The following is a 144,179-nucleotide window of genomic DNA, read 5'->3' on the forward strand; positions in this document are numbered from 1 at the left end:
GCTCTATATCCAGGGGCGCAATACAGGGAGTTCTGTGTATTTCACTGACCAAAACTGAATACAGCTGTGTGAATGACCTCTAATAGTTAGAAAGTGAAAACTTAGGGCTCCTTCAGATGAGCGTATGCGCAAATACACACGCCGCAGCGTATTCGTGTATGAATTATGTTTGAAGAGCCGCGCAGTCAACCTGTTTTGCATATGTCAGCGCATATTACTGTGATATTTCCACGCGTAGGACCAGTTCACACGCGTGTATGACCCACCCTTTCCATGGAATTAATTCTGTATTAAAGCCTAATAAGGCCCAACTCTCTTCTTTTTCTGCATTTTGCAGTGTCACATTCTTCCCCTTGCGTATTTGCGCACCTCCCATAGATTTCTATAGGGGCCATTGCTGCACAAATGCAGGAAGACAGAGCAAGTCCTATTTTTTTGCGTACACACGCTTATGAGAACTAACCCATTGAAATCAATAGGTTCTATTCTCTGTGTTTAGCATGTGCAGATTTTGCGTACACAAAAGCGCCCACAAATGTGAAGGAGCCTATAGGGCTTCTTCAGACAACTGTATGCACAATTGCGCATGCTTCAGTGCAACATATTTGTGCAGTATATGATGTTGATTTGTGCGTATGTCTGTGCATAGTAACTGAACTTTTTGCACATGTAAAGCCAGTTCACGCGCGCATATCACATCCCTTGCACGGATTAAAAAGCTATTTAGCCTAATGAGGTTTAAATGTGTTCTTTTGAACACGGATTTGCGCAGTGTTTCATTCATCCCTTTGTGTATTTGCGCACCTCCCATAGACTTCTATGGGGCCCCTGGTTGCAAATATGTGGGAAAATAGAACAGGTCCTATTTTTGCATGCGCATGAGAACACATGTACTTGTGCTCTGGCCAAGCTTGGTATTGCAGGCAAAGTTCCCACTGCAATAAATGAAATCATGGCCTGCAGTACCAAGCCTAGCCACTGCAGTGGGAACAGAGCTGTCTGCTTTCTAAAGAAATCAGCTCATTACATAAGCACACAGACCCAGCAAACTGCTGATTGGCTGTGGTCTTGGATGGCATCAATTATTGATGGCTTATTCTGCTAATAGGCCATCAGTATTCTACAACTGGACAACCCCTTTAATTTACACATAGACAAATCTAATGTTCAGCACAGCCAGTTACTTCCCACCATTCTGGCACCTATTTCTTGTTGCCTGCGAGTCTCCGCTGCTTTAGGAGATAGACTTGTATAATGTATTGTTATTATCTATTCAGTGCTTTCATTCATTAGAAAAAAGTATCCAAAAATCATTTTGTCTTCTAGTAGAAAAGTGGAAGTGTTTATATCATACTCAATCACTTCCCAAATAATGGCGCTTTATGCGCCTTTATTCCTCAAGCCAGTCTCATAAATAGTAAAATTTCAATTTTCATAAGTCAGTTTTCTATTAAAAGGAACGAGATAAAACAATACCTACAAGGCAGTTTCACAATAATGCTGCAATGTTCCAATATTAATAATAACATCATTAAAAGGATTTTTATCAAGTGGGACTATTTTTTATGCCGAAGGCAATCACAACTGGAAGGGAAAATATACCTCTGTGTATTGTGGGATGAAAACCAAAACCGGCTTCAAAGCTCACAAAGTCAATTTGTGGTTTACAGTAAGTACCAAAATATTCTACAGCCAAGCTTTCACTTTAACTCTTTGATGGCCTCCTGAACAGGAATCTATATATCTGCTGTACAGGAAGAAACCTGCACCTTACGCCAAAACTTGTACATCAGCACCTACTTTTGATGTATCAAGTCATTGGACGACTGTAGATTTTTTGGAAATTGCCATTACTGGCTCATTGGGATTTCTGTATTTATGTTAGTAAAGTTTGAAGGGAACCTATTAATCCATATAAACTACATTATGGGGCTCAAAGGTGAGGGAACAGGAAGTCTGAGGAGCTGTTCTTCCTACTCACCAGGTACCCCATTCCAGCGCTGTGCCCCGCAAAGTTGATGCGAACCAGCAGCTTGACTATTTCTGCATCTGCCTCTCCCATTATCATAAATGGGAGATGCATGCGCAGAAGGAGTCAAGCTGCTGAGAACTTCACCGGGACACAGTGATAGAACGGGGCGCCCATTGAGTGGGACACATAGCTCCGTGGACTCTTGTTTCCTCACCTTTGAGCCCCATAATGTAGTTTATGGGCTCAAAGGTGATGAAAGGTTCTCTTTAACCCCATAACAACATGACCTATTAAACTTTTGAATGCTTTTCTTAATCGACATGATTCTGTGATTGTTTTTGTGACATATTGTAGTTTATGTTAGTGATTAGAGATGAGCGAGCATACTCAGTATGGCGATATACTCGAGAGAGCATCGCCTTTTTCGAGTACCTGCTGGCTCGTCCCTGAAGATTCAGGGGGGCGGCACGGGGCAGCGAGGGGGAGCGGGGAGGAGAATGAAAGAGATCCCTCTCTCTCTCCCTCCCGATCCCCTCTGCAACCCCCCGCTCACCGCCACGCCCCCCCCGAATCTTCAGGGACGAGCCAGCAGGTACTCGAAAAAGGCGATGCTCTCTCGAGTATATCGCCTTACCGAGTATGCTCGCTCATCTCTATTAGTGATACATTTTCATCAATAAATGTCTTTATTAATTAAAAAAAAGCTCAATTTACTGAAATTTTTGAAATATTTTCAATTTTCAAACTTTAAGTTTTTCTGCTTGTAAGACAGATCATACACCCCCAAATAGTTAATAATTAACATTTGCCATGGGCTATTATTTATTTATTTATTTATTTTATTTTTTAGGGCTCTACAAAGTATAGAAGTTCAGCAGTTATTTTTTACATTTAGGGCTCGGTCAGACGAGCGTGTATTACCACGCTTCTATAGCAACCAATAGGTTGCTTTGGAAGGGCTCACACAGAATCTGCGCTTCTAAAAAAGAACTGACAGAGAGTGCCGACTCGCCTGTCAGCTCCGTGGTACGCACTGTGCAGGGTGCTTACCATAGGTTCCTATGGGAGCCGTGGAAGCAGCACCATGGACGTGTGAATGGGCTGCTCCACGAAGCTAGGAGCAGCCCGTTTATACGCATAATTCCCTGCATCTCAGCAGCGTGGTTTACAAGTCGCTTAGCAATGTGTAAACCACGCTCGTCTGACCGCGGCCTTACTAGCAAATTTTAAAAACTCATTTTTTTAACGACCAGTTTAGTTCTGAAATGGGTTTTAAGGGCCTATATATCAGAAAACCCCAAATATTCGCCCCATTTTAAAAATGGCACCCTCTCAATGTATTCAGAGCAGCATTGAGGAACTTTGTTAACCTTTCAGATGTGGCATGTTGCTAAGGGGGACGGGGGAAATCTATAAGGAGCAGTGTCCAACATGGCCGCCATCTTGGTACCAAGTCAATATTATCAAATGGGAAGGGGTGAGGAAGGCATATGTATTTAATAGAAAAATGTGACGAGGAATCCAAATCTGTGCTTAAATGTGTTGTACCTTTATTCCTGCCAAAGTTATTATCAATTTTCTCTTTGTTACAGACACAGATATAGCTGCAAGATTAACACACGTGAAGAGGATGAGGATTGTGCTGATCTCCGCAGTTTTTTCCCATCCCCCCCAAAAAAAATTTAAATATTAAACAATACATGATATGAATCCCAAAGAGGTGCCATTAAAAAGCACAACTCCAACAGCAAAAACAAGGCCTCATATGGATTTTGTTTCAGCCATTTTAACAAAAAAAAAGGAAAACAAGATTAAAAATGAGAATTTTTATTTTTGGTAAAATTGCCCAGCCCTAGTATGACATATAAGTGCTCATGTCAATGGCGTTTCTTTACCACGTATTAAGCATGCCATGGACAGCCATGTGATACACAGTGAAGGGAGTCAATGAAAGTCAATGGACTTTCATTGATCCATGCACATGTGTGTATAGACAGTGCATGTAGATACACATGAGAGATAAATCACAGCATGCTCTATTTCTCTATGTACTGTGCAGCACGAGTCCTATACTTTTGTATAGGTTGTGTATGCAAACATTGTCCATACACAATACAATGCATGTGGTTGGCGATTAATACGCAACCCCTCTATGAAATGGGAATTTAAAAAAAAAACAGAGCAAGACTGTGCATGACCATGTGCGTGTGATACAGCACCCTCACAGCCATACACAGACTCTGCCGACTCTCTGCCGACAGGCTCAGTATCTACAAACACTGATAGAATGCTGTGGGGCTTCTCGCAGCCTTTTACCAGTATGCCATGGATATGAAATCTAACTCATAGAGAATGAAAAAATTGAGATATGAACAGAGCCCAAGGTGTCATGTATATGCTCTGCGCCTGTATGAAGGTGCACAATACTAGTATGGAGTCTTGTACCACTTGTTACATGAGTGCAGGGCTTATCCTACACAAACGTACATATAAAGTTCTTAATAGGACAAATGAATACAAACACATAATATAGGATAAGAATATGTTTATTAAGAACAAAGCAGGGAATAAAAAAAACCTGACCCTTACCTACTAATGGAAGGAGATCCTACCTATAAGCAGATTGATCGCCCTGACAAGGGCGGCCCCACATCAGGAACCTAGGGTGACCCTGGCTTTCCCAAGGTTGCAACAGGGAACAGTGACCAGCATAAAATGAAATACTTATACATAACCACTAGTGCAGGGAACAAGATATAGCAACACTCCAGCTTATAAGTAGAAGAACAGGTAGACTTACCTTAACAGAAGTTCCTGATAGCACCAGGTGCCACCAGCAAGCCTAGATCTCCAATTAATGTAACATGACAGGGTGTCTGACCAGACCAAAGTGAATGAATAACCAGCGCCTTCTGAGAGGAAGGGCCAGAATCAACATACACTAACCAATTCTGATTGGTCGGCTGGCCTGTCCCACCTCCTACCCACCAATCTGCCCATTCACAGCAGGAGATGACAGTGAGCACGTGCCAAAGAGCGAGACACATGTGCCAGGGCTGATGCAATGGCGTCACCCTGGTCCCATTCCTGAGTTGCAGCCTTAGTTGCATGATGCCATTATTTACTACTTCTTTATAGCAGCATATAAGGGGATGCTCTTTCCTAGGTGTTGGAAGAGTAGCTCCATAATAGAACACCTGATGGTACCTACACAATCCAACAGAAGATTTGCATGACCAGACCAAATTGATTGAATATCCAGCACCTTCTGAGAGGAAGGGTCACAATCAATATACACTGACTAACGCCGATTAGTTGGATGGCCTGTCCCACATCCTAGCCCACCAATCTGCCAATTCACAGCAGGAGATGACAGTGAGCATATACCAAGGAGCGACTCACCTGATGGTACCTACACAATCCAACAGAAGAAACATTTGAATGCCTCTATATAAAACTAGATGCATACTGACATAAAGCAGTGTCCCATAGACGGCTACGGATACTGCATTAAAGAAATACATGGTTTGAAATAATATGATTGTGTGTAGAGTTCTAACGAAGGGAAAAGAGCACAAGACAAAGGTCAAAAAATGAAGATAATAGTCCAAAATCCCATCTGTAATCTAACCTATATCTAGTTCATATTGATGCATTTAAAGCATGAAGGTAACCAATATTAGCCGGTTCAATATATTGTGGCTAACGTTGCTTCAGTTTCTCAAGACTGTCAGCTAACAATTGGAGTTGGAGTCATTCATTGTATTCTAAACAATATAGACTGACCTTAGTGCTCAATTAGTAAAGGACATGGGACATTAACATTATACGAATTTACCACATGGAAAGATTTATTCTAGGAATAAAACAATAAAGCATTATGTTGTATTCTATTCCATTCTAAGTACAGCATGCATCATTAGTTCAAAATCCTTAATATCCCGAGCTCCAAGACACAAAGCCATTGCCTACAGCAAAAATTATTGAACCAATACTAGTTGTGAACATGCAATATCCCTGTATTTCATCAGGATTCTTGTGGTCCACAGGTATAAACCAATAAGTGGTAATAGCTTAGCTAACCCGCCAGACACCAGGTATTTTAAGCCCGCTTGATGATCGAATTCCTGAAAGTGGCAAAGCAGTTATAATCTTCAGACTTCTTGACGTCCAGAGAAATACTGTATTTTTCAGCACAAGATAAGACCTGTCAACAAAACACAAGTGTAAATCAAGTCTACAGTCAAACAGGTACATTAAATCTGCATTCCCCATGAGTATTAGAAATGGATGCAAAGTATAAGACCCCATTTACACTGAAAGATGATCGCTCAAAAATCGCTCAAACGACAGTTTGAGTGACAGTTTTGAGCGATCATCTTTGCATAGTCTATAGTAGCTAAGTAGCTAGTTAAGAACTATGCAGGCGGACCGGGAAATGGCTCCTATGGCTCGCCGAACAATACAGCTGTTCTACATAAGCAAACAGCTGTATTGTTCTCCGCGCTTATAGCTCGCGTCCCGCTGTGAACTACCAGCAGGACACAAGCTGAAAGAATCTTATCAGAGCTGCCAACTGTTATAACAGCCTGCACCGCTGATAAGAGTTCAGCGCTCAATTCTAGAAAACTAGAATTCAGCGAGGAATGAATCATGCACGAAAACTGCACGATGTCCGCGCATTTAGACGCAACGGTTATCGCTCAAAGGACAGCCTTGAGCGAATTTTGAGCGAGAATCATTGTGTCTAAATGGGCCTTTACGGCTCTATTTGCATTAGACACTTTGTGTGCTGCCATATGGTACCCTAGTATACAGGGGTGCACCTAGAAATACAACTTGGAGGGGGATCCTTGAACTATAAACAATATGATCCAGCAGAAGAATAGGAATAGAATCCAGCTAAATGCATACTAGCTATAAGGGCTCATTAAGATCGATGTATTTGCGCACACTAAATATACATGTGCAATACACAGAGAATAGAGCCAATTGATGCCAATGGGTTCTTTCACATGAACGGTTTTTTTGGCACATTTCACAAAAAAATAGTGCAAATAAGAAAGATGGAAAAATACCTCTATAGCACCAAAATATTTCCATATTGGGAATATTAAACCAAGTCAGAAACCACTTGACACGACACCGCTTCTGACCCACATCACAGGCCCCTCACAGACTAAGCCAGAATCCTACTGCACACTGATGAGGGGCAATCAACCCGAAACAGTCAGTCTGTGCAGGGTTTCTGGCTTGGTTTAATATTCCCAATTATTGAGAACTTGTTATAAGTCACTTTGAATTGAAGCAATGCTACCATCCAAAAGATGGCGCTGTAGAGGTATTTTTCCACCTTTCTTATTTGCATAAATTTCCCACAGGAGCTAGCATTGCCTTATAGGTCTAGGTGTCCCCACACCTTTTGGGTGAGCTCCTTGGGGGGGGGGGGGGGGGGGAGACTATACCATGCCCTTATCCACTCACCCCTTAGTTGTCTCCACACACTTTTTAAGTGCTCTCCTTAAGGAGACACGACACCACTTCTGACCCACATAAAAAAGGACCTGCTCTATCCATAGAAGTATATGGGAGGTGAGCAAATCTGCAGTACTTGTGCAATTACATGAAAAGTAGAACATATCTGGACCTCATTGGGCTAAATAGCCTTTTAAATCAGTGCGGGGGAGTGTTGCACGCATATGAACATACTCTGCGTGCGCAAAAAAGGAATGTTTTAAAATCAGACACCTTATTTAGTGTACAAGTATATTGTGCTATGGAGAGCGTATTTCCGCAAATGCTTGTCTGAAGAAGCCCTAACTGTAAGTTTCATTCTAGACTGGGGCACAACTCGCATCTGACAGCACACAGACACCAGTCCCTCCAGTTTGAATATATAGAAGTACATATGCCACATGATGGCCTTGTCCAACATCTGGCAGATTCCTGCCTGTCCAACATGGCGGCCAACAGTGGTAGCCACGTTCCAATCTCTGCTTATCTATTATTGTCCAAATTCGCTGTTTCCAGCAAGAAGTCTGGCATTAGAAGTACCATAGGGGACGGTTAAATATTGCAGAACAAATATTGTAGGGCAGTGCTATTTGTAGGCTAGGTGGAGTACAGCCTGGTTACTATGAGAAGGCCATCATGGCAGGGGCAATATGGGGGCACAGGAGATGCTAGGTCATGCTATCCATGTGTGCCAGAATTTTTCAATGTTCTGTTCTGTTTTTCCATAGTTGTTTGAGAAGTACAGCAAATAATATATGAGAAACACAAGAGTAAATGCAGAATTCTGGAGGCATTGTGGCCTATAGCATTGAATTGTGCTGGTCCAAGGAGCTGGAAGCAGTAGTGTCTGTGGAATACCAGAGTTTGCACCTAGAGTCAAGTTAGAGTAGGAAGAGCATAAAGTTGAGGGACTGAACTGAGGAGTTCATTTCCAACCTAAGTGTACCCAGGGCCGAATATCACAGCCCCCTCCTTAATTGTAAGGTTGAAAATTAAAAGACTGTTCATTAAGTTTCAATATTGCTAATTGCCAATAAAAGTGCCATTTGTCATGGAACGCTGGGGTTTCCTGTAAAACAATCTGTGGTGTGGTCAGAACACTGTCCAGTCACGTTACACTTGACGTACTTGGCAAGATTGTGATACTGACCTTGTGGACATAATGGCTGAGATTTGGTGTGGTGCTGAGTGGCCAGAGAGGCACCTGTACTAGAGTCATGGACCAGACGTCCTATAGGACATGGAGGCTGTAATAATGGCATTGAACACTAAACCAGAGAGTCCGTCTAAATCTGACTTTCCGACATTTGAGAGGCCTAAAGGAATAGGTCGTGGCAGAGTGCAGCAACAGGTGGTTGATGACTAAGCAGTGGCAGATTCTAAGGCCCAGAAAGTGGGGACATTTCATGAGGCTTTACACCAGTTTTCTGACATAGAAAAGCTCCAAAATTTGGCACAAGTGAGTCACATTTTGTGACTTTGCAGCCTTCTGCGTTGGTCCAGATACTTTCGTGAGAAGTGGGCAAAGCTTGTTAGGAGGGGGCGTGGCCACCCCAGACTGAGACAATAAAGTATCATTTACACCAGAAACTGGCATAAAGTATGTTAGAAATGTACGCCTAGAGAGGACCAGGCATACATTTCTGTCAAGGAGCACTGAGCTGTCGAGCATGCACTTAATACATAAAGAGGCATGGACCTCTTCATGTATTAAGAGCACCGTGTGCTGGAGAAAATTATGTTAAGCCCAGCATTGGAAATGCCAGGCTTAGTAAATTTTCCCCTGTGTGCCTGGATAGAGAGCTCTGAAGGCTGCTGTCTGGTCCAGTGAAGGAGAAGATAAAAAGACACAGATGTACTGGAACTGTGATCTGGTTCAAGGTTCTTGATATATACGACTTTCTAGAGGAAACAATAAGGGTGGTGAACATCTCTTCATACATCACTATTCAGTGAAGAGAGTTGATCTGCCCATATGACTCCACAATGTGCAGTTGTGATAGTGGGTAGAGTACATTAATCTGGAAGGGCCAAAATGCTGGTTGGCTGCTTGGATTACACAGGTTTGCAAGACTCTGAGGGCCCTATCACAACTGGATTAAGAGTCAATTGCTGACTCAGATATGGAAGACCCATTTCTAGTCATCGGGCCAACACCCTACTCCATTCTTAGAAGAGAAGCAGGTTCTATATTCAACTATGACAGCAGGTCATAGTGAACAAATGGTTTCTGCTGCTGAGGCCTTTTCACACCTGTCACTGCAAATGACTTTACTTGACGGGAAAGAGGAAGGTACTAGTGATGCACCAGGAGGGGAATAGCATTGACTTGCAATATAACCCCACATGACATAAATGATTCTGTCAAGCAGGTCAACTCCCAGGGCCTGGAAAGCTTTTTTGATATCATGGGTAGTAGCTACCAGAAAGTGGGGTCAGCAGGATACTGAGACCCAGAAGAAGGCCAACATGACCCAGTAGGGTAACTCAGTGTCAACGGTTGTATCTTATTTTTTACTTATGTTATTGCATCACTCACTGTTGGCTGGACGGCCCTTGTTTGTTTTATTGGATGTTTCAATCAGTAAAGAATTAAAACATTGCTTTGATAGGTTTGAACTGAATCTCATCTTAATCATCTTTTTTGATCTTTTTAACTTAAAACATTCTTATTCCCTATGATGGAGTTGCATCTTTCAGTTCTCTTTCACATACTGTTTACAAAGTACAATTGCAGTGATAATGATAATTGGAAGATCAGTTTTGTAACAGATGAAACACATTCAAGTCAGATCAATGGGCCTTACAGCCAGCCATACACTAGACATTTTAATTGACTAAGAATGTCAACCTTCACAGACCAACGATAAGTAAAAAGTCATTTTCAGAAAGTTATCTGAAATCACTAGTGCATGGCCATCTTTACGGACACCAACTGACAGTTACCATATAAAAGTAAGTAAGTCCTGTGGAATCACCTGGATTTTTGCGTTGGCTACAAATAAAATGTGGTCTGATTGTTATCTAAGACACAGTTAAGGCTTAAACATAAGTATGTTTTAGTCCCGGTATGCGGCCATGAAAATCAGTGGTTTCGCGTTCACTACCGGGATTCTCGGTCATTAATAGTACACACAAGAAAAGATAGGATTTGCCCTATCTTTCTTGCATGTAGTTTTCCTACATGCAAGAAAGATAGGGTGGTACCTATATCCCTGCTTTTTTTTTAAACACGTGTGCAATAACGCAGAGTTTGAATAATCCAAAAAACAAGCAGTTCATGCTCTAATACACTCCATAGTGGTGAGTGTATTAGCGCATGTGTTTTTGGCCTTAGGGCTCAGTCACACGGGCACATCGTCACCCGTGTTACTGCAGCCAGCAGACGGCCGTACCTGAAGACGGACGTCTCTCTGCAGCGCCGGGAGGAAGAACATGTGACCGGCTTCATTGCCAGTCATGTGTTCTTTCATCAGCGCTGGAATAGAGATGGCCGTCTTCAGGTACGCCCGTCTTCTAACTGTCAGTCACACGGGCGCATCAGCGCCAGTGTACGGGTGCCGATGCGCCCGTGTGACTGAGCCCTGATAGAAAAACACAATCTAACTAAATTAATAGCACACTAATAGTTGTACTGCCTTTTATTGAACACAAAGCCTAGGTTCTAAAAAATTTCTTCTTGTCAACAAAGATTGGTTAATGTGAACCATGCCCTGATGAAAACGATTTTTAGAAAACCTCAGAAACATTTTGTAGACACACATAAAGTGAAAAATTCTTTAAAAGCATTGCTAAATCCCTGGGTATGATTAGAGAGTGATTGCATATGTGCTCATACAGAGGAGAAGATCAAAGATGTGGGTACTCACTTGTGGGGTATGGAGGTGTCTCTGAGTGGGTATTCACTCTGGGATAAACCTCCTCCCCTGGTGTCCCAAGGTCACTTCTAAATCTCTCGGATGGATGTCAGATCATACAGATTCTCTTCACCCAAAGTGCTCAAATCTTCCTTCAGTCCAAAAAGTTCTGACCGTATCATAGAAAATACTCATACAAGAGTCACAAAATCCAACCTCATACACAAGGTCACCCGTCCTGTGCAACGTGTTTCGGCCACCTTTGTGTCCCTTTTAAAGCCCTGGGTATACGCTGATCCTTGATTAGACTCCACAAACTGCACAGACCTCTGTTTATTTGTGCAAAATTAAAAAAAAACACTCAAGAAGAATGGCGATCAGGGAAGGACCCATGAAGTAAGCCATTGCTGTCGAAAAAAAACACATTACGGCCTCTCTCAGATTTGCCCGCAACCACTTGGATGTTTGACACTGCTTTTGGTCAAATGTTTTATGGATATATGATTCATAAGAACTTTTTAGCACCAATACAGAACACTATGTTTAGAGGAAAAAGAGGACTGCACATCAAAACCATACTCTCAACTCAACAGTATGGTGGAGGGAGCATCATGGTTTGGGGCTGTTTTCTGACTCAAGGTCTGAATACCCTTGGATCATTGAGGAAACAATTAGATCTAAGGTGTTTCAAAACTTTTTACAGGCGAATGTAAGGGAAGTGATGAAACAAGACAATGACTCAAAGCACGCAAGTAAAGAAAAATGGTTGAAAAAAAAGATGATTTGTGTTTTAGAATAACGAAGTCAGAGACCTGACTGTAATTCTTTTACAGGCGGTGCTCGGATGCTCAATCAAAATTCAGGCGAGAGAGAGAGAATGCTCGAATCTCCCATTGATTTCAGTGGGGTTCGTTACTCGAAACGAGCTCTCGAGCATTACAAACAGTTCGACTCGAGTAACGAGCACCCGAGCATTTTGGTGCTCGCTCATCTCTATTAGATATCAATCAGACTACATTTTATTACTAATCATTGCAAAAATCCAGCTAATCCCAAAAGGTTCATTTACTTTTTCTTGCCTCTGTAGACTGATATAGGCCTGAATGGATAGAATTCTGTACACATACATTCACACTAAAGGTGGTTATAGACATTAGGCCTCCTTTACACGGGCAAAAGCGATATCGCTGCGAGAGAATACCAGCGATATCGTATCTATGTTCATTGAATAGCTGTGATCGGTTCATCAAGCGCTGGTTTTGATTAGCTGAGCTGCGATGCTCGAGAACCAATCACAGCTTGCGCTTCCTGGAGGCGGGGAGTTTCAAGCTACTGACCAGGAAGCTGTGTTGGAGAACTTTAAACAAGTGCCAGGGAGCTTCGGGAGAAGTGTGGCTGCGCTGGACAGCGCCTCTTAGGTGATGTATTTTGGGAAAAAGGGGCTACAAAACATTGCAAATCACGATAAAATTTAGCAACCCACAATTTTTTTTCTCACAATGTACCAGGCTACAAAACATGGCTAATGTAAAGGAAGCCATTGGAAACCATGGGCTTCACATACATGCAATTTGTAGCACTGTCGCATCGCGAGAAAATCACTCGATTTTGTAGCGCATTCGAAACCGGCCTAAAGATTTGACCACCATGCAACAACCATTCTGTTTTTATTTCCGTTGGTCAGAAAGTTAGGGGTTTTTTTTCATTCCATTGTTCTACCAGAATGGTAACACTTACAGTTAACCCATAAAATCTGTCAGGATTAGAGATGAGCGAGTATACTCGCTAAGGCAAACTACTCGAGCGAGTAGTGCCTTATGCTAGTACCTGCCCGCTCGTCTCTAAAGATTCGGGTGCCGGCGGGGAGCGGGGAGCGGCGGGAGGAACGGGGGGAGATCTCTCTCTCACTCTCTCCCCCTGCTCCTCCCTGCTCACTCCCGCACCTCACCGCTCTTTCCTGCCGGCACCCGAATCTTTTGAGACGAGCGGGCAGGTACTCGCATAAGGCACTACTCGCTCGAGTTGCTTGCCTTAGCGAGTACGCTCGCTCATCTCTAGTCAGGATGTAAGTGATAACTGGTAGGTCAAAGACCAGCATTAGCTACATTACTACAGACATATCTGATGTCCATGTTGGATTCGGGTATTTTAAAGGAAAGTTTTCCTACTTTGCTCTGATGGCATCTACTCTATTTTGGCATGATTTACAGTATACTGAGCCCAAAATTGCCAAAAATACACCTTTATGAATGCATCCCAATGCTGCAGTTCATAATACCGGTCTGTAATATGCCACATATGACACCAGCTTGATCATCTGCACCAAAGTACAATAGAAGATATCAAAAAGGAGTCTTAATTGTGTCCACAGTATGCCCTGTTTCTAAGAGGGACAGACATTTGGTAAATGTTGCAATCATATTACTACAAAATGATCACCAGATACACTATCCCATTCGCTTTAAACCTCCACTACTGTATACTGTCATTTTCAAGCTATGAACTTGAATTTTTTAGCAATTATTTAACTAGATGTAAATATTTGGAGACAGTTTCTGCTAACAGATCATGCCTTTAGGAGTCATAAAAATATTCTTGGCTCCAGTTTTTACTCACATTAATCAATCCTCTAATTTTACACCTCCTTACTCCATATTTACATATTTTATAATATGCATTGCTCCTCTAATGTGCCAATGGTTTTAAGATAGCTTAACATGCTTTTCAGGATTTAAATGCGGAACATGCATTGTCTCCTATTTGCTGATAATGCATGGCTGAGTCTGCATTATACTTCCTTTGTTATGTAGCTTGCATGTATTACACTATGGGGGGAAATGATAGCATACTATGTTTTTTTTGGTTCAGTTTAATGTGGAAAAGATCACTCAAAAATAAGAATGTCCCTCATCAAGCCATCATTCACATTTATATTTTTTTCCAAATGCAAATAAAAAGGGACCTTATGCTTTTGCAGATGCTAAAGTGGGAACACATGTAAATGTATTTTACTGAATAATTAAAACAAGAAATAACACATTTTCATTTAGAGACTGCAAATAAATAGAACTGAACTTCACAATTTATTTCACAATTTTGTTTGAGATACATACATATAAATTCATTAAGTCCACCTACCACCTCAACAGAATGAAACGCATCGTCAACTGAGGCATGTGACAGTATCCTGTGGCAGGCTGGTGATTTGTGCCATTTAGATTAGTTTTACTAGTTTAGTGTGAATGTGAGATTCTCGGGCACAATCACATATGGCCATCTGAATTCGGACTGAAGTGAATGCACATGTCATGCCGCTGACAATGCCATGACTTCTGGGTTCTTGGACAGGTTCAGGATGACATCAGCATGGCACTTCAGACCATGTGATTGTGGCGTTGTCATTCAGTGTTGGACGCCAAGAGAGTAACATCTCCCTTTGGTGCCAGCACTGATAGGCTGTGCAGCTTGTCTGTTGACCCAGTCAGCCTATAAGTGTAAGGCATATTAACTGGCCCCTTAGTACTAATGGTGCCGGTTATACTGAACTGTTTGAATAGTGGCAATGCTGTGCCAGAGCTTGTTAAGGTTCTCTGTCATCTTAGAGTTCAGCCACAGCATTTTAGCCAACTTTTGGTTTAGTTAGCCTCTTAGATTTTAGCGTTTTACGTAGTAGTCATCAGTTAGTGTCAGACTGGTTTTCGGTCACAGTTCCACAGTGGGGTCACCTTTTTAGGGGTGGGTGCTCTGCTTCAGGAACCAGTCTAGTTCAAGCAGTACTGGCAATTTTTTCCATTTAGTCCTTCGTACCTTGCTATATTCTGTACTATTTATTTTAGTCAGTCTGAGAAGATCTGCCTAAACTTCCACTAGCTTAGCTCCGGTTGTGCAAACTAATTGTACCTGACATGTACAGCATTCTCTTATCTAAATAATGATGAATAATTCCATTATTATGTAACAGTTAGAAAAACAACTGAAAAATGGCAGTATTGAATATAGCCCAAGGCTAACAGACTCTGCAAAAAACATAACCACTGAAAAATAGCCGATTTAAAAAAAATCTGATAAAAATTAAACAATCCCAGATATACATCACACATATGATATGATTCAGGAAGCAGGTATATAAAAAATATCAGAGCAAAAGATAACAAAAATTGAAGTCCTAGTCAGGTATAGCTGATACAGAACTCCAGGCTCCTTTGCTTCATCATTTTCCAAAGCCAAATGTCAGCTGAAATCAAAATCTATTACAAAATAAATCAAAATTTTGGACCAGTGGTGTAGCTATAGGGGGTCGCAGGGGTCACAATTTTGACGCGTTCCCTGAGCTTGTGGGGCCCAAAGGGACCCTACACCGCTACAATGGTTATCGCAAGTTCCCCACACTCCCACTCCAGTTCCTAAACTTTCATTCCGAAGTTACTTTCATTTCTGCACACAAAGGCAGACGCAGGGGACCCAGCGCTTCTCACTATATAACACACAGAAAGCGGCCATATACTTACTGATAAACAGATGCAAGAGGGCAGGCATATACACCACCTATCCCCTAACATTCAGACAGCCAGAATGCCAAGCGAAAGAGCAAGTTACACATGTGCGAGACACGATGAGTCAGCCACTCTGAGGGGGGTGGCTGCTTAGTAATTATTCTTACACAAAAAGTAGATACAAGGTGTCAGGCCACATGGTACATGTAGTGCACCATGCAGGCTTACAACCTATTAGTGATGCCATATTTGAATGCAGCGGGTTGCCTCACACCCCACTGGTGAACCACACTAGCACTGGCACCCTGGGCTCCCCCAGCAGTTACTGATAAATACTGATAGATGCAAGGTATTAGCTGATATTTTGGCCAAAATACGTGAGCCCACAACCCTCATCAATTGCCCTCGCTTATTGTGGGTCCCTAAACTAACATTAGTTAAAATCACAGAAAGAGAAATATCCAACAGACAAAAAAAAGCACAGAGAGTGTCTATATACTTACTGATAAACTAATGCGAGAGGGCAAGATTATCTACCACTTAACCCCCAACATACAGCCAGCCAGACTGCCAAACAGAGGATCTCAGGGTGCCATTGCTGGTGCGGTTCACCTGTCGGGTGCAGCGCAACCCATTGGATTCAAATATGGTGCCACTAATAGGTTTTAAGCCTGCATGGTGCACTACATATACCATGTGGCCTGACACCCTGTATCTACTTTTTTTGTTTAGGAATAAACACTAAGCAGCCCCCCCCCCCCACTCAGTAAAAGGAGGGATTGTGAGTGGCTGCCCTATCCGTGTCTTGCACATGCGTAACTTGCGTCTCCGAGCTGAAGTGACTATTACATTTCCACATCCAACCTCAGTGTTGGAGGTGGGAGTATTTGAAGTATAATAGCTTCAGCTCCCATTGATTTTAAAGAGAGTGAAATCATCTATGGCACTTCCGCTGCCATTCCCTATGATGATGTATGACCTCACTGTATTGACATTGAGCCGGGCGATCAGCTCATCGCTGTGTATGCTGAACGGTGGGTTCCCGGCAATTAACTATCCTGAGGATAGGTCAATAGTTTGGGCCCAGAAACCCCTTTAATTCTTCTACAAAAGTGTTGGTGCTTGGCAATGCCTCATACAAAGCAAAAAAAGGCACAGACCTCTCCCTTTTGAGTGCATAAGTCAATTATGTATGTCCACATGAGTGATTATATTAAGATGTCTATGTAATATTTTGGTTTCTGATAATCAAGTTTAGACAGTATTTAAAGAATGATAGGAATGTATCTATGATTGTGACCACAAGCCTCATTATTAGTGCAAAAACTGTACACCTCAATGCACTAATAATTGTACTGAGATTAGGGAGGATTACTGATCAGCCTACAGAAACATGTAAGGAATCCAAAAATACTTCTTGCAAATCAAATTTGACACACAGTACGGTGTTACATTTTAGGGTATGTCCACACATTGCAAAGTTTTCACAGCAGATATTTGATGTTGATGCATATCCAAATCTGCATATATTATATTCAGATTTTGTTGTGGATTTCACACCCTCATTTGATGAGATGAAAGGGGTTTTCCAGTGGATTACTATTGATGATGACCTATCATCAGGATAGGTCATCAATAGTTGATCTGCTTGGGTCCTTCGCTCAGACCCCAACCGATCAGCTGAGTGGGGGAATGCTGTCAGCACCGCAATAACACAAAGGTTGGCGCGGAAGCCTCCGTGCCGACCTCTGAATAGTGGCCAGCGCTTGTAACTGCAGGCGAGGCTCTCATTGAAATCAATAAGAGTCGTGCCTGCAGTTACAAGCGTCGGCCACTATATGGGAGGTCGACGCAGAGACTTTCGCTCCGACCTCTGTATATTTGCGGCGCTGACAGCATTCGCTCGAGCGACAGACCCCAGCTGATCAACTATTGATGACCTATCCTGATGAGCGGTCATCAATAGTATTTCACTGGAAAACCCCTTTAAATCCACAGCATATGTTGGAGATTTAAAGGGCCATTTGTTATGTATATATAAGTAAGCTAGTGTTACCTTGCTTAGTTATTCCTTTCTGTCTGAAACTCCTGGCCTCTTTCTCCTCAGCTGGTCATGTGATCTCAATTTTTACCAGCTCAGATTTATTATGCTGTCTAAAATTAGTCAATTTTTCAGTTTGTGTGATGCTGTTACATGACCCTACCACAGAAACTGCCTAGAAGTGGACACAGACTCTCCCATCACAATTAGGCCACCTGCAAACAGCCGGGTCGGATCCCGCTGCGAGAATTCTCACAGAGTGATGCGGACCCGTGCTCCTGCAGAGGCCTGCAGCTTACCCGCTCCCGGCGTCTTCTGTCTCCTGCTATGCCCTGGGTGCCGGCCAGCCGCAGCATTCGCAGAGCGGAGCCGGCCCGGCACTACTGACATTTCTGTGCGGGCCTCTGCGAAACCCGCACAAAAAATAGAACATTTGTTTTACGTGTGTGTTTTCACGCTGACAAATCATGGCCGTCTGCATAGGATTGCGTTTTGCAATGCAATCCTATGCAGGCGGGCAGGGGCGGAAATTCTGTGGGAAATCCTGCTGCTGAATTTCCGCCCGTGTGCAGGAGGCCTTACTGATGATCACACAGATCCTGTCATACATCTATAGTAGAGGATATCATGGCTCATCCTCCTGACTGTATACTTATGGTCTGTACCTTATTTAAGTGAATATAGAAGGTAATGATAATTAAACTGTTTCCGTATCAGGCAGAAATGGTATAGGATTTAGCTAATGCTGTAATAATGCATCAAGGGATTGATGCGAAAGTGAAACCAAAAAAATGTCACCATCAAGATGGTGCCTGATAAGCATCAGATAGAAGGAGGCACTGCATGGAAGTAGCTGTAATACATAAGGGCTCAGTCACACGGGTGCATCGGCACCCGTACACAGGTGCCAATGCGCCCGTGTAACTGAGCCCTTCCTGCAGGAAGAAGACTGCCGTACCTCAAGACGGATGTCTCTTTGCAGCGCTGAAGAAAGAACACATGTCCGGCAATGAAGCCGGTCACATGTTCTTTCTCCCGGCGCTGCAGAGAGACGTCCGTCTTGAGGTACCGCCGTCTTCCTCCTGCAGTAACACGGGCGCCGATGAGCCCGTGTGACTGAGCCCTCAAGAAGAACTCCAGAGTCTGACAGGCAATCAGATGAGCAGGGCAGGGATGGAAAAATGTGTTTTTGCTGGAGTGGCCCTTTAACCCGTTCCCGCTGCAGGGCGTAAGTTTACGTCCTGGGAGCCTGATACTTCCCGCAACAGGATGTAAATAGAGATGAGCGAACGTACTCGGATAAGCACTACTCGTCCGAGTAATGCGCTTTATCCGAGTACCTCCCCGTTCGTCCTGAAAGATTCGGGACGTGCTGCGGAGCGGGGAGCTGCAGGGGAGAGCGGGGAGGAATGGAGGGGAGATCTTTCTCTCCTTCTCTCCCGCCCGCTCTGCCCCGCTCCCCGCTGCGACTCACCTGTCAGCAGCGGAGCGCCCCGAATCTTTCAAGACGAGTACAGCGGTACTCGGATAAAGCACATTACTCGGACGAGTAGTGCTTATCCGAGTACGTTCGCTCATCTCTAGACGTAAACTTACGTCCTGGAGATAGCGCGGGATCACATATGATCCCGCGCCATGCCGGAGCGGGAGCCGGCTGTCAGTCACAGCCGGCGTCCCGCTGCAACAGAGGGGGGCATCGGAGATGCGCCCCCCGCTGTTAACCCCTTCCCTGCTGCGATCTAAGTAGATCGCGGCAGGGAAAGAGTTCACAGAGGGAGCGTGCTCCCTCTGTGTCTCCGGCCAGCTCTCGCAATGTTATCACGAGAGCCCGGCCTGTCGCCATGGTAACAGGATGCCAGACACTGACATCCTGTGTTACCAGTTCCTGAGATCGCTGTATAAGCGATAAGGCATGGCAAAGCAGTAGCTCTGCCATGCCTTATAACAGCGATCATCAGGGCAGTGGTCAAAGTCTCTCAGAGGGACTGAAATGTTGTAAAAAAAAACAAAGATTAAAAAAATGAATTAAAAAAAATGTAAAAAAAGAGTAAAAAAAACATTTTTTTATGCTTTTTCTCAGATTAGCATAAAAAAAGGTACAAAAAAATAAAACCCCACATATTTGCTATTGTCGCGTCCGTAACGACGCTTACAATAAGATGCACATGCTTTTGACTGTGTACGGAAAAAAACGCTAAAAAAGTAAAATTTTTAGCATTTTGCCTCACTAAAAACGCAATAAAAGTGATCAAAAAAGCTGTATGTACCCCAAAATGGTACCAGTAAAAACTACAGCTCATCTCGCAAAAAATAAGCCCTCACAGAGCTCCGTACATCAAAAAATAAAAAAGTTACAGGACTTTGAATGCAGCAATTTAGAAAAAAAAAAAAAGATTTCCCAAAAAAGGGTTTTTATTGCAGAAAAATTGAAAAAACTAAAAAAAATTTACGAATTTTGGTATCGTAACCGTACCGACCCGCAGAAAAAATGGATTGTGTCATTTATGCTACATGATTAACGCTGTAAAAAAAAAAAATCTATGGCAGAATTGATGGGTTTTCTCTCCCTGCTATCATAAAAAAAAAAATAAAAGTTTTACAATATAGTTAATGCACCCAAAACTGATGTCAATAAAAACTACAGTTCGCCACGCAAAAAACAAGCCCTTATACGACCGCGTCGACGGAAAAATAAAAAAGTTATGGCTTTTGATAAACGAAGAAGAAAATCCGCCAAAAATTGTTGCGTCCTTAAGCCCAAAATAGGCCATGTCATGAAGGGGTTAAAATCTGCACTAAAGGTCAATATTTTTGCAGCAAGTAGAGGAGATTTCTTGAAATCTGCATTGTCTGTACTGTAAAATGCAGCGGCCAATTTCACTATGGAGAATTAATATCCTTTTTAAAGGCCCATTTAGACACAAAAATTATCGCTCAAAATTCACTCAAAAGCCGTCTTTTGAGCGACAATCTCTGTGTGTAAATGTGCCCATCTTTCAGCAGAACATTTGATAAGATGAACCACATGCTGTGCTCTGCCCGGGGAGCGCTGATAACAGCTGATTGCATTGTCTCAACTATTCTCAGCAGTCAGCCATGCCTACAGAACAAAGGGAATTTATTCCGAGAGCAGTGGGTGGTCCTCTGAATAAATTCAGCTCCCAGTGGCTCACACAATGCTAATTAGTACTAATAGGCATTAGTACCAATTAGTAGATTATGCAAACTGATCACTCAAAAGCCGTTTTTTGAGAAATCATCTTTGTGTCTAAATGGACCTTAACACATCCTATTAGATCAGATAGTATGAGTTGGTTAAACTTTTTGTACTATCTGTGTCATCTCAGTATTTACAGTGCAGACATTTCCTTGTACTCATGGCGAAGGATTAAAGTGTTATCTCTAGATAACATACTTTGTACTTTGTAAATGACATGTCAATGAGGAAGTGTATGATTCTAAATAAGAAAAGTAACATCAAGATAAATCATACATTCAAATATACAGAAATTAATTGAAAAACTCTATTAATAGAGGTAATATGTATTCAGAGTGCATGCAAACAGTTCTGATGCTTAGAAGGGATGGCATTTCAAGACTTCTCAATAGCAGCTGCTTTTCTTAGAACACTGTCTTCAACCACTCAATAAAATATAGGATAAGATTATATTACCCTCTTAAAGGGCTTGTACCAAGATCACAAGTCGTCCCCTGTTTACAGGATAAGGAATATCTTGTTGATCGTGGGGAGTTTCACTGTTGAGAACCCCACCGATCCAGAAAACAAGGGTTCTGCTTCTTCCATCCAGCTCATTGAATGCTTGTTCTCGGAATCGGTGGGGGTCTTAGTGGTAAAACCCCCAGGGATCAGTAAGTTATCCCTTATCCTGTGGATAGAACATAACTCATTATCTTGGTACAATCCCTTTAAGAACAAGGGTGTTTCGGTCTTTAAGGAGTAGACACATTTTTTAGTGATTTTATGCATTGGTGGTTTTATGACCATATTTTTTGTTCTCTGGCTGACAAAAGTATTTTGGCTCTTTTTTGTGACATTAGGGGCAGTTTTTTAATACCTTTTCTCAATGATTGTGTGCAAAAAGATGTTTTAAAATTTATACTTCATGATTTTTTTTTAAATTAATAGGTTTAAACTAAAATAAAGTACAGGAATGGGTCGTCATTTAGTTTTGGATGTTTTGTTATATTATTTGTATAGTCTCAGATTACAGGGCAGATATGGGAATGATTTAGGTTGTCTTAGGCGGTGGGTTGTTTTCTTTTTCCTTATTTTATTTTATTTTGTAATTTTTTTAAATTATTTTCATAACAATTTTTTTTACATCCATGTCCCCCATATGACAATATATTAGACCTCTGCTGGACATTTTTTTTCAATTTCACAATTTCCCACTGTAACTGGGGCATTCCTAGGGGTCAGAGAAAAACATCCCCCTAGTGTTACAATAGCCATGGCAGAGCTGAGTCTGCTAGGAACCAGAAACTCTCCCATGCCAGGGGGCATCCGACAATCAGGTGTGCAAACAGCACTTCTGCTCCCTTTATTCTCTACATAGAGCTCAATGATCACTATGTAGCCTGCAAAAGAGTAGCAAAAGCGGTTAAAAACAGCTTCTGTCTTCTGCTCCGGGTCCTTGGCTGTCATTGATAGCCAAAGACCCTACCTGGTTCTGCTAGCAACTTAAATACCATGCTATGTATTTACTATCCGCCAAGATTAAAGCCAGGATCAAGCACCGTATATTCATTGGTCCTTATTGGGTTAAGAATGTTTTGGTGCCGCATGCTAACACTTTTTATGATCTCTTAATAAATATTAAAAGGGGTGTTCTGCTTTTCACAAATATAGGTTACCTAGTCCCATCCAGTTCTAATAATAGGCACAGAGAAAGGTCTCATTGACATAACATATACCAAAAGAGTGTCCTTTTTTGAAGTATGGCAAGCCAGTATAAGTTGGCGTACTTTTTTTTACTGCATGGAATAGTGCAGTCAACCCTGTTAACCCGTACAGAAGCACCCAGTAAAAAATGTATATTATATCATGCAGTATAGTTTTTTTTTTTTACAATAGGACCCTAAATACAACAGATGCATTATATACCTCTGATAGTAGGCTCAAATATGTAAAGAGCCTAAGTTCTTGTTTTGCATGGGTTGTGTAGTATTTTTCAATGGTACCATTTTGGGGGATGTGTTAAAAAGTGACTAACCTTTCTGAAATATTTTTAGGGGGGATGGGATAAAATTCCACAGCTTTTAAAATTTGTTTTTTGTCTGTCACCATGCAATATACGGCAAATAATGTGTATTGTAGTTTGGATACAAGATGTGATATGGGTGGGCATGGAGGCTCTAGTACCCTGTTATACCGCCTCTAGCTTGGATACAAGATGTGATACAGGCAGGCATGGAGGCTCTAGTACACTGTTGTACTGCCTCTAGCTTGGATACAAGATGTGATAAGGGTGGGCATGGAGGCTCTAGTACCCTGTTGTACCGCCTCTAGCTTGGATACAAGATGTGATACAGGTGGGCATGGAGGCTCTAGTACCCTGTTGTACTGCCTCTAGCTTGGATACAAGATGTGATACAGGCTGGCATGGAGGCTTTAATACAATGTTGGGCTGCCTCTAGCTTAGATACAAGATATGATAAGGGTGGGCATGGAGGAATACAGGTTCCATATGGTATCCTGCAGCAAAACGCTCCACATTTGCTGTAACTGAGCCTTAAGATTATTAAAACCTGTAGGCTGTCGAAGGTGGTGTCTCAGATAGTTCCATACATGTTCTATTGGTGATAAATTTGGCAACCCAGCAGGTCACAGAAGTGTGGCAATGTTGGGGAGGCATTCCTGTAACACCCTTGTGAGTGCGACCAATCATTATCCTGCTGGAAAATGCTTTTTGGAAAACCTGGCATGAGAGGAACACACGTGGCTGCAGGATGTCCTGAACATATCGCTGAGCTGTCATTGTCCCTCCTACCACAACTGACTGTCGTATGCAATGGCTCCCCAGACCATCACACCAGCAGTGGGGGCAGTGTGCTGCCCCACAGCAAAGGCAGGATTGAGGGGCTCACCCCAAGGTCTCCAGACACGAACACGGCTGTCATGAGTGCCAAAACTAAACGTGGATTTGTCGTTGAAGACAACCTGGCTCCATTCCGTAGCAGTCCATATTCATTGTTCATGACACCCCTGCAAATGCAGGCTAGGCAGGTTATGTCAAAAGCAGCACACTTAATGGGTGCCATGAGACGAAATGTTCTTCAGCCAAGAGCCTGGAAATGGTTCTGACAGACATCGGGGTGTAACAATGGTGTCACCTGTCTATGGATGGTGGACAACTAAGCAGTTGGAGCTTCTGGGGCTTGTCAGACGATCCTCTTTACCAGTGGTCTGTTGTGGGTGTCCTGAGTCCAGACGCCTTGTATGCATGCCACCAAACATCCACTAATGCAAACACCTCCTAATAGTCAGGTCAGAACAGGCAAGCTTCTCGCATTCCAGTAATGCGCCCCCTCTCAAATTCAGTTAACTGGGCAAGATCTCTTTGATTCATCGTAGAGACGTTTAGTGGTCAACAAGCTCTACACAAGCGGAAAAAGAGGTCCCTGCACATAAGGAACCTCTGAGAACCTTTTATTGGCCAGAGATGGTCCCACTTCTAGGGCCTCTGGTAGTAAGACGGTTCATCTAATTACACCACAACTTTGCATATCTGCCTGAGATGCAACTGCATGCCGTGTTTTGCACCAAATGACAACTTCTTCTAGGGGCTTGAATTATTTTGTCAAAGAGTGTATAGTTCATTTGTGTTTTACTATTTTTGCAGTTGAAGCATTTTTAAGTGAAAGAATGCATGACTCTAGACATGTTTTCTATTCTTCCCACTAGGGAATTTGTACATGTGATCCTGTAATTGATTTTGTAAGGGTATGTTCCCATGGATCGGAGATGTTTCTTATTTTCTGCTGCAGAAAATTAACAGCAGATTTGCAACAGAAAATTGGCAACAAATGCGCCAATGAGTTGGAATCTGCACTGAAAATAGACAAGATAAATTGACATGCTGTGGATTTAAAATCCACACTTCATGTTCATTCGGCTGTGGATGTCATGTAGAACGTTTCTGCACCATGTGGATGAGACTTTTTAAAGCTTGTTCTATAATTGCTGCGGATTTCAACTAGATACTTATAGGCACAATTATTGTGCAAATAATCATCAATCCATTCCTGGCTGTTGTAGTGGGATGTCATATTATAGCGTACACCTCCTAGTGATGGCATGGACTCATTTCCTGTGACTGACTGGTTAAAAAAACTAAAGGCCCATTTACACAGGATGAGTGTCGGGCAAACGATGCCCGACACTCGTCCCTGTGTCTCTGCGCTCCCGTGCTCCTGCACGGGAGCTAGCAGAGCTGTCTCGCTCACAGAGCGGCTAGCAGGGGGGCGGGGCAGTGCACGAGATTTCTCTCCTCTCGCTCCCCCGCCCCCCCTCCATTTACATAACACAGTGGCCATTCACTACTGTTTAAACTGCACGATGAGCGATGAGCTTCATCGCTCATCTTTTCTGCAGCCCGACACTCGTCCTGTGTAAATAGGCCTTAGGGTGGCTAAAAGTGCGATGCGCCCGTGTGACTGAGCCCTAAGAGTTTGCACAATCTAGAGGTTCAGTTACAGCAAATGTGGAGCGATATGCCGCAGGTTACCATACAGAACCAGTATGCCTCCATGCCCGCCCGTATCACATCTTGTATCCAAGCTAGAAGCGGTACAACAGGGTACAAGAGCCTCCATGCCCATCCGCATCACATCTTGTATCTAAGCTAGAGGCGGTACAACTGGGTACTAGAGCCTCCATACCCATCCATATCACATCTTGTATCCATGTTAGAGGTGGTACAACAGGATACAAGAGCCTCCATGCCCGCCTGTATCATATCTTGTATCCAAGCTAGATACAACAGGATGCTAGAGCTAGAGCCTCCCTTCAAGGCACTGGCGTAACTATAGGGGATGCAGGGGATGCGGTTGCACCCGGGCCCAGGAGCCTTAGGGGGCCCATAAGGCCTCTCTTCTCCATATAGGGAGCCTTGTAGTATGAATAAAGCATTATAGTTGGAAGCCCTGTTACAGGTTTTGCATTGGGGCCCAGAAGCTTCAAGTTACACCTCTGTGTTAAGGGGTTAAGAGAAGTTGGGGGGCCCCAAGAGAAACTTTTGCACCCAGGCCCATATAATCCTTTAGCTACACCCCTGCTTCAAGGAGTTAGTTTTCCGTAATAAATAATCCTTTGGCTCTGATATTGTAAACTCACTTATATGAATGTTACAATCACACAGAAAAAGTTTCATCCAATTCCGACAACTCCTTCTAGGTGATCTATTTTTTGGACAATGATTGCAGCATGATGTTTGTAAATTCATAATAATTCATGGAATACAGGAACATTTTCTCAAAAAGAGACCATTGAAAATTGTGCATCTACTTTACTACTATGTGATTGTGACGGACAACGGTTAGGTCTGTAAACAAAGCAATGCTGTGTGCTCTGTGAAGGGGAAACAATATTAATATGTACAATATTTAAATGCATCAATACACCCTGACAACAGTTAAACCTCAATGTACGTTATAGCGGAACGAAAAACAAAACGATTTCACTTCCTTTTTTATGCATGTTGCTGCTTTATAAGTATAGTGCATGACAAAACAAAAAATGTTTTCTTTGATATGTCCTTCATATTAATAATAAACTTAAACTATTAGATTTATTTGTAAATAGCTATTGTAGCAAATTGGGGTCCACTTACCTGGTGATCGCCCACCTTTCAACCCGGAATGGCCACCACATGCACAGAAACTGCTCAGGAGATGTGGATTTTTTTGTCTGGCGCCCGCCAGAGTTTATTTATCATCACAGCAATCACAAAACACAGTCCATACGCACCCCACCTGGGTGAGAGTCCAGCGTTGTCGTCCCTGTCGGACTCGGGCCTTTGCTAGACCACCAGCCTGCAGCACCTCAGCTCTGCGCTGCCCCTCTTCCTCTCTGATTCTGGCGATACTCGCTTTTATACATTTCAGTTGTAACTAATTCCTGCTACACCTAGGGTATTAACCCTTTCTATCTCTTTTCCAGGTATCAGAATGCCTGTTTAGCACCCTCTGTAGGCCATTCTGATACCGCCCTGCTACACTATATACACAGTACAGGATGGCTAGCCAGCACAATACAAGTAAGGCTCCTTATGCACATGGAAGAACCCTGTACACAGATCTTGTAAGGAGACACTAAATTTCTTATGAATCCATACCAACGATCTGCAGTCACTTCGTGTGCTGCCATATTATGTTGAGTTAGACCCATATGATAGAGCTATTACTCCCCAGAGAAGGATACAGGGGGTGGACACAAATATGGAAACACTGTATGAAATGCATGGGATTTTAATTATTAGCATTGAGTTTCCCTTTTGACTCCTGGTTGGCTGAGAGCTTTCCCACCAAATTTGTGTTTACTTCACCTCTTGCCCTGCTCTGGCTGGTTTTGGGAGCCAGCTGGTAAGAGCAGCCAAGTAGCTCAAACCCCTGACTAATAGAACCTTGCTACTCAGGCAGATATTCACTTTGGCCCAGAAGCATCTGTGTCATATTACCTCCACTTAAAATCAGTCTCTACATGTCTTATTGAAATATGATTTATAATCCCATGTAACTTAAAGGGGTTTTGTCATTTAAAAAAAAAATCTATACTTACCTGTTCATCCTCAGGCAGACTACTTACCTCATCTGCTCCTCGCCGATCTTCTCCAGGCTTCTCCAGTCCCCCGGGTCACCTCACCTCCAGTCGGCCGGATCCTCTTCTTCTTCGTAACGTTCACTGCCTAGGAAGAAATGCTGATCTATTGCAGAGACTGCGCATGTGTGCTGTCTCACCACAAGAGTTCATATACTATTGCAGCAAGACCCCGCACATGTGCAGTCTCAGCAAGTGCTCGGCATTCCCTGCTAGGCTATGAACGCTACGTCACTAGTCACGTAGCATACATTGCCCGGCAGGAAGAAGACTGCAAAGAATGGACGCTTTTTTACAGGAAGCAGAAGAATCGGTCAGCTGGAGGTAAGGTGACCCGAGGGTCTGCAGGAGACAGAAGAAGATCAGCGGGGGGAAGATACGGTAGGAAGACTGATGGGGGAGGAATAGGTAAGTATAGATTTTTTTTTAATGACAGAACCCCTTTAAGGCCTCGGTCAGAGGGGCGTTTTTTTCGCGCGATTTGCACATGCGCATGCGATCTGCGCATATATAGAACCATTGCTTCGCAATGGGATTGGTCATATGGCCGCTTTTTATGCGGATGTCTGATAAATTATAGGACACGAGGAATCGCAGATCGCGCCTATCTGCGTTCTGTGATTCCTTGTGTTCTATATATGTGCTCAATGGGGCCAGCGGCAGCAGCGCCGACCCCATTGAGAACATATACTGCAAAGATCATTCTCCTCTGCCACAGCTGTAACAGCTGTGGCAGAGAAGAACGATGTTCGCCCATTGAATTCAATGGTGTCGGCAATACATGAATTCATGAATGGGTGAGTGAGTGCTGCCTCTGATTGGTGAGGGCTGTGACCAATCAGAGGCAGCCCATTCAGCAGGTGGGGATTTTAAATCCCCGGCAGTTGAATACTACACAGAGCAGTTCAGGAGAACTGCCGGCCGGCCGCGGCTGAACTCTGGCTGCAGGGACAAGGTGAGTATATATATTTTTTTTATTTTTACACATTTTTGGATGTTTTTCAGGGAAGGGCTTATATTTTTAAGCCCTTCCCGAAAATTTATGCCGCGCTCTCCGACAGCCCATTGCTTTCAATGGAGCCAGCTGTATTGCTGGCTCCATTGAATTTCAAGGGGCTGGACAGCGCTCCTTTGATTGGGCCTGTTTCGCCGAAAACGCTGCTAGCTGCAGATTTTTCGGCGAATCGCCGGCCCGGTCACGCGATTTGCAGATGCGCATCTGTCATGTGATCCGCAAATTGCGGCAAAAAATGGTCGTCTGACCGAGGCCTAAGGCATGCATTTTGTACAGCGTTTCCATATTTTTGTCCACCCCCCTGTACGTCCAAAATATGATATCCAATGGAACATGCCACAGTTTTTCTTTTGGATTCATATAGAATGCAACAGAAGAAGCCTCTATATATACTGTACATCCATATGAGACATATGGATGTACAGTATAGCTCAATAGACCGCTCAGTACTGCGCAGTATTACAGCCCCATACAATTGTTCAATAGTACAGAACTGTAATATATGGCTATGTATATAAGCCCTAAATCTGATAAAATGTTTAAAAAAATCGAATGATTTGAATGTATTTTTACCCCAAACATTGTTGAGTTGGGGACAAAACCTGCAGGGTCATTTCTGATTTGCTAGTCTCTTAGTCCTAATTCCTTTAATATCCTAATATGGTGCTATTACACAGAGCGGCAGCCTATTTAGCTTGTTGACAGATAATTGAGACAACCATAGAGATTTTGTAATTCATCTTCTGCGTTTGGTAATTAAAGAATTACAATAAAACATATTAGAATTTCTCATATTGTTAAAAAGACCTTCAAAGATGCAATAAAAGTCTGCAAATCCGGGTCCAAGCTATCTGTTACACAAGTGTAGACCATTTACTGTACTTCCTAAAGAAAAAGACACCTATGACCAGCAATCATACTCCACTTCAGGGGCTCTTGGTAAAGGTTTACATATTTAGGTCTGCCGTCAGGTGAACGTCTGAGCTCAACGAGGGCTACTATGAGGAACATGAGGTTGAAAAAAGGTGTGTGGGTCTAAAGCAAGATCTAGGGTTCCTAGTGGGAGGTACATGGGGTCCCTTACTATTAATGGGAGTCATAATCAGTTATTTAAATAATGTACTGTTGATCAGTGATGCCATTAGTCTGTCATGTGACCACTGAGGCCACTGATTGGCTGTTTTGGGCACATGCTGGCAGCTCGAAAATAAAGACTAGCAGAGCCCCTGCACTGGATAGGCAGAACACTGAACAGGTAAGTAGTGTTTTCCTTTATTTATTTATTTATCTACTCATCCTGTTCTGGTATTCTTTTAAGTGCAAATTAATCACATCCATGTCTGTGCCTTGTCATAAGTATGTGTGTATGCCTGAGGAAAAACCATGAGAGGCTCGAAAGCTCACTATAACACCATGTATTTTTGTTAGCCAATAAAAGATATCATATCCACAAGATTATGTGGTTTCTCTTACTGGGAACAATCACATTTTGGTTTTTCTTCATAACAGTTCTTTTTTTTTTCCAGTCCTGACAACCCCTTTAATAACCCCACAAACCTCACATTAGGGACCCCATGCAGCTCAAATTATTGTTTACCGTGAGGCACATGGAGTTGCTACTAAATTAGTAACACCATGTTCCTTATATTAGCAATCCCATGTTATCTTTTTAAGTAGTATTACCTTTAAAAGTCCCACAGTCAATACTGTGCATAACAGAGACCGAGATGTGCGCACAAGATAGCTACACACCACTGACAGTAGATGGTCCTTGCCTGCTAAAGTGGTGCTTTTCTGCCATGCTTGTGGCCCATTCTAACATCCCTTCCTTTACCTCCTACCTGAACTGCTAATTACAAGTTGGCAGTGGTCACTCACACAGTAAATGAGGAACAGCCTTCTGCTGCAGCGCAAAACATGATTACATGCTACTGCAGCAGAGGAGCGACATTCCTCCTTTTCTGCCCATTCAACTTGCTAGCTCTCGCCATGGGTGGGTGAGCAGGATGAGATCGGAGACTGTGACAATCATGGTCGCATAACGGTACAAAATGAAACCATTGATTTTAATGGTTCTATTTTCATAAGCTGTATTCCCACCCGTTAATAGTACGGGCGAGAAGAGATAGGACTTGCCCCATCTTTCCTGCATGTAGTATCAACTATGTGCGGGACTGATAGCGCACTCATAAACCTGCATTGCATCGCTGTACATGCAATTTTCATGCATGTAAAATGCGCGAATGAAAAACACGCATGTTGTTCCAATACTTAGGGATCTTTCACACAGCTGTGTTTGTAAGCATTTTTGCACATGTTAAAATCTGTGTGCGCTAAATACAGAGAATAGAATCCAGTGATTTAAATTGGCTCGTTCTCATCAGCACGCTCTGCGTGAGCATTTTGTGTGTGCGCAAAAAAAAAAGACCTGCTTTATTTTCCTGCATTTCTCACAGAAAAGGCCCCGTAGAAGTCTATGGGAGGTGAGCAAATATGCAAGGGGAAGGGTTAAACACTGCGCCAAACACAGGAAAAAAAGACAGTTGGACCTTATTAGGCTTTAATAGCCAATCAATTCCATCGAAAGGGTGTGTGAACTGGCCCTGCGCGCGCAAATATTACAGTGATATGTGCTGAGATGTGCGCAACAGTCTGATTACAGGCTCTTCAAACATCGTTCATGCGCAAATATGCTGTGCTGTGGCAAACATATTTGCACATACGCTCACCTAAAGGAGGCTTCAACAGATGAACATGTTTGTGGAGGTTTTTGCACGTTTGAAAATCAGGGCTCGCTTCTCTGCAACGTATTTGCACAGGGTTTTCTTTACGCACACAATGGCGTAAATTTCAGTACTTTTTTCGTTCACGATAGCTGCGTATTTGTGCTTGGATAAAGTCCCGCTAGTAATACGTCATGCTGTCATCATTGACCCAGTCCCCTGTAATCACCCATAAATATCCAACATGTGTGACGAGATGATATCCAGCGGTGTTTTGGGTACTTTTTGGCTTTGGCAGACGGTAGCTGAGGTTGGAGAGATGTCTTCTGCTGACGAGGATGCCCTTATGCCTTTGGAGCTGTTGCGCATATGTGGGCAGGCGCGTGAGATGGCAGAGTTTGTTATGAAAAGGAGGATATTTGGGGTTCATCCTCTGGGGTCACAGAGGGCCGGCCTCTGAGCAATGAAATTTTTGAGCAACTCCATCTCCAAACGATTGAGGAGGCTCCCAAAAGGCGACTGTACTAACCAATATCCAAAATGTCTGCCGTGTCTTCCCTGCCATTGGCTGCAAAATTTACAGAGCCCTGACAGGTGGCTTTGGAAAGTAGACGTTTCCTACACATGTCCATTCACAATTTTGGGTGCATTTCCGTGCACCCGTAGACTGTGGGGCCTTTGGTGCGCAATTCTGCACAAAAATAGAGCGTGTCGCGTATTTTCACCGCAGATGGAAATGCATGCCGATAAATGAGCAATGTGAGGGAACCCATTGAAGTCATGGGTTGTGGTTTCTGTGACCGAAATTCTGCACGCAAAAGCAGGCGCAAAACTGCTAAGATTGGGGGGAAAAAAACTTGCAGTTTTTGATGCAGTTGTTTGAATCAAAGTCAGAAGTCGATGTAAAAGGAATATGAAATATATAAAAAAATCTTGGACTTCTTCCCGCTGAGGCTACTCCTGGCTTTAGTTCAAAAAACTGCATAACAACTGTAGTGACGTTTTCCCGAAAACTGTTATGTGTGAAAGCTCCCTGAGTGCTGCTCTTACTGTGCGGCGCCCGATGGAGGATGAAGCGTGCGCCGTGTCTATGCGATGTATTTGTGCACGGATCAATAATCGTCATTCCGCACTCCTCTCACGTTCCAGTCTCCAAGCGGGGAATAAAACAGATGTCTTCCACAGACTGACACATAATATACGGGTCTAAAGGGAAAATAGACTTTAATCAAAATTAGGCTTTATCTTCACCTTATTTTTGTAAATATTCAATGTGTCTCGTGGGCATACGTAATTCGAGAAAAGATTATTCTCCGTAGTTTCCGTAGATACGGCGAATCCTGCCACCATTTGCGACTGATTTTTTGATAAATCAATGTTTCACTGCATATTGACGGAATTATAGATTTACACATCGCGTCTACAAGAGCGTTCGTGATCACACATTTGGATTTAGGGCTCCTTCATGCGGTGATTTTGCACGTGCACAAACGCTCGAGCAAACCGCATACGTTAAAACCCATTGATTTCAATTGGCATGAAGCGTTTTGCGCAGGAAATTCGATTGTGTAAAAAAATTAGCAAACGCTTTATTTTTGTGCGAGGCATAGGAGTCTATGAGCTGCTCAAATGTGCACTTGTCACAAATTAAATTGCGCACTGAATTGAGTAATTTTGCTATGTTAATAGATAACAAAGGGGAGTGATTAGGCTGGCTCGCCAACTCAGTCGGCTGCCCCACCTGTTCAAACAGGGCGTGGTTGTGTCCCGCGCCAATGTGAACAGGCACAGCCGTGGAAAAAGTACAGTAGGGAGCGTGCTTACGCTCATGAGAGGACATGATAGCATTCAGAGCACAATTGCGTCACGCTCTCGTGACCGTGAATACATAATACAAACATTAGTATTTTTTCCGCTCGCAATTCCAGTTCGCACGCGCCGTTATACTCTCTTTCTGGGGAATAGAATGGTTATTTAAAGCCAAATAAGGGCTCTTGCAGACAAGAGTAAGCGCAAATTTGCCCGCACCTGCGCAATATATTTGAAAGAGTCTTTTTTTGCGCGCGTAACAACATTTTTTTTCCTGTTCACAATAGCTGCACATTTGCGCGCACATAAAATCCCTCAAGCACTACATCGTGCTGCCATTACTGACCCCGCCCCCTGTAATCACCCATAAATAGTCAACATGCGCGGTGAGGCGCTGTTCTGCGGGGCTTCTGGTACTTTCTGCTTTGTGAGAGAGCAGCTGAGGTTGGGCACGTCTTCTGATGACGCGTTTGGTTTTGGTTGCGCAGATTTGGGCGTCACGTGAGATGGCGAAGGTTGTTCCTAGAAGGAGGCTTCAACAGTTCATCCTCTGATTCGCAGAGTTCCGGCCCCCGCTTAACTAAAAATTGATGAGCATCTCCATCTCCACTCGGTGGAGCTTCCAAAATGAGATGATCCTAAGCAATATCCAAAATGGCTGCCGCGCCGTTCCTTCAATTAGCTGCAAACTTTATAGCATGCTGACAGGTAACTGCAAAATTATGCCGTTTCCCACACATGTTCGTGCGGAGTTCATTCACAATTAGACTCCTATGAGGGCCTTTGCACACAAAAATTGAGCATATCACCTATTATTTTCGCCCAACGGAAATGTGCGCGCAAAAAAAGAGCGGGCTCATTGAAATCGATGTGTTCGGTTGTTTGTGATTTGCGCAAGTTCATTTCTGCAAGCAAAAATGTGCGGATGTGCGTCCATGTAAAGGAGCCCTGAGGCTAATTTCACATGGGTGAATGCGATATCGGGCTGTGAATTACGCGTACCTAGCACGTGGTGCAATGCTGCTGCCAGTCCCATTGAAAACAATGTGAGGGCACGCACAAAGATAGGGCGTGCCACGATTTGATTCCCACAGTGCGATGCAATGCGGGGGAAAAAAACGCTCATGTGTATGACTCCATTCAAAAGAATGGGGTTCATATTCGTGCCAGATTTGTGCGGCTCACAGTGCACAAATCTCACCCGATTTTCTCAGCCGGGTGAAAAAAGCTCAAGGACTTATGCAGACGGACGTATATCGGTCGAGTTTTCATGCCCGGCCGATGTACTCTGCCCCTCTCTGCTAGGGGAGGAGGCGGGACGGGACGGGAGCTAGTGCATCTCTCTCCCGCCTGCTCTCCGCCCCTCGCTACTGTTTGGAGGGGCAGGATGGGGGCGGAACTAAGTGGTCTTCTTTTACCTGCATTTAATGCAGTGTCACACCCTTCCCTTTGCTTTTTTTAAAAATCTCCTGTCTGCAGAATCCCTAAGTGCACGCCTTAGATTACCCTTTTATGAACATTCAGTAACATATTTCAATATATTACAGTTAAAAATAAAAGATTGAATGTTATTTATTGGTACAAAAAGAACCTTCTTATTGTGGTCTAGTAAACAATGAGTAAAAGAAGTGTAAAGACAATGGCAGAATTTTTTATTCATTCCACCTCTGTGAAAAATTAATACAAATTAAATGTACAACAAAATGTTCTCTGTGTTTTCTGCAAAAGCTAGATTTAAAAAGTTATGATTGTTGGAATATGTGGAGAGAAAAACAAAAAAATATAGCCATATCCTTAACATCTTATAGGAACGGGAGAAGTGCGAATGGTTGTATAAATCACCTAGATTTATAACACAGAGCACTCATATAAATGGTGACTCTTGGACGTCACCAGTTGTCAATATGCGTGCCAAAAGAAGGACTGGGTATTGTAGTTCTATAATAGCTACAACTATAAGCCACTATGCTAACAACAATACCCCCTCCACTGGAAATAGTGCCCCAGAGTTAGCCACAATGATAGCCACAACGGGACGAGTAGGTAAGGGAGCCCACCACCTTTTAAAAGCATCCAGCAGTTGAGATAGATTCATCTCCCACTCCGGCTCTTTCCTCAGCCAGGCCTTGGCTTCTACTCTCCGCAACGCTTCCTTCTCTTATCACTTCTTTCCACCAACTATTCACTTCTCTTGCCCTGCGTACTGCATTTGCTCGGCTTCCTCTTCTCCTACTCTCTCTTTTTCAATCACAGCAGCTCTTACAGTTTTCACCCTGAGTCACATGGTCAATTTCCCCCAGGCACATAAATTCTACATAAGGAGAGGCTGACCAACCAAAAATGAGCCTCAGACAGCCAATTACCAGGGACAGTGTTGTTAGGCAGATTTTCTTTAACCCTATCGCCGGAGAGAATAGGGTTTTCCTCCTAAAGGGTGCCTCCCATATCCCCATAAGGGGTCATAGTGAGGTCCCTAGGACCTATTAACCTTAGGACTGTCCTATAGGACCATCTGGGTCACTAAACATATATGACCTGCACTTGTTCTTCTCTGCAGTCCAACCAATCTACATCAACCATTTCTGGCTGTGCAAAATGGCCAATGCAATCCTCAGGCTACTTTATGCTCACAGTCAATTGGTAGTGCTAGACTACCAAAGCACTGTACCTGATTGGCCAGAGCTGCTCACGTGATCAGCGTTGGTCAATCACTGTGTAGTGCACGGTGTGCATTAGAGAGATAGAAAATTGTGTTGGAAATGTTGGACTGAGGACAACTGGGATCAGAACTGGTAGATCAGATGGACTGTAGAAAAGTACAAATGCAACTAATATACCGCCTCCATTCTTGGGACAGAATTTTGCCCCAATTTCCGAACGTCTCCCCCTTTTTATTTTTCTTGATTTTCTTCAGTTTTTTCTTTTCTTTTTTTCCTTTTATTTACTACAATTTTTTTTCTCCAGTTGTATTTTTTCCATTTTAGTTCTTGATTAGAGATGAGCGAGCACCAAAATGCTTGGGTGCTCGTTACTCGAGACGAATTTTTCGCGATGCTCGAGGGTTCGTTTCGAGTAACGAACCCCATTGAAGTCAATGGGCGACTCGAGCACTTTTGTATATCGCCGATGCTCACTAAGGTTTTCATTTGTGAAAATCGGGGCAATTCAAGAAAGTGATGGTAACGACACAGCAACGGATAGGGCAGGCGAGGGGCTACATGTTGAGCTGCATCTCAAGTTCCCAGGTCCCACTATTAAGCCACAATAGCAGCAAGAGTGCCCCCCCCTCCCAACAACTTTTACATCTGAAAAGCCCTCATTAGCAATGCATACCTTAGCTAAGCACCACACTACCTCCAACAAAGTACAATGACTGCCTGCATGACACTCCGCTGCCACTTCTCCTGGGTTACATGCTGCCAAACCCCCCCCCCCCACGACCCAGTGTCCACAGCGCACACCAAACTGTCCCTGCCCAGCCTTCAGCTGCCCTCATGCCACGCCACCCTCATGTCTATTTATAAGTGCGTCTGCCACAGAAAAAGCAGGCATACACTGCAGAGGGTTGGCACGGCTAGGCAGCGACCCTCTTTAAAAGGGGCGGGGCGATAGCCCACAATGCTGTACAGAAGCAATGAGAAATCCAATCCTGTGCCACCTCCATCTGGAGCTGCACACGTGGGCATAGCAATGGGGAACCTATGTGCCACACACTATTCATTCTGTCAAGGTGTCTGCATGCCCCAGTCAGACCGCGTTTTTTTATATATAGTCACAGGCAGGTACAGCTCCGCAATGGGAATTCCGTGTGCACCCACAGCATGGGTGGCTCCCTGGAACCCACCGGCGGTACATAAATATATCCCATTGCAGTGCCCATCACAGCTGATGTAATGTCGTGCTTAATGCAGGTGGGCTTCGGCCCACACTGCATGCCCCAGTCAGACTGGGGTTCTTTAGAAGTGGAAACAGATGCATTTACAACTCCCTGTGGACCCACAGCATGGGTGGGTGCCAGGAAGCCACCGGCGGTACATAAATATATCCCATTGCATTGCCCAACACAGCTGAGGTAGTAATGTCATGTTTAATGCAGGTGGGCTTCGGCCCACACTGCATGCCCAGTCAGACTGGGGTTCTTTAGAAGTGGAAACAGATGCATTTACAACTCCCTGTGGACCCACAGCATGGGTGGGTGCCAGGAAGCCACCGGCGGTACATAACAATATCCCATTGCATTGCCCATCACAGCTGAGGTAGTAATGTCATGTTTAATGCAGGTGGGCTTCGGCCCACACTGCATGCCCCAGTCAGACTGGGGTTCTTTAGAAGTGGAAACAGATGCATTTACAACTCCCTGTGGACCCACAGCATGGGTGGCTCCCTGGAACCCACCGGCGGTACATAAAAATATCCCATTGCATTGCCCATCACAGCTGAGGTAGTATTGTCATGTTTAATGCAGGTGGGCTTCGGCCCACACTGCATGCCCCAGTCAGACTGGGGTTCTTTAGAAGTGGAAACAGATGCATTTACAACGCCCTGTGGACCCACAGCATGGGTGGGTGCCAGGAAGCCACCGGCGGTACATAAATATATCCCATTGCATTGCCCAACACAGCTGAGGTAGTAATGTCATGTTTAATGCAGGTGGGCTTCGGCCCACACTGCATGCCCCAGTCAGACTGGGGTTCTTTAGAAGTGGAAACAGATGCATTTACAACTCCCTGTGGACCCACAGCATGGGTGGCTCCCTGGAACCCACCGGCGGTACATAAATATATCCCATTGCATTGCCCATCACAGCTGATGTTATGTCAGCTGTAATGCAGGTGGGCCAAAAATTTATTGGATTACACTGTAGGCGAGGGCCCACAAAAATTGGTGTACCAACAGTACTAATGTACCTGAGAAAAATTGCCCATGCCCAACCGAGAGTGCAGGTGAAACCCATTAATGGCTTTGGTTAATGTGGCTTAATTGGTAACTAGGCCTGGAGGCAGCCCAGTTAAAATAAAAATTGGTTGAGGTGAAAGTTTCAACGCTTTAATGAGCATTGAAACGTATAAAAATTGTTTAGAAAAATTATATGACTGAGCCTTGTGGGCCTAAGAAAAATTGCACGTTCGGCGTGATTACGTGAGGTTTCAGGAGGAGGAGCAGGAGGAGGAGGATGAATATTATACACAGATTGATGAAGCAAAAAGGTCCCCGTTTTGGATGGTGATAGAGAACGATGCTTCCATCCGCGGGTGCAGCCTACGTATTGTTTAGGTATCACTGCTGTCCGCTGGTGGAGAAGAGAAGTCTGGGGAAATCCAGGCTTTGTTCATCTTGATGAGTGTAAGCCTGTCGGCACTGTCGGCTGACAGGTGGGTACGCTTATCCGTGATGATTCCCCCAGCCACACTAAACACACTTTCTGACAAGACGCTAGCCGCAGGACAAGCAAGCACCTCCAGGGCATACAGCGCGAGTTCAGGCCACGTGTCCAGCTTCAACACCCAGTAGTTGTAGGGGGCAGAGGCGTCACCGAGGACGGTGCTGCAATCGGCTACGTACTCCCTCACCATCCTTTTACAGTGCTCCCGCCGACTCAGCCTTGACTGGGGACCGGTGACACAGTCTTGCTGGGGAGCCATAAAGCTGTCAAAGGCCTTAGAGAGTGTTCCCCTGCCTGCGCTGTACATGCTGCCTGATCTCTGCGCCTCCCCTGCTCCCTGGGCCGCGGAAATGCACCTTCGGCCACTAGCGCTGTCGGATGGGAAGTTTACCATCAGTTTGTCCACCAGCGCCCTGTGGTATAGCATCATTCTCGAACCCCTTTCCTCTTCGGGAATGAGAGTGCAAAGGCTCTCCTTATACCGTGGATCGAGCAGAGTGTACACCCAGTAATCCGTAGTGGCCAGAATGCGTGTAACGCGAGGGTCACGAGAAAGGCATCCTAACATGAAGTCAGCCATGTGTGCAAGGGTACCTGTACGCAACACATGGCTGTCCTCACTCGGAAGATCACTTTCAGGATCCTCCTCCTCCTCCTCCTCCTCCTCCTCTGGCCATACACGCTGAAAGGATGACAGGCAAGCTGCATCTGTACCCTCAGCAGTGGGCCAAGCTGTCTCTTCCCCCTCCTCCTCATGCTCCTCCCCCTCCTCCTCAACGCGCTGAGATATAGACATAAGGTTGCTCTGACTATCCAGCGACATATTGTCTTCCCCCGCCTCTGTTTCTGATTCCAAAGCGTCTGCCTTTATGCTTTGCAGGGAACTTCTCAAGAGGCATAGCAGAGGAATGGTGACGCTAATGATTGCAGCATCCCCGCTCACCATCTGGGTAGACTCCTCAAATTTTCCAAGGACCTGGCAGATGGCTGCCAACCAGGCCCACTCTTCTGTAAATAATTGAGGAGGCTGACTCCCGCTGCGCCGCGCAAGTTAGAGTTGGTATTCCACTATAGCTCTACGCTGCTCATAGAGTCTGGCCAACATGTGGAGCGTAGAGTTCCACTGTGTGGGCACGTCGCACAGCAGTCGGTGCACTGGCAGATTAAACAGATGTTGCAGGGTCCGCAGGGTGGCAGCGTGCGTGTGTGATTTGCGGAAATGTGCGCAGAGCTCGCGCACCTTTCCGAGCAGGTATGACAAGTGGGGGTAGCTTTTCAGAAAGCGCTGAACCACCAAATTAAAGACATGGGCCAGGCATGGCACGTGCGTTTGGCTGCCGAGCTGCAGAGCCGCCACCAGGTTACGGCCGTTGTCACACACGACCATGCCCGGTTGGAGGCTCAGCGGTGCAAGCCAGCGGTCGGTCTGCTCTGTCAGACCCTGCAGCAGTTCGTGGGCCGTGTGGCTCTTCTCTCCTAAGCTGAGTAGTTTCAGCACGGCCTGCTGACGCTTGCCCACCGCTGTGCTGCCACGCCGCGTGACACCGACTGCTGGCGACGTGCTGCTGCTGCTGACACATCTGATTGCGAGACAGAGGTTGCGTAGGAGGAGGAGGAGGGTGGTTTAGTGGAGGAAGCATACACCCCCGCAGATACCACCACCGAGCTGGGGCACGCAATTCTGGGGGTGGGTAGGACGTGAGCGGTCCCAGCCTCCACTAAATTCACCCAATGTGCCGTCAGGGAGATATAGTGGCCCTGCCCGCCTGTGCTTGTCCACGTGTCTGTTGTTAAGTGGACCTTGGCAGTAACCGCGTTGGTGAGGGCGCGTACAATGTTGCGGGAGACGTGGTCGTGCAGGCCTGGGACGGCACATCGGGAAAAGTAGTGGCGACTGGGAACCGAGTAGCGCGGGGCCGCTGCCGCCATCATGCTTTTGAAAGCCTCCGTTTCCACAAGCCTATATGGCAGCATCTCTAGGCTGATCAATTTTGCAATGTGCACGTTTAACGCTTGAGCGTGCGGGTGCGTGGCGTCGTACTTGCGCTTGCGCTCAAACTGTGGCGCTAGCGACGTCTGGACGCTACGCTGAGAGACATTGCTGGATGGGGCCGAGGACAGCGGAGGTGAGGGTGTGGGTGCAGGCCAGGAGACGGTACTGCCTGTGTCCTCAGAGGGGGGTTGGATCTCAGTGGCAGGTTGGGGCACAGGGGGAGAGGCAGTGGTGCAAACCGGAGGCGGTGAACGGGCATCGTCCCACCTTGTGGGGTGCTTGGCCATCATATGTCTGCGCATGCTGGTGGTGGTGCCTCCCCAGCTGATCTTGGCGCGAAAAAGGTTGCACACCACTGTTCGTCGGTCGTCAGGCGTCTCTGTGAAAAACTGCCACACCGTAGAGCACCTTGACCTCTGCAGGGTGGCATGGCGCGAGGGGGCGCTTTGGGAACCAGTTGGTGGATTATTCGGTCTGGCCCTGCCTCTACCCCTGGCCACCGCACTGGCTCGGCCTGTGCCCACACCCTGACTTGGGCCTCCGCGTCCTCGCCCGCGTCCACGTCCTATAGGCCTACCCCTACCCCTCAGCATGGTGTATTAGCAGTAGTGCAGAAACAGAACGCTGTAATTAAATGTGCCACTTATTGGCCTGTGGTTGGAGGCTGACTTCGTTTACGGAACCCCAGGAAATAATTTGGCGCACGCCTGCTGTAACACTTAGCTGGCTGCGTATTTATTTGGAGAACTACTACCCCCAGCAGACACGGACCCAGAACACTGAGCACAGTGACAGGCAGGCCAAATAGATTTTTTTTCAATATTTTTTTCAAAAGGACCACTGCGTATATTCAATCTATAATATATGTCTTCTGGCCCTGCCTACACAATTCTGTCCCTGATGTGTGTGTCACGGAACTGCAGTGTTGCACTGTTATTAACTGCAACAGACCGGTGATTTCAGAGCCAGGAAATAATTTGGCGCACGCCTGCTGTAACACTTAGCTGGCTGCGTATTTCTTTGTAGAACTACTACCCCCAGCAGACACAGACCCAGAACACTGAGCAGAGTGACAGGCAGGCCAAATAGATTTTTTTCAAATATTTTTTTCTAAAGGACCACTGCGTATATTCAATCTATAATATATGTCTTCTGGCCCTGCCTACACAATTCTATCCCTGGAGTATTACTGCAGGGGGCAATGCTCTGCACGGCCGATATACCAAAAAAAAAAAATGTGCAACACTGCTAAAAGCAGCCTCCACACTACTGCACACGGTTAGATGTGGCCCTAAGAAGGACCGTTGGGGTTCTTGAAGCCTACAATAACTCCTAACGCTCTCCCTGCCTCCACACTTCTGTCCCTGGACTATTACTGCAGGGCGCAATGCTCTGCACGGCCGATATACCAAAAAAAAAAAAAGTGCAACACTTCTAAAAGCAGCCTCCACAGTACTGCACACGGTTAGATGTGGCCCTAAGAAGGACCGTTGGGGTTCTTGAAGCCTACACTAACTCCTAACACTCTCCCTATAGCAGCTCCAACACGATACCACTGTCCCTCAGCTATCTCACAACGCATCTGAGGCGAGCCGCGGGAGGGGCCGATTTTTATACTCGGGTGACACCTGATCTCCCCAGCCACTCACTGCAGGGGGGTGGTATAGGGCTTGAACGTCGCAGGGGGAAGTTGTAATGCCTTCCCTGTCTTTCAATTGGCCAGAAAAGCGCGCTAACGTCTCAGAGAGGAAAGTGAAAGTAACCCGAACACCGCGTAGTACTCGTTACGAGTAACGAGCATCCCGAACACGCTAATACTCGAACGAGTATCAAGCTCGGACGAGTACGTTCGCTCATCTCTATTCTTGATGTTTCTTCTATGCTGGGTAATTATTTTGTTTACGGCCGGGTAGTCAGAATTACCTACATTGTTTGGCCTTCTCAGACCATATCCTGAAGTATTAGCGGATTTCTGATGTCTAATCTATATCAGCCTCTTATCCCAAGGGGGCACCTTTAGCACTATGTACTTATTTTTTATCTTAATGCCCCGTAACACTGTATTTGTACTGATATTCAAAAAATTTTCAATAAAGATTGATTTACAAAAAAAAAAAAAAAGGAATTTCGCCCTGAAACCAGAATGTTGTTTAACCCTTTCCAATCCAATTTGTATCCTGGTTTTCCTAGGGGGTTTATTCTTTTTCTGCTGTTATACAATGGCGATATCTGCTGGCTAAAGCCAGTACTGCATGAGGTGACACGTTGGATAGGCTCCAACAGCAGAGAGGCTGGCAATATACAGTAAGAGAACCCGGACGGACGTCTTCCAACATCGGAGCTGTACAGCCTTAACTCATAATGTCTTCACAGGTCAGACAGTGGATTGGAAAGGGTTAACAGTTTTGCTTGAACAGTGTTTGAACTTGGAGAAAATCACCAGCTTGGATGTTATCATCATGTCCTGGGACAGAGGGACTGTTCACTGAATTTGGAATGTTTAAAAAATAAGCTGTGTTACATTGAGAACTTTTGGACATGTCACAGCTTGACAAGCATTGATGTAGAATGTTACAGTTTTTTTTGGCTAATTTTCTCTTTCATTTTTCAAAACATCCCTATGTGAGCCCGTGAAAACAGATTCATACTAAATTGGCACATCTTTACATCAAATTGTTTGACATTAATGTAAAAAAATTGTAAGGACAAATTTGATTCTTTGATCTTGCTGATATTCTTTTTTCCCTGACTTTGGATCATGTTTGACATTGCTGAATTGCTTTATAGCCCAACTTCAGTTTGCCTGACTATTCTTTGAATCATCTTTTGTACCTACAATCACAGAAAACAGCCATTACTTACTGACTGAGGAGTGCATATAGATGCATCCTCCTCTCACCATGCAGGTAGCTGACTGCGAAATCGATGAGCGAATAACACCTGTGCAGGACACCGATAAGACAGCCACTCACACTGCCTCTTGATAATGAGGGGGGTGGCTGCTTGGTGTATACTCCCACACATAGTGGATACAGGGTGACAGACCATTCTGATATATGTAGTTCACCATGCAGATCAGCAACCTATTAATGATGCCATGATAATTCGGCGGGTTGCCCCGCATTTCCAACAGTAAACCACATTGGTACTGCCACCCTGGGCTCCCCCTGGAGTCTTAATGCCACACTGCATGTGAATGATAAATAATAAATGCAAGGCATTGGTTGGATGTTGGCCATGATACATGAGCCCACTAACCACTTCCCGATTCCTTGCGTTGTAGTGGGTCCCTACACTAATATAAATGCATCACAGAAGGGGAAATCAAGAATTAAAAATTAAAAACAATCACAGAAAATGGCCGTTACTTACTGACTGAGGAGTGCATATAGATGCATCCTCCTCTCACCATGCAGGTAGCTGACTACCAAATGGAGGAGCCAATAACACCTGTGCAGGACACCGATAAGACAGCCACTCACACTGCCTCTTGATAATGAGGGGGGTGGCTGCTTGGTGTATACTCCCACACATAGTGGATACAGGGTGCCAGACCATTCTGATATATGTAGTTCACCATGCAGATCAGCAACCTATTAATGACGCCATGATAATTCGGCGGGTTGCCCTGCATTTCCAACAGTGAACCACATTGGTACTGCTACCCTGGGCTCCCCCTGGAGTCTTAATGCCACACTGCATGTGAATGATAAATAATAAATGCAAGGCATTGGTTGGATGTTGGCCATGATACATGAGCCCACTAACCACTTCCCGATTCCTTGCGTTGTAGTGGGTCCCTACACTAATATAAATGCATCACAGAAGGGGAAATCAAGAATTAAAAATTAAAAACAATCACAGAAAATGGCCGTTACTTACTGACTGAGGAGTGCATATAGATGCATCCTCCTCTCACCATGCAGGTAGCTGACTACCAAATGGAGGAGCCAATAACACCTGTGCAGGACACCGATAAGACAGCCACTCACACTGCCTCTTGATAATGAGGGGGGTGGCTGCTTGGTGTATACTCCCACACATAGTGGATACAGGGTGCCAGACCATTCTGATATATGTAGTTCACCATGCAGATCAGCAACCTATTAATGATGCCATGATAATTCGGCGGGTTGCCCTGCATTTCCAACAGTGAACCACATTGGTACTGCCACCCTGGGCTCCCCCTGGAGTCTTAATGCCACACTGCATGTGAATGATAAATAATAAATGCAAGGCATTGGTTGGATGTTGGCCATGATACATGAGCCCACTAACCACTTCCCGATTCCTTGTGTTGTAGTGGGTCCCTACACTAATATAAATGCATCACAGAAGGGGAAATCAAGAATTAAAAACAATCACAGAAAATGGCCGTTACTTACTGACTGAGGAGTGCATATAGATGCATCCTCCTCTCACCATGCAGCTAGCTGACTACCAAATGGAGGAGTGAATAACACCTGTGCAGGACACGATAAGACAAGGTCAATCCTACAATCCCATTCGCGGTGTGGGGGCAATCCCTCAGAAAGCTTCCTAGAGAACACATCTTGAAAATCCCGTAAATAGTCTGGAATACTAATAGTATTGGGGGAGTACAATGTAACAGGCATTAGATGATCCTGACAGAACCCTCGCCACCGAACTAGCTCCAGCGTAGTTCAATCAAACTGAGGATTGTGCGTCTTTAGCTAAGGCAATCCCAGAACGATATACACGGACATCTTCTCCATGATCAGGAATGAAATAACCTCCGAATGTAATGCACCCACCATGAACCGAAGTTCTGGTGTCCTCCAACGCACTACCCTAGAAGACAAAGGGGTTGCATCAATACTGGTAAATTTAATCGGCAAACCTAATGTGGTAAAACTTGACAACAGTGGTCTTACAAACTGCAAATGGATAAGGTTCGCGGCCGACCCAGAATCTATAAATGCCTGTCCCACTCTGTGAAAAGCCTTGTAAGACACACTACAAGGCACCAGTAATTTAGGGAGTACCTGACAACCTAGATGACCCTCCCAACAGTCACCTAGGAGCTGAAGTTTTCCTGCTTCTTCCATAGCTGCCCTTCCCTGGCAGGATGCGATGTGATGACCAGCCTTGCTGCAGTGAAAGCAGAGTTTATTAGAAACCCGGAAGCGCCTCTGCTCTCCAGGACTCAATCGGTCCACTTCCATACCATCATCTCCGGAAGTTGACACTGGGTTACAGGCTGTAGAAGTCGCCAGAGACTTGAAATCACATTCTTGACGGGCCTCTAGCTAAGCATCCCTTCTAGACCTGAGTCTACGATCAGCTCTGACTGCCAATTCCATAGCCTAATTCAAGGTGGATGGTGACGGATAGGACAGCAATAGATCTTTTACAGCGTCAGACAGGCCTACCAAAAAAAATCTTCGAGCGCACAGTCGTTCCATACAGATTCGCCAGAATACTGCCTGAAACTAGAGCAATATTCTTCTGCCAACTGGCGTCCCTGGCGTAGGGCCAACAACTTACTGACTGCATACCCTGCATGATCGGGTTCATCAAAAATATTCCCGAGCTCAAGGAAAAAAGAATCTACCGACTGCAGACAAGCAGAATTAGATGGTAAAGAATAGGCCCATGAATGAGGCCCTTCTCTGAGCAACGGCATAACAATCCCCACCCGTTGGGACTCAGACCCAGAGGAATGAGGTCGCAAGCGGAAAAACAACTTACAAGCCTCCCGAAAGACAAAGAATTTTTTCCGGTCCCCCCAAAACACCTTGGGTAATGGGCATTTAGGTTCTGGTACTGGATCAGCGGCCACAACCAACGCTGCTCATGATGGCTGAGATGCCCCGACAGGACCTGAACCATCCCGGCCAGGTCACGAATCTGACCGGTAAGCACATTGTAGGACTCCATTCACACAGTGAATCCTACCAAAACAAAATGCAGGAAAATGTTTTTTTGGGCCAGTTATTATGTTACAGTACTAGTGGGGTGCATAGGTACACAATGTCCCTTCCTGGAGATAGCCCTGAAGGAGGACATGTCCAGGCCACCAACTCTAAACCTATGCTGCCTAAGGCAGGGCAGGAAAGAACCGCCGTACCTTTGCAGCTGACTACTCACTAGTACTGACAGGCTAGGCAGATGGAATAACCAACAGGAACAAAACCACAGAACACAGGCAGAGCTGGATCTGGACAGGGTAACTTCCACTGGAGCAGGACCGAGGTTAAACACACAGAGGACGGAACCAATAACTGGTAACTGCTCTCAGCAGCTCCCAGACTATATTCAGGAGTCTCCGCCCTTAGTGCGGAGACCAATCGAGCCAGCTGACCGGAGCTCCCAGTCAGCCACTATAACTCACAGAGATAGAGCGCGTACGCCTCTCACGGCAGGCACACGCGCGTACACGGCCGCGTGCCACACGCCGCGCAACGGAGCATGGCGCCGCTGCTCGCCTCCCCGAACGTGGGCGCAACGTCATCCGAGGATGCTGCGGCTAACTGCGCCCCTGCTGCCAAGGGTCCCTGATCGGCCTCATGGTAACATGAAGATTGTGCAAGGTAGTATATATGAGACAGAACTGGTTAATAGTTTCTGCACTGAAAATGATTTGTATATCCTGGATGTTAACTTCCAATTGACATGCTGCGGCTTGCACCAATCAAGAGCTGACATAAGCTGACCCTACACCGGGGTTATTCATTTTGGAAAAAAGACAACTTATAGGTCATTTAATTACAGTGATTTTTTAAGACCCAGGCCTGTAATGATGGCAAAGGGGCATTCTCTACTTCTAGAGGAAAGAAAGTTCCTCGTGAAGTTCCTCCTCCTCCTCCTTATCATCATAGACAGGAATTCTTTACTATGAGAGCAATGAGACTGCAGAAATCTCTTCCACAGAATGTTGTAATGGTTGATTCACTGAACAAATTCAAGAGGGTCCTGAATACTTTTCTTGATAGCAAAAATATTTCAAGTTATGGGCACTGGATTTTTCACAATGCAAAATTGATCAAGGAATTTATTCTAATTGCCATATTTGTAGTCATAAAGAAATGTTTCCACTAATAGGGGGCAATTGGTGACCATCTTATGGTTTTTTTTGGCTTCATGTGAATAAACGCAATAGGATGATAGATTAAACTTGATGGACTTTCTTTTTTCAACTTTCTCAATTATGCAACTATGGAGCTATAATGTAGAATAGTAACTCTTCCAGTTCATTATTACTTACACATAGAAAACTCTCAGCTAACTAGGAGTGAAGAAGGCCCATACCATTACATTAACTCTACCACACTTGACGGAACACATCAACCATTCCTCCTTTTATTTCCCCCGTATCTTAAATATATTCTATTGTTTGACCCAAGTGCCTCAACCTAGACCTCTCCATCCATAATATAATGTTCTAATCATCCACTGTCCAAAATTTCTGTTTTTTGGTCATTGTGCTATTCATAGAAGTTGACAACTCAGAACTTGTAAACCATCTATTTCTCAAACTACAGACAGAGATGTACTAATGTTCTTACACAGTTGTGTCTGGGTCATCCCTTTTTCAAGCTACCGTAGGTACCCACTGAGCTCGGCAATTACATTCATTAGGACCATTTTAAATCTAATTTTGCAAGACAACCATAAACAGACATGTTTATTGAAAACCTTTTTTTGCCCACTTTGAACTAAAAATTGAACTTTTGAAATTGTAGTCGACTCATAGCCTTGCAAACCAATGAACTGCAATGTATTTACTCTATTGAACAGAATAAACATTTCAGCTGTGCTAGCACAATAACAAAGTGTCACCTAATAACCAATGAGATTCAAATATAGTTAATTAGGGATGAACCAAGAGATTCTGCCATTAGAATACTCAAGAAAATTCTGCTGAGCAAGTAGCTTTGCAGTTATATGTAAATTCTACATTAGAAACTATGTCTTAAAATGCAAAAACATTTTCTAGTCTTCATGGTGTAAAATCTCCCACCAATTTTTTCATGTCAGTTTTGGTCCTTTCTAAGGACAATCTAATTTGCTGTGGCTGGGTAGGTTGGTTCATTCCTCCCGAACCTCTAAACTTGTTTACTAGAAAGCTAATCCAGTCTGTTCATTTTATTTCTAGTTTTCATACAATGTTTAGCTTCATCTTTTCCCATTTTCAGCTTTGTGTATTCCGTTACATGGGTTTATACATGGTCCATTTATGAGTTGGTTTGGTGGTTTGGTTATAGGTTTTCCAACACCTTCCTAATTATCTTGTGCTTGTAAACTATTTTGTAGCTGTGCTTTTCACATACTTTATGACTTTATTACAACTCATGTTAAAAATGTAATAAAACATTTTAACAAGAAAGGAGGCTGAGGAGTTGACTAAAGTTTGTGATTAAAATATGATTATAAAATGTATTGCACTTTCAGGTTATATGATTATTTATACAAGCTGAATTGACACATGCTTTTTGGGGGCCGTTTTAGATGCAGGCTTTTTTTTTTTTTTGCAGCCAAAGGCTGCAGCATATCTAAACATAATGAAGAATATGAAGAAAATACTAATATGCCTCTACCTTCTGATTCCACTTGTGTGTTTGGCTTCAAAAAGTGCATCCATAACTGTAACAAAAAGGGCACTAAAAACACTGGGGCAGATTTACTCATCCTCTTTCGACAGCATGAATTTAAAGAAAGAAGTTTAAAAATGTGCCAAATTTATCACAGAGGCTCATTTCATCTACTAAATCTTAAGACACTTTTGCCTAACTTTATAGTCAATGGGGTCCATTTGGAACTGTTTGGTTCGCTCAGAAGACGTAACTGTTCAGCCAAGGGATTCCCCTATCTTGCTCCCCAAATGGACCAGGAAAACAGAACCCACACCACAGATATGAAAGCAGCCCTAGACCCCATTCACACGGGCGATGTGTTTTTACGCTGGCTGCATCGCAGCCGAAAATCCCTTGGTTGACATAAATCCTTGGAAATACTTCTAATTAGAGATAAGCGAGCATACTCACTAAGGGCAGTTACTCGATCGAGCATTGCCCTTAGCGAGTACCTGCCCGCTCGGAAGCAAAGATTCCAGACCTCTACTCTAAATTTCAGTCTTGCTACAAAACAGGAGTAACTACATTACATAAGATCTGCAAGGACAATCAAGTCCTAGCATTTGACACACTGAGACAGGACTTCCAAATCCCTGTATGAGAATGTTACTGGCATCTAGAGATTGAACATTTTCTATCCTTCCCTATTTATGCCCCTTCTGTCTCACATAATAGCTTTTATAAGTCACAGTATACTGCTGCAATTCTCTCAGGCTTATCTACACAGGACTCATGACATTAATGCAGGTTTAGGTGGCCAAATTGAGTGTTCCTGAAGAATAGATTTGGCAACAAATTTGCCAACACAGAGATTGAATTTTGACTCGTCACTCCATATTATCAAATTCCATGGTGAGGTACCCCATTTCAGCGTTCCGTAGCCCACACCAGACTTTTTCTTTTTCAACATGCTCATAACAAGTGTTTTTTCCTTTGCCTTGTGGAAGCCAAGATCTAGTCTGCGTATGACTCTAGTGCATGTTATGTTACTTTAATTATTATTGGTAATGGAATTCCATTCCATCGAAATTGCAGCAACTGAGGATAGCTGATTATTCTCAACAATTCTGTGCAACGCTCTTCCGTGTTGGGCAGAAATCCTTGATGGTTAACCCATTTTCTTGCGAACAGCAGTTGAATCTGTTTTTGTGTATTTTCTAACTATACCTTATATTGTTGAGCCAGGTATATCCAATATTTTGAAATCATGTATTGAGATTTTCCTTTTTATGTAATTTTGTAATTCTTTCCCTCAGTTGGTTGTGTACAGGTTTGCTAAATTGCATTTTTATACATTTTAAGGAAAGGTTTTGTGACTGACGCTAAAATACATTGTAATATATACTTTACCTGGCTTAAAAAGGAAGCCAAAGTGTGAAGTTATTCAAATTAATTAGCTGTAATAAAGGGGTTGTCCCACCACTTAAAATAGCTTCACAAGCACTCTGTCCTTCCTGGTTGCTGCTCACCAGGACATGTGACTGCTGCAGCCAATCACTAGATATAAAAGATCACTGCTGTGGGCTGTGATTGGCTGTAGAAGTTATAAACCCTGGTCACTAGCAACAAAGAAGAACAAAGTGGTTGTGAAGCAATTTAAAGTAGTGGAAGAACCCTTTTAACAATTGTTGACCTATTCTGATAGTTCCTGTGGGGATAGATAGACTGTTATGCAACATAGGCTGATGCTGAAGAGCTTGTATAATTCTTCTGTAAATCATGTAGTTTGAATTCCGAAACTAGCATTATACAACAAGTACCGTGTTGCCCCCAAAATAAGACCATGTCTTATATTAATTTTTGCCCCAAAAGAGGCACTAGGTCTACATTTCAGGGAGGTCTGACTATACTTACCTAGCAGGCTTGGCCCAGATCCATCCCGCTGCTCTCCACTGCTCCGACGCACTTCCCACAGTCCTCGGCCGTTCATACAACATCACTTCCTGGTTAAGGGATTCATAAATACCACCACCAGGAAGCGATGGCTGTGATTGATTTATCCAGCACTGCATTGATTGGTTGAGTAGTGGTCGAAGAACGAATCACTGCCATCGCTTTCTGGAGGCGTGATATACGAATCCCATAACCAGGAAGTGATGTTTCACGAGCGGCTGATGACTGCGGGAACTGCGCCAAACTTCTAGAGAGCAGCAGTAGAGACCTAGACTGAGCCTGCTAGGTAATGTATTCTCTTTTTTTAATGTAGTGTATTTAGGGCTTATTTTGGGGTAGGGCTTATATTTTAAGCCTCTCCCAAAATTAGGCTAGGTCTTATTTTCCAGGTAGGTCTTATTTTTTGGGAAACAGTATAGTAGTACTAGTCTAGAGGAATAATTTGAGTTTAAGAAAATATAAGATAACTGACAAACACAACAAAACATTTATGATCATTTTACAAAAACGAAGGCATTCAAAACAAACGGTAGCTGGACTATTATGAAATGGGTGGTACATAGCGATAAGAAATGGTGATGCCTTGTTAGTTTTTCCCAGTTTCTGGTTATTTATTTGCACCTTGCAGTGGAATGTTTAAAAATTCTAATATATTTACATTGGTTCCCCCTGGGCCACTGATAACTCCTTGGTAATTATCACCCTACTGGCTGATCTTTTACAATATTACATGACTATTTAATTGGTTAATGTATAACCTTCGACTGATCTTTACTTTATAACATAATTGCCTGGAATTGCCTGCTCCTTCCCCTTTCTCCCATTGTCCTGTCTTACTTTCTGTTATGTTCCCCTTTCCCCCATCTTACGTGTGTTGATGATGCTCTGCGTATCTTATATTTTCTAATAATGTTGCTTGACTAGAACTGAACTAGGATACGAGATGTTAAAGTTTTGTCTTTACACAATTTATGAAGGAACGGATGACTTTGCAGTTCAAATACAAAAACTCACTCTTCCTATAATTATGTTAGTACAGGCTTACTTTTTGAAAGGGTGTTTTTTCTAAACAGTTAACTGTCTATTCTGTGTCATTCTGTCATCAAAGTAAGATGTCAAGGTTTATAGTTGGTAATTTGCAGTTCATGATTTCAATATCGCTCCTGCAGTTGACTGTAATTAAAAATGGCAGTTACATTATTAAAGAACATGTTGCTCATGTCACACAACCCTTGTTAAAATTCTGCATGTTTGTAACTAAACATGGTTATAAGCATGACCTGTAAATGACTACGGCCTAATTATAGTTATGCATTAGAATCGATGTTAGCAGCATCAAAAGATCTCTTATACTTGGTCATGACTAAGTCATATGATATATTTAGTCTATATTAACATTGGTCCCATTATATCACAATTCCTATACAATGACTACAATGAAAGCGCAGTACAGTTTTCAGTATTTCCTGTGCTTACTATTAGCTAGTTATAAAAGAACTCTTCATTATACTATTACATACTACTCTAATGTTATTTTGCGAGCAGCAATGAGAAATTATTGGACTAATCAGGTCAGGAGTGATCGGCCCAATTTTTCAAAAATAATTGAAAATCGGGATGACTTGATTCCAATTCCCATTAAAGTCAACGGGAGTAAAAATTATGTTCACTAATTTGGCCTCCAGGAGGTCACTAATGCGGCTAAATTGCATGGGAATTCAGCTATACATGGTGTGGTGCCTCTTCAATGTATGTGGCTCGGTGGTTAGCACTCTTGAACCTAGAACTCCAGCACTGCAAGGCAGCAGTGCTAACCACTGAGCCACCAGCCTTGTACTTTCCTCTCCAGATGAGAAGAGTAAACACAAAGAGAACATAAAAACTCCATATAGATCACACATGTCAAACACAAGGACTGCGGCCTGAATCCAGCCCGCCATCTCGTTTTATGTTGCCCGCCGGCTGTGAAGCAATTTAACAGACAACCCACTCATCCAGCCTGCAGCAGCTCAGGTCCGGTGAGTATACGCCGAGCCTGGGAACTCTGCTAAACTGCCTCCCTCTTTCTGCCCCCTCGCTGATTCTAGGCAAGGAAAGGGGGCAGCAGCTAGTGTGTTATGGTCCTGGCCCCTCTCTGGCCCTTGTTGGCTGCCAGCAATGGGAGGGGGCAGGAGGGGGCGGGAGCTTAGCAACTAGCTCCTGCCCCGTCCAACTGCAAAAAGCCAGTAAGGGGAGGAGAGGAGGAGGGAAGGGGGTGGGAGTTTAGCAGATACACTGCTAAACTCCCTCCCACCTCCCTTCTCTGGCAGCTCCCATAGGCTCCCATAGGAGTCTATGACAGCGGCCATATTCCGGCCAGAAAAAAATAGTTCCAGAACTATCTTTTCTGGCCAGCACAAAATGCCCGACCAGAATGCGCACCATATGTGCTATCTTGGCCAGCTGGGTGCTTTTGCACACCGGAAAAATGCCCATCTGAACTAATGCATTGGAAACCAATGCCTCAGATGGGTGGTGTATAACAGGACCGATAGAAGCCTGTGTGAAAGAGGACCTATTTATGCCTGTTTGAGAGAGCCCTGAGTGAGCGGAATGCCTGTTGGGATGCTGGCCAGCAAGAGGCCAATAGGCGGTGGCGGTCACTATTATTACTTGGACTACTATGGGGATCACTTTTTAATACTGTGGCCACTAAAGGTGACACATTTGCTACTGGACTCACCATGGGGGCACTATTCCTACTGGGGCCACCAACTAAAGAGGCCACTATGGGGGTTACTATTACTACTGAGGCCATTATGGGGGTCACTATTACTACTGGGAGCACTATAACTACTAGGGCAATTATGGGGATAACTATTATTAGTGGGCCACTATGGGTGACCCTATTACCACTATGTAGGACTTTATTACCACTTGGTCCACTATTACTATACAGTCTTTCTATTAGAATCAGCCCTTTGAAGGCAACCATAAGGCTGATGTGGCCCTCGGTGAAAATGAGTTTGACACCCCTGATATAGATGTTGTCTTTGGACAGATTTGAACCTAGAACTCCAGCGCTGCACGGCAACAGTGCTAACAACTGAGCTACCATACTTCATTCATCTTGCTTCTCCCTTCTCTAGAGTAGGAGAGCTGATTCTGCGAAAATTGACCCAATTTTATCTGCTCTCTTCTTGTGGCAAGTCTGCTAATTCTTCCTTGGCAGCTCTCATTAACAGCCTAACAGTTGCTCATTTAATGTTTTTTATGCACCATTTTATAAAGTATAGAGATAGTTGTGCATAAAAATCCCCAAAGATCAGCAGTTTATGAGATACATAACCCAACTATTCCAATGTCGGAGTCACTCAGATCATGTTTCCTTCCATTTCTGATGTGTGGTATGAGCAACAACCGAACATCATGACCAGGTCTACACACGTTCATGCTACCACATAGCTGGCTCAATTATCATGCAGTGTGCAGGTCCTGTTACTGGGTGTAAAAATGAAAAATATATTGAAAAGCCATTTCTATAAAAGGTGAGTGTGTTCTTTGATCTTTCATGAAAGCATATTTTTCTCCCACCAATTCTTTGCAGAGCTAATTGGCTAAGAGATCGTAATTAATGTAACCAATTATTTCTTTTTTTGTGTTTTTTTGTTGCCGCTTTTCAGCCTCACTGGAATGTTATGTAGTGTTTTTTGCAATCATAAAATTATCCAATGATAATAACATCAGTTAGAAACATACAGCTCATGGCCTAAAATCTTGTTGGCTTTAAGGCTTCCTTCACACACTTTTTGTAGACCCTTTGGGGAGCTTATAAAAAAGCATAAATTTCCTGCTTTTTTACAAGCGTTTTTTAATGTAGTGTTTTTTTCATGCTTTCTTTTCCTGTAGAAGTCTATGGAAAAATACCTTAAAAAAATGTTAACCCCTTAATGACGCTGCCCTTTTTTTCCATTTTTGTTTTTTCTTCCCCCCTTTTAAAAAAATCGTAACTCCTTTATTTATCCATCGATGTCACTTTATGAGGGCTTGTTTTTTGCGGGACGAGTTGTATTTTTCAATGGTGCTATTTACTGTACCATACAATGTACCGAAAGACTTAAAAAAATCTAAGTGGAGTCAAATGAAAAAAAAATGACATTCGGGCATTTTCAGTGAGTCCTGTTTGTACGGTGCGCAAACTGTAACACAAATGACATGATAACTTTATTCTATGGGTCAGTACTAGAGATGAGCGAGCGTACTCGGAAAAGCACTACTCGCTCGAGTAATTTGCTTTATCCGAGTATCGCTGTGCTCGTCCCTGAAGATTCGGGTGCCGGCACGGAGCGGGGAGCTGCAGGGGAGAGCGGGGAGGAACGGAGGTAAGATCTTTTTCTCCCTCTCTCCCGTCCGCTCTCCCCTGCTCCCCGCTGCGACTCACCTGTCAGCCGCAGCGGCACCCGAATCTTCAGACCCGAGCACAGCGATACTCGGATAAAGCACATTACTCGAGCGAGTAGTGCTTTTCCGAGTACGCTCGCTCATCTCTAGTCAGTACGATTACTACGAAACCAAACATATATAGTTTTTTTTCAAAGACATTTAATTTTTAAAAATTATTTTCTGACGCCATCTTCTGCACGCAATAACTTTTTAATTTTTCTGTCGATATAGCTGTGCAAGGGCTGATTTTTTTTGCCTAACATTCTGTAGTTTACGTTGGTACCATCTCGAAATACATACGGCTTTTTGATCGCTTTTTATTGCATTTTTTCTTGGAGACAAGGTGTGAAAAAGTGCATTTCTGACCTTCTTTATTTTTTTTTCAGACGACATTCACCGTGCGAGAAAAGTAATGCACTGCATTGATAGATCGAATTTTTACGGATATGGCGATACCAGATATGTATTTTTGTTTTATGATTTAGATTTTTTTATTATAGATATGACAAAAGGGGGGTGATTTAAACTTTTATTACTTTTTTTTACAATTATTAAAACTTTATTGATCTGATTTTTGCCTTTTTTTTGGCCCCCCTGGGGGACTACAACATGCGATGCTTTGATCGTTTCTGCAGTATGACGTAATGCTATAGCATTACGACATACTGCAATCTGACAGGCAGTCTGTCACGCCACCCCACGGGGATGGCTTGATAGGCAGTCTGCCGAGACAGCCATGGGGCCTTTCAGGAGGACCCTGACTGCCATGACACTTGCATGGCTCCCTGAGATCTCACCGTGGGGGGCCATGCAGGAGCCCCAAACATCATTTGGGGGCTTTAAATGACGCTGTCAGAATTGACAGCGGCAATTAAAGGGTAATAGCTGTGCCGCTGATTGCAGCTATTTCCACGGGTGTTAGCTGTAATAAACAGCTGATGCCTGCACTGTATGAAGAGAGGTCGGCCCGCGATCTCCCTTCACACATACCCCGATGCTGCATGATGTAAATGTACATCACTTAGCGGGAAGGGCTTTAGGGTGCTTTCACATGACAGTTTTTGTGTTCAGTTTTTTGTGAGGCAAAACTAGGAGTGGAGAGAAAGTATAAATGGAAAGATTTGCAGTTCTTCCATATTTTGGACCCACTCCTAGTTTTGGCTCACAAAAAACTGAACACAAAAACCGTCGTGTGAAAGCGCCCTAACTAGAACATGCTGCATTTTGAAAAAGACCAAGCAAATAAACACAACATAAAAATACACAAATGCTAGAGAAAAATCCATGAAAAAACAAACTACTTGTAGGGCTTATTCACATGAGCGTATATTGGCCAAGCATTTTCATGGCTGGCCGATATATGTTATCATGGGATTGGCGTATATGCTGTGGGACGGAGGTAGACAGCTTAGCTCTGCTAAGCTGTCTCCCCCTTCCCCTCGTCGGCTCACATCCTCTCTCCTCCCCTTCAGTTGTTTGCAATGGGAGGGGGCAGGGTGGGGCAGAGCTAAGCTCCCGACCCCTCCCCACCCCTTGTCTACAGCCAGCAATGGAAGGGGGCAGGATAGGGCTTAGCTCTGCCCCACCCCCTCCCATTGCAAACAACGGCAAGGGATTGGAGAGGAGAAGAGAAGGGGGAGGGAGTTCAGCAGTCATGCTGCTAAATTTCTTCCCACCTCCCTTCTCCAGCCACTGTCATTGGCTCCCTTTGGAATCAATACCAGCGGCCATAGTCCGTCCAGGAAGATGGCTTCCTACCCGGCATAAAAGCGCCCAGCTGGGCGCTTTTATGCTGTGGGAATGCACCTGTGTGATCTGATGCATTGGAATCCAATACATCAGATGGCAGTGTATATCGGATGGCCGTGAAAACGCAGGCTGATATACGCCTTTGTGAATAAGCCCTTAGCGTGTTTCATTATTGAGTATTTACATAAGCAAATATCTAGCTGGAGCATTTACAATTAAAAATAAAGGCAAAAAACACTTTGAGAAACACCACAAAAAATATTGGGACACATTTATTACGGGTGCTGTGCCAGAAATCTGGCAAGAGTTGGACCTTGTTTTCGGTGCAAATCATTTTAGTCTAATTTGTGTCAAAGAGGACAGATTTTATTCTCTTAGGACATTCTCACACAGGCAAAACGCATTGGGTTGGGTGATGAGTTCCGTTAAAAAGTGCGAATATGCGGCAAAATAGAGCAGACAGTGCTTGAAAATCACCGTGTTAGAAAACACTGCGTTCAAGCGCAGGTCTGCGAGGCCCCAATGAAATCACTGGGACCGTTGTACTGTGATTACCGCGGCATTCAAAACGCTAGAGTAATAACGGTAATCTATATATATAAAGACGAAAGCTCTCACTGACTGACTGACTCACTCACTGACTGACTGACTCGCCAAAAGTTCTCCAACTTCCCGATGTCGTAGAAACATGAATTTTGGCACGAGCATAGATTATCTCCAACATAGGAAAAGTAATTGGGTCCCAACTCGATTATTCAATTCTAGCGCAAAAGAATTGGCGTCGAAATTTAACGTACATAATCTAAATCTCTCCCTTCCCAATGTCATAGAAACTTAAAACTTGGCATGGGCATTGAATATGTCATAAATAGGAAAAGTTAATGGGTCCCAACTTGATTATTCAATTCTATGCGCAAAAGAATTAGCGTCCAAATTTTACGTACGGAATCTAATTCTTTCACTTCCCGGTGTCATAGAAACTCGAAATTTGGCACGGGCATTGATTATGTCATAAATAGGAAAAGCTAATGGGTCCCAACTCAATTATTCAATTCTATGCACAAAAGAATTAGTGTCAAAATTTTACGTACGAAATGTATTTTTCTCATTTTCCAGTGTCATAGAAACGTCAAATTTGGCACGAGCATTGATTATGTCATAAATAGGAAAAGCTAATGGGTCCCAACTCGATTATTCAATTCTATGCGCAAAAGAATTAGCGTCAAAATTTTACGTACGGAATGTATTTTTCTCGCTTCCCAATGTCATAGAAACGTGAAATTTGGCACGAGCATTGATTATGTCATAAATAGGAAAAGCTAATGGGTCCCAACTCCATTATTCAATTCTATGCACAAAAGAATTAGCGTTCAAATTTTACGTACGGAATGTAATTTTCTCACTTTCCGGTGTCATAGAAACATGAAATTTGGCACGAGCATTGATTATGTCACAAATAGGAAAAGCTAATTGGTCCTAACTCGAATATTCAATTCTAGCACAAAAGAATTAGCGTCCAAATTTTACATACGGAATGTAATTTTCTCACTTTCCGGTGTCATAGAAATGTGAAATTTGGCACCAGCATTGATTATGTCATAAATAGGAAAAGCTAATGGGTCCCACCTCGATTGTTCAATTCTAAGCGCAAAAGAATTAGCATCCACATTTTACATATGGAATCTAATTCTCTCACTTCCGGATGTCATTTTATATAAAGGAAACGTTGCATGGTCACCTCCTGTGGTGTTTCCTGGGTAACACAGAGAACTATGCAAAATGGTGAACATATGTTTTACCGGTATCTCTAAAGTAACCACGACTTCATAAGATTTCCATGTGAACATCAGGTAAACACTAGAGATGAGCGAACGTGTTCGTCCGAGCTTGATATTCGTGCGAATATTAGGGTGTTCGGGATGTTCGTTATTCGTAACGAACACCATGCGGTGTTCGGGTTACTTTCACTTCCTTCCCTGAGACGTTAGCGCGCTTTTCTGGCCAATTGAAAGACAGGGAAGGCATTACAACTTCCCCCTGTGTTGTTCCAGCCCTATACCACCCCCCTGCTGTGAGTGGCTGGGGTGATCAGGTGTCCGCCGAATATAAAAGTCGGCCCCTCCCGTGGCTCGCCTCAGATGCCGTGTGAGTTAGATGAGGGACAGTGCTGTTTGTACCGGAGCTGCTGTAGGGAAAGAATTGGTAGTTAGTGTAGGCTTCAAGACCCCCAAAGGTCCTTATTAGGGCCACTGATAGCTGTGTGTTGGCTGCTGTTAGCAGTGGCAATTATTTTTTTTCTCAAAATCGCCTCTGCAGAGCGTTGCACCTGGCATTAGGGACAGAAGTGCTGCATAGGCAGGGAGAGTGTTAGGAGTGAGTGTAGCCTTCAAGAACCTCAACGGTCCTTTCTAGGGCCATATTTAACTGTGTGCAGTACTGTCCAGGCTGCTGTTAGCTGTGCTGCATTTTTTTTTTCTTCTCAAAATCACCTCTGCAGAGCATTGCACCCTCCATTGATACTGCAGGGAAAGAATTGTGTAGGCAGGGCCACAACACAGTTATTATTCATTGAATATACGCAGTGCTGCCTTTTGGTGGAAAAAAACTGAAAATAATTGTATTTGTCCTGCCTCTGTCCGTCCTAAGGGCGGTGGACACGTGTCGGCTGCATGTGCAACGTTTAAAAATCAGACGCACCCAGCTACGTTTTACTCCTGGCTTCGCCATTTGCTTTCCTTAATTGGGAAAAAAAATACCTGCTCTGCCAGAGTTAATAACTCTGCTACCCTCACGTTCTGTGCCACATTAGCAGGGCCACAGCACAGTTATTAAACTTCTCATGTTCATTGAATATACGCAGTGCTGCCTTTTGGTGGAAAAAAACTGAAAATAATTGTATTTGTCCTGCCTCTGTCCGTCCTAAGGGCGGTGGACAAGTGTCGGCTGCATGTGCAACGTTTAAAAATCAGACGCACCCAGCTACGTTTTACTCCTGGCTTCGCCATTTGCTTTCCTTAATTGGGAAAAAAAATACCTGCTCTGCCAGAGTTAATAACTCTGCTACCCTCACGTTCTGTGCCACATTAGCAGGGCCACAGCACAGTTATTAAACTTCTCATGTTCATTGAATATACGCAGTGCTGCCTTTTGGTGGAAAAAAACTGAAAATAATTGTATTTGTCCTGCCTCTGTCCGTCCTAAGGGCGGTGGACACGTGTCGGCTGCGTGTGCAACATTTAAAAATCAGACGCACCCAGCTACGTTTTACTCCTGGCTTCGCCATTTGCTTTCCTTAATTGGGAAAAAAAATACCTGCTCTGCCAGAGTTAATAACTCTGCTACCCTCACGTTCTGTGCCACAGTAGCAGGGCCACAGCACAGTTATTAAACTTCTCATGTTGATTGAATATACGCAGTGCTGCCTTTTGGTGGAAAAAAACTGAAAATAATTGTATTTGTCCTGCCTCTGTCCGTCCTAAGGGCGGTGGACACGTGTCGGCTGCATGTGCAACGTTTAAAAATCAGACGCACCCAGCTACGTTTTACTCCTGGCTTCGCCATTTGCTTTCCTTAATTGGGAAAAAAAATACCTGCTCTGACAGAGTTAATAACTCTGCTACCCTCACGTTCTGTGCCACATTAGCAGGGCCACAGCACAGTTATTAAACTTCTCATGTTCATTGAATATACGCAGTGCTGCCTTTTGGTGGAAAAAAACTGAAAATAATTGTATTTGTCCTGCCTCTGTCCGTCCTAAGGGCGGTGGACACGTGTCGGCTGCATGTGCAACGTTTAAAAATCAGACACACCCAGCTACGTTTTACTCCTGGCTTCGCCATTTGCTTTCCTTAATTGGGAAAAAAAATACCTGCTCTGCCAGAGTTAATAACTCTGCTACACTCACGTTCTGTGCCACATTAGCAGGGCCACAGCACAGTTATTAAACTTCTCATGTTCATTGAATATACGCAGTGCTGCCTTTTGGTGGAAAAAAACTGAAAATAATTGTATTTGTCCTGCCTCTGTCCGTCCTAAGGGCGGTGGACACATGTCGGCTGCGTGCGCAACGTTTAAAAATCAGACGCACCCAGCTACGTTTTACTCCTGGCTTCGCCATTTGCTTTCCTTAATTGGGAAAAAAAATACCTGCTCTGCCAGAGTTAATAACTCTGCTACCCTCACGTTCTGTGACACATTAGCAGAGCCACAGCACAGTTATTAAACTTAGATTATTCATTCACTAGAGGCAGTGGGGCCTTTCGTTTTCAAAAAAGGGAAAAAATTATATTTGGCCTGCAGTCTTGCGCCAATTTATTTCCTGCCTGTGAAATCAAATCACTGGTAATACAGCATGCTGAGGGGTAGGGGTAGGCCTAGAGGACGTGGACGCGGCCGAGGACGCGGAGGGCCAAGTCAGGGTGTGGGCACAGGCCGAGCTCCTGATCCAGGTGTGTCGCAGCCGACTGCTGCGCGATTAGGAGAGAGGCACGTTTCTGGCGTCCCCACATTCATCGCCCAATTAATGGGTCCACGCGGGAGACGGTTATTAGAAAATGAGCAGTGTGAGCAGGTCCTGTCCTGGATGGCAGAAAGTGCTTTGAGCAACCTATCGTCAACACGCAGTTCTGCGTCGTCCACTGCTGCAAATCCGAATCCTCTGTCTGCTGCTCCTCCTTCCTCCCAGCCTCCTCACTCCACTACAATGACACCTGCTCAGGAGCGGGAACACTCCCAGGAACTGTTCTCGGGCCCCTGCTTAGATTGGGCAGCAGCTGTTCCTCTCCCACCAGAGGAGTTTATCGTCACTGATGCCCAACCATTCGAAAGTTCCCGGGGTCCGGGGGAAGAGGCTGGGGACTTCCGCCAACTGTCTCAACAACTTTCTGTGGGTGAGGAGGACGATGACGATCAGACACAGTTGTCTTGCAGTGAGGTAGTAGTAAGGGCAGTAAGTCCGAGGGAGCAGCGCACAGAGGATTCGGAGGAAGAGCAGCAGGACGATGAGGTGACTGACCCCACCTGGTGTGCAACGCTTACTCAGGAGGACAGGTCTTCAGAGGGGGAGTCAAGGGCATCAGCAGGGCAGGTTGCAAGAGGCAGTGCGGTGGCCAGGGGTAGAGGCAGGGCCAGACCGAATAATCCACCAACTGTTTCCCAAAGCTCCCCCTCGCGCCATGCCACCCTGCAGAGGCCGAGGTGCTCTAAGGTCTGGCAGTTTTTCACAGAGACGCCTGACGACCGACGAACAGTGGTGTGCAACCTTTGTCGCGCAAAGCTCAGCTGGGGAGCCAACACCAACAGCCTCACCACCACCACCATGCGCAGACATATGATGGCCAAGCACCCCACAAGGTGGGACGAAGGTCGTTCAGCGCCTCCGGTTTGCACCCCTGCCTCTCCCCCTGTGCCCCAACCTGCCACTGAGATCCAACCCCCCTCTCAGGACACGGGCACTACCGCCTCATGGCCTGCACCCACACCCTCATCTCCGCTGTCCTCGGCCCCATCCAGCAGTGTAGTTCAGCGCACCGTCCAGCCGTCGCTTGCGCAACTGTTGGAGCGCAAGCGCAAGTACGCCGCCACGCACCCGCACGCTCAAACGTTAACCGTCCGCATAGCAAAATTCATCAGCCTTGAGATGCTGCCGTATAGGGTTGTGGAAACTGAGTCCTTCAAAAGTATCATGGAGGCGGCGGCCCCGCGCTACTCAGTTCCCAGTCGCCACTACTTTTCCCGATGTGCCGTCCCAGCCCTGCACGACCACGTCTCCCGCAACATTGTACGTGCCCTCACCAACGCGGTTACTGCCACGGTCCACTTAACAACGGACACGTGGACAAGCACAGGCGGGCAGGGCCACTACATCTCCCTGACGGCACATTGGGTGAATTTAGTGGAGGCTGGGACAGAGTCAGAGCCTGGGACCGCTCACGTCCTACCCACCCCCAGAATTGCGGGCCCCAGCTCGGTGGTGGTATCTGCGGAGGTGTATGCTTCCTCCACTAAAGCACCCTCCTCCTCCTCCTCCTCCTCTGTCTCGCAATCAAGATGTGTTAGCAGCAGCATGTCGCCAGCAGTCGGTGTCGCGCGGTGTGGCAGCACAGCGGTGGGCAAGCGTCAGCAGGCCGTGCTGAAACTACTCAGCTTAGGCGATAAGAGGCACACTGCCCACGAACTGCTGCAGGGTCTGACACAGCAGACCGACCGCTGGCTTGCGCCGCTGAGCCTCCAACCGGGCATGGTCGTGTGTGACAACGGGCGTAACCTGGTGGCGGCTCTGCAGCTCGGCAGCCTCACGCACGTGCCATGCCTGGCCCACGTCTTTAATTTGGTGGTTCAGCGCTTTCTGAAAAGCTACCCACGCTTGTCAGACCTGCTCGTAAAGGCGCCACCCTGCGCACCCTGCAACATCGCTTTAAGCTGCCAGTGCACCGACTGCTGTGCGACGTGCCCACACGGTGGAACTCTACGCTCCACATGTTGGCCAGGCTCTATGAACAGCGTAGAGCTATAGTCGAATACCAACTCCAACATGGGCGGCGCAGTGGGAGTCAGCCTCCTCAATTCCTTTCAGAAGAGTGGGCCTGGTTGGCAGACATCTGCCATGTCCTTGGTAATTTTGAGGAGTCTACCCAGGTGGTGAGCGGCGATGCTACAATCATTAGCGTCACCATTCCTCTGCTATGCATCTTGAGAAATTCCCTGCAAACCATAAAGGCAGCTGCTTTGCGCTCGGAAACGGGGGCGGGGGAAGACAGTATGCCGCTGGATAGTCATGGCACCGTCCTGTCTATTTCTCAGCGCGTACAGGAGGAGGAGGAGGAGCATGAGGAGGATGAGGAGGAGGGGGAAGAGACAGCTTGGCCCGCTGCTGACGGTACACCGGCTGATTGCCTGTCATCCTTTCAGCGTGTATGGCCTGAGGAGGAGGAGGAGGAGGATCCTGAAAGTGATCTTCCTAGTGAAGACAGCCATGTGTTGCGTACTGGTACCCTGGCACACATGGCTGACTTCATGTTAGGATGCCTTTCTCGTGACCCTCGCGTTGCACGCATTCTGGCCACAACGGATTACTGGGTGTACACACTGCTCGACCCACGCTATAAGGAGAACCTGCCCACTCTCATTCCCGAAGAGGAAAGGGGTTCGAGAGTGTTGCTATACCACAGGACCCTTGCGGACAAGCTGATGGTAAAATTCCCAGCCGACAGCGCTAGTGGCAGAAGGCGCAGTACCGAGGGCAAGGTAGCAGGGGAGGTGCGGAGATCGAGCAGCATGTACAGCCCAGACAGTGCAACAGTCTTTAAGGGCCTGGAAAGCTTTATGGCTCCCCAGCAAGACTGTGTCACCACTCCTCAGTCAAGGCTGAGTCGGCGGGAGCTCTGTAAAAGGATGGTGAGGGAGTACATAGCCGATCGCACGACCGTCCTCCGTGACGCCTCTGCCCCCTACAACTACTGGGTGTAGAAGCTGGACACGTGGCCTGAACTCGCGCTGTATGCCCTGGAGGTGCTTGCTTGTCCTGCGGCTAGCGTCTTGTCGGAAAGGGTGTTTAGTGCGGCTGGGGGAATCATCACAGATAAGCGTACCCGCCTGTCAACCGACAGTGCCGACAGGCTTACACTCATCAAGATGAACAAAGCCTGGATTTCCCCAGACTTCTCTTCTCCACCAGCGGACAGCAGCGATACCTAAGCAATACGTAGGCTGCACCCGCGGATGGAAGCATCGTTCTCTCTCACCATCCAAAACGGGGACATTTCTGCTTCATCAATCTGTGTCTAATATTCCTCCTCCTCCTCCTCCTGCTCCTCCTCCTGAAACCTCACGTAATCACGCTGAACGGGCAATTTTTCTTAGGGCCACAAGGCTCACTCAAATAATTTTTCTGAACAATTTTTATAAGTTTCAATGCGCTTAAAAGCATTGGAACTTTAACTTGAACCAATTTTTCGTTACACTGGGCTGCCTCCAGGCCTAGTTACCACTTAAGCCACATTAACCAAAGCGATTAATGTGTTTCACCTGCCCTCTTGGCTGGCCATGGCCAATTTTTGGGATGTACATTAGTACTGTTGATACAGCAATTTTTGTGGGCCCTCGCCTACAGTGTAATCAAATTAATTTTTAGCCCACCTGCATTCCAGCTGACGTTACCTCAGCTGTGTTGGGCAATGCAATGGGATATTTCTATGTACCGCCGGTGGCTTCCTGGCACCCACCCAGGCAGTGGGTCCACAGGGAGTTTAACCTACATGTGTCCACTTCTAAAGAACCCCAGTCAGACTGGGGCATGCAGTGTGGGCCAAAGCCCACCTGTATTACGCACGACATTACTACCTCAGCTGTGTTGGGCAATGCAATGGGATATTTCTATGTAGCGGCGGTGGCTTCCTGGCACCCACCCAGGCAGTGGGTCCACAGGGAATTATAAATGCATCTGTTTCCACTTGTAAAGAACCCCAGTCTGACTGGGGCATGCAGTGTGGGCCGAAGCCCACCTGTATTATGCACGACATTACTACCTCAGCTGTGTTGGGCAATGCAATGGGATATTTTTGTGTACCGCCGGTGGGTTCCAGGGAGCCACCCATGCTGTAGGTGCACACGGAGTGTAACCTACATGTGTCCACTTGTAAAGCACCCCAGTCTGACTGGGGCATGCAGTGTGGGCCGAAGCCCACCTGTATTACGCACGACATTACTACCTCAGCTGTGTTGGGCAATGCAATGGGATATTTTTGTGTACCGCCGGTGGGTTCCAGGGAGCCACCCATGCTGTCGGTCGACAGGGACTTCACAATAGGGAGTTGTACCTGCCTGTGTCTATGAATTAAAAAGCCCGGTCTAACTGGGGCATGCAGACACCTTGACAGAATGAATAGTGTGTGGCACATAGGTTCCCCATTGCTATGCCCACGTGTGCAGCTCCTGATGGCGGTGTCACAGGATTCTATTTCTCATTGCTTCTGTACAGCATTGTGGGCTATCGCCCCGCCCTTTTTAAAGAGGGTCGCTGCCTAGCCGTGCCAACCCTGTGCAGTGTGTGCCTGCGGTCCCTCGTCATGGCAGACGCACTTCTAAATAGACATGAGGGTGGTGTGGCATGAGGGCAGCTGAAGGCTGCGCAGGGACACTTTGGTGTGCGCTGTGGGGGGAGAGGGGGCGGTTGGGCAGCATGTAACCCAGTAGAAGTGGCAGTGGAGTGTCATGCAGGCGGTGATTGTGCTTTGTTGTAGGTAGTGTGGTGCTTAGCAAAGGTATGCCATGCTAATGATGGCTTTTCAGAAGTAAAAGTTGTTGGGAGGGGGGGGGGCCCACTCTTGCCGGTATTCTGGCTTAATAGTGGGACCTGTGAACTTGAGATGCAGCCCAACATGTAGCCCCTCGCCTGCCCTATCCGTTTCTGTGTCGTTCCCATCACTTTCTTGAATTGCCCAGATTTTCACACATGAAAACCTTAGCGAGCATCGGCGAAATACAAAAATGTTCTGGTCGCCCATTGACTTCAATGGGGTTCGTTATTCGAAACGAACCCTCGAACATCGCGGGAAGTTCGTTTCGAATAATGAACACCCGAACATTTTGGTGTTCGCTCATCTCTAATAAACACCAGTACCAAATTAACTCGGGCGAAGCCGGGTATATCAGCTAGTAAGAGCATATGTGAGAGTGGCGTTACTTTGCTTTTCAAAATTGTCTAGAAAAGGGTGCAGGGTTTGAGCGGAGTGAGGTTTATAGAGACATTTATCACATGTGACTTTTAAAAAAGTTGCAAAATTTGTTGCAATCTCCTTACAGTAAGTGTTTGGCATACAAAGTGACTACATACCTCCAGACATACATAGATGCAATGAGTTTATCAAGATCGTGCGACATTTGATAAATTTGTTGCATCTTTAAAATGGAGAAGGGAAGCAAAGATGCCTGAAAGCTGGCCTCAATAATTCCCTGATGTCACGCTGATTGCAGTAATATGTCTGCTGTGTGCATCTGTGCAGTAGTTTTGGAGAAACCTGCAATTTATTATAAGCAGCCACACAGAACTAGCCCTTCATATACATGAGCAGCAGGATAGCCACACCCACCCAGCTCTCTAGCCAATGATTGTCAGCTCTCCCTGTGGACTATAACAAACAGATAGCTGTGACTGGAAGGCGGGGTGGGTGCAATTACCCTGCAGCTTATGAATATCCAGGACTATTTTAAGTAGTCCTCTATGTATCTGCTGCTACTAATAAAATGCAAGTTTCTCCAAAACTACTGCACAGATCAAAACTGACTTGTAGGAAAGCTACCTTCTAAGAGGTGGTGCTGTTGAGGCGAAAACATCTAAGATATGTTGGTCTCTGCTTCTGTGTATTATTATGGCTGCCTCAAAGCCCTTACATTTATGCAGTTGTGACCACAGTGATCGATTTTCTTGATGCATGCCCCTGCTTCTTCTTATTCTCAGGTTTAAGCGTGGCTTCACATGAGCGTGCTTCTATTAGAACCAATGTATTCCCTATGGTGTGTGCACATGTTCATGCTTTACAGGCATGTGCTTGCAAAGATAGGACATGCGTACACCACACACGTGAATTATTTTTATTTAGTACATTAAAATTTTTGTTTTTCAGGGAAGGACTTATATATAAAGCTCTTCGCTGAAAAACAATTCAGGGGTGCCGGCAGACCATTGCCTTCAATGGAGCCGCCGGCAGCAGAAGCGGCTCCATTGAAGGCAATGCACAGATCTGCATTCACGCGTGTTTGTACACATACATTGGTGCGCACTTATGTATGCACCTATGTACGCAAACGCTCGTGTAAAGTCACCCTTAGTGGTGAACTATTTTCCACAGGAGCAAATTTGCTGCTGCAGTAAAATAAAATACATGCCCAATACAGCACCACCATCACTCCTCCATACAGAAGACCCCATCATAAGTCCCATCATACATTGCACTCCTATCAATCCCATCATATAAAGCATCAGCATCATTGTCGTCAAACATATCATGCCCCATCTGTCCATAAGACAAAGCAGCCTTATCAGCCCACATCATACGGAGCATCCCCATCAGTCCCCTTATACATCCTCCTCTGTCAGTCCTATCACTTGTTCTCCACTCTAGCAGATAGGACAGCCTCAGAAGCTATGATGTCAGAATGATGAGAGGACTGTTTGGGGCATATTCATTATTTTATTTGTGCCTGATGCAGGTTATGCTATATTCTTGTCCATATTCATATACACCAGATTTATAATTCATTTGCCCCAGTTTAGAATCATTTGTGCCTCCTAAGTGGGGCTTGTGTTTCAAACATATTTATGAATGGCAATATTTTTGAAACTCGACTCCCCTCGACGGATGGCAAAATAACTGACTTTGTCTAATTCCCAAATCTGAATCTACAGCAAATTTAAGGTTCCTTTACATGGGACAACTGTTGTCGACAGTCATCGCAGCGACTATGGTTCCTGTACTTTTACACAGGAGTGATGATCACTCACTGAATGGAGGTGGAGTGCGCTGGAGAGCTCTTCCGGCTGCCCGCCTCCTTTTATAGTAAACAGGCAGTTGCTCATAGATAAAAGACTGCCTGTTTACACGGGCCGACAGACATCTGGTTTTCAGGTGAGCTGAAAACCAAATGACTCCAACAAGTGAGCGATTCTTGCTCACTTTCCTTGTTGGGTCCCATGTTTACAGAGGATGATAGTCATTCGAATCGCCCTTTTAACAATTACTCAGGCAACTGTTGGCCTGTTTAAAAGTGTCCTAATAAATGTCTCATGACATTTTTCTAAATTTGAGGCAAAAATGAGCCAAAGAACATATTCAACTGAATAAAAAGGCTCAATCTTTATCTATATATATATATCTACTAGCAATTATTAGGAAATTATAATACCAGTGTTTCTGGTGGCGCAATGCACCACACAGCTGTGCTGCATTCATGTCACATACACACAGCTGTGTTACATGCCATGCGCCTGACAGACATGACACGTGCATGGTACAAACACAGCTCTACTACATTATATGCGCATGACAGACACAGCTGTGCCACAGTACATGCGCATGTTGCAAACTCAGCTGGTCTACATGACATGCGCGTCACAGCACAGACACAGCTCTGCTACATGACATGCGCATCATAGACACAGCTTTGGTACATGACATGCACCTGACATACGCATGGTACAAACACAGCTCTGCTACACTACATGTGTGTGACAGATGCAGCTGTGCTACATGACATGCGTGTGACAGACACAGCTGTGTCACAGTATATGTGCATGTTACAAAATCAGCTCTGCTACATGACATGTGCGTCACAAACACAGCTGTGCTACATGACATGCGCATGTTACAAACACAGCTGTGCTACATGACATGCGCATGTTACAAACACAGCTGTGCTATATGACATACATCCATGCTGACTATACACATTACACGCACAGCCACTCGCAGCTTTACTACATTTATGCTGACTGCACACATGACACACACAGCCTTTTGGATAGAGTGATAAGCCACTGGTCATGCGATCCCTGACTCTACCCACACAGGTGATCACATGATAGTGACGTCATTACAGGTCCTAGTAGTTTCTGTTGTCCTATTTACAGTACTACCAAACTCCAGAATGGCTCCTCCCACACCAGTGATGTCACCGCAGGTCCTTAAGCGCACCAGATCTCTGAGGTGATGGTAGGTCGGTGTCTCCTGGCAGGACCGCTGATTTGTGTCTGACATAATAACGGCCTAGTTGTATTCTCAGTGTGTTAGGACCTGCTATGATGTCGGCAGGGGGCAGAGGGGCAGAGGTATGATGGTGCCAGGGGCGGAGCTATAATGGCACCAGGGATGGAGCTAAGACGTCACCAGGGGCAGAGCATGAGAATCACTCAGTCACATACTTACATACTAACGGACAAGTGATCATCAGTAGTTTGATATACAAATTTTTGTTCTTTATTCATGGCCAACGACTGGACCAAACTGCAGTACATTTGCTACATAGATAAATCAGACACTTCTGAAAATTTTAGACTGGGTTTCAGCTCTTTAGGACCTACTGTTCTCAAAAATAGGAATGCAAATGTTAAAGGGGTTGTGCACTTATTGGATAACCCGGCTTTAATAGGATGTGCTGTATTAAAATAATAAAGTGAACTATACTTACCCCTCCAAGGCCAACAGGATCCAACACTCCAGCCCCCCTGTGGTCTTGGTGATTGTGGTGACAAATAATGTCACAGGAAATCAGATGATCGCTGCAGCCAATGAGATGCTGCAGCATCCCGTTCCTCAACTTCTTAAAAAAAAAAAAAAAACGGGAAAATAGGCTCAAAATCTAATCCTATTATAATCAAAATCAAAAACACTCTTAGCTCTTATATTCCCCTGAAGATGCCACTTAGGTGGTGAAGCATGTTGGAAGAGCTGTGTTTCATCTTTTAATATCAGTATTAGACCACAGGCATTGCTATCCCAAGAGGCCCCCGACAACAGAGCGGCCAGTAATATACAGTAAGATTACCCTGACGGACATCTTCCAACATTGGAGCAGTACAGTTTTCAATCAGAATGTCTTTAGACGTCAGACAGTGGATTGGAAAGGGTTAAAGTAGAAGCAGGACTGTTCTTCCAAAACTGTAATGTAATTTTCTGGCAGAATGAACAGAACTCCTCCCATTCTTTTTGGGAGGTTAAGGAAATTAAAGGGGTTGTCCCGCGGCAGCAAGTGGGTCTATACACTTCTGTATAGCCATATTAATGCACTTTGTAATGTACATTGTGCATTAATTATGAGCCATACAGAAGTTATAAGAAGTTTTTCACTTACCTGCTCCATTGCTAGCGTCCTCGTTTCCATGGAGCCGACTAATTTTCGCCGTCTAATGGCCAAATTAGCCGCGCTTGCGCAGTCCGGGTCTTCTTCTTTCCTCAATGGGGCCGCTCGTGCTGGATGCCGGCTCCTTGTAGCTCCGCCCCGTCACGTGCCGATTCCAGCCAATCAGGAGGCTGGAATCGGCAATGGACCGCACAGAAGCCCTGCGGTCCACCGAGGGTGAAGATCCCGGCGGCCATCTTCAGCAGGTAAGTAAGAAGTCACCGGAGCGCGGGGATTCAGGTAAGCACTCTCCGGTGTTCTTTTTTAACCCCTGCATCGGGGTTGTCTCGCGCCGAACGGGGGGGGGGGGGGGGGGGGTTGAAAAAAAAAAACCCATTTCGGCGCGGGACAACCCCTTTAAGTAAACCCATAAATACATAAGTACTAGAGATGAGCGAACAACAAAATGCTCGGGTGCTCGTTACTCGAAACGAACTTTTCGCGATGCTCGAGGGTTCGTTTCGAGTAACGAACCCCATTGAAGTCAATGGGCGACCCGAGCATTTTTGTATATCGCCGATGCTCGCTAAGGTTTTCATTTGTGAAAATCTGGGCAATTCAAGAAAGTGATGGGAACGACACAGCAACGGATAGGGCAGGCGAGGGGCTACATGTTGGGCTGCATCTCAAGTTCACAGGTCCCACTATTAAGCCACAATAGTGGCAAGAGTGGCCCCCCCCAACAACTTTTACTTCTGAAAAGCCCTCATTAGCAATGGATACCTTAGCTAAGCACCACACTACCTCCAACAAAGCACAATCACTGCCTGCATGACACTCCGCTGCCACTTCTCCTGGGTTACATGCTGCCCAACCCCCCCTGCACGACCCAGTGGCCACAGCGCACACCAAATTGTCCCTACGCAGCCTTCAGCTGCCCTCATGCCACGCCACCCTCATGTCTATTTATAAGTGCGTCTGTCAGAGGAACCGCAGGCACACACTGCAGAGGGTTGGCACGGCTAGGCAGCGACCCTCTTTAAAAGGGGCAGGGCGATAGTCCACAATGCTGTACAGAAGCAATGAAAAATCCAATCCTGTGCCACCTCCATCTGGAGCTGCACACGTGGGCATAGCAATGGGGAACCTATGTGCCACACACTATTCATTCTGTCAAGGTGTCTGCATGCCCCAGTCAGACCGCGGTTTTTTATAAATAGTCACAGGCAGGTACAACTCCGCAATGGGAATTACTTGTGCACCCACAGCATGGGTGGCTCCCTGGAACCCACCGGCGGTACCTAAAAATATCCCATTGCATTGCCCATCACAGCTGAGGTAATAATGTCATGTTTAATGCAGGTGGGCTTCGGCCCACACTGCATGCCCCAGTCAGACTGGGGTTCTTTAGAAGTGGACACAGATGCATTTACAACTCCCTGTGGACCCACAGCATGGGTGGGTGCCAGGAACCCACCGGCGGTACATAAAAATATCCCATTGCATTGCCCATCACAGCTGAGGTAATTATGTCATGCTTAAAGCAGGTGGGCTTTGGCCCACACTGCATGCCCCAGTCAGACTGGGGTTCTTTAGAAGTGGACACAGATGCATTTACAACTCCCTGCGGACCCACAGCATGGGTGGGTGCCAGGAAGCCACCGGCGGTACATAAATATATCCCATTGCATTGCCCATCACAGCTGAGGTAATAATGTCATGTTTAATGCAGGTGGGCTTCGGCCCACACTGCATGCCCCAGTCAGACTGGGGTTCTTTAGAAGTGGACACAGATGCATTTACAACTCCCTGTGGACCCACAGCATGGGTGGGTGCCAGGAAGCCACCGGCGGAACATAAATATATCCCATTGCATTGCCCATCACAGCTGATGTTACGTCAGCTGTAATGGAGGTGGGCAAAAAATTAATTGGATTACACTGTAGGCGAGGGCCCACAAAAATTGGTGTACCAACAGTACTAATGTACCTGAGAAAAATTGCCCATGCCCAACCGAGAGGGCAGGTGAAACCCATTAATTGCTTTGGTTTATGTGGCTTAATTGGTAACTAGGCCTGGAGGCAGCCCAGTTAAAATAAAAATTGGTTCAGGTGAAAGTTTCAACGCTTTAATGAGCATTGAAACGTATAAAAATTGTTTAGAAAAATTATATGACTGAGCCTTGTGGGCCTAAGAAAAATTGCACGTTCGGCGTGATTACGTCAGGTTTCAGGAGGAGGAGCAGGAGGAGGAGGAGGATGAATATTATACACAGATTGATGAAGCATAAATGTCCCTGTTTTGGATGGTGAGAGAGAACGTAGCTTCCATCCGCGGGTGCAGCCTACGTATTGTTTATGTATCGCTGCTGTGCGCTGGTGGAGAACAGAAGCCTGGGGCAATCCAGGCTTTGTTCATCTTGATGAGTGTAAGCCTGTCGGCACTGTCGGTTGACAGGCGGGTACGCTTATCCGTGATGATTCCCCCAGCCACACTAAACACACTCTCTGACAAGACACTAGCCGCAGGACAAGCAAGCACCTCCAGGGCATACAGCGCGAGTTCAGGCCACGTGTCTAGCTTCGACACCCAGCAGTTGTAGGGGGCAGAGGCGTCACCGAGGACGGTCGTGCGATCGGCTACGTATTCCCTCACCATCCTTTTACAGTGCTCCCGCCAACTCAGCCTTGACTGGGGAGCGGTGACACAGTCTTGCTGGGGAGCCATAAAGCTGTCAAAGGCCTTAGAGAGTGTTCCCCTGCCTGTGCTGTACACGCTGCCTGATCTCTGCGCCTCCCCTGCTACCTGGGCCGCGGAAATGCGCCTTCGGCCACTAGCGCTGTCGGATGGGAAGTTTACCATCAGTTTGTCCACCAGCGCCCTGTGGTATAGCATCATTCTCGAACCCCTTTCCTCTTCGGGAATGAGAGTGGAAAGGCTCTCCTTATACCGTGGGTCGAGCAGTGTGTACACCCAGTAATCCGTAGTGGCCAGAATGCGTGTAATGCGAGGGTCACGAGAAAGGCATCCTAACATGAAGTCAGCCATGTGTGCCAGGGTACGTGTACGCAACACATGGCTGTCCTCACTAGGAAGATCACTTTCAGGATCCTCCTCCTCCTCCTCCTCTGGCCATACACGCTGAAAGGATGACAGCCAAGCTGCATCTGTACCCTCAGCAGTGGGCCAAGCTGTCTCTTCCCCCTCCTCCTCATGCTCCTCCCCCTCCTCCTCCTCCTCCTCCTCCTCCTCTGGCCATACACGCTGAAAGGATGACAGGCAAGCAGCATCTGTCCCCTCAGCAGTGGGCCAAGCTGTCTCTTCCCCCTCCTCCTCATGCTCCTCCCCCTCCTCCTCAACGCGCTGAGATATAGACATCAGGTTGCTCTGACTATCCAGCGACATACTGTCTTCCCCCGCCTCCGTTTCTGATTCCAAAGCATCTGCCTTTATGCTTTGCAGGGAACTTCTCAAGAGGCATAGCAGAGGAATGGTGACGCTAATGATTGCAGCATCCCCGCTCACCATCTGGGTAGACTCCTCAAAGTTTCCAAGGACCTGGCAGATGGCTGCCAACCAGGCCCACTCTTCTGTAAATAATTGAGGAGGCTGACTCCCACTGCGCCGCCCTTGTTGGAGTTGGTATTCCACTATAGCTCTATGCTGCTCATAGAGTCTGGCCAACATGTGGAGCGTAGAGTTCCACCGTGTGGGCACGTCGCACAGCAGTCGCTGCACTGACAGATTAAACCGATGTTGCAGTGTCCGCAGGGTGGCAGCGTGCGTGTGGGATTTGCAGAAATGTGCGCAGAGCTGGCGCACCTTTCCGAGCAGGTATGACAAGTGGGGGTAGCTTTTCAGAAAGCGCTGAACCACCAAATTAAAGACATGGGCCAGGCATGGCACGTGCGTTTGGCTGCTGAGCTGCAGAGCCACCACCAGGTTACGGCCGTTGTCACACACGACCATGCCCGGTTGGAGGCTCAGCGGCGCAAACCAGCGGTCGGTCTGCTCTGTCAGACCCTGCAGCAGTTCGTGGGCCGTGTGGCTCTTCTCTCCTAAGCTGAGTAGTTTCAGCACGGCCTGCTGACGCTTGCCCACCGCTGTGCTGCCACGCCGCGCGACACCGACTGCTGGCGACGTGCTGCTGCTGACACATCTTGATTGCGAGACAGAGGTTGCGTAGGAGGAGGAGGGTGGTTTAGTGGAGGAAGCATACACCCCCGCAGATACCACCACCGAGCTGGGGCACGCAATTCTGGGGGTGGGTAGGACGTGAGCGGTCCCAGGCTCTGACTCTGTCCCAGCCTCCACTAAATTCACCCAATGTGCCGTCAGGGAGATATAGTGGCCCTGCCCGCCTGTGCTTGTCCACGTGTCTGTTGTTAAGTGGACCTTGGCAGTAACCGCGTTGGTGAGTGCGCGTACAATGTTGCGGGAGACGTGGTCGTGCAGGCCTGGGACGGCACATCGGGAAAAGTAGTGCCGACTGGAAACCGAGTAGCGCGGGGCCGCCGCCGCCATCATGCTTTTGAAAGCCTCCGTTTCCACAAGCCTATACGGCAGCATCTCTAGGCTGATCAATTTTGCAATGTGCACGTTTAACGCTTGAGCGTGCGGGTGCGTGGCGTCGTACTTGCGCTTGCGCTCAAACAGTGGCGCTAGCGACGTCTGGACGCTACGCTGACAGACATTGCTGGATGGGGCCGAGGACAGCGGAGTTGAGGGTGTGGGTGCAGGCCAGGAGACGGTAGTGCCTGTGTCCTCAGAGGGGGGTTGGATCTCAGTGGCAGGTTGGGGCACAGGGGGAGAGGCAGTGGTGCAAACCGGAGGCGGTGGACGGGCATCGTCCCACCTTGTGGGGTGCTTGGCCATCATATGCCTGCGCATGCTGTTGGTGGTGCCTCCCCAGCTGATCTTGGCGCGACAAAGGTTGCACACCACTGTTCGTCGGTCGTCAGGCGTCTCTGTGAAAAACTGCCACACCGTAGAGCACCTTGACCTCTGCAGGGTGGCATGGCGCGAGGGGGCGCTTTGGGAACCAGTTGGTGGATTATTCGGTCTGGCCCTGCCTCTACCCCTGGCCACCGCACTGGCTCGGCCTGTGCCCACACCCTGACTTGGGCCTCCGCGTCCTCGCCCGCGTACACGTCCTATAGGCCTACCCCTACCCCTCAGCATGGTGTTTTAGCAGTAGTGCAGAAACAGAAGGCTGTAATTAAATGTGCCGCTTATTGGCCTGTGGTTGGAGGCTGACTTCGTTTACGGAACGCCAGGAAATAATTTGGCGCAAGCCTGCTGTAACACTTAGCTGGCTGCGTATTTATTTGTAGAACTACTACAGCCAGCACACACAGACCCAGAACACTGAGCACAGTGACAGGCAGGCCAAATAGATTTTTTGCCCAATATTTTTTTGAAAAGGACCACTGCGTATATTGAATCAATAATATATGTCTTCTGGCCCTGCCTACACAATTCTGTCCCTGGAGTGTGTCACAGAACTGCAGAGTATTGCACTGTTATTAACTGTAACAGAGCGGTGATTTCACAGCCAGGAAATAATTTGGCGCACGCCTGCTGTAACACTTAGCTGGCTGCGTATGATTTTGTTGAAGTACTACACCCAGCACACACGGACCCAGAACACTGAGCACAATGACAGGCAGGCCAAACAGATTTTTTGCCCAATATTTTTTTGAAAAGGACCACTGCGTATATTCAATCTATAATATATGTCTTCTGTCCCTGATGTGTGTGTCACAGAACTGCAGTGTTGCACTGTTATTAACTGCAACAGAGCGGTGATTTCACAGCCAGGAAATAATTTGGCGCAAGCCTGCTGTAACACTTAGCTGGCTGCGTATGATTTTGTTGAAGTACTACACCCAGCACACACGGACCAAGAACACTGAGCACAGTGACAGGCAGGCCAAATAGATTTTTTGCCCAATATTTTTTTGAAAAAGACCACTGCGTATATTCAATCAATAATATATGTCTTCTATCCCTGCCTCCACACTTCTGTCCCTGGAGTATTACTGCAGGGCGCAATGCTCTGCACGGCCGATATACCAAAAAAAAAAAAAAGTGCAACACTGCAAAAAGCAGCCTCCACACTACTGCACACGGTTAGATGTGGCCCTAAGAAGGACCGTTGGGTTTCTTGAAGCCTACACTAACTCCTAACACTCTCCCTATAGCAGCTCCGGCACCAACAGCACTGTCCCTCAGCTATGTCACAACGCATCTGAGGCGAGCCGCGGGAGGGGCCGATTTTTATACTCGGGTGACACCTGATCTCGCCAGCCACTCACTGCAGGGGGGTGGTATAGGGCTTGAACGTTGCAGGGGGAAGTTGTAATGCCTTCCCTGTCTTTCTATTGGCCAGAAAAGCGCGCTAACGTCTCAGAGATGAAAGTGAAAGTAACACGAACATCGCGTGGTGCTCGTTACGAGTAACGAGCATCTCGAACACGCTAATACTCGAACGAGTATCAAGCTTGGACGAGTACGTTCGCTCATCTCTAATAAGTACTTGTATTTAACATGCCACTGATATCTTAAAAAGGTGTTCTGGTTTCTTTATGTTTTTTCAAGCTTTCACCCATCCACTAGATGGGTGAAAACTGATAGATCAATGGGGGTTGATTGCTGGATCTCTACTGATCTATTGTTGTTGATTTTGATTGTCCATTTTAGTGTGATCAGTGACCAGCTCCCTAAACTGCCCTCTCACTAGCTAGAAAGGCTCAGAGGGAATATTTGCTACTGTCATTTTTTTTAAATTTAATTGGTCATTATTAGAGATGAGCGAGCACCAAAATGCTCGGGTGCTCGTTACTCGGGACAAAATTATCGCGATGCTCGAGGGTTCGTTTCAAGTAACGAACCCCATTGAAGTCAATGGGCGACCCGAGCATTTTTGTATATCGCCGATGCTCGCTAAGGTTTTCATTTGTGGAAATCTGGGCAATTCAAGAAAGTGATGGGAACGACACAGCAACGGATAGGGCAGGCAAGGGGCTACATGTTGGGCTGCAGCTCAAGTTCACAGGTCCCACTATTAATCCACAATAGCGGCAAGAGTGGGCCCCCCCCCTCCCAACAACTTTTACTTCTGAAAAGCCCTCATTAGCAATGCATACCTTAGCTAAGCACCACACTACCTCCAATTAAGCACAATCACTGCCTGCATGACACTCCGCTGCCACTTCTCCTGGGTTACATGCTGCCCAACCCCCCCCCCCCCCCGCACGACCCAGTGTCCACAGCGCACACCAAAGTGGCCCTGCGCAGCCTTCAGCTGCACTCATGCCACACCACCCTCATGTCTATTTATAAGTGCGTCTGCCATGAGGAGGAACCGCAGGCACACACTGCAGAGGGTTGGCACGGCTAGGCAGCGACCCTCTTTAAAAGGGGCGGGGCGATAGCCCACAATGCTGTACAGAAGCCTTGAGAAATATAATCCTGTGCCACCGCCATCAGGAGCTGCACACGTGGGCATAGCAATGGGGAACCTATGTGCCACACACTATTCATTCTGTCAAGGTGTCTGCATGCCCCAGTCAGACCGCGGTTTTTTATAAATAGTCACAGGCAGGTACAACTCCGCAATGGGAATTCCGTGCGCACCCACAGCATGGGTGGCTCCCTGGAACCCACCGGCTGTACATAAATGTATCCCATTGCAGTGCCCATCACAGCTGAGGTAACGTCCGATTAAATGCAGGTGGACAAAAAATTAATTGGATTACACTGTAGGCGAGGGCCCCAAAAAATTGGTGTACCAACAGTACTAATGTACCTCAGAAAAATTGCCCATGCCCAACCAAGAGGGCAGGTGAAACCCATTAATCACTTTGGTTAATGTGGCTTAATTGGTAACTAGGCCTGGAGGCAGCCCAGTTAAAATAAAAATTGGTTCAGGTGAAAGTTTCAACGCTTTAATGAGCATTGAAACGTATAAAAATTGTTTACAAAAATTATATGACTGAGCCTTGTGGGCCTAAGAAAAATTGCCCGTTCGGCGTGATTACGTGAGGTTTCAGGAGGAGGAGCAGGAGGAGGAGGATGAATAGAATACACAGATTGATGAAGCAAAAAGGCCCCCGTTTTTGATGGTGATAGAGAACGATGCTTCCATCCGCGGGGGCAGCCTACGTATTGCTTAGCTATCGCTGCTGTCCGCTGGTGGAGAAGAGAAGTCTGGGGAAATCCAGGCTTTGTTCATCTTGATGAGTGTAAGCCTGTCGGCACTGTCGGTTGACAGGCGGGTACGCTTATCAGTGATGATTCCCCCAGCCGCACTAAACACCCTCTCTGACAAGACGCTAGCCGCAGGACAAGCAAGCACCTCCAGGGCATACAGCGCGAGTTCAGGCCACGTGTCCAGCTTCGACACCCAGTAGTTGTAGGGGGCAGAGGCGTCACCGAGGACGGTCGTGCGATCGGCTACGTACTCCCTCACCATCCTTTTACAGTGCTCCCGCCAACTCAGCCTTGACTGGGGAGTGGTGACACAGTCTTGCTGGGGAGCCATAAAGCTGGCAAAGGCCTTGGAGAATGTTCCCCTGCCTGCGCTGTACATGCTGCCTGATCTCTGCGCCTCCCCTGCTACCTGGCCCTCGGAACTGCACCTTCTGCCACTAGCACTGTCGGATGGGAATGTTACCATCAGTTTGTCCGCCAGGGTCCTGTGGTATAGCATCACTCTTGAACCCCTTTCCTCTACGGGTATGAGAGTGGAAAGGTTCTCCTTATACCGTGGGTCGAGCAGTGTGTACACCCAGTAATCCGTAGTGGCCAGAATGCGTGTAACGCGAGGGTCTCGAGAAAGGCATCCTAACATGAAGTCAGCCATGTGTGCCAGGGTACCAGTACGCAACACATGGCTGTCCTCACTAGGAAGATCACTTTCAGGATCCTCCTCCTCCTCCAGCCATATACACTGAAAGGATGACAGGCAAGCAGCATGGGTACCCTCAGCAGTGGGCCAAGCTGTCTCTTCCCCCTCCTCCTCATGCTCCTCCCCTTCCTCCTCAAGGCGCTGAGTTATAGACATAAGGGTGCTCTGACTATCAAGTGACATACTGTCTTCCCCCGCCTCCGTTTCCAAGCGCAAAGCATCTGCCTTTATGCTTTGCAGGGAACTTCTCAAGAGGCATAGCAGAGGAATGGTGACGCTAATGATTGCAGCATCCCCGCTCACCATCTGGGTAGACTCCTCAAAGTTTCCAAGGACCTGGCAGATGGCTGCCAACCAGGCCCACTCTTCTGTAAAGAATTGAGGAGGCTGACTCCCACTACGCCGCCCATGTTGGAGTTGGTATTCCACTATAGCTCTACGCTGCTCATAGAGTCTGGCCAACATGTGGAGCATAGAGTTCCACCGTGTGGGCACGTCGCACAGCAGTCGGTGCACTGGCAGATTAAACCGATGTTGCAGTGTCCACAGGGTGGCAGCGTGCGTGTGAGATTTGCAGAAATGTGCGCAGAGCTGGCGCACCTTTCCGAGCAGGTATGACAAGTGGGGGTAGCTTTTCAGAAAGCGCTGAACCACCAAATTAAAGACATGGGCCAGGCATGGCACGTGCGTTTGGCTGCCGAGCTGCAGAGCCGCCACCAGGTTACGGCCGTTGTCACACACGACCATGCCCGGTTGGAGGCTCAGCGGCAAAAGCCAGCAGTCGGTCTGCTCTGTCAGACCCTGCAGCAGTTCGTGGGCCGTGTGCCTCTTCTCTCCTAAGCTGAGTAGTTTCAGCACGGCCTGCTGACGCTTGCCCACCGCTGTGCTGCCATGCCGCGCGACACCGACTTCTGGCGACGTACTGCTGCTGCTGACACATCTTGATTGCGAGACAGAGTTTGCATTGGAGGAGGAGGAGGAGGAGGAGGAGGGTGGTTTAGTGGAGGAAGCATACACCGCCGCAGATACCAGCACCGGGCTGGGGCCCGCAATTCTGAGGGTGGGTAGGACGTGAGCGGTCCCTGGCTCTGACTCTGTCCCAGCCTCCACTAAATTCACCCAATGTGCCATCAGGGAGATATAGTGGCCCTGCCCGCCTGTGCTTGTCCTCGTGTCCATTGTTAAGTGGACCTTGGCAGTAACCGCGTTGGTGAGGGCGCGTACAATGTTGCGGGAGACGTGGTCGTGCAGGGCTGGGACGGCACATCGGGAAAAGTAGTGGCGACTGGGAACCGAGTAGCGCGGGGCCGCCACCGCCATCATGCTTTTGAAAGCCTCAGTTTCCACAAGCCTATACGGCAGCATCTCCAGGCTGATCAATTTGGCTATGTGCACGTTTAACGCTTGAGCGTGCGGGGGCGTGGCGGCGTACTTGCGCTTGCGCTCAAACAGTTGCGCTAGCGACGTCTGGACGCTGCGCTGAGAGACATCGCTGGATGGGGCCGAGGACAGCGGAGGTGAGGGTGTGGGTGCAGGCCGGTAGGCACTCGTGCCTGTGTCCTCAGCGGGGGGTTGGATCTCAGTGGCAGGTTGGGGCACATGGGGAGAGGCAGTGGTGCAAACCGGAGGCAGTGAACGGCCTTCGTCCCACCTTGTGGGGTGCTTGGCCATCATATGCCTGCGCATGCTGGTGGTGGTGGCTCCCCAGCTGATCTTGGCGCGACAAAGGTTGCACACCACTGTTCGTCGGTCGTCAGGCGCCTCTGTGAAAAACTGCCACACCTTAGAGCACCTTGGCCTCTGCAGGGTGGCATGGCGCGAGGGGGCGCTTTGGGAAACAGTTGGTGGATTATTCGGTCTGGCCCTGCCTCTACCCCTGGCCACAGCACTGGCTCGGCCTGTGCCCACACCCTGACTTGGGCCTCCGCGTCCTCGCCCGCGTCCACGTCCTCTAGGCCTACCCCTACCCCTCAGCATGCTGTATTACCAATAGTGCAGAAACAGAACGCTGTAATTAAATGTGCCGCTTATTGGCCTGTGGTTGGAGGCTGACTTCGCTTATGGAACGCACAGCAGAGGTAGGAAAGAATTTTGCGCAAGCGTGCTGTAACACTTAGCTAGCTGCGTATGAATTAGGACAACTACCCCCAGCAGAGACCCAGTACACTTGTGGACAGGAATACAGCGGTGATGTAAGAGGCAACACAGAGGCAGGAAAGAATTTTGCGCAAGCCTGCTGTAACACTTAGCTGGCTGCGTATGAATTAGGACAACTACCCCCAACAGAGACCCAGTACACTTGTGGACAGGAATACAGCGGTGATGTAAGAGGCAACACAGAGGCAGGAAAGAATTTTGCGCAAGCCTGCTGTAACACTTAGCTGGCTGCGTATGAATTAGGACAACTACCCCCAGCAGAGACCCAGTACACTGAGGACGGTCACAGGCAGCCCAAATAGATTTTTTTCCCCAAATGTTTTTGGAAAGGCCCACTGCCTATATACACTAAATATGTCTTCTGTCCCTGCCTCACCACTACTGGCCCTGGACAATGTAAAATTACTGCAGGACGCAATGCTCTGCACGGCCGATATATAAAAAAAAAAAGTGCAACACTGCAAAAAGCAGCCTCCACACTACTGCACACGGTTAGTTGTGGCCCTAAGAAGGACCGTTGGGGTTCTTGAAGCCTAAAATAACTCCTAACGCTCTCCCTATAGCAGCTCCGGCACCAGCAGCACTGTCCCTGATCTCTGTCAGAATGCATCTGTGGCGAGCCGCGGGAGGGGCCGATTTATATACTCGGGTGACACCTGATCTCGCCAGCCACTCACTGCAGGGGGGTGGTATAGGGCTTGAACGTCGCAGGGGGAAATTGTAATGCCTTCCCTGTCTTTCTATTGGCCAGAAAAGCGCGCTAACGTCTCAGAGATGAAAGTGAAAGTAACTCGAACATCGCGTGGTATTCGTCTCGAGTAACGAGCATCTCGAACACGCTAATACTCGAACGAGTATCAAGCTCGGACGAGTGCGTTCACTCTTCTCTAGTCATTATATATTGAAGTAATCCAGTAGATTACACCTAATAATATTTAGCCGCCTAGTTCCCAGTCTTCTCTTCAAGTTCATGTGCCACCACACAAGGCCCTTGTGCCAATATACTGTGTGTTTCTGGTCTGGGGTTTAAATATTTTTTTCTTGTCTGATCTGTGGTCTGAAATTAGGAATCTGGTCTGACTTCTAGCACAGAAAAGTGCTATTGCCTACAGACATGGCAAGGCATGGTGGTGGTGGCGAAGTCGAGGCCTAATTTTTTCCAGGGTCTTGGTTAACTTAATGCACCACTGAGCAGATGACAGTCAGTTTAAGGCCTCATTCACATGGGAGTATTCAATTTCAGTCTGTGAAATATGCAAAGTTTTCACGAACCAAAACTGTGCATATTTCCTGCTTATTGCAATTTTTACACTCATATTGATTGCATTTTTCACACGTGCAAAAAAAAACCCACAAGAAGGCCCCACTAATTTCATGTGGGTTTATTTGAATCCATTGACCTTAATGGGCTATTTCAATCCATATTACGGACCAAAATATTACATGCTATGTTATCTTTTCACACGTGTTAATACATATATAAACCCTTTGTAAAAAAAAAATAATGCACCTAGATCTCAGGGTGGACACCCACCTGTGTTTTTCTTGCGAGTTTTATTCACGCGATATTGCTGCGTTTTTTTAACGCGATTGTCAATTGGACTTTATAATGTTAAAACGCATTGCAAGTTTGTGCTTTGCGATTTTTGTGCGATGCGTTTATAACATTAGAAAGTCCCATTGACAATTGCGTTAAAAAAATGCAGCAATATCGCATGAAAAAAGCGCAAGAAAATGCACGTGGGTGTCCACCCTCAGGCAGACCTGCAAGGATTAGAGTTGTGGTGTTGTGGTTAGATGAAAGGTCCTGAGGTCCTAAAAGTGGTTCCCCCTTGGCCTATAAAAAGGCTCTCAGAGGCTCCTTGTGTGTAGTGACCTCTTCGTCCACTTGTGCAGAGCTTGTTGACTAGTAGACGTCTCTACGACACAATCAAAGCTGGGTGGTCATATCAACGAATTGCCTGCTACCTGGGCTGTTCTGACCAGACTATTAGGATATGTTAGGACCAGTGGGTGTGTGAGGGCAAGCAGACAAAGCCACTAGACTCAGGATGCCCTCACAAACCAGCAGTAGAGAGGATCATCCGAAAAGCATAAGCAGCTCCAACTGTTTGTTGTTCGTCATCCAAAGACTGGTGGCACCATCATTACAGGATTGTTTCTGTCAGAACCACTTCCAGGTGCTTGGCTGAAGGACATTTCGTCTTATACCCACCGACAGTTGCCTTTCTTTGCAATACTGTCATGAATGATGAAACTGGACTGCTATGGAGTAGTTGTATTCAGCAACATATCCAGATTTAGTTTGGGCACTGACGACTGCCGTGTTCATGTCTGGAAACCTCGGGATGAGCGCCTCAATCCTGGCTTTGCTGTGGAGCAGCACACGGCCCCCATTGTTGGTGTGATGGTCTGAATGGCCATCGCATACAACAGTCGGTAATTCCTAGTAGTGGTGCGAAGGAAAGTGACAGTTTAGCGATGTATTCAGGACATCCTGCAACATCATGTGTTCCTCTCATGGCGGCTTCTAAGAGGTATTTTCCAGCAGGATAATACTCGGCATCACACAAGAGTGTTCCAGGAATGCCTCCACAACATTGTCACACTGCTGTGGTCTGCCCGGTCTCCAGATTTATCGCCAATAGAATATATATGGGAGCATGATATTTCTAAGGATACCATACAGAACTTGAATGCCTTCTACCCTGTATCACATCTTGCATCCAAGCTAGAGGCGGTACAACAGGGTACTAGAGCCTCCATGCCCGCCTGTATCACATCTTACATTCAAACTAGAGGTGGTACAACAGGGTACTAGAGCCTCCATGCCCACCTATATCACATCTTGCATCCAAGCTAGAGGTGGTACAACAGGGTACTTGAGCCTCCATGCCCACCTATATCACATCTTGCATCCAAGCTAGAGGCGGTACAACAGGGTACTAGAGCCTCCATGCCCCCTTTATCACATCTTACATTCAAACTAGAGGTGGTACAACAGGGTACTAGAGCCTCCATGCCCACCTATATTACATCTTGCATCCAAGCTAGAGGCGGTACAACACGGTACTAGAGCCTCCATGCCCACCCATATCACATCTCGTTTCAAAGCTAGAGGCGACACAACAGGGTACTAGAGCCTTCATTCAAGTGTTCAGCTTTATGCAATAAATTATCCTTTTCTCTATTATTGTAATCACTTATATCAACGTTACAATCACACATAGAAAGTTTCATTCAATTTTGACAACTCCTTGTAGGTACTTGTTTTTTTTTTACAATGGGTGTATTATTATTTTTGACAACTTCCTTTACGTCATCATGAGATTACATTTTATATAATTTTTTCCCCCATTGCTTATACACCAACATATTCCACAGCACTGTACAGATATTGTCATTCCTCACATCTGTCTCTGTCCTCAATGTGACAATCTAGTTCTACTTATCTCCAACACACACAAGGGCATTTTCCTAGTAAGGGTCTTTCTACATTCATTGATTATTTGTCCCAAGACATTTCTACAAATACTCACTTGACTGACACTCAGGCCATGTCAAATAACAGATCAGCTGACGAACTAACAAACACCTATTTTTTGGCTTATTGCATAGTTTATATCAGCATATTATAATGTGAGCACTATATAGTGTACTGAAAAAACCGTAAAACAATTTTAAGTGGAGTGAAATGGAAAAAAGCGCACAATTTTGCAATTTTTTGGGGGTGTGAGATCTTGTTTCTACGGTGTACACACTGCAGCAAAAGTGACATGATGCCTAATTTTTCCTGTGGTAGCACTGCAGGGTAATTAAAAATCCTATTTCAGCTATGCAATGCTTAATTTTTCCTGTGGTAGCACTGCAGAGTTATTGAACACTTGCCATTGGGTTCCTATGTAAGAAGGGTCATATTGTAACCCCTTAAAAATATGAGTTGGGAAGTAACAAACCTGAAGGTTCATCTTATTTTATGGTGTGGGCCTTCTAGACATTATATTATAACTATATTGATGATGTTCGTTATCTTTCCTTGGCTATGGTTGGACACATGGGGCGTACCGATGCTGGGGATATCAACGTTCTATAAAAGACATGTATGGAATGTCGCAGATGTAGAAGAGCGGCAGAGGGCTTATAGTGAAAAGGAATTAGTGCTATATGGGATACTGAACCAGGCCATTTGGCAGGACACTGAGCCACATCCTGGTACCTAGGCCATGTCTTTCTGCAGGACCCGCTTGCTTAGTGATGGTGAAACCCCTTCTGGATTTAGAATTCAGAGCAGAAAATTAATTAATTTGAAGACCCAGTGTCCACTGCAGTCATGTATCCAGCTGCTGTCATTTTCCTTTGATTATAATCAGAGGCAGTCGAAGTGATCACTCTAAAAAAAATTGTTTTAAATTATCTTTTTATAGCACTAACTTATTCCACAGTGCTTTCAAGTAATTTATTTATTACCCCCCACCAATCTGGGTACTCATTTTACCAACCTCGGAAGGATGAGTCAACCTTGAGTCGGCTCCCTGAACCATGCAAGGATTGAACTCGCAACCTTCAGGTCGTGAGCGAGAGATTAGGACTGCTTTTCTGCTGCCTTAGCATTCTGCAACACACAAGGCTCATTGTCATTTAGTTGCTAAAAAAAGACTGAGTATTAATCATCAGAGGAATGTGTGCATACACTTTATTGGCACCTCGCCGGAGGTCAACAACATCTGCATGGTGCCACCCCAGTGCCCGGGTCTTACCATGCCCATCACAGTCTCAAATCTGGCTTGCTTGAGCCCTTGAGCAATGACTTTTCCACATTACTCTCCCTATCCTCTGAATCAATGCCCTGGCGCCCAGCTCAAGTGTATAGCTCAAAGTCATAGGTCCCCGTAGGCCCCCAGATCAAGACTCCAGTTTCATCCGAAAGGCCCTTTTCACCTGCCCAAATTGCATTTCATTGTTTGGGTTGACTGCAACAGGACACCTTGCCATCAATTAATTCACAGGGAGATTGTTGTGGAATGCCACTCATCCTTCAAGACAGTTGTCAAAATTTTGACATCCCCTTTAAAATAAAAAAGCATAAGAAAAATAAAATAATAGAATTTCCCTCCCGCGTAATCTATGGCATTACGGTAGATCTCTATGTCTCATGAGCAAGTGATGACTGCATTAGCCTGTGTAGTACAAATGGCAAGAAACTCCAGTGCTCTGTTGCTACTTTGTATCAAATAATCTCTGGGATATTACTGAAACAGTAGCCGATGCTAGTACCGCTAGGCAATGAAAATCCCATCCACAGGTCACCTAGAATAAGTACTCAGATGTGAGAATGTTTAAATAACAATAATAATAATTTTAAACTGGCAAACATGATGTCACAAAATGTTAGATTTAGATTTCCCAGAAGTAAAAGGTATTTAAGGATAATCTAGGCGCTGGCTTCAAATCCAACATAGTTAGCAACAAGATGGAAATTATTTTTCTTGCAGTAATTACTATGGAACTCCCAGAAGGTGTTTATTATGTTCAAATGGCATTGAGTCTCAAGATATTTTTGTATGCACTTTTTTTCAGGCGGCATCCAGTGCCTTGTTACACACAGTTTGGCTGAGATTATTTTTTTATTATTTTTCTTCAAGATTTATGCATTAAATTAAGGTTTTGCAGTATTCCTAAATGCATGGCACATATGAAATAAAATGAACGCATACTTGTTTTGTAATAACTGAATTAATGTCACAGACATTAAGATCACTCATTACGCAAGGGGATTGATATGGTGCTCATGTTTTCATATTTGAACTAAGCTTAAGTGTGAAATTACCAGCTTGTAACTGTTGTTTCAAGTACATTTGCACATTGCGAGTATGAGATAAATAAATACCAAATAGCATCAGGCATGAACCATGAATAGTAATATTTCTATAGAGCTAGGCGTAAATGTAAAGAAATGGGAAACTCATTTTAGACGTAATCGAATCATATGCTAAAAGGGCAAGGAGTTTAGATGTGTGATACGACTAAGTCATGGAGCGCAGTAGAACGTGAGCCAAGAACCAAGGGGCTCTTTAATCCCACAGCAGTCACATTAAAGTTTGAAAAACCCTCCCCAAAATGTCACATTTTTATTGTAGAATTTGTGTCTCATGGAAATATGTTTTGCGCAGAAATTAGCTTTTCTTAAGTGCTTTATTAACCCCTTAGTGACATAACCAATTTTAGCCTTAAGGACTAGTAAATCATTTCACAAACTTTGTGCTCCAGCGGTCATAACTTTTTTATACTTTTGTCAACATTGCCGTATGACATCTTGTATTTTGTGGGACGAGTTATAGTTTTCATGAGAATTAATTTCAATTATATATTATGCATCGAACCACTTTTTTTTTTTGCTATCGGACAATGGGGAAAAAAAGCTATTTCACTATTTTTGTCGCTTTATTTTCAAGGTGCTTATCATGTAGTATAAACATTAAATTAACTCTATTCTATGGGTCATTAAGATTAGGTTCCATTGTGTTTTACTACTTTTGAACAATATTAAAACATTTTCTTTTTATAAAATATATTTTTTTTGTTCCCCCACATTCCAAGACCAGAGCATTTTTATTTTCCTGTCAACAGAACTGGATGAGAGATTTTTTTAAACCCAACTTGCAGTTTTTATTGGTACCATTTTGACGTATATGCATGACATTTTGATTATTTATTAATCCTGTTTTGGGGAAGAAAGAATAGCAGAAAATGGTTGTTTTTGGCATTTTCTTTCTCTTTTTTGTTAACAGAATTTACTGTGCTGGATAAGTAATGTACTATTTTATAGTATAGGCTGTTATGGATGTGGCAATACCACTTATGTGCAGCTTTTTTCAATATTTAAAGACTTGTCTAAGTGGGAAAAAAACTTTTTACATTTTTTTGTAAAGACCTTTAGATGCCATGGTCACAATGACTACAGTATCTGTAGGGTTAAACAGTTTAGAGGAGTGATTAGATGAACACATCTTCATCTTTTCACTCTTTTTCTGGGGGAAAAGACCCCCATATGTGACAATGAGAGAGCAAATGTGTTCTCTGATTGATGTGGGAAATAATAACATGAAAAAAGTTTATACCACCCCTTCCTTGGGACCGGTGGAGAGACAAGGGAATCACAGATCTATGCTCCCTACTCATTCCCTTTTCTCCTCTCTTTCTGCTTTGCACACTTACTGAAAAGTGACTGCTGTAAGTACAATATTTCCGACCCCACTTCAAGTGACTGTAGCTCCGGTCTCTAAAGTTAGTGACATGATTTTTAGGAAGCTTGCCTTTAAAAATTACACTAAAAGCATCGTTTGAAGTAGAACAAGATCTGTTGATGCAAAACTTTAATGTCCTTTTCCTTCAGAACGAACAGAGCTTGTCCTAAACCGTTGGAGGAGAAGGGGGTTAAAGAAGATCTGTGATGAAGACAAACTTTTTTATATTAGGACATATATTAGATTCCATAAAGTAAGCCAGCTCTTGGAGTTGCTGTATGATCACATGTGTAGTGCCTATATGAGATTTATATAGTTACATTGAATAGATGCCATTTTCAATTTCAATGCCAAAATAGCTAAAATGGTTAACTAACATATCAACAATTGTAAACAGAGATTCAATACAAATGGTAACAAGGTACAACACTTGTTGACTGACAACTAAAAATAACACATTATAATATGTAGGTGCTATTTTAGGCTTCTTTCACATCTGCGAGGGAACCTCCATTAAGAGGTTCAGTTGTATAGTTCCGGCACAAAATACCGGAAGGAAAAGTCTTGCTTGCACAACCTTTTCATCCAGTAAAATACCGGGCAGCTGAGTAGAAACCAAATGGACCCTATTATAGTCAATGGGGTCCGTTTGGTTCTGTTTGGTTTCATTTTAAAATAGATCCATTTGGCCAGGGGATTCCCCTTTTCTGCTTCCATAAAGGAGCAAGAAAACAGAAACCGTGCAACGGATGTTCAAGCAGCCTTACTTGTAATGAGCATTGTATAAATTACCATATTTAACAGTTTTTTCACATCTAATAGCATTCTCAGGTTCCAAGGCAGAACCAGCTTCTGAATGTATTACAAGTCAGCCATTCACATGTATGGCCAGTGGCAATTGACCACAAGTCAGGGATTTCTCTACCAACCCATAGTGATTAGCTTATTGAGATGAGAAAGTCCCTTTAATCAATCAATAAGAATCTAGTGAGATGTATTTTGAGATTTAGAGATCATGAGATGTTTTCCCTGCTAAAAATGTATCCACTTATCCCAAACTCATTTCTTAATTATATTGCACAATGCAGTATTGAACATGAAAGCGGTTGTGTCACAATTGACTTTTATCACCTATTCATAGTCTGATCAGTGGGGGGTCTCACCGCTGTGACCTCCGCCGATTCCGGGAACAGAGATTCTGTGACACCCTCTTCTCCTTACTGTAGGCTTGCTGCACCCCTACAGTGACATGGAGATTGAATGGAACATTGGCCGCACAGGTGAGGTGCCACTTCCTTTATTTCAATATGGCTGATGGAAATTTCAAAGTATACCCAGGTCTGTGACTGTAACAAAGGGACATCTTCAATGTCTAGAGGAAAGAAGGTTTCTATACTGACATAGAAGGGGGAACTTTACTGTATGAGCAGTGATACTATGGAACGCTCTACCTGACCTGAGGACTTGGTGATGGCAAACTCGAAAAAGAGTATAAAATGGGTCTGGATGCCGTTCTTGAGTGTTACAATATTACATGTTATAGTCACTGATTACTTCAGAAGGGTCGGTGAGCCAAGGATTAGGGAAGGAATTTTTTCCCCTAATGGGATTTTTTGGCCTTCCTCTGGATCAACATTGGAGAGAAATGGACTGAACTGAATGGGCACATGTCTTTTTTCGGCCTAACATACTTTGTTATGTGTTTGACTATCTCCAGCAATCCAATTAGGATGAATGGCACGGCACTATGCATGCTCGACCAATGCTCCATTCAATTTCTTTCTCCCTAAAGGGGGCAGTGAGCTTGCAGTGCAGAGGAGAGAGGGACAGAGGTCACCTGTTCTCAAGATCGGTGGAGGTCTCAGCGGTGACACCACCACCAAGCAGACTGTTATCACCTAAATTAATTGTGGTACAACCCCTTTAATGCACTCATTATACAGCACTGTGTATTACATTGCAATGGCTACTTTAGCCATTATCAACCCTACTTACAGTAGTGGAGTCCAAAGTTAGGTAATATGTTTACTTTTGATAACTTACTTTTCCTCCACTTTATAATGAATATAGAACAAGGTAGGCTATTTATTTATTAGCTGGGCATACTGAATGTTTTACACTGTTAAACAAAGTACTGAAACATTAATTTCATTTTCATGCCTATTTAATTTTTGGTCTCTGTGAAACCACCAACATCCCTGCCAAATGTGACTGTGGTTTTATGATGTAAGCACCTGTTCACTGTTAGTTAGGCTGAGGCCACAGACTAATTTAACTTAGACAACTAAACATCTGTTGTACTGCAATGTTCTTAACATCTAGGGTTCAGAAAAATCTAATAATTTATAATAAGTGTTTTAAATGTAATATATAATTTACTATATGTAGAACTGTCAGCCAGAGTTCAGATGTAGAAAGCTTTTGTTATATACGAAGAGCTGTTGATGCTTTGGGTGAAAGTACAGAATATTGCAATATGTGACTATAAACTGTCATTGACGCCAGTGAAGTGTGACACAGCTGTAATTCTATTCAGAGTATCTTTAAAGAGTGCGTTCAAGGTTAAGGAAAATAATAAGGTCATCGTCCCCCCCAAAAAACAGCACCACTCTTGTTTTTTGGTAGTGGCTAGTATTGCAGCTCTGCCCAATTGAAATGAAAGAGTCTGAGCTGCAATGCAAGACACTGACTGTGGACCCGACAGACTGGTTCTAAGAGACGGAAGGCAAACCGTTTTTACTAAATTCATCTTTCTACTACCCTTTTAACCATCTTGTCCTGTAAAGTCCATTAAACATCTTATCCATGGACATTTTTCTTTTAAAAACCAGCTTGGCCTACCGAACCAATAGAAGATATACTCACCTTCTTATACCTCCGCTGATGATCTTCACATCTATGTGACCATTGCAGTCAATCGCCGACTCACTTCAACCGGTGATTGAAGTGGTCATATGACTTGGTCTTGGGACTTCATGACAAAAAGTTTACGGTGAATTGGACAAGGAATCCACATGGAATCCAGGCGCATTCCAAGTAAAATTCATGTTAAAGCTGTGCTCATTACTTTCAATAGGAATCCGCTTTGTAGTCTATACAGCACCGATTTTTTTCCGCACAGAGGACTTTTATTGGAAGTGACGTATGAATTCTTGATGCAGACTCTGCGCCATATCCATGTACGAAATTCCACATGTGGATGTTGACCTTTGAAAAGGGTTAAATCTGTGTAAGGATTTGTAGATGTACATGGCTGGGTTCTTAGAGGTAGAATCTGTATGAAAAAATCCACATTGGAATCCAATGAGTAAACATACCCTTATACTACGTCCTGAATATGTATAATTGCCATTTTTGTCACACTTTTTTCTAGCTGCAAGCAATATGATTAGCTGAAATAGAGCAACTTGGGTGTAAATCTCCGAATACAACCTTGCTTTGACCTCTTACCCTATTACCTCCTGAGAAAGGTGCTGAAAAAAAGAATTAAAAGAAGCAGAGCACCTTATAGGACAGTACGGCACAACCGTAGTGCAAATTTCGGTGGGAATAATCCAGTTTAATTCCACCCATCTACAGGATCATAGTTGTATGACAAACACAACAACCAGTAGGAGGGGGGTGTAGGTATAAAGGTTCCGCCACCTCAACTCGGATCTTCATGGCCCTCTCTAAAGCAAGTAGTTTAACCCCTAAGTGATGGCCAATACACCTTTTGCATCCCCGGCTGCTGAATACTACTCACAGCTGTTCAGAGCAGTTCAGGAGGACTGCCGCCGGCCGCGCTGAACTCTGTCTGCCGGGACTAGGTGAGTATATATATATTTTTTTATTTTTACACATTTCTGGATGAATTGCAGGGAAGGTCTTATATATTTAAGCCCTTCCCGTCAATTCATCCCGTGATCGCCGGCAGCCCATTGCTTTCAATGGAGCCAGCTGTATTGCCGGCTCCATTGAATTCAATGGGCTAACATCGTTCTGCCGGGACAAGGTGAGTATATATTTTTTTTATTTTTACACATTTCTGGATGAATTGCAGGGAAGGGCTTATATATTTAAGCCCTTCCCGACAATTCATCCCACGATCGCCGGCAGCCCATTGCTTTCAATGGAGCTGGCTGTATTGCCGGCTCCATTGAATTCAATGGGCTAACATCGTTCTTCTCTGCCACAGCTGTTACAGCTGTGGCAGAGGAGAACGATCTTTATGCTGCCAGTGGGGGGGGGGGTCTCACTCTTGCCACTATTGTGGCTTAATAGTGGGACCTGGGAACTTGAGATGCAGCCCAACATGTAGCCCCTCGCCTGCCCTATCCGTTTCTGTGTCGTTCCCATCACTTTCTTGAATTTCCCAGGTTTTCACAAATGAAAACCTTAGCGAGCATCGGTGATATACAAAAATGCTCAAGTCGCCCATTGACTTCAATGGGGTTCGTTACTCGAAACGAACTCTCGAGCATCACTGAAAGTTCGACTCAAGTAACGAGCACTCGAGCATTTTAGTGCTCGCTCATCTCTAGTCTCCACCAAACAGCTCTTAATATCTGATTCCATATTGGACATAGCCACAGTCACACCTACATGTGTAGGTTTTGAGTGGGGTTAGGATTTATAAATCTTCTTCCATTGGTGCCAACAGAATTATGCTCTGGCCTGGACTCTTTGTAATTTGTATTACATATTCCTGCAGATTTGCTATTCTAAATGCAAATCGCAACAGAAAAATGTTGTGTGTATTCTTCCCCAAATTTAGTATGTGTTTTTAAACGCTTTTGGACAAATTTCCTGACCTGTCCAAAAAAGTGAGGTGCTTTCATGAAATAGGGATGTGGCCTGAATTGCAGCAAATTGCACCATAATTTTGGCTCAATGGGAAAATGTTAAAAAAGTTCACCCATGCTCCAGGATCAAGAGGAATTTCAAAAGACCCGTTGGTCCGTAGGTTTAAACTACATCAAATTTACTATGCAACGCATTTCAGGGTTAAAACTACGCCTTTCTCCCGTAGACTTTACTCCCTGATGCGCCTCTCCAGGTGGCTGGATTCAGGATTAAAGGAGGATTATAGGCGAACGTGGACACAAGGTGCCGGTGGATTCTCTATCCAGGGAATTCCACCGAGCACCAAGTGAGTGCTTGCCAGCATCATTCCTATTATATATTTTCTTAACCTAAAGATAATGCACTGACAGTTATTCTATTATTTACCAAAATTTGGGCCCAATTTTTGGAGTAAATTAAGCCAACTAATAAGTGGTATAAGCTTAGACTAGACAGTCTTAAAATTCGACATATGCATCATAAGTCACTGTGATGAATCTGTTTCAGTTTGCACTGTCTAAGGGTCCTTTTACATGGGACGATTGTTGGACACTTAAGTGCTCGACTGTCGTCCCAACAATTATTGCTCCTGTGTTCTCACATAGGAGCGATAATTGTTTCTTCTTCTGGCCGTCCACCTCCAATCACAGCCAATCAGTTGCTCATTGATGAGCAATTTCCTCTTTACACAGGTTGATTGTCGGTGAATTTTTATGCCTGCATAAACTAGACAACGAACAATAAGCAAACAAATCATCATCCGTCCAATTGCTGATAGTGTTTACCCTGTTCGATTATCATTCAGTTTTGCAGCATCCGTGTAAAAGGGCTTTGAGTTTTGATAGTATTACTGTGTCTTAGGGCTCCTTCACACAAGCGCATGCGCAAATGCATACACTCCAGTGTGACGTTTTTGTGTTCTGTTTGTGGTTGATTTGCGCACGTATCAGCGCATTTTATGCATTTTTTTGCGCACTCGGAATGTTCATTTGCGCGCAGCAGATGACCATGCCCTTATTTAAATGAATATTTAAGGTTCAGATATGTTCTTTTTTTTCATGGAATTGCACATTGTATTGCGCATTTGTGCACCTACTTTAGACTTCTATGGGTATCTTTGACAACCAAATGTGCATAAAAGAGAGCAAACCCTATTTTATATTTCATGAGAAATGTGTGCACAAAAACAGAAAATGTGTATGAACCCATTGATCTTTATAGCTTCTATTCTCTGTGTATTACACACACAAATTTTGCGCATCACCCCTACGAAGGAGCCCATAAAAGGGTATCATGTGTCAAGCATATAAAAAGGTGTTTCATTTATTCATGGCTTTCAAGATCTCAAGTCAATAGGAACCATCATAAAAATCACTTCGGGTTATGTGATGATCCCACCGGTTTAGGGCACGTTAGAGTCACCCTACAATCAGCCCCCTTTTGTAGTAAGCCCAGCACCCTTGTGTCCAGCACATGACCAGGACAGGTTTTTATTAGTTGGAAGTAGACAATGCAGCATTTGCTCATTCAGTATGTCGCAGCTTTTAAAAAAAGGAGCATATCATCATAACCGATCTCCATAAAAGAGTATTTAGGTATCAATTACTTATGTATGTCATACCGGTGAACAACCTGAGTTCTGTCAGCTTTAAAATCACGGAGGAAGCCAGTGGGCAAGCAACGGACAGCTGGTTGTATTGTTCGGAATTATTGTTCATGCATCCATGCAAATGCTATTCCAAAATCTCAGCAGGCTTTAAAAGGCTAAAATTATTTTCACCTGGTTATAATTCATATGTATAAAAGGGATGTGACAACAACAACAGCAGCAATTAAAACTTATAAATGATTAAATCTGTTTATGCTGTGCAATTCATATGAAAGTAAGCATCAGGTAATGATTTTAATATGTACCCCTTCTAGAGAGCAAGCTCCTCTAATATCTGTTGTAATGTTGAGTGTGAAGCTCACTAACTTGAAAAGTCATACATAATATTTATTTGATATAAGAAATCTTTAGACCTCGAGTCATTTGTCATGGTCAAGTCTTGAGACTGGACCCATTATATTGGTATGGACTTGGCCAGAACTAATTTGCGAGGTGCAGTCTGAGAGATTTTGAAATTCTTAAAAATGCCACTCACCCATGGTGTAGGTCCAACCACTTGAACCTCCACTAATCATGAGAGCAGAGGATCTGAAGGACTTTGAATGAATGGAGTGGTGGTCAAGTATGTGCGCCGCCAATTCATTTATTTCAATGTCAGAGATAGTCGACTTCCAACACATGGCTCCATAATCCCATTAAAAGCAATGGAACTACAGAAAAAAGCTATGGACCTGCGCTGCTTAAAATACCAAATCAATTGTGCATGTCTCAATAATCAGTGTTTCCAAGAGAGACAAACAAAACACTTTTTTATTTTATACGAGTAAAAGAAATGAGGTAGCAACCTCCTCAGTTTGATATATGAAAAAATATACTTACGGGATCCTAATACATGCGACGCGTTTCGGCGCAATATACGCCTTTCTCAAGCATACAAAAACATTGACAAACATGGGTATAAATAGGACTAAGCAAATTACATACCTATTGCAAGGTATCATTCATCAAGTGTGGGTGGGTTGCAGGTCTTGGCGCCATTGTGGCCAAGAAAGATGACGTATTAGGCATCTCCACGCTCAGTACGGCGCTCCGGATGTGACATATGCGGCCGGCATCGGAGATCGTAATGCCTCTAATGTTGCTCCGGACCCCGCCTCCCTAGGTCTCATTAAACGTAGCTCATTTCTAGCTGGAGACGCACGCCGTCATGACGTGGCTCCGTGATTTTCATCATGAAGCACAACGTAGCGCTCCCTAGCTCCAGTACGTGCCGTGATGACGTGGCTCAAGAATTGCCGAGATGGAACGCAACGCGTTGTAATGTTGAGTGTGAAGCTCACTAACTTGAAAAGTCATACATAATATTTATTTGATATAAGAAATCTTTAGACCTCGAGTCATTTGTCATGGTCAAGTCTTGAGACTGGACCCATTATATTGGTATGGACTTGGCAAGAACTAATTTGCGAGGTGCAGTCTGAGAGATTTTGAAATTCTTAAAAATGCCATTCACCCATGGTGTAGATCCAACCACTTGAACCTCCACTAATCATGAGAGCAGAGGATCTGAAGGACTTTGAATGAATGGAGTGGTGGTCAAGTATGTGCGCCGCCAATTCATTTATTTCAATGTCAGAGATAGTCGACTTCCAACACATGGCTCCATAATCCCATTGAAAGCAATGGAGCAATAGTACATACCTGTGACCACTGTTGTTTTCATTTGAAGATACTTGGGACCTCACTCTCATGAACAATGAGGGATCCACGTGGTTGAGCCACCACCATAGAATCATAGAATGGTAGAGTTGGAAGGGACCTCCAGAGTCTTCTGGTCCAACCCCCTGCTTAGGGCAGGATTCACTAAATTATCCCAGACAGATACTCGTCCAGCCTTTGTTTGAACACTTCCATTGAAGGAGAACTCACCACCTCCTGTGGCAACCTGTTCCACTCATTGATCACCCTCACTGTCAGAAAGTTTTTTCTAATATCTAATTTGTGTCTCCTCTAGAGATGAGCGAGCACCAAAATGCTCGGGTGCTCGTTACTCGGGACGAACTTTTCGCAATGCTCCAGGGTTCGTTTCGAGTAACAAACCCCATTGAAGTCAATGGGCGACCCGAGCATTTTTGTATATCGCCGATGCTCGCTAAGGTTTTCGTTTGTGAAAATCTGGGCAATTCAAGAAAGTGATGGGAACGACACAGCAACGGATAGGGCAGGCGAGGGGCTACATGTTGGGCTGCATCTCAAGTTCCCAGGTCCCACTATTAAGCCACAATAGCGGCAAGAGTGGGCCCCCCCCCCGCACTGTCAGCATAAAGATCGTTCTCCTCTGCCATAGCTGTAACAGCTGTGGCAGAAAAGAACGATGTTTGCCCATTGAATTCAATGGAGCCAGCAATACAGCAGGTTCCACTGAAAGCAATGGGCTGCCGGCGATCGCAGGATGAATTGTCGGGAAGGGGTTAAATATATAAGCCCTTCCCTGCAATTCATCCAGAATTGTGTTACAATAAAAATATATACCGGCGTATAAGGCGACGGGGCGTATAAGACGACCCCCCAACTGTCACCTTATACGCCGGTAATACAGTGGAGCAAAGAATAAAAATCATTACTCACTTCTCCTGGCGTTCTGCGGTGCTGCTGCAGGCTGTCGCTCCCTCCTGGTCCATGGTAGAGCATTGCTTTCTCTACGAAGGGCTTTAAATCCCCGCCTCCAGAAACACAGCCAATCACAGCCATTCAATGACATCATTGTCATTGGCTGTGATTGGCTGAAGGCACGTGTGTTTCTGGAGGCGGGGATTTAAAGCCCTTCGTAGAGAAAGCAATGCTCTGCCGTGGACCAGGAGGGAGCGACAGCCTGCAGCAGCACCGCAGAACGCCAGGAGAAGTGAGTAATGTTTTTATTCTTTGCTCCACTGTATTACCGGCCTATAAGGTGACAGTTGGGGGGTCGTCTTATACACCCCGTCGCCTTATACGCCGGTATATATTTTTATTGTAACACATTTCTGGATGAATTGCAGGGAAGGGCTTATATATTTAAGCCCTTCCCGACAATTCATCCCACGATCGCCGGCAGCCCATTGCTTTCAGTGGAACTTGCTGTATTGCCGGCTCCATTGAATTCAATGGGCTAACATCGTTCTTCTCTGCCACAGCTGTTACAGCTGTGGCAGAGAAGAATGATTTGTCTTCTATATGTTCTCAATGGGGTCGGCGCTGCTACCGCCGGCCCCATTGAGTGCATATAGAGAAAAGAACAGGAATCGCAGATCGCACATAGGTGCGATCTGCGATTATTATGGCCTAAGAAGGACCGTTGGGGTTCTTGAAGCCTAAAATAACTCCTAACGCTCTCCCTATAGCAGCAGCACCAGCAGCAGCACTTTCCCTGATTTATGTCAGAAGGCATCTGTGGCGAGCCGCGGGAGGGGCAGATTTTAATACTCGGGTGACACCTGATCTCGCCAGCCACTCACTGCAGGGGGGTGGTATAGGGCTTGAACGTCGCAGGGGGAAGTTGTAATGCCTTCCCTGTGTTTCTATTGGCCAGAAAAGCGCGCAAATTTCTCAGGGAAGAAAATGAAAGTAACCCGAACACCGCGTGGTACTTGTTGCGAGTAACGAGCATCTCGAACACCCTAATACTCGAACGAGTATCAAGCTCGGACGAGTATGCTCGCTCATCTCTAGTCTCCTCGCTTTCAGTTTCATCCCATTGCTTCTAGTCTTTCCTTGTGAAACCGGTGGCAAGAGATAACTTTATTTTGTAGAACAACACCTTCAATTCAAGGCATTGCGTGACATATATGTATGCAAGTTGAGTGGTTATATATTACATTTTTCTATTACACAATGCAAAACAAAAGAATTTTCAATTGTGTTAGACATTAATATTCCTTGTTGTTATGATGCCCCCCTCTCAGAATGTCTAGGTAGTATGCCCAATGCTCCTGAGAAGAGGCCACTTCTTTTGTTGATTCTTATTGGTTGACCTGCACAATAACAGCAATGACTCCATGTACAGAAAGATCCTGCCAGTGGGACTGAGCTACTGGGCATGTGTGACCAGCAATGCTGCACGTATTACATGAATATTCTGAGAGGGATCAAAAGAACACAAAAGAATTATCGTAACAAGTACATAACACAAATATCCACACACAGGAGCATTTTTTAAACTTATTCCAATCAAAAATTGTATGTTTTACATGAGTTCAATGAGAAATGGAATATTTATTTGTGGGACAACTCTTTTCATATAAGTTAATACAGAAAAGGTAAAAGAAATGGGCAAAATAAGGTATGATTACAAAGTTCCCAGGTTGTATAAAACTTCCAGTAGCATAAAGAGTATATTATAAATATATGTTAAAGGGAATGCCCATGACTTTTAATTGATGATAAACATCAATCAGAAGAATTGGGGCTGAGCTGCAATACCAGGCACAGCCATAACAGTTTATATGGTGCTGTACCTGAGTAAACAATAAAGAGGTTGACCTACTGATCATTTGAGGTCCCCTCTGTTCGTACCTCCTCTGATCATATATTTATGGCATATTTTAAGATTAGTAACTTAACAAAGGCTTTGAATGGAGTTGAAATGTTGCATGAATAACCAAACACTTTGTTGAGTTGGTGAACTTCGATCCTTTCTTATATTACTAATTCAATAAGAAACTAGGAAAAACTGCTCACTTGATACCCAGTTCTCATGTTACTATATGTTTCTTGGTGTGCTGACTTCACATACTATTCGTATGGTGCCTCTAAGAAGTTTTTTGTTCTAAAAGACGATACCACTACAGTACCAAGTGTGATATTACATGTAGAATCCATGACTGAAGACCGCTATCTTCCGCTATTATATTGGAGGGACAGTTTGGGCTCCCAGAAAGATATTGGTTCTGTATTACAGATTCATACCATATGGATTATGTCATTGGGTGGATGAGGCCTAGGGAAGACTTTCAAGCAAGAAGGTTATAGCACCCAACCTTCGCAGGTAAAGGCAATGCAAGTTCTTGACCTTTTGAAGTTGGAAGCCCACAACAAAGACCAAACTGTTGACAGGTAGCAAAAGTGATCCTACTTGGGCGTGAACGGGTTAGCAAACTGTTAATATCTTTATGTGCTACATTTATATTACCTAGATATTGCATATTTTCTTAATTTTGCACCAAATACATGTCAGTGATATTAAGTAGTTAAAATAACATTATTGAAATACTGTAGCCTAATGATACCAATTTTCACAATTACCAAAACCAATAAGATCATCACAAATAAAGGCCTCAGTAGATTTTAAACATTCTAATTGTTTTTAATTTGCATTATATTTTTAATATAAAAGGAATAATTAGAGGAAATTAATGACAATAATTTCGCTGAATTAAAATACAAAAGTTATATTGTGTGAGTTTTCCGCATTGTACAAGTTGCATCCATTAGCAGACTCCGCAATTTCAGATTTCTAGTACAATTGCTAAGTAAGTGACCTAATCAAAAATTAATTGGCAGCTGAAATAACTGGACTGATGTGAACTTCTTAAATTGCTGCTAACACAAAAAATACAAGTTAATTCACTGTGAAGTTAAGACATTAGGGATAATTTAAGGATGAGTCTTCGTATGACACAAATGTCTGAAATGATTTGTTTTCTGGAAATACAAGTTACTGTCTTGTTCAATGTTCTGTGCATGGCTTTGTATAGTGTCTTACATTAGTCTTCTTTTGATGGCTTTGTTGGCAAGGACCTCTGATATGTCATAAAATGGATATAAAAAAAATACCATCCTATTTTTACATTCTGTATGGATTTCTCAAATTTAGAGCATCTCTATATTAACTTGTCGGAAACATTTAAAGGGCTTTTGTCAGTTAAACAACCCTTCTAGCATAGGGACATCAAAGAAGGATCCACCTGTTCTGGAACACTTTCATTGCCCAACCAGGGAGCAACTGCAAAGTTCTGCTCCTGCTCTGATAGGCTAGGTTTAACCATTACTGCCACTCATTCAAATGTAATACTATGACCCCCTTCATTAAACATTAAAGCCCTTTAGAGTGTGGTATAGATCCTTGATTATGACCCATATATCTGAGCTAGGATCTTAATTATAGTCCAAACATGAAAATGTATTCTTTGCCCTATGTCATACTCAGGATGCTGAGATCTATAGTGTTGTATGCAGGCCCTCATATAAGAAAGATTTTGCTTGATGATTGACATAGAGGGAGCATGGCGGTTATCAGTATTTTGCTCTCTGACTAACAAAGGACTGGCCCTGATGAGTAAAAAAGTGAAAAACAAATCTAACCTTTAGTCTCTATTTGTAGCTTAACTATACCATAGGTTCTTTGTTGAATATGTCCAAATGAGATGCATCCATATCTATGTGGGAATAGCCTAGAATCAGAACAGCAGTATTTCCTTAGCAATGTTCCATTCCATATGCAGGCGCTGATTTATTTTTTTGTACACACTAACTCACTTGAAGGGGTTGTATCACAATTGTAAGTTATTCCGTATTGACAAGATAGGGGATACCTTGCTGAATGCTGAGGGTCTCACCACTTGAGACCCCTGCTGATCTTGAGAACGGGGGGCTTGTCTCCCCCATCCTGCTCATCGAAGGGTTACTGCATCCTCACGCAGTGAATAGGAGGCTGAATGGAGCATTGGTTGCGCTATACCACTAGCGGTCCATTCACTTTAAATGGGAATACAGATAGAACCGAGTAGTGCACCCACTTTAATATTTTCGGCACTCCCATTGAAATGAATGGAGTACTGCCTGTGCATGCTTGTCCAGCACTCCATTCAGAGTGCCGAAACTGCAGGAGGAGAAGCAACTCCCACAGGAAAAGCAGGGCATGGAAGTTCTGTTCTTGAGATCAGCAGTGTTCTTAGCAGTGAGACCATCACCAATCAGCAAGTTATCCCCTATCCTGGGGGTAGAGAATAACTTACAATTGTGATACAACTTCTTTAAGTGATATTTTATAGTTAAAAGAGCTATTTATATATGGGCTTTGTGAGTCACTAATAACTGCGGCTACCTCAACCCCCCCCCCCCCCCAAGGAAAAGGTATTGTGAGATGCTCTGCACAAGTGCAGAAAACTATACAGGCAATGGATAGTGTGAATAACTGCGGCTACCTCACCCGCCCAAGGAACAGGTATTGTGAGACGCTCTGCACAGGGGCAGAAAACTATACAGGCAGTGGACTGTGTTAATAACTGCGGCTACTTCACCGCACCCTAGGAAAGAGTATTGTGAGACGCTCTGCACAGGGGCAGAAAGCTGTAAAGCCAGTGGATAGTGCTGATGACTGCGGCTACTTCACCGCACCCACGGAAAGGGTATTTTGAAATGCTCTGCACAGGGGCAGAAAACTATACAGCCAGTGCACAGTGCTAATAACTGCGGCTACTTCACCGCACCCAAGGAAAGTTTATTGTGAGACGCTCTGCACAGTGGCAGAGCTGAAATGGTTTGCAGTGTCCCAGGAGATATTAGAGTACTGTTTAGCGATGAGACCTCTGTCTAATGCACTGCAGACATACAACGGTATAACTGAAATGGTTAGCAGTGTCGCAGGAAATATTAGAGTACTGTTTAACGATGAGACCTCTGCCTAATGCACTGCACACATAGAACAGTATAGCTGTAATGCTCTGCACAGGCCTAGATGCTTTAAAAAAAAGGGTGCACTACTGCTCCCAGCCAGCCACAACTGTAATGCACACAATGAGGAGTAGCCCTAATAAGGACCGTTGGGTTTCTTGAAGAGAGGATCCTACTCTAACACTTTTCCTATATCAGCATCAGCGCTTTCCCTAACCTCTGCCAGCATGCGTTTGAGGAGAGCCGTGGGTGGGACCAGTTTAAGTACTCGGCGGTCACCTGATCGGCCCAGCCACTCACTGCTGTTGGCGGGCAGAGGGCTGGCATGTCACAGCAGGAAGTGGTAATGCCTTCCCTGCATGTCTATTGGCTAGAAAGTGGCGCTAAACATGCGGGGAAGGGAAATAAAAGTGACTCGAGTACCGCGTGATGTTCAACTCGAGTAACGAGCATCTCGAGTACCCTAATACTCAAATTAGTAGCAAGCTCGGACGAGTGTGTTCGCTCATCTCTTTTTGTGATTAAGTACCAAACTAAAACTTTTTTAATTTGGGGAAAGTGAGTGAGACCTGAATGTAATTCTTAGTGAAGTCACTTTTTTAGTCCAAAAATCTGTTAAGAAATTATAGAGTGGGTAAGATTCTAAATAATAACTTGGTAGAATAGCAATGCTTGGTGAAGTCAGCTTATGTTCTAGTATACTGATGGTTCTATTTAAATACTTTCAACAGTACTGAATGCCCCAGTTTATACCACCTGTGACACAGTTAACTTTTGTATTCATTTACTCGCTTTTACAACCTTGTAGAGCAACGACCAAAGAAGTAGGAACCTCAGAGGGTAACCGAATATTTATTATTATAGTGAACATCAACAGTTGTAACAATTGGAAAAAAATCATACATCTAGTCATTTGTATTTAACCTTAAAATAATATAAATAAAGCAACCCATTTAAAGGATTTTGCCTGTGAGATGCTTCTGTTTAGGGCTCATGCACACGGGCGGACTTTTGCTGTGGAATCCGTGGTGGGTGTCTGCCCACGGATTTCTCAACAATGTCCATCTGTAGCATACAATGGGAAAGTGACTTTCCATGCACATGAGCGGAAACCAGTTGCAGTTTCCACTCATGGGTGAAAAATCGCGGCATGCTCTATTTTAGAGCGTCTTCTGTGCGGATGACTTCCATTGAAGTCAACGGAAGTTGTCCGATCTGTGGCCCCTCCACAATCATCATTGCGGAAAGGCCGCGGAATCCACGTCATTGCCTAGCGATGGCGCGTGGGAAACATCTGTACTGCACACGTGCAGTGGCGCATCAGTGGCCCATACGCAGTACATAGGAAAAGAAGAAAGGACAGGTATGTAGGGTCGCTGGCAGCAGGCACAGGTGGATTACTTGCGGGACTCCCCACGCGGAATTTGTGTGTGCCCGTATGCATGCGGCCTAGTACTGTAAGGCCCAATGTCCACGGGCAAATTTGATTAGCAGAATCCGCAAATCAAGCCGCCCATAGAGATGCATGGGCATCCGCAAATAGGTTAAAACATGCGCATTTGATTTGCGGACCTTATGGCCTGGAAAACAAATCGCAGCATGCTCCATTTTTGTGCAGTTCCCGCATGGATGGCTTCCATTGAAGTCAATGGAAGCCATCCATTCTGCTGCACACCCGCAGCTGACACTGCAGAAGTTCCGTGGATCCACAAGAAAGCAGGAGATTTTTTTTAAAAACCGTACTGCTAATGACCGACGGCGAGCCGTGAAGACCATGCACAGTACAGCCAACCTGGAAGTGAAAGGATCTGCGCAGACAGGCGCTGCCGGGAAAATGCAGGTAGCAGAGCTCACTGATCACAGGAAGTGCTGGATTCCATGCTGTGGACATGAGGCCTTAATCTGTGTCTTGGAAAGGTAAGTAACAACCAATACAGCTAACATAATAGCTCTAACAGATCTTCACATGCAGGAGGGGAAATAGTTTCATAGTAGTTACTAAAAAAAATTTTCTTAAAACTATACTTTTAGCTGCAGGAGTAATCCAAATCAAGTGCAATGATATAGGGTCATTATAATGTCACACAGGTCACCAGCTTATCTGCTATTACATGCAAGGAGAGGATTGAATCCTGTCCTGGAAGAGCAGGGAGGTCTTCCCCAAAGCCTTGCATGGAGCTGTAATACAGCCGTGTGCTTGAGCTGTAAGAGTTAGCAGGTGGTATTTACAGTTTATGGCAGTCTGTCATCCGTGAATGGCTCCAGATTACAAACCTTTGTAAAATACCTTACAAAAAAGTTCAGCATTTTAAAATATGGTTTCACAAATATCTGTTAGTTATATTCTAAAGCGTCCTAAAGAGCGCAGGGCTGTCTGGATATCAGATCAAACCATAATTTAGGCTTTTTAAAAACAATGAAAAATTAAACACAAAGGAAAAAAGATTATTTTGAATATATACGGTCACCTGTATTTTCCTGTCACTGAGTCTGTTGGCTGATAAACTATCTAGCTTGTGCTGAACTCTGGCTGCCCTTCATAGAGAAATGGAAATATGAGTCCTTCTGGCCATTGATAATTCGCTCATGACATCAACTCTGTTGGTGATACATGATAGAAAACAATAAACAAAAAATACTCGCAATGAAAACAAAGGTAGTGTACTACTATGGTCCATTTGGTTATTTATTCCTAATAAAGTCCTTCCAGTCTGAAGGAATAGGGCACCGCAATACCTGAAATTCCCAAATATAGTCTTACTAGCATAATTGCTTAAAAGGATTACCCTACAATTATATATTAATTTACTCTGTTGGATGGCACAAAACACAAGTTTCAGTTCGAATACTTTAAAACTTATGTTCCTGTGCCTATATATTGCTGGTACATACTTGGCATCCCGTCCCTGAAGTTTTTTTTATTTACTCTCTGATTGTTCTTCTAATGTGTTTAATATGTTCTAGAAAAACTCCCTTGCACAAGAGCAAAAATTCCCCCGTTGCTCTCCTGAACATGTGTGACTACCTGTACATTAGGTAGATGATCTGAGAAGGAATGTAAAGAACAACAGGGGGCGCCATAACAAGTATTTATAGCAATATCTAGACACAGGAACATTTATTTTTAAGATGAATCCAATTGAAATGGTTGCTTTTCATAACTTAACTGAAACTGAAAGTTTTTGACTTCCTCTGCATCAACATTGGGGGGATAGGCTGCACTGGATGGACATATATTGTCTTTCAGCCTAACATACTATGTTACTATGTATTTGTGGAACAACCCTTTTAAAAGGCAGAGTTAATTTCTTTATGAGCAAGCTAAAAACCATTGTAGCCTCCATATAGTTACTTTCCTCTCACTTGGGAAGCCTCCTGCTCGTATCATGAGTAATATCAAGGGTAGAAAAGAGATGAAGGCACTATTGTTTCTGTCCGCTTATCGCCCATGTAGTTTCAGTGCTTGTATCTGTTTCCTATAGAAGAATGTCAGAAGCATCTGAAAAGCTACTGAGGCAAATTAAGAATTATGTACTTCATGGGGAAAATGTCTGGATTATGCAGAATTACTTGGCTGATAATTCCCGAGCCATACTTAGTTCCTGCTAAGAGATAACGTAGTTCAAAGCTTGGAACTCTTTCTAGGCTTAATGGGGCTGTCCTACAAATAAATAATTACTCTGTCAGATTGTGCAAAACATGAGTTTTCAATTGAAATGATTTTTTAAAAAATGCTTGTGTGTCTACATATTTCTGCTACATTATTTTGGCACCCCCTTTTGTTCTTTTAGTTTCCTCTCAAATTGTCCATCTAACGTGGAGCTCAGACAGACCACATGGATCGTCTTCTATGTGGGCAGACAGTTACAATCACTTACTAGAATGCGAATTGTTTAGGCACAAGCTGTTTGGTGCTGGCTACAGGGGGTGTGGAGTCTAATGGATCCAAGGTTTTCCCCTTAAACCTTTGTTTTCCTGTTGGGAGATCCCTGGATTGTGGTCCCCATAATAGTCATGAATTGTTGGCAGTATCACTATTGCAATAGTAGCACCATTAGGAATGAAGCCAAGGGTCATCACCACGATGGGAAAGGCTAAAGGAGGAGACAGGAGTGTAGTCAGAAATATAGCCAAGGGTTGGAGCCAGGAGTAGAACAAGAAATAGTAGATAAAGCATCCAAGAGGCAAGGCAGAAACAATAATCAAGAACAAGGCCAAGGTCGGGGATCAAAATCAAATGGAAATCAAATCAGGAACAGTAGCACAGTGAAAAAGAACCAGGATAACACTAGGCAAGGCAAGGAAGGGTGATACCCCTTTAAACAGGCCATTAGAATTTGCAGAGATATGGCCCGTCAGCAAGGTTGTGGTGAGGATCGGGATCCGAAACAGGGGAGATGAAAGCTTCCGGTTGCCTAGCAACCAAATAAGGGCCTCTCTCTAATGGGAAATGGTAAAACTTGAGGGTATATATCAAATGGCATCTTCTTGCTAAGGTTAAAAGAAACCAATGATCATGCTCTTGGGGGGTCTTCCTGAAGCCACCCTGGTTAAGGTGAGGATATAATTGGGGTTGAGGACATGTGCTGGGTCATGAAAAGATTCAGGGATCAAATGATATGCAAAGAGCATTTGTCCTATGGTTTTTCTTTGCTTATTGGAAAGGATGAAGTTGAAACGCAAGAAAAGAGAACCCAATGTGCCTGTCTTGGATTCAGTCTGCAGGTTGACTGAAGACAGGTTAGATTCTTCTGGTCGGTGTAGATGGTCTTAGGGAACTTTCAAAAGATATTGCTCCTTAAAAGGACTGCTTCATTACCAACAACTTACCAGTTGGGTAATTCTTCTCAACTTCTCTCAAACTTTTTCCAAGAAGAAACCACAGGGAAGAGACTTGTTTTTCTGGACTACTGAGATAGGACACCACTATCTCCAATTGAGGAGGCATCAATCTCCAAGAAAAAAAGGGGGGTGAGTGAGATGGGGGGAAAATGATCAATTCAGGTTTTTTTAATGATTCCAATTGAAAAATTGTTCTGTTTTACATAATCAGAAAATATTACTATTTAATATTGAGACAACCCCTTTATGGGAGATGCTGACAAATTAAGGAGGGCACAAGCAATAGGCAATGTGTGCCTCCATATGGGCTTGTGTGTAAATGGATTAAATGAATGTATGAGTATGTAAAACAAGGCCTACCTGGAGAAATGTGGAAACCTTGGGTTTCCACAAATTAAAATTAAAGTGAAATCCCAGAAATAGACTATGCGGGAAAAAACACCAATTCCCAGCAGCATGCAGAAACGGCAATAACTTAACACACACACTAGAGGCAGCATCAGAGGTCCCAGTAGGAAAACAGTAGTAGCTAGTGGGACATTGAACAAGGAAGCTCTGAAGATCAGCAGAGTGAACCACAGAAGGAGCCCAGCGGCATAGAGCGAGCAGCAGCGACCAATGAGCATGGAAGCATGACATAAATCCTTTTGAAGAGGGCCCAGATGTTAAGCTGGTTTAAGTCGGTGGGACGAAGGCAAAGAAAATACAATGCCAGTGATTATGTCAAGGGCTTTAGTGCTGTATCAACATTTGAGAAAAGTTACAAAACCCATATGCAGTGCTTAGGATTAGTGCTAAGCAAACTTTTGAAAAGTTCAGTTGGTTTGCCAAACTTTATTAAAAAGTCTGATTCGGTTGAATTACTTTAAACCGGAACTTCACCAATACCTCTAAAACTGGTGAAGCTAACACTGACTAAGGGCCATAAAAGTCCTTCTCCTCCATAAATGTCTGTGCTATATAAATAAAGGTAATTATTATTATGAAGAAAACCACACAAACACAGTGAGAACATACAAACTCCATGCAGATGTTGTCCGTGGTCAGATTTGAACCCAGGACCCCAACTCTGCAAGGCAACAGGGCTAAGAACTGAGCCACTATGCTTCTTTTTTAATTTTTCCTCCCCTAAATCATCTCTATTTATCTAGTGCATATATCTATATATTTTTTAGTGGGTTCGGCTGAGATGAACCGCCCGAGGTTCGGGCTTGCACCGAACTGAACTTTTAGCAAAATTCGACCCAAAGCAGGGTTCAACTGTTTCAATTTGCTCCACATTATTTAGGATGTATGCATTCTCTTCTGCAGCAAAAAGGTGTACATACAGGAGATGAACATAAGGAGAAACATTCATTGAATCATTCTCCATCATGATACAAGTATCCAGGGGTATTACAATGGGATTCAGAACAAATATTCGCACCTAAGCCCTGGGGTCTAAAATGATCTAAAAGACTCATCTACAACATAAGAAAACACTTCACCTGTCAGTGCCTTTAATCTTATGGCTGATCATCACATAATCTATACCTCTTTGAAAATTATTTGATGTATGACTTGCCAAGATACGCAACCCCTTTGAGAATGTTGGGCATGGAGCGATCACCCCTAGCTCCCCCTTAGCACCCCTAGCAAACAGCTGACTGCCAGTGGAAAGCCTTTGACTAGCCTATAATTTGGCAAGGAATATGTAGCATTACAAGACGTCCAGGACAGTTGTCCTATAGTAACAGAATGGCAGAAAGTCTGCTAGGACCGGAACTGCTCTTACTAAACGTTCTTTGGTCTGGGACTTAGAGAGGATCCCGAATGGGGGACCCCGCTCGATGATGCTCATATACCCTAATCGGGCATATAAACAGGAGATGCCGTCTTAAAAAGAACACTAAGTGCCTACATTTCCAGTACACTGTTCTCGCTGTGCAGTATTTGCTCAACGCAGATGTGGGTTACTAATAGCTAATGGCTTTTCAACCATAGCTGAGCTTTGACTCAAAAAGCACAATATAAAAATAAACAAGGAAATTGTTACCATGAGCTCACAGAGGCCATCAGATTGCTGCGATGCTTAACAGCTTTGTGCTCCCCATGATATAATTGTACTGGCTTTTTAATACAAGAGAATCACATAAAAATATTTCTGCATGGTGATGTCAGCCCTACCTTCCCACAGCACACGCTTCCCTGGTTCCGAGGATGAATGCGAAACTGTAGCCTGATAGCCTGTGGCAACAGATCCATTCTGCCAGATTTTATTATAGAAGTCAAGCTGCTTTTTTTTAGGCTTACATTATATTTTTATGTATATTATTTAACTCATTGGCTAGTAGTAACGAGAGTACTGTGAATGTAAGGGTGCTTGCACACACGCCATTTTTGTGCAAAAACGCCACTGCAGTTTTTGATGCAATTTTTTTTTTGAGTCAAAGCCAGGACTGGATCCATCAGGAAGAATTATGAGTCTGTCCTTTATATTTTTCATTAGTTTTGATTCCACTTATGGCTTTGGCAGCAAAACTGTTTTTTTCCCCAAAAAAGGCTAAGAATGAAAACAGCCAATGGTTGGCTTCACATGAGCATAAGCGCAAATACGCTCACATGAGTGGAACTAATTTGCGCAGTGCACAAGGTTGATTTGCGCATGTGTCTATGCATAGTCCTGTACTTTTTTGGCATGCAGGGCATATTCATATGTACGTGTGACACACCCCTGTCTTGGTTTAAAAGGCTATTTAGCCTAATGAGGTCTAGATCTGCTCTTTTCCAGTTTTGCACAGAGTATTGCGCACAATCTGTGCTCCTCCCATAGACTTCTACGGGGCCTTTTGCTGTGCAAATATACAAAAAGATAGAGAAGGACCTATTTTTTCAGTGGTCCCAAAATGTGTGCAAAAAAATCATTTATGAGAACGAACCTATTGACATCAATGGGTTCTATCTCTGCATAGTGCATGCGCTAATTCTGGGTGCACAAAGCACGGTGCAAATATGTTCATCTGAAGGAGCAATATGCGTGGCTTTTCATTAAAGCAACATTTCTGCTACTGAAAAATCAGTTCTATTCATATGAATGGGGTTGTTTTGACAGCAAGCACATCAATTTCTGCAATCTCCATTTGGATGAATGGGGCAGTCGCAAACATTTCTGCAACAGATCTGCTGCAAGAGAAATTACCCTAATAATCCTAGATGGGTGTCATTACTTCTTTATCAGCCTTAGGCCTCTCTCCCACGAGCGTATATCAGCTGGCTGTTTTCACGTCCGGTAGATATATGCTGTTATCTGATGCGTTGGATTCCAAAGCATCAGATCACATGGCCGTATTCCTGAGACGTATAAGCGCCTGGCCAGGCCAATATAGCGCCGGGCATTTTTACATTGGCCCAAAAGATAGTCCTGGAACTATCTTTTGGGCAGGAACATGTCAGACGCTGCATGAGCTCCTATGGAAGCCAATGACAACAGCCGGAGGTGGGAGGGAGTTTAGCAGCATGGCTGCTAAACTCCCTAATGCTGCTTAACTCCCTACCTCTGCTCTCCTCCCCCCTCGCAGGCTCACCTCCGCTCTCCTCCCCGCTGGCTCTTTGCAATGAGAGGGGGTGGAGCTAGGTCACGCCACTAGTCCGCAGCCAGCAATGTGAGGAGTCGGGATGGGGCGGAGCTTAGTTCTGCCCCTGTTCCGCTCTCTCCCATTTGAAAGAACGAGCCGGGAGGAGAGCAGAGGTGAGCCTGCAAGGGGGAGAGAGAGGAAAGAGGCGATGCCATGGTGACCTGGACGTATATGCGCCGGGGCACATGTCGTGTGAACGGGCGTACAAATGGTAGATTTGTGCGCCCGTTCACGAGCTTCTACACCCCAGATGGTAGTGTATATCTGCCAGCCGTTAAAATGGCGGCCAGTATACGCTCGTGGGAAAGAAGCCTTAGACCTAGTAAGATCCTTGCCAAAGTCCTACAATAGTAATATCCATCTGATCCAGTTGGAGAAAACCCGAGAAGATAGATAGATAGATAGATAGATATGAGATAGATAGATAGATAGATAGAGATAGATAGACAAAGATATTAGATAGATGTGAGAAACATAGATAGATATGATATACATAGATATTAGATAGACAGATATGAGTTAGATAGATAGATATGAGATAGATAGATAGATAGATAGATAGATAGATAGATAGATAGATAGATAGATAGATAGATATGAGTAAGATAGATAGATACATAGATATGAGTAAGATAGATAGATATGATATACATAGATATTAGATAGACAGATATGAGTTAGATAGATAGATATGAGATAGATAGATAGATATGAGATAGATAGATAGATAATAGATAGATAGATATGAGATAGATACATAAATATGAGTAAGATAGATAAATAGATTGATTTATTGATAGATCTGATTAAGCTAAATGAAAGTCGGGAGGAGAATCTTTAGTGTTATTTGCTGTGCAGTTTAACAAAATGATGAACCACAAATAACGATAAGAGAGAAAGAGTTAAAAAAGATAATTGTAGAACACTTGTGACTGGACTCTTAGCTGATGATCACTGCCAGAAAGGCTTATTATATTCTGGTGAAATGTAGTTTGAATGGGGAGTGGTAGTCAGTGATGCGTCAGAGCTGCTCTTTGAAGACATTAAAAAGCTGAATGCACAACAAAGAACAGATGTTCCAGCATGCTTTATTTATGCACCCATCAGCAATCTTTCAGTGACCACAAAACACAGGCTTTTTTCCTACACTACAATATTATTTTCTGATAAACTCTACATTATTTCCCTCAAACACTTTTTTTGTGTTTGCAAACGTATTCTTGCTGAATGAATCTGGTTGTTCTGAAAGAAGAGAACACTGCAAAACAGAAATACCAACTAAAACGAAGAACAGGTGTCTGTATGGAGGACACTATTCTTGAATAGCCAGCAAAAAATATCAACACAGACAGAAAGTTACGGAAGACAGACATGCATTTGTTCAGAAACAGGAATACAAAGATAGAAGATAGACAGAAGAGATAGGTAAATAAACAGATAGAAAGATATATTGATATGGATATATGGATATGAGATGATAGATAGGTATGATTCATAGATAGTTATGAGATGGCTAGATAGATATGAATACGATAGATAGATAGATAGATAGATAGATAGATAGATAGATAGATATGAGATAGATAGATAGATATGATTCATAGATAGTTATGAGATGGCTAGATAGATATGAATACAATAGATAGATAGATAGATAGATAGATATGAGATAGATAGATAGATATGAGATAGATAGATAGATAGATAGATAGATATGAGATAGATAGATAGATATGATTCATAGATAGTTATGAGATGGCTAGATAGATATGAATACAATAGATAGATAGATAGATAGATAGATAGATATGAGATAGATAGATAGATAGGCGATAGATAGATACATAGATGGATAGATAGATAGATATGGATACATAGATAGATATGAGATAGATATGGATACATAGATAGATAGGAGATAGATACATAGATAGATAGATAGATAGGAGATAGATAGATAAATAGATCGATGGATGGATAGTCAGATAGATAGATAGATATGAGATGGTAAGATAGATACATAAATATGTATTAGATAGATATGTGATGATAGAAAGATATGAGATGGATAGATAGATATGAGAAGGATACATACATAGATATGAGATACATAGATAGCTACATAGATATGAGATGATAGATAAATAGATAGATAGATGTTACATAGATAGATATAAGATGAATAGATAGATATTAGATAGATAGATAGATAGATAGATAGATAGATAGATAGATAGATAGATAGATATGAGATGGCTGGCTATGAGTAAGATAGATAGATTGGAGATGGATAGATAGATATTTAGATAGATAAATAGACAGAAAGATAGATAGATATACAATGATAGATAGATAGATGTATAGATAGATAGATAGATATGTGATCAATAGTTGGATATGAGATGGATAGATAGATACATAGATCAATGGATAGATAGATGTGGGATGGATAGATAGATACAAAGATAAGAATTAGATAGATATGCAATGATTGATATAGATATACGATTACAGGTAAATAGGAGATGATAGATAGACACATATGAGATGGATATACAGATATAAGTAAAATAGATAGGTATGAGATGATAGACAGATAGATAAATCGACATAAAAATAGATATGCGATGATAGATAGATAGATAGATAGATAGATAGATAGAATTGAGAATGATAGATAGCTATGAGATGGATATATGGATATGAGATGATAGATACATAGATATGAGTAAGAAAGATATATAGGAGATAGATAGATAGATAGATAGATAGATAGATAGATAGATAGATAGATAGATAGATAGATAGATAGATAGATAGATAGATAGATAGATATGGATATATAGATAGATAGGAGATAGATAGATAGATAGATAGATAGATAGATAGATAGATAGATAGATAGGTGTGGATACATAGATAGATAGATAGGAGATAGATAGATAGATAGATAGATCGATGGATAGTCAGATAGATAGATAGATATGAGATGGTAAGATAGATACATAAATATGTATTAGATAGATAGATATGTGATGATAGAAAGATATGAGATGGATAGATAGATATGAGAAGGATACATACATAGATATGAGATATATAGATAGATACATAGATATGAGATGATAGATAGATAGATGTTACATAGATAGATATAAGATGAATAGGTAGATATTAGATAGATAGATAGATAGATAGATAGATAGATAGATAGATAGATAGATAGATATGAGTAAGAAAGATATATAGGAGATAGATAGATAGATAAATAGGACATAGAAAAATAGATAGATAGGAGATAGATAGATAAATAGACCGATGGATGGATGGATAGTCAGATAGATAGATAGATATGAGATGGTAAGATAGATACATAAATATGTATTAGATAGATATGTGATGATAGAAAGATATGAGATGGATAGATAGATATGAGAAGGATACATACATAGATATGAGATACATAGATAGCTACATAGATATGAGATGATAGATAAATAGATAGATAGATGTTACATAGATAGATATAAGATGAATAGATAGATATTAGATAGATAGATAGATAGATAGATAGATAGATAGATAGATAGATAGATATGAGATGGCTGGCTATGAGTAAGATAGATAGATTGGAGATGGATAGATAGATATTTAGATAGATAAATAGACAGAAAGATAGATAGATATACAATGATAGATAGATAGATGTATAGATAGATAGATAGATATGTGATCAATAGTTGGATATGAGATGGATAGATAGATACATAGATCAATGGATAGATAGATGTGGGATGGATAGATAGATACAAAGATAAGAATTAGATAGATATGCAATGATTGATATAGATATACGATTACAGGTAAATAGGAGATGATAGATAGACACATATGAGATGGATATACAGATATAAGTAAAATAGATAGGTATGAGATGATAGACAGATAGATAAATCGACATAAAAATAGATATGCGATGATAGATAGATAGATAGATAGATAGATAGATAGAATTGAGAATGATAGATAGCTATGAGATGGATATATGGATATGAGATGATAGATACATAGATATGAGTAAGAAAGATATATAGGAGATAGATAGATAGATAGATAGATAGATAGATAGATAGATAGATAGATAGATAGATAGATATGGATATATAGATAGATAGGAGATAGATAGATAGATAGATAGATAGATAGATAGATAGATAGGTGTGGATACATAGATAGATAGATAGGAGATAGATAGATAGATAGATAGATCGATGGATAGTCAGATAGATAGATAGATATGAGATGGTAAGATAGATACATAAATATGTATTAGATAGATAGATATGTGATGATAGAAAGATATGAGATGGATAGATAGATATGAGAAGGATACATACATAGATATGAGATATATAGATAGATACATAGATATGAGATGATAGATAGATAGATGTTACATAGATAGATATAAGATGAATAGGTAGATATTAGATAGATAGATAGATAGATAGATAGATAGATAGATAGATAGATAGATATGAGATGGCTGGCTATGAGTAAGATAGATAGATTGGAGATGGATAGATAGATATTTAGATAGATAAATAGACAGAAAGATAGATAGATATACAATGATAGATAGATGTATAGATAGATAGATATGTGATCAATAGGTGGATATGAGATGGATAGATAGATACATAGATCAATGGATAGATAGATGTGGGATGGATAGATAGATACGAAGATAAGAATTAGATAGATATGCAATGATTGATATAGATATACGATTACAGATAAATAGGAGATGATAGATAGATACATATGAGATGGATATACAGATATAAGTAAAATAGTTAAATATGAGATGATAGACAGATAGATAAATCGACAGGAAGATAGATATGCGATGATAGATAGATAGAATGGAGATTGATAGATAGCTATGAGATGGATAGATAGATATGAGATGATAGATACATAGATATGAGTAAGAAAGATATATAGGAGATAGATAGATAGATAAATAGGACATAGAAAAATAGATAGATAGGAGATAGATAGATAAATAGACCGATGGATGGATGGATAGTCAGATAGATAGATAGATATGAGATGGTAAGATAGATACATAAATATGTATTAGATAGATAGATATGTGATGATAGAAAGATATGAGATAGATAGATAGATAGATAGATATGAGATGGATACATACATATATATGAGATACATAGATAGATAGATAGATAGATAGGGGATAGATAGATAAATAGATCAATGGATGGATTGTCAGATAGATAGATAGATATGTGATGGATAGATAGATATGAGATGGATAGATAGACAGATAGATAGATACATACATACATAGATCAATGGATAGATAGATGTGGGATGGATAGATAGATAGATAGATACGAAGATAAGAATTAGATAGATAGATATGCAATGATAGATAGATAGATAGATACATAGATATGACAAGATAGCTAGATAGATATGAGATGAATAGATTGATAGATATGAGATAGATAGATATGTAGATAAGAATTAGATAGATATGCAATGATAGATAGATATGCAATTACAGATAAATAGGAGATGATAGATAGATACATATGAGATGGATATACATATATAAGTAAAATAGATAGATATGAGATGATAGACAGATAGATAAATCGACAGAAAGATAGATATGCGATGATAGATAGATAGAATTGAGATTGATAGATAGCTATGAGATGGATAGATAGATATGAGATGATAGATAGATTGATAGATATGAGATAGATAGATAGATAGATAGATGATAGATAGATATGAGTAAGTCAGATAGATGGATAGATAGATAGGTAGGAGATGGATGGATAGATACGTAGATAGAAGTAAAATAGATAGATAGATATGAGATGATAGAAAGATAGATAGATATAACATAGATAGATAGACATAGATATGAGATAGATATGAAATAGATAGATAGATATGTAGATAGATAGATATGATGGATAGGTAGATAAAAAGACAGAAAGAAAGATAGATATGTGATGATAGATATGATATGGATAGACAGAGTGATAGATACATAGATCGCTGGATAGATGAATAGATGTGAAATGGATAGATAGATATGAGATGGATAGATACATACATATGAACTAGATAGATATGCAATGATAGACAGATATGCAATGATTGATAGATATGGGAAGATAGATAGATATGAGATGATTGATAGATAGCTATGAGATGGATAGATATGAGATGATAGATAGATACATAGATGTGAGTACTAGATATGAGCGAGCACACTCGTCCTAGCTTGCTACTCGTTCAAGTATTAGGGTACTCGAGATACTCGTTACTCGAGACAAGCACCATGCGGTACTCGAGTCAATTTCATTTCCCTTCCCCGCATGTTTAGCGCCATTTTCTAGCCAATAAACATGTAGGGAAGGTATAACTACTTCCTGCTGTGATGTGCCAGCCCTCTGCCCGCCAACAACAGTGAGTGGCTGGTGGGATCAGGTGACCGCCGAGTACTTAAACAGGGGCCGCCCGCAGCTCGCCTCAGACACATGCTGAGGTTAGGGAAAGTGCTGATGCTGATATAGGGAAAGTGTTAGAGTAGGATCCTATCTTCAAGAACCCCAACGGTCCTTCTTAGGGCTACTCCTCATTGTGTGCATTACTGTTGTGGCTGGCTGGGAGCAGTAGTGCAACAATTTTTTTTTAAGCATCTAGGCCTGTGCAGAGCATTTCAGCTATACTGTTCTATGTATGCAGTGCATTAGGCAGAGGTCTCAACGCTTAACAGTACTCTAATATTTCCTGGGCCACTGCAGACCATTGCAGCTATACCGTTCTATGTGTGCAGTGCATTAGGCAGAGGTCTCATCGCTAAACAGTACTCTAAGGCTGCATTCACACAGGGCGGATTTGCCGCGGTTCTGCCGCAGCAGACCCGCCCGCGGCCGCTAATCTCGGGATTAGCCAGCCATGTGGATGAGATTTCTCAGAAACCTCGTCCACACGGGACGGCCAATCCGCTGCGGTAAATCCGGTTGAAACCGCGGCTGCGGCCGCCGCAGCCGCGGTTTCAAAAGATGCAGCATGTCTATTTACAGTCGGTTTTTTGTTTATTTATGTCACGGCGGCGCTCTTCTCTATGGGAGCGCCGGCCGCAACGGAAAAGCATGCGGCCGGACCGCTTCAAAGCCGCCGCGACTTAAACCGCGACGGTTCTCCCGGCGGAAATCTCGCGGTTTTTGCTGCGGCCAAACCGCGAGATTTCCGACGGGAATCCGCCGTGTGTGAACCCTGCCTAATATTTCCTGGGCCACTGCAGACCATTTCAACTATACTGTTCTATGTGTACAATGTATTAGGCAGAGGTCTCATCGCTAAACAGTACTGTAATATTTCCTGGGCCACTGCAGACTATTTCAGCTATACCGTTCTATGTGTGCAGTGCATTAGGCAGGTTGTCTCATCGCTAAACAGTACCTCAATATTTCCTGGGCCACTGCAGACCATTTCAGCTATACTGTTTTATGTGTGCAGTGCATTAGGCAGGTTGTCTCATCGCTAAATAGTATGCCAGTATTTCCTGGGCCACTGCAGATCATTTCAGCTATACCGTTCTATGTGTGCAGTGCATTTGGGAGAGGTCTCATCACTAAATAGTATGCAAATATTTCCTGGGCCACTGCAGAACAGCATTTCTGTTATACCGTTCCATGTGTGCAGTGTATTAGGCAGAGGTCTCATCGCTAAATAGAACGCAAATACTTCCTGGGCCACTGCAGAACAGCATTTCACAGATACCATTCTCTGTGTTGGGTGAAGTAGCCGCAGTTATTAGCACTGTCCACTGGCTGTATAGCTTTCTGCCCCTATGCAGAGCATCTCACAATACCCTTTTCTTGGGTGTGGTGAAGTAGTCGCAGTTATCACCACTATCCACTGGCTGTATAGCTTTCTGCCTCTGTGCAGAGCGTCTCACAATACCCTTTCCTTTGGTGCGGTGAAGTAGCCGCAGTTATTAGCACTGTCTACTGGATGTATAGCTTTCTGCCCCTGTGCAGAGCGTCTCACAATACCCTTTCCTTGGGTGCGCTGAAGTGACCGCAGTTATTAGCACTATCCACTGGCTTTAGAGTTTTCTGCCCCTGTGCAGAGCATCTCACAATACCCTTTCCTTGGATGAGTTGAGGTAGCCGCAGTTACCAGCACTATCCACTGGCTTTAGAGATTTCTCCCACTACATACAGCCTCTCTTATCTACAAGTCTCTGTGAGCGGTAAATGACCCCTAGGTATCAGCACAAGACAGCGGTTTAATTTTTTCCAGTCACAGCACAGAGCCCCCGCTATCTACAAATCTCTGTGTGCGGTGAATTAGCCACAGTTCTCAGCGCTATACAGTGGGGTAATTTATTTGGGCCCTGCTCTATCCTAAGTCCCACATGATGAGGAGTAGGGCTAAGGGTTGAGGACGTGGGCGCGAACGCGGGCGTCCAAGTGAGGGTGTGGGCACAGGACGAGTTCCTGGGAGGGGTGAATCACAGCCGGCTGCTGAGGGATTAGGAAAGCACCAAGTCCATACACTCCCCAGCTTCATACCACAATTTATGGGTCTGCGTGGTAGACCTTTATTACAAGCAGAGCAGTGCGAGCAGGTCCTGTTGTGGATGGCAAATAACGTGTCCAGCAATGAATCGACCCCCCAGTCCCGGCCTAGGGACTGCACCTCTGAATCCTCTGGCTGCTCCTCCTTCCTCCCAGCCTTGTCACTCCAGGAAAATGACAGATTCTGAGCAGGCAGACTCCCAGGAACTGTTCTCAGGTCCCTGCCATGAGTGGGAAAAAAACGGTTCCTCTCTCACCTGAGGAGTTTGTCGTGACCGATGCCCAACATTTGGAAAGTTCCCAGAATCCGGGTGATGAGGCTGGGGACTTGCGGCAACTGTCTTGAGAGCTTTTTGCCGATGAGGATGATGAGACACAGTTGTCTGTCGTTGAGGTAGCAGTAAGGGCAAAAAGTCTGAGGGAGGAGCGCACAGAGGATTTGGAGGAAAAGCTGCTGGACGATGAGGTGACTGACCCCACCTGGCTTGCTAAGCCTACTGAAGACCGGGCTTCAGAGGGGAAGGCAAGTGCAGCAGCAGGACAGGTTGGAAGAGGCAGTGGGGTGGCCAGGGGAAGAGGCAGGGCCAGAGTAAAGAATCCCCCAACTGTTTCCCACAGCACCTCCTCGCGGCAAGCCTCCGTGCAGAGGGCTAGGTGTTCAAAGGTGTGGATGTTTTTTAGTGAGAGCGCGGACGACCGACGAACAGTGGTGTGCAACCTGTGCCGCACCAAGATCAGCCGGGGAGCCACCACTACCAGCCTCACCACCACCAGCATGCGCAGGCATGAAAGCCATTCACCACCTCCGGGTCCAATCCTCCCGGCCTCTTTCCCTGTGCCACAACCGGGCACACAGATCCAATTCCCCTCCCAGCACGCAGGCACGAGCGCCTCCTGGCCTGCACCAACACCCTCACCTCCACGGTCCTCCACTCCATCCAGCAATGTCTCTCAGGGCTGTGTTCAGCAGTTACTGGGAAGGTCCACTTAACAACGGACATGTGGACAAGTACTGGCGGGCAGGGCCACTATATCTCCCTGACGGCACATTGGGTGAACTTGGTGGAGGCTGGGACTGAGTCAGAGCCTGGGACCGCTCATGTGCTACCCACACCAAGAATAGCGGGTCCTACCTCGGTGCTGTTATCTGCGGCGTATTATGCTACCTCCTCCAACCCCCCCATCCTCTTCCTCCTCCGCCACTTCCACCTCTCATTTAAGAAGTGTGAGCACCTCGCCAGCAGTCAGCAGTGCACAGCATGGCAGAACAGCTGTGGGCAAGCGTCAGCAAGCCGTACTAAAAGTAATTAGCTTAGGTGACAAGAGGCACACGGCCCCCGAGCTGTTACAGGGTCTGACAGAGCAGACCGACCTCTGGCTTTCGCCGCTGAGCCTCCAACCGGGCATGGTCATGTGTGACAATGGCCGTAACCTGGTGGCGGCTCAGCAGCTTGGCAGCCTCACACACGTGCCATGCCTGCCCCACGTCTTCAATCTGGTGGTTTAGCGGTTTCTGAAAAACTATCCCCACTTGTCTGACCTGCTCGGCAAGGTGCGCCGCGTCTGCGCTCATTTCCGCAAGTCAACCACGGATGCTGCCACCCTCAGAACACGTCAACGTCGGTTTCAGCTGCCAGAGCACTGACTGCTGTGCGACGTGCCCACGCGCTGGAATTCTACCCTGTACATGTTGGCCAGGCTGTACGAGCAGTGTAGAGCAGTAGTGGAATACCAGCTGCAACATGGGCGTCAGAGTGGTAGTCAGCCTCCGCAGTTCTTTATAGAGGAGTGGGCATGGATGGCAGACATCTGCCAGGTCCTCATAAACTTTGAGAAATCTACCCAAATGGTGAGCAGCGATGTGGTCATCCTTAGCGTTACCATCCCACTCCTTTGCCTGCTGAGAACTTCACTGCTAAGCATAAAGGCCGACACTTTGCGGTTAGAACTGGAGACAGGGGATGACAGTATGTCGCTTGATAGCCAGACCACCCTCACGTCTATATCTCAGCACGTTTTGGAGGAGGAGGCGGAGGGGGAGGAGGAGGGGGAAGAGACTGCTGGCCACACTGCAGAGGGTACCCATGCTGCTTGTCTCTCATCTGTTCAGCGTGTATGGGCTGAAGAGGAGGAGGAGGAGGAGGAGCATCCTCCTAGTGAGGACAGCGATGTGTTGCGTATTGGGACTCTGGCACACATGGCTTACTTCATGTTAGGATGCTTTTCCCATGACCCGTGTGTTAGACGCATTCTCGCCCACATGAATTACTTGTTGTTCACCCTTCTTGACCCACGGTATAAGGAGAACCTTTCCACTCTCATTCCTGAGGAGAAAGGGGTACAAAAGTGATGCAATACCACAGGGCCCTGGTTAAAAAAAGGGATGCTAAAGTTCCCATCTGAAAGCGCTAGCGGTAGAAGACAGAGAGCCAAGTATCAGGGGAGGTGCGGGGATCAGGCAGCATGTCCAGCGCAGGCAGGGGAAAACTCTCCAAGGCTTTTAGCAGTTTTATGGCTCCCTAGCAAGACTGTGTCACCACTCCCCAGTCAAGACTGAGTCGGAGGGAGCACTGTAAAAAGATGGTGAGGGAGTATATAGCCGACCGTACCACCGTCCCCCGTGATGCCTCTGCTCCATACAACTATTGGGTGTCAAAGCTGGACACGTGGCAAGAACTTGTGCTGTATGCCCTGTAGGTGCTGACCTGCCCTGCTGCTAGCATCTTGTCAGAGAGGGTGTTTAGTACTGCTGGAGGGATCATCACGGATAAGTGTACCCACCTGTCAACTGACAGCGCCAACATGCTTACACTCATAAAGATGAACAAAGGCTGGATTTTCCCAGACTTCTCTTCTCCACCGCCGGAAAGCAGCAGAACCTAATGATTCTTTTCTCTGCAACAGGAGAAAAATGCATCCTCTATCACCCCCAAAAAAGGGGGGTATTAGCTTCGTCAATCCCTCTTGGATATTATTACTCCTACTACTACTACTACTCCTTCAAAAACAGCATGTCATCACGCTGAACTTCCCAAAAGGCTCTGTTTAAAAGTTTTACAATTTTAAAAAGTTTTAATAGTTTAACTTAAACCAAGTTAAAACTTTTTTCGGAGGGCTGCCTCCAGGCTACAAATTAAGCAAGAACGAGCTGTATCTTTAAAAAATGTTTAGGGGTTTCACCTGCCCTCGGGATTCAGCAATTTTTTAGGGGTACACTTGTACTCTTGGTACACCAATTTTTCAGGCCCTTACCTATACTGTTATCAGACTAATTTTTCCGACTATACTCTTGGTAACCAATTTTTTTCAGGTGTTCGCCTATACTCTTGGTACACCAATGTTTCAGGGGTTTGCCTACACTCTTGCTACAGAAATGTTTCAGGGGTTCGCCTATACTCTTGCTACAGAAATGTTTCACAGGGCTGCCTATACTCTTGCTACAGAAATGTTTCAGGGGTCCGCCTATACACTTGCTACTGAAAGGTTTGAGGGGTTCGCCTATACTCTTGCTACATAAATAATTTAGGGGTCCGCCTGTACACTTGCTACTGAAAGGTTTGAGGGGGTTGCCTATACTCTTGCTACAGAAATGTTTTTAGGGGTCCACCTAAACTCTTGCTACAGATATGTTTTAGGGGTCCGCCTATACTGTGGGTGCACAAAGGTTTCCCATAGCGGTGTTCAGCTGTCTGGCACAAATACACAGAATGACTTGGGCAGAAGTGTGGGTCGAGGCCGAGGTCCTGGCCGGCGTGAAGCTCTGCCATGTTTTGGCACTGTCATTTCTTCATATGTAATACTGTCTTTTGGTTTCATGGGCTTGCCTATGCTGTGGGAGCACAAAGGTTTCCTATTGCGGTGTTCAGCTATCTGACACATACACCGAATAAATTGCGTGAAGACACATGGATTTCCCATAGCTATGTAACTCATGGCGCATTGGGTCAACCAGGTGGAGGCTGGGACCCAGCCTGGCCCTGGGCCCGCTCACGTGCTTCCCACACAGAGTATTGTGGGTCCTACCTCGGTCATGGGTTCTCGGCCTTATTATGACACCTCCCCCTCCTGCTTGGGGTCTGGGGATCAGCGCTGGTCAACATGTATTTGCTGTCATGTTACCACAGTTATCTGAGACATTGGTTTGGACCAATCAAAAGAAGCATAACTGAATTAATGAGAAGTTCACAGCAGTACTAGCATCCGAGTCTGCTTTATGCCCACGATTGCTGAAGGTGTGGGCAGAGTCCGAGGTCCTGCGGAGACGGGGTGGGTGGCAACTGCGCCAGGTTTGGCCTGTGGAACTTCTTCTTGGTTCATCACATCTTTGGAGCGATGAAAGCAGCCGCAAGTGACGGCACATTGGGTCAACCAGGTGGACCCTCGGCCCGCTCACGTGCTTCCCACACAGAGTATTGTGGGTCCTACCTCGGTCATGGGTTCTCGGCCTTATTATGACACCTCCCCCTCCTGCTTGGGGTCTGGGGATCAGCGCTGGTCAACATGTATTTGCTGTCATGTTACCACAGTTATCTGAGACATTGGTTTGGACCAATCAAAAGAAGCATAACTGAATTAATGAGAAGTTCACAGCAGTACTAGCATCCGAGTCTGCTTTATGCCCACGATTGCTGAAGGTGTGGGCAGAGTCCGAGGTCCTGCGGAGACGGGGTGGGTGGCAACTGCGCCAGGTTTGGCCTGTGGAACTTCTTCTTGGTTCATCACATCTTTGGAGCGATGAAAGCAGCCGCAAGTGACGGCACATTGGGTCAACCAGGTGGACCCTCGGCCCGCTCACGTGCTTCCCACACAGAGTATTGCGGGTCCTACCTCGGTCACTGTTTCTCGGGCTTATTATGTCACCTCGTCCTGCACCTTGGGGTCTGGGGAACAGCGCTGGTTGGCATGTATTATCTCTCGTGTTTCGTGTTACCACAGTTATCCGAGATACTGGATTGCAGCATTCACAGGAAGCGTAACTGATTTAAGGAGACTTTCACTGTATACCTGTGGTGGCTACTTTTGCAACACCTCCTGCTTCAAACCAATCTTTGGTGTTAGTATGCACTGCTGCATTGTGGAGATGTGTAGAAGTACTGCCATCGGAGTCCCCTTCATGCCCACGTTAGCGGCTCCTGACGATTTTGTGACGGAGGTGGCACGGGATTGGAATTATGATTGGACGTCAATTTATCATCAATTCTCATCAGCATTGTGGGCTATTACACACACTTTCAAGGAGGGTGGCTGCCAGGCCCTGCCAACCCTCTGCTGTGTGTGTCTCCGGATCCTCCTCATCCAAGACGCACTTTTAAATAGACTCGAGGGTGGTGTGGCTATCAGCGAGCATGAGGCATGAGGACAGCTGAACACTGCGCAGGGAAAATTTTGTGTGCGCTGTGTACGCAGGCTCGTGCGGGATATTGGACAACAATGCCAGCATGTAACCCAGGAGAAGCTGCAGCGGTGTCACCCGCAGGCGGTGATTGTCCTTGGTTGGAGCTAATGTGGTGCTTAGCTAAGATGTGCCAGCGTGTGTGCCTTGCTGCTTATGGTCTGTCCCAAGTAAATTGTTAGGAGGGTGACCGCCAGGATCTTGCCCCCTATTTGGCTTAATAGTGCAACCTGGAAGCCTCAGATGCATTCATGCATGCTGCCCCTGCTGTTCCCTAACTGTTTCTGTGGTGTTTCCATGACTTTCTGAGGTTTTCCGGTGTTTCACAAATCCTCCCCTATGCGGAGCATCGGTCAGCTTAAAAAATACTCAAGTCACCCATTGACTTCAATGGGGTTTGTTATTTGAAACGAGCTCTCCAGTATTATGAAAAACTCGACTCGAGTGCCGAGCACCTGAGCATTTTGGACTCGCTCATCTCTAATGAGTACGATATATAGATAGATATGAGATGATAGACAGATATGAGATGGACAGATAGATACATAGATAGATAGATAGATAGATATGAGATCTATAGATAAATATGTAGATCTGAGTAAGACAGATAGATAGACATGAGATGATAGATAGATAGATAGATAGATAGATAGATAGATAGATAGATAGATAGATAGATAGATAGATGTGAGATGGATAGATACATAGATATGAAGTAGATAGATAAATAAATAGAAAGAAATGAGATGAAAGTCAGATAGATAAATAGATAAGAGTAATATAGATAGATAAATACATATGAGATGAATAGAAAGATAGATTTGAGATAATAAATATATAGCTATGAGATGTATAGATAGATATGAGATGATAGATAGATACGTAGATATGAGTACGATAGATAGATAGATATTAAATTATAGAAAGATATGAGATGATAAATTGATAGATGTGAGATGAATAGATAGAGAGATATGAGATGATAGGAAAATATGAGATGATAGATAGATAAATAGATAGATTCATAGATATGAATTTGATAGATATAGAAATGAGATGCTAGACAGATAGCTATGAATAAGATAGATAGATAGATGAATAGATATAAGATTGATAAAAAGATAGATATGAGATGATAGACAGATAGATAAATAGAAAGATAGATATGCAATGATAGATAGATAGATATGAGATGTATAGATAGTAGAAATGAGCGAGCATGCTCGGTTAAGGAAATTACTCGAGTGAGCATCGGCATTTTCGAGTAACTGCCCACTCGTCCAAAAAGATTTGGGGAGCAGCGGGGGTAAGTGGGGCGTTGCGCGGGTGGCGGGGGGGGGAGATACATAGATATGAGTAAGATAGATAGACATTAAACGATAGAAAGATATGAGATGATACATAGATAGATAGGTATGAGATGGATAGATATGAGATAGATAGATAGATAGATAGATAGATAGATAGATAGATAGATAGATAGATAGATAGATAGATATGAGTAAGATAGATAGATATGAGATGGATGGATAGATGGATAAATAGATAGATAGATAGATAGATAGATAGATACGTAGATTGATGGATAGATAAATAGATGTGAGATGGATAGATAGAAATGAGTAAGATACAGAGATAGATATTAGATGAAAGATTGATGTGAGATGATTAGAAATTTTTTAAACAATTTCTTTTTATTGAAATAATGGTATAACAATGCCGGATATAAGGACATGCATATTAGCCACGCAGGGCCAGTTTGAGAATAACCATTCAGTTACAGACATCAGAATAAATATAACGCTTCTGTCATTTATAGCATACTTCCGGCCAGGTAACGGGGAGGACAATCAGGGGTATAGGCGGGGTGGGGGGGGGGGGGGGGTGAGGGTGTGAGGTGTAACAAGAAACACCCCTAGGGGAACCGGGTATGATCAGGTGGGGTAGATTTAGGAAAAACAATTAGGGAAAACAATTTGGGAGAACAAACAGCAAGATGTTGTCTTTATATTGTGATGTGAACATAGGTAGATCCTTTATTTTAGGTTGCGGCGAAATCTGGATTGTCCTGAAAGCAAATCCATGGGGTCCAAAGGGCCGTGAAGTCGTCCCTGGTGTTGGCCTCCCACGCCAGGATCTCCTCAAACCGAAAGATTTGCGCTATCCTGTCTAACCACTGGCGGATTTGTGGAATCTCCTTCTCTTTCCAGAAGAGGGGTATCAGGAGTTTAGCTGCCGTTAAAAGGATTGTAGGCAAACTTTTTTTTGAGGGTTTGAAATGGTTTGTGGGGAGCCAGATAAGTATCTCCTCCGGTCTAAAGGAGTAAGAGGTATGGCATATTTTGTTGATAATGTTGGTGACTGACCGCCAGTAGGGCTTAATTTTTGAACATTCCCACCAGATATGGAGGGCTGTCCCTTTTTCTTCCTCACATCTCCAGCAGACGTCTGTAGATGTCGGGTTCGTTTTGGAAGTTGTGACCGGGGTTCTATACCACCTGGTCAACAGCTTGTAAGAGTTTTCCTGTGTGCGAACGCATTTTGAGAACCCGTGGGAATTCCTCAGGACTTTTAGGGTATCTTCTCGACTGAGAGTAAGTCCCAGTTCTCTTTCCCATTCCCTCAAAAACCAGGGCCTTTCTGAGGCTTTTTGCAACAGAAGTCCTTTATAAAGATGTGTAACCAACTTTTTTGGTCGAGAGGGTAGGGAAGTATATGTCTCAAACCATGTCGGGTCCCTCGAGTTCTCAAGGTGGGTGGCTTGGAACTGTCTCAGTGAGCGATATAGAGTAGCCCTTTCCAAGAAGTTGCGCGGTGGTTGTGGGAGCCAGCTGTCTAGCTGCATCGGGTCTGTCAAAGTGGGGCCCTTAAGGATATCATAAATTGTGGTGGATTGGAGTTTATCCCATATTCCTTCACTTCCCCGTGGTTTATTGGCTAGGATAGAGGGTATTATGGAAGCTGGTGTCATGGGGGGGAGGGACTTTGCACTTGTCACTCCCATCCGTGCATGTTTCAGTATCTTGATGGTGCATTTTGTGATAGGGTTAAGGTGCACATGTTTATCTTGTGTGAGACCATTAACCCAGAGCAGACCTTGGTTATCCTTCCCAAGTATTGTCCTTTCCATACAAAGTGTTGGGGAGGCAATTGTGTTATCTATTAAGAGGATCCATCTGGCGATGTGAATCGCCTTGTGGTATAGCTGGAGGTCTGGGAGTCCCGTACCTCCTTGGGGGCGCTTTTGGCTCAGGAATGAAAAGGCCAGTCTCGGATTATGCCCTCCCCAGATATAGTCACGGAACAATTTGTGCATTTGTGAGAAGAAGGTAGCGCGTAGGTCGATTGGCACCGAGTGCAATATATAAATAATGGGCGGGAGGATATATGTAGAAATAAGGTTTTTCCTACCTAGCCAGGAAATAAGTGGTATTTTTAGTTGGTCGAGCTGGTTCTTCACTTTTTTAATCAACGGGGTGTAGTTTGTGTCATATAGGAGGGAGGGGTTCGCCGTCAGGGTGATGCCTAGGTATTTAATTTTTGATGTGGGCCATTTGAACGCAAACTGTTCCCTCAGGTTGCTAACTGTGCGGGGAGGGGCCGTTATATTTAGTATCTCCGACTTGTCATAATTGATTTTAAAATTGGACAACCTACCAAAATGTTCAAACGTCTCTACAAGCGCCGGCAGGGCCCTCCTGGGATTGGTGGCCATCACCAGGAGATCATCAGCGTAGGCTGCGGTGGTGTGGGTGGCCTCTCCTATTTGGAGGCCCTCAATATCTGGGTTCTGTCTGATATCTTGGAGTAACGTCTCCATCACTAGGATGAAGAGAGTGGGCGATAATGGGCAGCCTTGCCTAGTGCCGTTCTTGATGGGAAAGGGTTTGGATAACGTGCCATTGACCTGGACTCTCGCCGTCGGCTCAGAGTAGAGGGTGAAAATAGCTTTTATGAACGGCAGGGGGAATCCAAATCTAGACAGGGTGCTGTTGATGAAATTCCAGCTTACCCTGTCGAAGGCCTTCTCAGCATCTGTGGAGATTAGGATCAGTGGGCGTTTATTGTGTTTCGCGTAGTGGATAGCCTGAATTGCTCGGGTTGTGTTAAATTTCCCCTCCCTACCTGGCACAAAACCTACCTGGTCTGGGCTTATTAATTTAGTCAGTAGGGGGGCCATCCTATGGGCGAGCAATTTCGCCCAAAGTTTAATATCTACATTCAGTAGGGAGATGGGGCGGTAATTTCCACAGGATTCTGGGTCCTTGCCCTCTTTGGGGATAAGCGCTATGTAAGCCTCTTGGGCTTGTTTGAGTAGTACTGAGCCTGAGAGAAGGGAATTGCAGAGTTTGGTCAGTTGTGGGACAAGTATGTTGGCAAACTTTTTGTAGTAAGCAATGGGGAGCCCATCCGGGCCCGGGCTTTTCCCGTTCGGGATGGAGGTTAGGACTTCGGCTACTTCATTCTCCGTCGCTGGGTCTAAGAGCGAGGAGGCCTCTTCCTCAGTCAGTCCAGGTAATTTTAAATTATTTAGGAAGTTGTGCACGGTGTCCTGTTGGGCCCCGGTGTCCCTCTCTAGATTATATAAGGTGGTGTAGAATTTTTCAAATTCTGCAGCCACCTCTTCTGTAGATGTTACTGTGGCTCCCGTCGTTGTCTTGACCTGGGAAACAAAGTGTTTCTCTCGTTGTTTTTGGATTAATCTTGTCATCGTTTTAGAACCTCTGTCGCCATGTATATATATCTTATATTTGGAGGTAAATAAAGTTTTAGCTGCTTTGACGTTTAAGGTGTTTTTCAACTTGTCCCTCAGGTCTTTAAGCTCTTTTAGTGTGTCGTTATTGGGGCCTTCTTTATGCTGTGCCTCCTTATCTGAGATTTGGGTGAGTAGGGTATTGACCTCCTCCTCCCTCCGCCACTTGACTCTGGTGCCCAGGGATATCAGCTCCCCCCTAATGTAAGCTTTATGTGCCTCCCAGATGAAGGGAACCGGTACCTCCGGGGAGTCATTAATCCGGAAGAATTCCTCCAGTTTCTCTGAGATACTCGTAACATTGTCCCCTCCACTGATCAGTGTGCAATTGAGGCGCCAATTCCATTCTCTCCTCGGGAGACTATCCACAATCAGAGAGAGAAAGATAGGGGCATGATCTGATATGGTGATGGGGCCAATATCCGCTGAGGTAATCGCGTGCAAAAATCTGCCTGAGACCAACAAGTAGTCAATTCTGTGGTAGGTTGCATGTATGTGAGAGAAGTAGGTATATTCCCTGAGCCCGGGGTTCCTCAGCCTCCACGCGTCGCGCAGATTTGATTCAGCTAGTAGGTTTCTCAGTCTGCGGGTCAGCGTCTTGGGTGTCTGTGTAGCGCCCGAGGTGGTGTCTATCGTATGGTCTAATGCTATGTTAAAGTCACCTCCAACTATTTCCAAGCCTTCGGCAAATTCTTTGAATTTAGAAATAGTGCGTATTAGCCATTGGGCCTGATTTTTGTTTGGGGCGTATAGGTTAGCGAGAGAGATCACTCTGTGTGCCACTGTGCCTTTCAGGAATATGAATCTGCCGGCCGGGTCTGATTCAGACTTGGTGAGAATAAAAGGGATATTTTTGCTGATCGCGACGGAGACCCCCCTTGAGGCTGAGGAATGCGTGCTGTGGAACCATTGATTATAGTTATGGGTTGGGAGTTTGGGTATGCGATTGTGACGGAAGTGAGTTTCCTGTAGGAACATCACGTCCGGGCTATGTTTTTTGGTAAGGATAAATGTTTGTGCTCTCTTCAGGGGATTGTTCCAGCCTCTGACATTAAATGAGACAATTTTAACTTCCGCCATTATTCGACCATAGGGGAACTATTTTCTGTAGGGGGTCTGTCTTTTTCACATCTAAGATTTTGCTAACCATCTTGCTGTTCCAACTGGGGGTAAAAACATACTCCACGTGAAGTGGGAAAAAGGGGAAATTTGTTAGGCACGAGGTGGGGGGAGGGCCATTCCCAAAGGGACCCTGAATCTGTTCCTCACTCAGGGTCAAGGGAGGGGCGTTAGCCCCATGGCATCTCCTAGCCCTTGCGTACTTGGGGGGTGGGTGGACACGCATCTTGTCGGTTTGGTGCGACCCCCGGTAACCACATAAACCTAAATTGATCAAAAAAATTTTTTTTTCTTTTTTTAAACATTTTCAAACTGTAAGTTTTGTTAAGTTATGAAACTAGCAAACATTATAGACTGGACACAGATCCGCACACTTTGGAAGAAAAAATACAGTGTGCATTTACATCACATTAAACATTAAACAAACTGTGTAGGTCTAGGCCATGCAACGGACGCGCGGGGTGCCGGCAGAACCGGGCAGCGGTGTCTAATCAGCTGATTAGCAATATGTAAGGGGAGAGCAGGAGAGAGCAGAGGGGGGGAAGTCCCCTCCCCCCCCCGCCCCCCCAGCGCAGCCCCCATCCCCAGCGCCCGTCCCACGCCCAGACCCCCGCATATTCACCGTGAACCGGTTAGTTGCCTCCTCCTTCACTCCTGCATCCCGGCCCCTCCGACCTCCTCGATACATCTGTCCGTTATCTTGTTTAGCTGGTGGAAGAGAAAAGAAGGGAGGGAGGGGGGGAGAGAACGAGAGAGATATCGTTCCGAGTCATTTGAAGAAAGGAAGGTGGGCCGTCCTCAGGCCTCCGCCTGCTGTTTTTTCTTTTGCCTAGGAGTTTTCGGAGGCTTGTTAATCGTCCATTGCTCGGAAGCCTTCAATTGGGGCAAACGTGCTTTAGGTTGGAATGGCAGCCAGGATGGAATTGCAATAGGTGTTATTCCAAGCTTTTCCCACGCCTTCTCGAGGTCGCTTGGTGATCTGATGGTAATCTGCTGTCCATCTTTAAAGGTCGCAAGAGTAAACGGGAAAAGCCATCTGACCGGGAGTTTTTTAATGCGTAGGGCTTCCGTCAGGGGTTTAAGTAAGCGTCTTTTAGCCAGGGTGCTGGGGGCGATATCCTGAAAAATAAGGATTTTATGGTCTTCAAAGAAGATCTCACTTGTTTCTCTGGCCTTATGCAGTATTGCTGAGGTGTCCACGAAGCTCAGGAGGCCGCAGACGACGTCCCTTGGGGGTTCAGTAGCCATTGGTTTGGGTCTCAGAGCTCTATGTATCCGCTCAATCACGATTTTACCAGTTCTATCTTTGCCTAGCAGGGACTGAAATATTTGCATAGCAGTCGAGTTTAGTGCTTCTGCGGCTATTGATTCTGGCAGACCCCTAAAACGGATATTTTTCCTGCGGCTCCTGTTCTCCTGGTCCTCAATAAGGAGCATCGCATGGTTCAATTGGTCTTGCTGTTCTGTTAGGGCGTCTTGGAGGGCTGTGTTATGTTGCATCAGTTCTTGTTGTGCATTCTCCAAGTCCTCCACCCTGTGGCCAATTTGTTTCACCTCAGATTTTATGTCCGCCAACTCTTTCATTACCGGAGAGATTGTCTGAGTCAGGATTTCTTTAAGGAAAGATCGTGAGATCGGTTCCCTGTCCATGTCCTCATTGTGGTCCGGAGTAATAGAGGTGCTTTCTATGTCTGAGTCCTCTCTGTGTTGGCCAGTAGCGCCTTCTTGTGGAGCTCTCTGTCGCCGTGCCGCCGGAGAGCTGTGCTTTTTCTTAAGGAATTTATCCATCTTTGCTTGGCTTTTGTCAACCCTGGGCACCTCCGCGTGCTCCCTGCTTCTATCTCTCCCAATTTTCACCATAGCACGACCTCAGATTAGAATACTATATTATGCACTGTTAACTCGAAATTATTCGTTTGCGCGGCGGTCCGACCAGCTCGGTTTGAAGTGGTTACATGGGTCCCGGGGGTCTTTCTTTACATGGCGAACATTAACCGCCCATCTTGTCCGGTTCGGGCGTTCTACTCGACTGCACTTTGATGCTTAGGGAGGAACGCCTCTCTGTGTCTGGCGGCGTCCGCTGTTCGGGAGGGGCAAGTGGGAGGCAACGTTCACGTTTCAATGCAAGTCCGGCAGAGATTCTTCCAGGGGGGGGAAATATGGCGGTTGTCCGCTCAGGTGTCCACTCTCTAGTGCCGTCCCGTTGCCCTCTTTTAGCAACTTTGATGCTGTTACCCTGCAGGTGTGTAGGCTGTGGGCTGCCTGCCAGTGGGGTTTCAGTCCCACTTTGTGCAGTTGATCCTGCCAGGGACTTCTGCGTGGGGTTCGGGGGCTCAGTGTGGCAATCTTCCTGTCCCTTGCTCTGTCCCCCACATTAATGCTTTTGGCCCTTCGGGGTGTTGGTGGTTGCAAGGGGGGAGGGAGTGAGCAATGGCTGCTGACCACGTCTCTGTGTCCCCGTTCTTCCGACCGACAGCTCCATGAGGTGAGGTGGATGGGGGGGGGGGGGGGGGGAGGACGTGTTCTGCTCCTGCAGGAGCTCCCTCCTGCTCTGATGTCAAGGGGTGCTGTGGGCCTACTCACTGATGCAGGCCTGCCGCTGCCTCCTCTGCCCGTTCCCCAGCGCAGTCCAGGCCTCCAGCAGCTGCTCCTCCACTCTCACCGCTCTCCCGCTGCGTTTTTCTCCTTCTTCCGCGGCCGGCCTTCACTTCCGGTCGGCCGCGAGTATTAATTTAGTCCCAGGCTTCGGCCGGGCCTGTAGGCCGCAAAATCGCGGCACCAGCTAGAGACCCGCGGAAGGTCTCTAATTGAAGCTTGGGGTCCGGTGGTGTCAGCGGTGCCGTTATCGGCGGCGTAGGTGCCTGTGTTCGGGCTAGAAAGCCGACGGCGCGGTCCTGCTGCCTGGAGCTCAGGTAAATGCGTGTGCTCCGGCTGCCGGTTAGCCACGCCCCCCAGATGATTAGAAATTAAGGCTGATGCTCGAGCGAGCATCGGTCTTCTCGAGTAACTGAATATTTGTCCGGGCAAATGCGGTGGGGCGGCAGGGGAGAGCGGGGAGTTGCGGGGGGGGGGAGTGTGGGGGAGAGAGAGGACTCATACTGATGGGTGAATGTTTTTGGCTGAAATACCCTTTTGATTAAAGTTTTGCATTTTTACAACTACCTAAACTGGTTTCACATCTTAGTTGGACCCTCCGGCTGAAGGTTCCATTCCAGATCAGGCTGAAAATACAGAAAGAATAAGCGCTGCATGCCAAAAGCCAGGTGGCTAGGCGGAAAGCGGGCAGACCCCATTATGGTCAATGGAGTCAACCTGTTACTGTTCAGTTCTGTCCAGAAAGGAAACCATGGGGATCCCTTTCTTGCTCTGTGTGGAATCCCTTCCGCAGATGGGAAACCACCCTAACATATCACATTTGATTGCAGAGAGGGTCACTCATGTAAACATCGATGACACCATAAACTTACATATTCTGTGACTGATAAAGCAAAGCCTAAGACCCGATTTACATTGAAATATGATCGCTCAAAAATCGCTCAAACGACAGTTTAAGTGACAGTTTTGAGCGATCATCTTTGCATAGTCTATGGTAGCTAATCAGCTACTAAAAAGCTATGCAGGCAGAGCGGGACACCACAGGTATTGCTCGGCAAACAATACAGCTGTTTTGCATAAGCAAACAACTACATTGTTCTCCATGCTTACAGCTCGCGTCCCACTGTGAACTACCAATGGGACACGAGCTGAAAGAATCTTAACAGCGCTGCCGACTGTGATAACAGCCTGCACCACTGATAAGAGTTCATCGCTTAATTTTAGAAAACTAGAATTGAGTGAGGAACGAATCGTGCACGAAAACTGCCCAATGTCCTTGTATTCAGACGCAATGGTTATTGCTCAAAAGATGGCTTTGAGTGAATTTTGAGCGAGAATCGTTGTGTCTAAACAGGCCTTAAGATTTCAGTTAACTCATCTATATGGATTTATAGCTGCAAACAGACAATCTGTTAAAGTACATATTAGAAACAGGAATTTATTCCTGCGCATATTTTTGTGTAGCGTTCTCCCAGACAAATGGAAAAATAATAGTATAAGGAGATCAAAATATAATGGCAGGCGTTCAAGAAATGAACTCATTTGTATTTATCGATCAGTAATTCTAACAACATTGTGTTTGCACAGAAGCTGCTGTGTTGACTGTGTAAGGTTAAGCTGTCATGCGCAGGCACCCACTCACAGATGTCCCCAAAGATGTCCAAATAAAACAAAAAAAACCTCCTGCAGATGAAGCTTAAAAATGAATGGCTTGACGCCACGCTGGAAGAAACCCATCATGCCTGGCACTATAAAATCTGCTTCCACTGAGACAAAAAAAATTGACTCAAAGGGAATTCATCATTGTAAATAAAGTCTGCTGATATTCAAGCAGAAACTGTATTTAATATCGTTTCCATTCGCAGCAATGCTAGCTTACTCATAAATATACCAAGCGTAGAGCTGCTTCTGCTGCAAATGCCGTCACCTATTGCTTTAGGTGGTTGCCTGATTCAGGTACCAGTCATCCATGTGCCTCTAGTAACTATTGCCAAAAGGAAATGTATCACCTATATTTATTTTTACTAATTAAAACCAGAAAATGAAACATTTTCCATTTTCCTAATCTGTTTTAATTCTCTGATTGGAGATTTTTTTTTAATTCTATTGATGACTATGGTGACTGCTAATTTGTCTGATCTGCACTTAATAGCATTTAGAGATGTGCTTTACAGTAGAACTCGTGGGCCATAGAGACGATAAACAAGAGGGGACCTATTGACTTCTATGGGGAAGTGTTCTAGGCCTGTGTAGAGGTCATTGTGAAAGGAGGGGGAGGAGGTGAGCTGTGACCATCACCTATAGTGAATGGTAGATCTTGTCTTAACTATACATAGATGTCACCTAATTGCTTTTAGCACCAAAATATTCCACGGCACTTTACAAGTCAGTGGGGTCATAGACGAGATAAAACATAAGATAGAGTATTCAACCAATAGGCAGTTTGAAAAATAGGGGTGAGGGTTGTGCTTGCAAGAGCTTACTGACTAAGAGGAAATAGAGGTGACACAGAAAAGGTACAAGTGCTTGTTCTGTACAATATACTATACATAAAGCTGTATGAGCCGGTCACCAGCGCCTATCTGTATATATACAGATATAAGGTGCATTAGGTTGTATGGGTTGTTGGAAATACAGTGGGATGAAGAAGGTCATGTTCTGAGGAGGATTGTAGAAGCAGGGTAAATGGAAAAGACTTAGGTTAGGGAGTATGATAGGCCTGGGGTAGTGCATTCCAAAGAACTAGTGCAGCTTGGGGAATGATCTTGGAAATCTTGGAGATGGAAATGGGAGGTTTGGATTAAAGAGGAACTTAATTTAAGGTCTTTAGCAGAGTGAAGAGCACAGATGGGGGGGGGGGGTAGACAGATGAGGGAAGAGATATAGGGAGGTGCAGCACTGTGGAGATCTGTATGGGTAAGAATGATGAGTTTGGAAAGCACTCTATAGTGGACAGGCAACTATAGCAGTGACTGGCACAGGGTAGAAACATTGGTGTTGTGGTTGTGAATGAAGGGGAGGAGTTTAGCTGTGACCATCATCTATTGTAAATGGTGGATCCTGTGTTATCTGTGATAATGATATGAGTGCTGAAAAGTTTTCTCTACAGAACTGCACCACCCTTGTCCATAAACTGGTATTGCAGCTCAGTCTCACCTACTTAAATGGAACAAATTTGTAATAGCACAAATAGCCCATAGAGAAGGATGGTGCTATTTATGGAAGAAAGCAGCCATATCTTTGTCATCTCATTCAATCCCATTCATTGAATGGACAGATAATATACTCTGTGTTAGAAAAGTTCATGCATTTATACTTTAGATTGACAAAAGGAATTGATACTATACTACTCATGAAGATCCAACTAAATGAAGAAAGCCTTTAAGACAATTACTTCTGACAAAATAATAAGCAATATAGCTCTTTTTCTGGACTAAGAAAACTATTTCTCTGATACGTAAGTGAAAATCAAACCCATTAAAGAGCTTTGGGTTATCAGCCAAACCAGAGACAGCCATGCAAACCTAATATAATACTTTAAGATTCTTAAAGGGATTGGATGTTGACTTAGGGCTCAGTCAGATGGGCGTTTTTTGCTGCGCATGCTTTTTGCATCTGCGATTCACATCTGTTAGAACCTATGCTTTTCAATGGCAGCGGGCACAAAAATTTGCACCAGTAAAAATAGGGCAGTGCATTTCAAAACTCAAGTAACTGCGGCATTCAGGATTTTTTGGATGTGAAACCCTTGGATGCTGTTACATCCAGGGGTTTCACCTTGTGGTCAGCGGCCCCATTGATGACATGCAGAAAAGATTGTGATCCTTTGGCGCAGCTGTGACAGCTGTGACAGCTGTGGCCGAGGATTTCTTCGTCTCCACAGGGAGTCCCCTCATCACTGAACACTGTGACAGCATTGTCACAGTGTCTAGTGACCAGGGGACTCCCTGCTGGGATGAAGAATTCCCCTGCCACAGCTGTAACAGCTGTGGCACAGGAGCGTGATGTTCTCCTATTGATTTCAATGGGACCAGCACTTCTGAAGCCCCATTGAAAGCAATGGGCTGCCGGCAACCCCTGCAGTGATTTTCGGGAAAGGGCTTTAAATATAAGTCCTTCCCTGAAAATCATCCATAGAATGTGTAAAAGAATAAAAAATATGTGCTCACCTCTCCACCGCTGCCGGGGCTCATGCACGTCTAGTCGCTTGTCCTCCTGAACTGCTCTGAAGTGCTTTCAGCAGGCAGGGATTTGAAATCCCTGCCTGCTGAAAGGGCTGCCTCTGATTGGCTGAGCGCTGTGACCAATCAGAGGCAGCTCTCAGCCATTCATTGAATTCAATGAATGCCTGAGCACTGCCTCTGATTGGCTGAGCGCAGGGACTAATCAAGGCAGCGTTCAGCTGTCATTCAATGGCTGAGCGCTGCCTCTGATTGGTCACAGTGCTCAGGCAATCAGAGGCAGCCCTTTTAGCAGGCAGGGATTTTATGTCCCAGCCTGCTGAAAGCACTTCAGAGCAGTTCAGGAGGACAAGCGACTAGATGTGCCTGAGCTCCAGCAGCAGAGGAGAGGTGATTATATATATTTTTTATTTTTTTACACATTCTAGGGATGATTTTCAGCTATATATTTAAAGCCCTTCCCCGAAAATCACTGCAGGGGTTACCAGCAGCCTATTGCTTTCAATGGGGCTGCAGAAGCAACGGGGGAACATTGCACTCCTGTGCCACAGCGGTTACAGCTGTGGCAGGGGAATTCTTCATCCCAGAAGGGAGTCCCCTTGTCAATGGACAATGTGACAATGCTGTCACAGTGTTCAGTGATGAGGGGACTCCCCTTAGAGATGAAGAAATCCTCGGCCACAGCTGTCACAGCTACACCAGAGGATCGCGATCTTTCTGTATGTTCTCAATTGGGGCGCGCTGCTGCCGCCGGGCCCATTGGCCACAAGGTGAGACCCCTGGATGTGACAACATCCAGGGGTCTCACATGCAATCAGGCACCGCACTTTATGTGCGAACTTTGAATGCAGCAAAGTGTGTTTTTTTCAGCGTGCTGCCCGCTTCGGTCACGCAAATTTTTGTGCGCATGCATTTTGTGCAAAAAATGCGCAAAAAAACCCGCCCGTCTGACTGAGCCCTTACAGGGTAGCCATTTATACTACTGTATAGAAATAATTAGCTTTTCTACTTGACCACCAGATGTAGTTAGACTATTAATTTTATTTTCCAGCAAAACTATTGTTTTCCTCAAATTGCTTTATATTGGTCTCCAAAGGTCAGGTCTTCCTACTGACTGTAAGGAGCAATGGAGCTGGTACAAAAAGTGTATGTAGCACACAGGCTTTGTTCTTTAAAAGGGTTATCTGGTGTGAAAAATGTATTTTCACTTAAGGTCCAGTTACACAGAGCGATGATCGCTCAAAAATCGCTAAAAAGCGATCGTTTGAGCAATAATCGTTGCGTTTAAACGTGCGGCGGTCATGCACTTTTCGTGCACTGCTAGCTGATCGTTAAATTCAAGCCAGCCCAAAAATCATTGTGTGGTCTTATCAGGACCGCACGCTGAGTTCTCCGCGGGTAATGCTGATAGCATTGTTTCAGCTATTTTACCTATCAGAGAACAAAGGAGCTGAATGGAGATAAGAGCCCTCCAGCTATTAACTGCATTCAGCTAAAGGTTTCATTTGCACGCTAATAAGCTATTAAGTAGCTGAGTAGCTACGTAATAGTTTATGCAAAATGATCGCTCAAAGCTGTCACATAAACTGTCGTTTGAGCGATCTTTGAGCGATCAGCTCTCCATGTAAATGGGCCTTTACTCTATTAGGAATTTCTGCATTATTACAGAAGGGTCCATTGTTCAAGACCCTTGTGTATTATCCAAAGCAGAACATGGATATAAATATGTTTTCATTTTTTTTGGAAGACCCTGCATGCCCATTTGTTTCGAATGATTGGCTATTATTTAAATTAGAACTGTGCAATACTCTATTTTTCTTCTGGTGGCGCTGCAGGGATATTGAACACTTACAGTTTGGTTTTCTAAGCGTTTAACGCCAATTGCTGATGGTTTCAGAAATGAGATCCTTGTATCAAAAAAATGACTCTGACGCAACCTTCTTGCACTCCAGAGTTTAGACCCAAGTCGCCTTAAAGGGGTTGTCCCGAGGCAGCAAGTGGGTCTATACACTTCTGTATGGCCATAATAATGCACTTTGTAATATACATTGTGCATTAATTATGAGCCATACAGAAGTTATAAAAAGTTTTTTACTTACCTGCTCCGTTGCTAGCGTCCTCGTCTCCATGGTGCCGACTAATTTTTGGCCTCCGATGGCCAAATTAGCCGCGCTTGCGCAGTCCGGGTCTTCAGCAGTCTTCTATGGAGCCGCTCGTGCCAGAGAGCGGCTCCGTGTAGCTCCGCCCCGTCACGTGCCGATTCCAGCCAATCAGGAGGCTGGAATCGGCAGTGGACCGCACAGAAGAGCTGCGGTCCACGGAGCAAGAGGTTCCCGGCGGCCATCTTCACAGGTAAGTATAGAAGTCACCGGAGCGCGGGGATCAAGGTAAGCGCTCCGGTAAGCTGTCTGTACGTCCCTGCATCGGGGTTGTCTCGCGCCGAACGGGGGGGGGGGGTTGAAAAAAAAAAAAACCCGTTTCGGCGCGGGACAACCCCTTTAATTACTAACCCAATGTATTCAGAGAAGCAAAACAATACTACTAAAGTCTAATAGATGGCCACAGAACATGACACATCAAAAGTAACATCCCTTATTAAAGAGCAATAGGAAAGCATACATGGACATAGGACACAATGAAAGTCACACAGCACTAACCCCATTCTAAATGTGGTTGGCAGATTGAAGCAGTGAATATACTATTGTTTCCCCACGAAGCTTGTCCACACATTTAAGTAGTGCCAAAATGTATTAAAGCAGTGGACTATTATACTATACAACCCACGATGAATAAATGGCTGTCAATAAACTTTTCCATTAATATAGGAAGTAGAAGACTCAAGTGTCTATCTTTGTATTCCTGAATAAAAGAGGAAATATTATCTTTTTTCTTCCTTCAGCTTACCCTCCTTCTTCTTTTATGGGATATCTTTGCTATTTAACTGGACCACAATGTGATTTGTACTATCATAATCAAAATATGAAAAGCAAGAGGAGCCTGCAAAGCAACAAGCCAATTCTACTTGGCAATGAACCTCATGTCTGTTACATTTCAAACAAAATTAACAATGTTCTTAACAGCTAAAACAAAAAAACACACCAGGAATTTATGCAAAGTGCTAACTGTCCCTAACTACAATAAACAAATATGCCACTGAAGTGTGGGCTGCCCGCAGATTTCAGGAGAACATGCTGTCACTGCCAAGTTCCTAGAAGACTGTTGTTTAGAAGTATTTTGGTTGAGCAAGACAAGCCGCTTCCAGCTGTTTGTTAGACAACCATTGTCAAACTGACTCATTTAGTAGGCCAAGGCAGATAAAACGTAAATGATCAAATGTTCTACCTTGCTGACCTTCATTACTGAGGCTGTGACCTTTACTAATGATGAGATAACGTGGAATTTCCATTTTTGAAGAGCAAACCGATTGACAGGGCGACTATATTCAATACAGAATTGCTTTTTCCATTGGCGTCCTCTTCTGGACTAACATTACAGCAGAATGGGTAGAACTAGGTGAACTAGCTTACTTACTGTGTTACTTTTTTATCTAAAAGGTATTGATTCCCTAAAGCGATCCTCCTATTTTAGATCAATATTATATTATGGACTGGGGAAGAGAGGGAAGGTATATTACTTGCAGTTGCTTGCCTCTGCTGTCTCTGCAACCCACTAGCTCCAGGCCTGGTGCAATTTTTTGACTGCCTAATTTACACCATGCACTGTTCTCCAATTGGCATAAAGCAGCACTGGCCAATCAAAGAGTAAGCATAGTGCACTGACAGTCTAACACTGCGAGGGATTAGAAAAAACAGTAGTCACTGCAGGAAAAATGTAGTATTACAGGATGGCAATTCACATGAAAAGCTAGCTTGTAATACAAGAGCTCCTTGTGGCACAGAGTGTTAAGGCAGCAGAAATGCAGTCCTAAGCTCTCGCTCACGACCTGAAGGTTGTGGGTTCAGGTAGCCGGCTGAAGGTTTACTCAGCCTTTCATCCTTCTGAGGTTGGTAAAATGAGTACTCAGCTTGCTGGGGGGTAAAGATGGCTGAAGAAGGCAAACCACCTGCAGAAAACAGTCTGTCAAGAAAATGTCACGATGTGACCAGGGGACATTACCTGTACAAGATGGGACAAGATCCTCCAGAAAGATTACAGAAGGTCTTCTATATTCATGGTCATAGAGGAGAGTTTCGAGTGGAGTTCATATGCCGTAATAGGTAAAATGAATCTCAATAAAATGATGACCAAAAGATCAACCTAACCAGATCTACTTAATTCTGCAAGTTGCGCAACTTTTGTTTTTCTATGGCTAGTAATATTGGTTAATATAGCTTTGTGTGAGGGAAGAATGATGGGAAAAAACACAGCATATCACTGACAAAGAGAACGGGACAAATAGCAACCATTACGATGCTGGGTTTTGACACTCATGAAAGAAAAGCTTGATGTATGTTTCCTCCTCTACCAGTGTCAAATTGGGGCACTAGGGCCCTTCGGCAAAACTAACTTCAGGGGCCTATCCTACAGTTACATGCAAATATTATCTGTTTATTTGTAAGACTTACACACAAAAACATTATGGTAGAAGAATTATGCATTAAGATAGCAGTCCCAAGCTTACTGTATAAATACAATACTAGAACCAAGTTTACTATGTGGATACGAAACCAGAACTGACTTTACTATATACAGTACCAGAACTGAGCTTACTATATTGACCAGAAACACGTTTAGAGCATACATCCAGCTTACATTACTGTTACAGTAACAGAACCAAACTGACTCCAAAGACACAGTACCATAACCAAGCTTACTGCATAGAAACTTGCAAAATGTTTAAAAATGGGTGTGTAAGGGGTCATTCACATCATATTTTCAGCCCTGTCCCTGGTTTCCATCCCAAGATTCTGTCTGAAGTCCCTCTACACTGACAGTAACCCCTTGGATCAATTTTCCAAGGCCTAGAAAAGGAATTTTTGCACAAGTTTTTACTACCTTCGTAGTAGCGGGGAATAAGACAACTCGGGGCTCAGTCTCCTATCTTGAAGGGCCACATAGCAGCAGCAACATAGACTCCATAACTGTGGAATAACAGATTGTAAAATGAACAGTAACACTGGTACATAATCCAACAGTTCCAGGAAAACTTAAAAAAAATCTATCCCAAATATTTGTGTATGAAAGAAAGTTTCGACAAATAAACTTTTGCTGTAAATTATATGTGTATTTACTCTTTACAATCAACATTTATTGCAAACAGCAAGAAGGCTACTGTACCCCTGAGGCACAATCCCCTCTCTAATTTGTAATCTTCTGCTTACTGTGATTTATTCTGTTTTACATTTGTAGCGTTCTTTTATTAAACTCCTCTCCGGCAAAGGAATTGCTGAAAATATTTCTTGCAATTTATTAATTTACAATAATAACATTAACACAGAGTACACTGCATATGCTTCAAGTAGGAATTAGATTAGAAAGAAAGATATTGACTGAATGCTTTATAACCAGTGATTTGATGGA

This window comes from Eleutherodactylus coqui, chromosome 12 (genome assembly GCF_035609145.1).
Source record: "Eleutherodactylus coqui strain aEleCoq1 chromosome 12, aEleCoq1.hap1, whole genome shotgun sequence".
NCBI classification, from domain to species: domain Eukaryota; kingdom Metazoa; phylum Chordata; class Amphibia; order Anura; family Eleutherodactylidae; genus Eleutherodactylus; species Eleutherodactylus coqui.